The sequence below is a fragment of the Cygnus olor genome, chromosome 8, assembly GCF_009769625.2.
Source record: "Cygnus olor isolate bCygOlo1 chromosome 8, bCygOlo1.pri.v2, whole genome shotgun sequence".
NCBI classification, from domain to species: Eukaryota; Metazoa; Chordata; class Aves; order Anseriformes; family Anatidae; genus Cygnus; species Cygnus olor.
Window position 1 is genome coordinate 18,583,226 of NC_049176.1, and position 133,272 is coordinate 18,716,497.

Sequence of the window (133,272 nt, forward strand, 5' to 3'; positions counted from 1 at the left end):
ACAGGAAGGGGCTGATGAGGTAGTTATGGCTTTCATGAGTTTGAAATTACTTCTCTAAGTGATGCAGTAGCAGAGTAAACCTAGCTTTCCAGGGTTCTGGCACAGACAAAATAGGAGTACTAGGGCAAATTTGCTGCCCTAATAACCTTCTGTCTTAAAAATCTGCCGTGTTGCTTGAAAGATAGACTATTTTTCCTCATTCTCGTCCACCAAAATGAGTTAAGAATGATGAATCCTATATGAATTAAAGTTAGGTCCTCCTTTATGCAGCCTCCTTCTTTGCTCCTTCAGACATCTGGTGCAGATCTAACCGATTGGTCATTCTCTGTTCCTCACTGTCTGCTCTTCCATGGCAGCTCCAGTTTGATTGTATCAAACAACTGATCATATCAAACCTCAATGCCTATAAATACAGTGCACAAGGACTCTCTCTGAAAAATAATATTTACCAATGTAAGTATTACTTTATTGATCTGTCTTTTAGGTGGTATGAAAACTGTCATTCTGGGCTAGAATTATCCCATGGGCCAAGAACAGTGAGAGGTTCACGGCATTAGTCTCAGCCGGAGGCGACAATTTTTCATTTTTACTGGGCTCATAAAACTATTTTTAATTGAACTTGGCAAGTTTACACAGTTAACTGATTGAAATAAAATCCCAACCTACAGCCCAGTCCTATAAGGACTTATGCGTGTATTTGCGTACACAGGGAGCAGCAGTTTCATTGAGATGAATGGCTTTTCTCACAGTGCAGGAAGCTAAGCACATCTAAGTCTTTGCAGAATCAGGGCTTCGGAGTCTTTCCACTCCTGAGACATAATTACAACCTTGCACTGCAGTTACTGTTGAAAGCTCACTTACTGAAATCAAACTAAATGAAGACATGCTGCTAGTGCCTAAAGGAACCCAGTTGTCTAGTTAGAGATACTTTTGTCTGTCCTTAGGCAGCAACAACCATAGGTATGAGCTGTGCACACCCCTGGCTTCACCGCTTTATAATTTTGTAAGCAGATGTGCAAGCAGATTATTTTTATTCCAATACTGGACAGTACAAAGGTCACTTTACCTGTTCAAGCTATGTATCTGTGTATGTAATAGGATGCACGATGTGTAAATTACAAGCAAAAAAGAGTAAAATCTTATGCAATGGTTGCAAATGGTAATCGGGATTTTTTTTAAAGCTGTGATTTAGCAGCCATGAAAGGTTTCCTTTAAAATATTTTAGATGATGCATCAGGTCAGTTGCCTTGATCATATCATGAGTCATGATTGATACCCTGATATGATTTGTCAGTGTTATAAATTTACTGATTATGTCACTGTTTCACCTATTAAATTTTAACCTCCTTCTATTTTTCATCTTGCTTAAAAGTAATAATGTGGAGAGACATCATCAAAGGCATTTTGTTCAACTCTTCCTTTTGATTCTGCCTTCAGTCTCTTGCAGGACTGTGCCTTCATAACTAGTGTGCCAGGCAGATACTGTCTCAGGAGTCAAATGAATATGGAGTTTGTTTAAATTTGGAGAAAGTGTCTTTCCAAGAGACATGATGCCTCCTGTAGCACTTATAAATGCCTTTTCAGTGAAGAAGAGTGAACTACTCCCATCATACAATCAATATATGACTGCAGACTTAGAAAACAATAGAAGCATACAGGAGAAGCAAAAATGAATGAGCTGTATCCCATCTGTTTGTCCTTTTGCTACATGTGGTAATGGTCACTTATCTGACTACCTGTGGATATGAAAATGCATTTGAAATGATGAAGAACTCTCTCTTCCACGGTAATGACAACAACCCGTGACATTTCTAACCTTAACAGCAGGTCAGAAACTATTTGTGTTCTCTTCCATTAAGAATTTTACCCCTTCTGACACATCTATTTAGTTCTGTTTGAAAGAGAAAATCACATTAGTATGACCTAAAACCACAAATGAAGACTATCTTCTACCAAGTAATCTGCATATGGTTAAGTATTTATGAGCCACCTGCAGGGGATATGAGTTGGTTATCAATCTAATAATGCCCAATGTTTCTTGGAACTCTTTGTGAGCACCAGAGTCTATATGCATTAACATGAAATGAAACTAAGCGACTGATAGTAAAATATTGAATGCTCGATATTTCTCTCTCTCTTTTCCCCTTTAATATGAGTTCTTGAAAGTATCTGAAAGTAGTAAGAAATAAACAGTCTTTATGGATCTCCAACCTGGAACAAGTGCGTAATACATTTCACTCAGCATGGTCTAATATTTTGCATCAGAAATGTCATTCTTCCTTTATACATAGGGCTACAATCTAGCTGTATTTTTAAGGCTTACAGGGTTTTTCATTTAAGTGTTTCAATAGACTCACAAACACTTATACGTATCCTCTGGATGTGCAGAGTTAATTTTGGTCATGTTGTTCTTTCTTTACTTTTTTTTCCCCTATTGTTTTCAATTTCAAGAGTAAGAGGTATTGCTTGATAACAAAAGCAGAAGTTAATACTGTTGTATTTAATATCCCTTCAGTGCCTACAATGTAAAGACTGCAATCTAGATGAAATTACCGTTGATGCTAGTGAATAAGTTATTCATAGTTTTGCAGAAGGAGTTGTGCTTCCAACTTGAATGCCTCATGCTTTGTTTATTTTACATCTTTGGATGTAAATTACCAGCTATTTTAATCTAAGAATATATCAGAAACAGAGCTGTAGCGCAGTCTGTTTTACTGCAGCTTTGTCAAACTTACCAGTGTTCAGCCTATTTTCTGAAATTACATGGGTCAAATAGCAAGAAGATTGTTTAGAATATATAAAGAAAAATATATTGGGAGATCTAATTTAGTTTCTGACCACTAATGACAAGTGGGGCCTTTAGTTCACCAAAATACTGTTACAGTTGTCCTAAGCAATCAGCCTTTACTTTTCTGTAGGAGAAATATAATGGATTTAGGGCTTTATTTCAGAATCCTATAAATTCTCTTATATCCAGGAAGACACTGATCGTGGTAACCATAAGACATTTTTCAGTGCATCATTAAAGTTGAATTTACATTACTGTGCATCAAATTTCTTGCACTCTGTATTTAGTAATAAGCAGTGTGGGATTTTAATGGGAGGAGAAATGGAAAAATAGACCTCTCAAAATGTTTTCTTCAAGTTCTTATTGCTGGATTTTTTTCTGCATTTTTCACTGCTGCAGCCCTGACATGAGAGTGCGTAAGTAAGTTATCTCATAAGCTATTCGTGGACTAGATTGTAGTCTTCCATACTCCTGGCTTTGAATGCAAATAACTGCAGATGGCAAATAACTGCAGATGGCAAACAACTGAGAAGTTTATATTGGAATAACTGCTGAGTTTTTGTTACTTGACCCATTGTCCTCCAACAGATAAAAATGTCCTGGGAGAAGAAGAAGAAAAACAACACACAAAAAAAAAATAATCACAGATTCTAAACCCTTATGGAAGAGATTTGCATGTGTAGTACTGTCATATCACAGCTTTGCAAATCTTGCTAATAGAATGGTGTTATCTAACTTCTGAAATAAGTATGTCTTAAAATGCAGAAACATGACTTAAGAAATGAAAGTTAATTATTTTTTCTATATTTAGCACAGATCTCGCAAAATCTTCTAGGAAAGAAATTCTTTACCAGTTAAAATTGTTAGTAACCTGAAAGAACTTGTCATCTCGCACAGAAGCATACAAAAAGTCCCTGGCGTGATTTGATATCCAATATTGCTCTAAAGTCAAAATTGTATTTGAAGTCCTTACAATATCCTACTTAAAAGGTAGAATTATTAATAAATAAAATCAATTATTTTCCTAAGTATTTCTCTAATATTTTTTAGGTTCTTCTGTATCCTTGAAAAATTGTAAATATATATAAACTAGTAAAATAATAGTTGAGTGAGAGAACAAACGTTTTGTTATAAATAGATATGAAACTGTGCAATAGGAACATGAAAGGAAAAAGGCAACACAAGCTATACACATAAATGAAATATTGTCTCTCTATTTTACACCCTGAAATATTTAACTTGTAATGTGTAGCTGATAAGTTTTCCAAGGACTCTTTGCTTCTGGATCTATTTGGTGTCTTGCATAAGCAATAGGAACTTAAAGTCCTACTGCTGAAAAGAACAGCTGTCCTGGTAAGGTTTGGGTAATATCTTAATGTTAATTCTTAAATGTCTGTTTTTCTGTGTGTATTTGTTTTAAATGTATCTTTATTTTTTCTTAGTAAAATTCAAATAAAATTATTTTTATATATACATAATGCACTGGAGTAGGATGTACATAAGATTTATTTTGGCCTTTCAGAGAATTATTGTGCTTCTGGAGACAGAATTGAAATTTAGGACTTAGATTCATGGTATATAATTATGCCTTAGTTCAGCAAAGCTTTTACACAGGTACATTACTTCACTGACACCAGCAGAACAAAATTTAAGTAAAGTGCTTTGTGGAATAGAACCACGGTTTCTTTAAATGCCAATATACCAGACAAATGTCACAAAAAATGTAGGGGAAGGAGGCTACCAGTAACAAACGTTGGGTAAATCAATATATTTCTTTATGGAAAAATAGCTTGGAGTATAACACGAGGGAGGAGAGGGGAATAATTAACATACTACTTCAGTAGGGTAGGATATAAAGAAGGTTAAGATGCTATTTAAGCACCAAATGTATGTTCAAAATTGCAGGTCCTATAAACTGAAGTGTTTTGCAGGTCTTACAATAGCTCCCTATAAAAAGAGCTAGCCTTAATTGTAAAGAAGCACTCCTGTGTTACGAGCCACTGCCAGTTGTTAATAAGTGGAGACGCTTTGTGATGCCTCAAGCTGCTTGTGTTTCAAATTCAGAATACAAACGCATTGCTGAATTACTGTGGGGTAACTTAGGGAGTAATTATCAGCATGCCAGCTGCTCTGACCCCAGTGCATAAGCCGTGCGTAATTGTGCCCACCTGTATTTGCAAGGTAATTCACTTTACTTTCACTAGGGGTGTAAGAATGCTCACCTCATGTTTACTCAGGAGTAACGCCATGTACAGGAGCAAATTGGCTATGAGTTCAAACTATGATTTGCCTTATGTTGGCACTTTATATATTCATCATCTGGAGTCATTCATCATCTTTTTTTTTTATGACAACTGATAAGTTGGTTGGTATTTTTATTTTCTTTAATTCAAAAAATAATCTTAAATGCATGCATTTAAATGTTTAAGGACATTTTATACAGTAGAAAGTGCACATTGATTTTTGCTAGTGGAAACTTTACTTTCCTACCATACTGCTTTGTAGAGCATGGGGCTGACTATGAAAATGTAAATAAAATGAGTATTAGTAAGCAATAAATATTAATTGCATGATGTTTATGTTCCAATGTGCAGTTGCTCCTAACAGGTTCCACCTGCATGGTGCACTTGTTAAATGAGCGTTGCTGTTGGAAAACACCTAGTGGGAGTTCACTAGAGAAAATGCTTTCATCTGTGGTGTGTGTGTACAGCTTTTTGGCTCCAGCTTGAACCAAACAGAATTTTTAAGTTAGAGCTTCTTCCTCAAAAGTCTGGTACAACTGAATTGATAACTGATTCAAGGTATTCTGCATGCAAGTGTATGAACAAATTACTGGTTGGTTAGTATTTAAACCACACTCAGAGAAGAAAGTTAGTATAGGAAAAGGATATCCACACATACTTCTCAGGTGTGATTATGTATGTCACCCCCTGTACCTATAGCCAGCTCTTTCATTTTGCTTCTGTGTCTCTAACAGTGGATGTGTTATGGGCTAGCTGGAACTGTATGCAGGTTACGGGTTATGGGAAGCAGTGAGAGGGCTGAAAGGGCTGTAGCAATCCAGTAGCATGTTCCTGGTCATTGTTCCTGGTCATCATGGCTAGATCTAGGTGGGACATAGGTGTATTCCATCACATAATCTGTCTGTCTCAGAACTTCTATTATATTACAGAATATAGTCTTTTGGCAATTAAAAGAAGATAACTCTTAAAAAAGGAAAATAAATCTCACTGATTTCCAGAACTGTAGTGTACTAAGGGAAAAGCTCAAAAAAAAATGTATATTTTTTTTGTTTACCGGATTATCTGCTAGCTCATTACTCCCCCTAAGCAGGGGACAAATAGTGGACTGTTTCTCGGATCTACACTGAGTGCAGGTTACTGTGCTGTCCCATCTCCAACCTGCAGTGCAAAGAATGTCATTCTGCTCTGAGAAAGTCTAGTGTTGATTTTGTCCCTTGGCCAAAACAAATCGCAGGAGTGTTAAGTTATGACAAGAAGCCAGCAAGACCACAAGAAGAGGCAGTAAGGTTAAGAAAAAGAACCAAAACCTATAAGGGGCCCAAGGATGTCCTTATGTAGCTAAAAAAAAGTTTAGTGAACTAATGTTAAATCAAAAGAAATTAAAATCTAAACATTGTGCTTTCACTGAGGAAAAGAAACCTAGACATGTAGATATGGAACAGAACAAAAGACAGGATACTCTGAACATTGTATGGGGAGTCTGAAAGATGCCTCCTCCAACGCAACTTGATATCTGGCAAGTTATATAAATGCTGCGATGTTTCTTTATTATTTTTTTTCTCAAAAATGAGAGCATGCCTGGCAAGCTGTTTTCTTCCCAGAGCTCTCATGGCTCTACCTTTTTCAAACCTTTGTACTTTGATTAATACTTGCTTATTTCTGGTACAGTACTAAGGATCATAATTCAATAAAGATGGCATTTACTGCCATCTGTCTTGACAGTCTTTGAATAGAAAATGTGAAAGGTGAAAGGTTTACTGGTAGGGCTTATTGCCTCAAGCATACAGATGGAATAAGAAGCATTAGGTATGGTACACAGTACTCCAAAGAAAAAATGATCTTATATTCCCCATCTTATCCATACCTTCTTTACCAAAACAGCTTTCTCTAAAGAGAAAAACTCGGCAGTGCCAGGCCTCCAGCTGCCAAAGTAGCTGCTTGTCAAAACAAGTGCAGTAATTCGGACTTGCAGAGCACCGAAGATTCCACCATGATTCTGAACTGTTCGACCACTGGTACTCATTAGAAGGAAAACAAAGCAATACTGTGTATTGCTTTAAAGGTTATTCTGAAAGGTGGGCAGATTGAATTCCACAACTCACCTTAATGCATAATTGTCTCCTTCTGGCAATTAACTGCAATAACATAGTGCTTGTTCTTATTTAGAATGTGCTTTTATCTTATTTATTTATCAAATTCATTGAAACTGAATCTTAGGATTCTTCCTGTAACAGGGAAGGATTGTGGATGCCATGATAAATTAGCCTCGTAATTCTGGTGCTATACTGTATATGGAAATAACATTATAGTTTAAAAGAGATGGGAAGATTTATTTTCTACTAGTTTTAAAACTTAAAAATCATAGTTGAGATGATTTTTTTTTCCCTTACTTGACTTTTTTTTCCTCTACCGCCACCTGCTTTATGTATTAGTCTGGTATGAGGCAAGTCTGGTTTTAAACTGCCTGGAGTTTTTTCAAAATGCGTGACACACTGTTCTCAAAAGATGCTATATAAAATCTTATGTTATTACTTCACTAAAAATAAGAAAATCAGAAGAATCAAATTGTCATGTTTTAAAACCAAAATGAAAAGATAGCATACCACAATATTTTCACCACAATAAAAAAGAGATGATATCAAGTATCTTGTTCTTCATTGCCTGTTACTGGACATGGCAGTTGGAAAAAAACACCATCCTCTTTTTAGTGGCCTTCTGTTTCCCACAGTGGAGAAAAATAATTATTTTGTTGTGTTTTGTTTTAACTTTTTTCTTAAAGTTCAAGACACTATTAGTATTATTTACTTCTCAGAATCAGTGATATAACTGTCATTTGTATTAGCTTCATTCTAGGTATAGGGTCTTTGCTTTCCAAAGTACTCTCCAGTAGGAGATTGAAGTCAGATCAAATGTTCAGGCAGTGAATCTGGAGTACAGATATATATATATATATATATATATATTTAATGTATGATACCCCCCCAATAGACTTTTTTCTTGTCCCTTTTAAGTAATCATCTGTCCAAGCTATCTGAGAGGCCTTTTACTTAATGTGAATTGGTGCCTCTCCTGAGTCTCAGTGCTATGGGAATGCTTAGAAAATCTCATTGTGAAACCAGATCCCCTTTTGAGGCATATTTACCCATTTAAGTCTCACTGACCAGAGGGAAGATGTAGCACAGTGACCTGCCTGCAGAGTTAGGGTCTCAGATGATAAAATGTTGCATGTAATGTGGAGTTGCCTTCCTCTTCATTTGCCACTTTAAATGCAGTTTAGTCTCTTCTGGAAATGCAGCTAAAGTATTTTCAGGTCATAGGATGACCAATTCTATTTATTAAATATTCTCCATGATGCATTTCAGTAGTACAGCCTACAACTAGTTAACGGGGGGATAATACAGAGGGCAGGGATACATATGCAGTGCAGAGGCTGTGATGTGTGCTGCGTTATACAGAAGAATGGAATGCTTAAAGTCATTTATCAGCTCTCTTTAATACTTAACTGTTTTATTGCATTGTGATCTTTTGAAGGTTAAATTTTTAAGGCTCCGAGTTGAGCTGCTTTAGGACAGGGTGAAGCAAAGGCGGACTTCTGCATTGCATTAGTCTTCTTTTCCAAGTAGCTTGTGTGTCTTGAGTTCTGGACCAGATCTAGACAATTATTATTAAATTACAAAGACTTCTCTGGTTAGAGTAGGCAATGTACAAACCATGCACAGCTGTGTTTAGACCATGTTGAGGCCTGATGTAAGTGCAGCTCTGCTGATGTCAGTGGAGTTGCATCTGCTTGCAGTAGGTCTTAATATAGTCTTCAGACTGCAGGAAGCCTTATGGATGTATGGAGTGCTGCATGGTAGCAATAAATAATGGAATTCACTAGTACAAAGTGTCTTCCATCTGAGAATCCTAAAGTGCTTGGCAAGCCTCATTTTCTTCTTGTGGGAGGGGGAGAAAGAATCTTAATGGCTACCCAGATATGTATCCTTTATCCACTTGGGAACAGGACAGATTATGTATTGCCGGGGGTAGGTGGGGGGTTGGCTTGTTATTTTCTTTTCTTTTAAAAAGTAATGTTATATTTAGACATTAATGGTATAATTTTATATCATCAAGAGCTGGAAATTTTCTGTCCTGCCCAAATGTATTTTGGAAAGATGATCTGTGGTATACATCAGTTTGCAAACAGCATGAATATGTTAGCCTTTGCTGCTTTATCCTCTGCCAAAAATGTAGAGACGATAGCATCTGTTTCCACTACCCACGCTATCCAAATCATTAAAAACTCACAAGAGTTGGAAGAGAAGTTCTGAAAGCTTTCACATGTCTGTGTTTGCTAGGAAAATCATTCTCTTGTAACCATGTGTTCAGTCTTCCTTGCTTTTGGTCCTGAATTTCAGGTGATAATGAGTGAGGCCTGGAAAGGGAAGATTAAAATTTAGGAAATGACATTTCAAATACAAATAAGTAAGGAGTGCATGATTTAATAAGTGCTGTTTCATCCAATTTTGAAATCATAAGTATACTTTTTTTGATGCAATAAACTATGGAAAACACTTTAGAAACATAGCTAGCCAAAGCTGTGTAACAGAATTCATGGTTAGGTCTCAGTCATATGGATCTTGGATGCTAAACGACTGAGTCGTTCTCTCCAGTGCTGAAAACCCTCTATTACAAGTTGGGTTCAGAACATACTAGGGTTTGGAACTGGTTTACTTTTTTTACTCTGGGTAGTTTGCTAGTGGCTTTTAAGAGCCTTCTAAAATAACCAATGTACATTTTCCTTTCCCGTTTCTTTCCCACACTCTTTATTTCTCTCATATGCCACTGTTGGGTTATAGGTAGATGAACTCTATGTACAGAACTGACCAAACTACAGGAAATAGTGGTCTCTTACTTGTCTTTTTCATTACTTTTTTAAGCCATACTGCTCCTGTGCAATGCAGAAAAAAATGAAAATGTAAAGACATCAAATTCACGTGACATCCAGTTGTTTCACTTTCACATCTCTTCAACAGATTCTGCGTTCTGCTGTTGCAGAATCTGGTCCACTACTTGCTGGTATCAATAACAGTGCAGATGATGATTTCTGAGCAGGCAGAACTGGCTTCTTTTTTTGTGGTCTCAAGCATAGATTTAAAGATATTAAATGGCAAAGATGCACACCATTGGTACTTGTACAATTAGATGTACAATAAACTTAGAGTTGTCTCAGTAGAAATGGAATTTGGAGGCTAGTGAAAAATAGCTACAAAGGAGACCAAAGTGGAAAAATGCTTAAGAATTTGAGGACCACAGAGATGAATCAAAAATAACATTACACAACAGCTTGAAATCATCACCCACACTTGGGGAAATCAGGGTTCTTTAAGACATTAGAACAAGAAAAACTATTGTATTATCTGCATTTAAAAAAAGAGAGAAATTTTGGTTTTGTTCTGCTTGACTTTTATGCCTAGAGAAAGGTTTGAACCTCTTTGTAATCCTTAGTGGTATTTAATCTGTCCTTTTCCAAAACTGGCAAAACTTGCAGATGCATATAAACATTTTACTTTCTACCTTTTTGTAGCTCTTTTCTGTGTCAGAAACTTGGTGATAAAAATCAGTTATGTGGGCATGTTAACTTTGTTATATTAAGCTATTCTATCACAACCTCTATATTTTGATTAACAGACCAAGCGATTTTCCACAACAAATAACAAGAAGTTCCTTGCAATCTGGTCTGAAAAACAACAAAAAACCCTGTTTTGCACAACAGTGTGGCCTAGAATGTATGGATATGCTGACTCCAGCCATTAGAGCCAGTGCTTAGTATTATAAACAAGTATATTTTGGCAGGTCGGAAACAACTTCTGGTGTGAGGGTTTAAAGCTCCCAGTATGTCTTGGGGCTGAGCTCATTTCCGTACAGTGTGAGAAATTCATTGTTTTTTCAGTTCCAATTTCATGAGTAAGAGGAAAATACTGCAAGAGCACTTGTGATTTGTGGTGGGAAAGCAGTAACAGTATGTTGTGCTGTGTGCATACGTGGCCTCAGGGCTTCCAGACTTCCTAGTCAATTAAAAAGTTTTAAGTTGAGTAAGTTCTATCCCTATCAGCGACAATGCAGGCTATCCCTGAATATTCAAAGAGCAATATTTCTCCAGATGAGTCACATTTTTAACTTAAATTTTGGTTACTGGTGTGGCTATGTCACATGATCAAAATGTATTTTCTGTTGCTTGTTGTACTGTGTTAAGAGAAAGGCATAGGAACGATGCGGCACTGGTCTAGCTGTGGCACTGCTTCTGGTCCCAGCAGTGGAACTTCTCAGTCCTCCGTGGAAGCGTCTTCTAGGTAATCTCCTGGGTTATAGAGCAAACTCACCTTTCTCCTAGCCCCAAATTAGGAGCCTTTAGGGGCTTTTAACAATGAAACATGGCAAGAAGCTGGCTTGAATTTTGGCTTCCTTGTGTCTTGTGAGTTTTTTTTGCTATGAAAAATGGTTATATCCGTTTATCACACAAGTTGCACAGCAAAGCAGGAGCCTTCAGTCTGGCAACAGCGACTCACATTCTTACCTGTCTCAAGAAATCTTTAAATAATGTCCTGCTGCAATGTCTGCTACTATGTTTGAAAACAATATAATGATAGAGAAACACCAAGTGGGTGAACTTATAATTGTATTGTAAATGTAGACAACAATACTGATATTTTAATTGCTAGAGGTAGGCTTCAGGGTTAATAATCCTTCGATATCCTGTTAGGTGATAATGTGTTCATAATGAATAAACTTGCCCATTTAGAGTGAATAAAAAGTCAGAGGATGTTATACTGATGAAATTAAAAACAGCACAATGTTTACCTGTGTTTTCTTCAGTTAGACACTGAATGGATGTTAGCTCACAGGTTTCAGAGCTGCTTTTATATTCAGTATGTGGGCACTCTTGCATAGTTTATTCTGAATTTCTGCCTGTGGAGATTGTGTACAGACACCCAACATTTCCTGAGGCTCATTGGCAAAGCAATTCTTATTGTGCACATACCCAATGGGAAAATTCAGCCTACTTTTTGTGTAGTTCTAAATCTTTAAGATAGTTATGACAGAGAGAATATAGCATTGGATAGAAATATGGAAGCAATTGGAGCAACTGGCATTACTTATTTGATGGTTTAGGCAAATGGTACGATATCTTATGATATATAAATGGTGTGGAGGCTGGAGAGGGACCTCTGCACCTCTCAGTGAGTCCTTGCTCATGGACTGCAGCAGAGAATGCCTGTTGCAAGCAAGCATTTCAGAAATGCAAAAGTGGAGTACGTAGGCACAATTCAGCAAATTCTTTTTCAACTTGTAAATAGCCATAGATCCTAGGAGAGGTGAAATAATGATTGAAAATAGTTTTTCCTGCTATTGGGAGTTGCCATTATACTCACATGTTGCTCTCCGCCAAAGCAATAAGGAAAAGAACATGAACAATTTTTTTCTTTTTCATATTGAGAAATTAACATAATGTGTATGTCAAGTAAGGTTAAGGTACAGAAAATATGTATGTGGTCTTTTGTAAAATACTAGACGTGCCCATGACTTATTGGTGTGAAAAGCTGTGTGTGTCTAGTATGGTGATGTAGTAGCCTCAGAGACAGCATGCAATGTGGCAGTTACTATGGTAACAAGATGTTTTTCATTGAAGAGCCATTAAAATGATGGCATATAAATAACATATGTACAGTACGTTGTCTTTGAGAGAGCAGTTCTTGTCCAAGGATTGTAAGCACATGCTTTCATTCCCCTATCCCCTTTCCTTTTTTTTTTTCCACCTCCTTCCCCAAATTCTTATGTTTTTGATCTCAGATGATCAGCCTGCCTTGTTTTTAACACATTGCCTCTTTGAAGCTGTACGGCTCGCAGACCTGATGTGGGGCAATTAGAGGTGACTGAATAATGGACTTGTTGTTAAGGGAAAGAATTGATGGACCGAAGACAAAAGGAAGTAAAGCATGTGAGGCTCATTCCACGATTCCTAAGCATGAGACTCAGCCAAGACTTACTCAGTTCAGAGTATGAGCTTCAAAAGTGTAGAAGAGTTTCTCCCAGTCACAATAATTGCTTTATTGTGCTTAATTTTAGGTACAGTAATTCTACGTACTTCAGCTAGGGTGACTTACAGTATTAAAGCTTATCAAGTGTTGAAACGTTTTCCTGATCTGGAGCTTGGCAGTTTCTTGCAGATTCTTGCAAGATCAAGACAGTGTATATTTGTAGAGACCAAATATTACAGAGACTTTGTTCCCACTTCTCCACCTGTTTGGAGAAGTCAGCAGTGCTAAGGCAGCCGAAAAGATAGGTAATTTCACTGTGGTGCAAACAGCAAAGAAGACAAATGTCTCTATTTTCCTACTGTCCTGCTATCCAGATTTGTACAGTGCAGAAGATATAGTTTGTATACCTAAGACTTAAGATTTGTTATTTATATGGGAAATTTCCAAAGCTGTACAATTTACAAAACTGAATGAAAATTTCCTGAGGTTACCATGATATGCTTTCACTAAAACAGTCATTCCTCTGTTGGGGGAAGTAGCTGGTACTACAAAAGGGGGATTTTAGACCACTCAATATTGTTCACTGCCCTGAAACAGGAAGTAAATATACTGTGGGGAGAAGAGGTGCATTTCAGCATTATTACACAATTGCAAAAGAAAACATAAAACAAACAAAAAAACCACTAACTGTTGGAAGGTGAAATGTTTTAATAAGAATGATGTCCTAATTCTGTACAAGAGAGTAAAATAACTGAAATTGAAGAATACATTTGCTGAGACTGGCATCCCCTGGATTAGAAGGCCGGTAGCAAGAGTCTTTGCTGTGCTGTGATGTAAGTTTATGCAAGCACCTACACCGTGAGGATGCATTCATAGAGGTGGGTGTAGCAAACCTAATTGGTAAAGCTATATACAATACCAGCCCCTCTACCGTCTAGTGGCAAAGTTACCCTTTGTCCACAAAAGGAAAAACAGTGGAAGTCCCCTGGGAAAGTGTAGGAGAATGTCAAGCAGGAACTGAAATTTAATACAAAGTAACAGCACAGTCCTTGAACTCAGTAGTGTGTGCAGCCAAATACCAACTGCTTCCTCTGTTTCTCTTACTACCACAAAAATTCTTGTGTTTACTGTTTATTGTTATTTTTCCTTTTTTGTCATTTTTCCAAACACTCATTTTCAGAGAAAAACCCCCAGTAGCATATCTGAAGAATATAAATGCTTGCGCTGGCAGTCACTAATTTGCAGTAGGAACATTCACTAATCTAAAACGATTCCATCCTAAAGTTCAGGTTAGCAAAATTCCACTGTTAATTATTCCAAATTACTTCAGCGAAGCAGAGAATGTAAATGAAAGAAAAGAAAGAGCTGTGGTAAAAGTCTTGTACACGTGAGCCATGGCACCCACGGAGGGGCATGTGGATTGTCTGCTTACTGCCTTTGTAACACAAGGCACTGAAGAATAAATGGTCTTCTTGCAGCTGCAAAGAGGATTTAGCCACTGCTAGTGAGAGGTACATAATTCCCAGAGGACAGCCCTCACTGGAGACAGGAGCCTGCTGTTGTGTTTTGCTGTCCTGTGTTAGAAATTAAAGCTAGCCTGAATAATAATCAGATATGGAGTTGACTTGAAAAGGCTGATCGGGTTCATTGGTTCAAGAGCAGAAATATCTGTGTTTACTCCAAGGAATGATCAGTCTAAGTGTTCATATAGAAAGTAGTTTCTATTTCAAATTATATTCTTAGTAATAGTTTTATTTCCAGTTCTAAGAACAGAAGGTTATGAAACTTCTGTGACAGTGTGTGATAAATACAGGCAAATGCTGAATTTCTATGATGGTTCTATGTACATGCAGTCAAAACAAGGCTACACATTAAAAAAATAAAAATAAAAAAACATCAGGCATTATTAAGGTTGTAAATTAAGAGCTGAAACTGAAGGCTTGGAGGACAACCTTAATTTGATACCTTTCTATCTATGCATTATGATAGTGTTCTTAACTTGATGACCCTGTTTTTTCCTGAGGTTCCTCCTTTGGATAATTGCATAAATTTAGTCCTACTAATAGTGTAGTCCTACTAATAGTGCATTCCTGGACTAAGGAATAAGCTAAAGCTGCGCAACACTTTCTTTTAACAGAGATGGATAATTTTCATTGATCTCAGTCTCAGAAAAAATGTAGATGGACATGTGTAAGGTATGTTTCCATCCCTCCTAGATGAACAAGTCAACTTCTGTGACAGAAGAGTAAGCCAGCAGGGTTTGAGTGAAGTGGGTTAACTCTTGCTTCAAAATGGTAAAAGCAGAAACCATTAACTGGTGAAGTTGCACTGTGCAAATATATATATATATATATATATATATATATTTTTTTTTTCTGAAATGACACGTAGTAGAAAATAAAAAGTAAAATATTCAATTAGATTAATTAGGGGGCATGTCTTCATAATCCCCTATGAAACCTAGTTGTGATTCAAAAAAAAAAAAAAGATTCAAACTTATTTTATTGTTGAGAAATGAATATTTTTCTAGAGGAGACGTTTCACAAATATGTCTTTGGTAACATATGTGCAAATTGTGTTCCAGTTAACCCAGCCTGTAGCTGAGATCAGCAGCTATGAGATCCCAACAGTCTCATTCCCACATCCCATGTTTTTAAGGCAAAATAAACAAGTAATATGAAACAGAAATAGATGTTAAAGATTGAAATTTTTAAAATAAAAACTAAAAATAAAAACCACAAAATAAGTAGCTAGCTACCAGCTAACAATGTGTCAGTTACCTAGGGCAACAAACGATGGGTGGATATTGTGAAGCTACTGTCTGCTCTTGGTCTTGTGCTAAACAAGTCGTCTCTGCTGGCCTACACCATCAAGTGAAGCTGGTGGGATTCAGCTTGAGTACCAGAGGTATGTGTGCGCAGGCCCTCGTGTGGGATCTGTGCTGAAATTGGGGGTGCCACAGGAGCAACAGGAGAAGCCCATGAAGAGGAGGTGGTGCTCCATGAGGGTGCAGCCATGGCTCGCCTTTCCTCCGTCGCTCCTTGGCTGTGTTGTGCCTGCATCTGCTACTTCTGTGCGTGCCTTTTCTGACTCTCCTGTGCTTCTGTATTGATGCTTCTTAATCCAGGCATAGGTTTTAAATAAGTAGGGGCTAGTGGAGCACCAGTCACCTATGGGAGTTGGTTGATGAGTGGTACTGCACATGAAGTGATGTGGCTGAGCTGCTTGCTCTCCTAGAAAGAGTCTTGGTCTCTCCATTTATACTCTGGACAGGTTTTTCCTTTTGCTGCTTGTGGATGTATTTCATTGTTTCCAATAGCAGTAGAAATATGTATATTGGACATTATAACCTAGAGCTTGATATCAGTCCTTGCTCAATTGTTGCCATGTACCCCCTGTCCTTGTTGTAAGTATATATTCACACTCATTTCTCTAGTTAATGGCAAAACTATCCCAGGATTCTGCTGCTGATTTCACATTTTTGCTGTGAGGCTTTCTTCCTAAAGTCTCATTTGTATCGATCCTTTCAACTTTTTAAAAAAAGAATACTGTATAAATAATTTTCCTTCCATTTCCTCCTTCTACAAGCTTTTTTATTTATTTATTTATTTATTATATATAACCAATTTCAATAGAAAATCTTAAAAATCTAGATGAGGGAAGTCTGTCATTTATTTTTGAAGTGTGCATATCATACTTCTCCAATAACTAGCGTTAAGAACTTTACATTGATGGTGACTCTTTAGGCTTCCCAGGAAACACATAAGCTTCATAGAAGGTGTTTGTGTTTGGAAGTGGTGCAGTTTGTGTGGTGAGAGTTTTCATTTGCCTATCATCTAAAGATGTGTTCAGTTTCAGTTGCACAAAGCAATGAGGAATGAGAACAATGTTTTTCATTTCTAATGTTTTTGTTTCAATATAAGCAGCCATGACTTATTTTGTATAACTAATGCAAGGCAAGCTAGTTAAAAGTTGTGCATGCTAAACACACTTATGCTTTACATACCCGTGGTGGCTGAATCAAAGGGAGAGCTACCTTGGAGGAAGGATAAAGAATTACATTATATGCAGACTTTAAAAATGAAACAAAACAACAACAAAAAACCTGCATATGCTTTGGTATCCTATGAATAGGAAAGCATAAATAAGATGTTTGAACAGGGTACAATCCTTGAACCTGAGATATACAGGAAAAAGAACTTCAAGTTACCTCTTTAGAGCAAGGCAGGAAAGGTGTTTCTCTGTGGCATGGCTCTGCTTAATGGAGTAATTTAAACTCAACTTCAGCTTCATATATTCCAGTTATTTGAGACTGATGAGAGAAACTTATCTTTTTTATACAAGTTTGCTGCTGCTGGTTATGGAAAAAAAATGATATGCTGTTTATATAAATAGATAGTAGTTAACTTTATTTTCTTTAGTCTTTTTACTTCTTTCTTGCCAACAGAAATATATGGTGTACCAGGCTTTTTCTGGTCTAAATTGGACTTTTTTCTTTAGCTGCATGCTCGTTGTAATGCAAAACAGTAGGCAGCGATCCATGCAGGCTTCCATTTATAATATTAATACAAGCCATGTTCCATGCTAATACATCTCATTAATATTAAAGCAAGAAGTGTAAGACTGGTGAGTGCTTAATCATTTGCAATTAGCACCTAACAGCTAATTCAGTGGAGGGCTTTTAGGAGGAAAGAAGTGTGTATATGGAAGGGGGAAGAGGGAGGCAGCAGCAGTTTGCTAAATGCTAGTTGATTTAACTTAAAGTATTTAATACTGTGAAAACTTAGTAATTAGAAGAATTCTTGTCGCCAGACAGCTTTCCCTTAATTGATCGTATAAAAATAAAATAAAACCTTATTCTCCTTAGAAAAGAGAGCAATGGCAGGGTAAACCATAAAGGCCCTTTACTAATTTAATTGAGGATTGTTCTTACCGATAATTCTGTCGTTTAGGATTGTGTGAAGTTCAATCTGCTCAAGGCAAGGATCTTGTCTTTACTCAAATGCACAACACCATGCTCAACTTGTAGAACCATGTTGTTAGACTACTGAGCTACAAAATCTAGTTAGGTAAAAGGGGCCGTTGGTTATCTAGTTGAAGCAACTTTCTGGAATTCTTTACATGTGTCCGTGTAGCATTTTGCTGTGTGACAACTCTTCTGGTTTTGCAGCGGCTTGTGACCACTTGCTAATTTGTGGTTGTCTGCTTGGGAAACTTAACACAGATATAAACTCACACAAACATTTCTGTCCTTTTACGTACACCTACATGATTCTTCATGAATGTGCAGTATTCCTTTTGTGAATGGCAATGACTTTGGTGGGATGTGTGTGATTTTGGAAGAGAACACGGAACTGAAAGAAAGCTTTTCTCATATACCTTATTTATAAGAAAAATGGTAACACTTTCCCAGCCAGAGAACCACACAGTTAAGATTCAGAGTGCCTATACTTTTAGTATTGAGGAAAAATTACATCCAGTGATTATCAAGTAAATATTGATGAAATATCTGCCTTGTCTCCCACCTGTCTGTATTTCAAGGCCTCTAATGCTACTTGTCCATTTGCGTTAGTGTCTACTTCAGCTTGAATCTCCTCTTCAAAATATGTCTTTTGAGGAAAAGGGTGAATGGTACTCAGAGCAAGGCTTTAATAGCAGGACACATCTCTTTTCCTGGCTTTGCTTCTAATTTTCTGTGCTGCCTTGTATGAGACAAAACTTTCAGTTGAAAGCACCTGTGTATGTAATCAGAGAGGAAAAAAGTATTGCCTCTAACTGGGGATTTGAGTGTTTACTCTTAAGAAGTGCTTACGTTTTTTTTGGATAAAGATGCTGTATGCATATATACATTATATTATACATTTATGAATCATAGACAAAAACTGTTGCTCTTTGTAGAGGTCAGTGTCTAGCAAAACACAACAGAATAGAGGAAGAAGTAGCTTTACTGTCAACAATTTTGAGGAGAATTATGTAGCGTTTCCCACATTAGGGGAAGTCTGAGGAGATTTACATGGGGATGGGATCTAAGATGTCATACCTCCCACCTCTCTTTTTTCTCTCCATCCCCTGAGATAGCCTGGCCTGATACTCGGCATTTTGTTCTTTTGCTTTCTATTTTCCTTTTTGTCATGGCAGTTTGCATTTCATCCCTGTTTCATTTTCTTATGTCTGTGTAACCACCTCAGGGCTCTCCACTGATCTTCCTTCATGTAGTACTCCCCACATTCACGAGTCTTCATGATCTGAGAAGAAACAACCCGTTGCAGCTCACAGTTCACTGAACGTGGCAGATAAGAACAAGCTTTACCATGGAGGTTGGAAACCATTTCATCTCTGGACCTACTTATGCTGAATATTTCCAAACAGTTCTTATGTTTTGGCCAATTTTCACCCATATCATAATGGCTGAAGAAACCTAGTGACTCTTGGATGTTATGTGCTACTCATCAGGAAATGGAGGTCTACACTTGTTTCTCTCACAAGCCTTCCAGTGTAGAGATGCTGAGCAATGTTTTCCAAATACTCAACCGTCTCCAGCTTTGACAGTTAAGAAGTTAAATAAATAAATAAGTAAATAAATAAACCTAAAAGGGGTAGGGAAAGGGGAACTTGCAAATAAAGCTGTGCAGAAAATATTTCCAGATTATTACTATATTTAAAAAACAAAAAAAAAAATATTGGAGAGCCTCAAAATGATGGAGAGAAGTAAAAGGCTGTAACCTGACTCATTGGGAAGTTTAAAGTAAAAGGTTTTAGTAATTCAGGGGTGTGTTAAACCCAGCTTAGCCAGCTGGTCAAAAGAGGTGATTATCCCACTGTATTTAGCATTGGTACGGACCCACCTGGAGTATTTTGTGCAGTTCTGGGCTCCACAATTTTAAAAGGACGTTGAGGTACCTGAATGTCACCAGAAAAGAGCAATAAAGCTGGAGAGAAGGAGGTCGATGAGAGGTCCTCATTGCTGTCTACAGCTTCCTGAGGAGGTGAAATGGAGACAGAGATGCTTGTTTCTTCTTCCTGGTATCTAGTGACAAGGTTGATGGGAATGGCTCAAAGCCACATTGGGGGATGTTCAGACTAGACATTAGGAAAAGCTTCTCCACCAAGAGGGTAGTTAGACACTGGAATAGGCTTCCTAGGGAGATGATTGATGCCCTGTGCCTGTCCACGTTTAAGATGTGTTTGGCTTATGCTTATAGTGATGATTTAATTTTGGGTCACTCCAAAGTAGTCTGACAGTTGGACTTGATTTTTGTAAGTCCCTTCTAAATGGAACTGTTGTATTCAGCAATTAATTAGATAGCAGATGTAAAAAAAGGAAATGGCAAGCATCGTGAGAGCTTCAGAAGAGCATGATCCTTTTTCTGTTTTCTGTCTACCCCACCTTGACCAGCAAAATCTGTCTATCCTTGCTTTAAGAAATACAGAAAGGAGTGGGGTGATCAAGAAAAGAATAATGCTAAAAAGGTGCTAGATTAAATTAACAAAATGCTGTAATTTGCTTCTGTTAATGTGCTTCAGAGAAGGATTGGAAAAGCTGTTTAGAAAAAAAAAAAAAAAGAGAAGAAAGGGTTTCCCAAGAATAATTTCAGGATTCAAGATGAAGAAAGTGAGTGAAGTCAGCAGCTCACAGGAAGAGCAACTGTGTAGAGGGAAAAGAACAACAAAAGATGAAACAAATAATAGGAGACCTGACTAGAGAGAAGATGAAACAAAAGAAAACAAAGGAGAATCAAAGCAGGGGAAAATACAGAAGAGGGACATACAAGGGGAAAAGATTCAAAGATGCTTTTGAGAATATCTCAGTAACAGGAAGAGAGGGGTGAGCAGAGGCTTTTACTGGAGGGAAAAGAGAGGAAAGAACAGAGGAAGTATGAGCGTAGTAAAGAGATGACCAATGACCAATATTAAAATTCCTCTATGTAATCTCTTTGCACCTCTGCAAACCTTTGTCTAGGCACTCTCCTGTTCCAACCCCTTTCTGACATGAGAAAGCAGCAATCAGCCAGAGAGCCTGGGCCACACTGATAGGCAAGGTGAAAAAATCTCTTTGGAAAGGAAAGGACAGACCTCTCAAAAAGAAGTCCTTCACTTGTCAAATTAGTGTCTTTAATGAAAGGTTAAACCTGTAAATTACAATCTAACAAATGGGTTCACAGAAGACAGATTTCTTTTTATAGTAAGAAAAGAAGTAATACTGACAAAATATTATTACCTTGGAGAGACCATGACCAAGTTGCAAATCCCTCAGACAGCAGCATGCTCTCCTGCTGTTCTGCTGAGCTGGGCACTCCTACTTCTCCTGAAGGATTGACAGACAAACAGCTCCTCATTGATCGCTGTACTTTGAGCGGGCTTTGATTGTTACACTGAGGCTTCAGGAATATATACTATAACGATAGCTCTGCCAGAGCCCAGGCAGCTCAAAATAGAATCATTAAGTTCAGTCAAAAGGCTTATGTTTACATATTGTGAAGGATTTTTGGATTATATAAGTGGTGAACTTATAGAGCAGAGTGCTTAAGACAAAATTACAACAAAATCATAAAAATAAGATTGGGATCTGGGTTTTCTCTCATCTTTTCTATCCTATTTTGATCTTCTCTGTGTTTTTCTTTTTTTATGGTTTTGGTTGTTGTTTTGTGGGGTGGGTTACTCAGGTGAAGCCTGACAGGTGCGAGTGTGTAAATATAAGATTGCACTGGAGAGTTTACAAGATACTTGCTGTGGATCATATTAGCTGCATTTTTCCTTTGCAATTTACCCTTCATCTCTTTTAGAGACATTTTTTTGTGTGTTTTGTTTTTCCTTTAGCCTTCCAGATTTCATTCCTGAAAATTCTTCCCATCTTGCAAGTTGCTTGCTACTGAGGCCAGTTCCACTGGTGCTGGTCTCACATCACGAGGATGTAATAAGATTTTCACTTTCAAGTTCTTTGGGATGATAAGCTTTGGCTTTTGCTCACTGTTGGTGAAGGGCCCTTTTGATAATTAGAAATAATAAAAATCAAGTTGTTCAGGTGGGAAAGACTGGTCTCAAGAAATTACACTCTATGTAATTATTTCATTTCATCATGCACCACCGACTGTTTGCACATGATGTGTCTTCCTTAAAGTTTGCTTATGTTGCTGTTCAAAAGTTTCAGGCAAATCAAGAAACTTCCTTTCCAATCTGTAGAAGAGGTCATGAATATTCTTTTCTTCCAAATAAGATGCAGTTTTTAGTAGGACATGAATATAATAAATACGTTGTGCAAGGGTTATACTTCTAATTTTTCAGCAGTTCAGAATATTTAGTAATTTGTTGTCACATCAGGAAGTTTTAATTTGAGTGTTTTATTGTGCCATACATTTAGTAGCAATCTGATACTGGAGAGAGGAAATTACTGCAGTCTCTATTTTTCATGGTTTGTTTGAATGAATAATTAACTATCACACATGATTAATTTAAAATATTTAATAATAAAGCATTTCAGTGCACCTCATGCAACATCCTGTATCACTTTCACAGTGTGCTGCATATAAAAAATATGGTAGTAAAAAGTGGATGTAGAAAGCATAAGTGTTAGAACTGTGGAGCATGGCAGGAGTGACACTGCGGGCAGCGTGCTCTGTCCCTTTTGTACCTGGCTGAAAGACCACTAAATCAAATGATGGGGCAGAAGAAATGTCTGGTGAGAGCAATTTCCAACAGTGGGGAAAAAGCCTTTAAAAAAAAAGAAGTACGGAAGATATACAGAAATTTTAAATGGAACCAGAAGGAATGAGATGATTAATCAATTATATTTTTTTTTTAGGAAGGAAAGATTGATCTGGTTACTTTAGGGGGTATCAGATGTATTGCTAGTTGGGTGATCAGTATATGACTTTGTCACTGAATGGGTGTATACTCTAAGTCATTCAATGTTCTTTTGTCTCTGATTTTCCATGTGCAGAAGGAATAATGCTACATCTAACCATCCTGAGATCATAGGAAAGAAGCTGTAAGAACTTCAGTGTATTGAGTAACGTTACCAGTTTGCACCTAGGGGATTGCAGCTTGTAGAAATCAGTGCATTTTAGGAAATGGAGTTTGAAGCTGGTGTCAAACACAGAACAACAATAAGAGACAGAGAGTGGCTTAGCAAACTTGTAGGGTCTGGTGTTCTTCACTTGTAGAGAAATCTGAAAACAGAAATGAGAAGGTAATTGAGAAAGAGAATGGGAAGATGTAGAAAAGAGGAAGGAAAAATGACACAACTGCAGAAAATGCTTGGAAGATGCAGGTTTATGGAATTTTGTGTGTGCTCCCTGGGAGGAACTCAGGAGGCACCCCATCAGCCCCACCTCTCCTACAGGCTGTCTGTCTCAGGGTCTCGCACCTCCTTTCTCAGATGTACAATTGCAGAAGCCAGGGGAAGTACGATCTCAAAATGTTTGTTAAAATATGATATGCCATGTCCTTCCGTTATTGATGAGTACTTCCTGAAAACTTACTGTACATAAATTTATCACAGAATTTCTGGGCAAGGAAAACAGACTTTTCAAGCATAACCAACATTAATATACAAAAATCTGATGCTGTAACAGTCTGAGTTGCTAAAAACCCCCACTGGTTTCTGTGCAAAGCTGTGGTGTTTCTTTTTTTTTTTTTTTTTTTTTTATGAGAGGTGCACAGCAGCTTGCAGCACTGAACCAAAGCTGTGCTGTAGCGTAGTCTGTGCTGTGTGGAATACGTCTGCTTGGCACTTGCTGCTGGCTAGCTGAGTGAGTTTTATCTGGAAAAGAACCAGTTGCAGTTTTGTTTTCTTATAACGGTTTTATCATTAAACTTTTTCCTCTTTGTATCACTGAAATTTATTTTTAATTGGTCATTTTAACTTAGGCATTAAGTTCACTTTTCTTTAAAGAGGAGAATTCAGTGTTCTAGCCAATGTGATTTCTCCCAAGCACTTTCTTGCTCCTGGCTTGTGAACAAGAAGTTAGTGTGTCCAAAAAACCTCATTCCATTAGTCTGGCTGCAGTTTCTGAATAAACAACCTATTTTTAAACATCTTTTGATATTTCTAAGTAGACCAACTAGAAACAAAGTTAGCCAAGGTTAGAGGCATTTAGCCAGTTACATGCAGTTTGTCTGTCTTTCCTGCTGACCTCAAATTTGGGTCTCCTTTCCCACTCAGTGTGGGCAGGACAGAGCCCACCCTGTAATGATCTTTGGTTTATGAGAAGACGTAAAATGTGAGGCTGGTCGAAAGCTCATGAGATCTTAAGGAGTCCTTCCACTTACTTCAGTCAGCTTAGGAGCAGGCAGTATATGGAGGATGCAGAATATATCTGAGCTGTTGCTCCTGGAAAGTCCCTGAAGGACAACTAGTCCATAAAAAAAGTTTTGCTATCAGGCAGGCAGGGTATAGCCAGAATCTGTGGGAAATCTGAACAAATTCTAGGCAGTATCTGTTAATGGAGAAATCTTTAGATTTCTGTTCTTATTCCTCGGTGTCTTGTATCCACCCTTAACTCCCTGTTAATGTAATAAGTACATCTGTCACTTTGTCACAGAGCAAGCCAGGTTGAAATGACTGTAGTAAGATTTCGTGAGGGTCGGATATGTTAATGATACATACAAGGTCAGAAAGAAGAGTTTTAGCCACTGTTATCAGCAAAAACAAGGCAACTTTTTGTGGAAATTCCACATTGGGTAAATATAGTTAAAATATAATTTTATTTTTTCTTCTGGCAATTTTTCTGCTTCTTAGCGTACGTTAAGAATAAAAAGCCATATTATGCATTTCTAATAACATTTAAAGGAGGACTGAATTGGTTTGTGTTGTATGGAGTAGAGTTTGTTTCTCTACTGTATATCAAAGTTTTCTATGAGTCTTGAGAAGAAAGGCCTCTAAAAGGCAAAGTACAATTTCCATTATAGCACATTTTTCTTCTCATGCTATCTGTTTATACAGTGTGGATTTTTTAAAATAAATTATATAAATATTTATGCAAATGTTGATTTATTATTCAGTAATCAATCTTTGTTGGATGCATTATAGCATAATCAGTTGTATGTTAAAAAGCATTCAATTTCATGCCTAATTAACATATTATAAATTGTGGAGAGAAAATTAAATTATTATGGACAGTTTGCAAATGTAATACATAGTGTTCTTCAATAATTGCATGAATATTGGATGTAATGTGATGTGTTACTTCCACTCTCTTTTGTGCTCACTCTTTACTGCTAGAGGGGAATGAATGGGCTCCAAGGGACATGTACTGCACTGCCCCTAAGCAGCATCAGATTCCCATTAACATCAAAGCAAACCGCGTGGAGGCGCAGAGAACTGAATATGGCCCAGTGTGTGTAAATTAGATCAGCTCTGTGTAGGCATCTGGAATTTTGAAACACGTCTACCTTTTGAGGGGCAATTTCCTGTAACTTGATTATTTTGGCAAATAGCTGAATAGTTTGGGCCCAATCCTCCTCTTTGTTTAGTCAGTGGCAAACTTCCCAGTGACTTCAATGAGAACAGGACAAGATGCCAAAAAACATGTGTGTGGAGTGTAGCTATGCCTAATTTGACAGTGCTGTGAATTTTGCAAAAATTCCTGCTGTTGCCTTATTTTGTGCTATCTTTGCACTTCACGTAATAAATTTCTGCTTTCTGTAAAGAGAGTAATGATTTCTTGAGCAACTGCAGAGCCGTTATATATTGGTTCATAATATTTTCTTTGGGATCCCTCTCTCCCTGGGAATTTGAAGCCAGCTGTTTGCATTGCATTTACAGTGCTTAGGACCCAGGATTGTTGAAGATGGTAGAAGCTTGACTTTTGTCTAATTAAATGTAGCTTGTAATGGAAAATTTGATACAGTATACATAGCTGGGGTCAAAAAATGAAGGGCAGAACGGAACTGCTTAGTTCTTTCAGCTGAACCATGCAAATTGGCTCCCAACTGAATTATTACTGTTAGCTGAATAACTGAGTAATCTTTGTTGTTTAGAGATAAATAATAATACATGTTAGTGAAGTTCACTGACAAATAAATCATCGAATGATTGAGATTATATAAATAATCATATTGGGAGAAAAAAACAACTTGAAAGGAAAGCTCCCTTCAGACGATAACAGGACAGTTTTGTAAACCACTTAAAGCTGTGATAAAATCCTACTTGACTGGCCCACGAGCAGATGTGACAAGTTGAATTTATTTCCTCTCTTACCAGGAAGCTTTGGAGGAAACTCTTAACATATGGTGCTTTTCACTTCCATCTAGAGCTATAAATGTTATTGGAAAAGGATGTTCCCAGGAGCAGCAAGTTTCTGACGTTTCTGCCAAATGGACTCCAAATGATCCTTCTGTGGTTCTGAATTCCCTGAGTTCTTAGGAGCTGGCAGCCAAGAATCTCTGATCTAAACACAACTCACTAATTTAATTATTTTATTATAGATCTGTGGAAGGCTCTTGCAGACCAGTGACTTTGCATCTGTATTGTATCTAGCTAGGCAGGAAACACAAGTTAGGAAAGTATAAATATTTTGTTTCTTAACTGCTTTTTGCTTGAAAACTTGGAAACCATTTCACACACAAACCAGTCATACAAGTGTGAATACAGATTAACAAGAAAGAGATAAAAGTAACATCAACTTTTGCTTTATTTTGAATATCTGTATTTCCGAGGCAGACCAAGTATTGTGTCCAGTAGGTAGGAGCAACAACAAATATTACAGCATACATCACAGCATAATGTTCTGCTGCTGCACGTGAGTCCTTCCTAAACCCCTTCCTCAGTGAGGGTAAATTAAGTACTTGTACAGGGAATAAAGCATTGAATCTCTTGTATCTGTCTTGTACTAGCACAACAAGTTCAGAAGAAACACTGAAGTGTATGTTTTTGTATAATGTTATTACAGAATATTTCATTTTAAGAAATTAAATGGCTAAATTTTCCATCTTTTCTTTTGAAAGGAAGCTACTGGCTAGAAAATAACATTTATTCTTTGATTATGAATTAGTCTCTGTGGTGCTTACTGCAGGAGAGTTTCATTTGTAACTTTAGGTGGAAGACTTGAAGGGAAGGGAGGGTTGTGTTTCAGGCAGAACCTGGTAACTCAGCAAACCACGAACTAACCTCCGGCCGTTACCAGAACCTGGTCCATGACTGTTGGAAACGTTTGCTGTGACCCTGAGCAAGTCCTTAGGCTCCGGGGTGAGCCCAGGGGATTTTTCAGTCAGTCAGCTCAGCTGTGGGTAAAATTTAGACGGAGCAATGCTGACAGAAATGCTTTGAGTTCCTTGCACATGGACATTTTTCCATGAAAGAGAAAGGATAAAGGTATGGCTGTCTGACACAGATAGTGTTTGATGAAAGAAAGGATATTTGAATTAAAATCCAGCTTTGTCTTGGGTGTGACAGTGTGATTTAGCTTTTAGGTGAGATGACATCCAGAGGTACCTAGACTGGATTGCTCTGACTCTACTATCAGTGAGCTTAAGCTTATGTGAGTGTCTAGGGGAGAAAAGTGGGGCTCCCATGAAAAATGAGGAAAAAACAGTGAAGCTAAGTGCCAAACACCTTTTCCTGATAACTACCTTTTCAAACAAAATGAGAAATAGAAGTCCATGCAGAGAATAAAATGATGATTTATCTGAGATCACAAGACTTAAGTCCAAGGATTTTAAGAACACACTCCAGAAAAATATTTCCAGTTTGTGAAGGGTGGAAATAAAAAATGGCAACAAGCACTTTTGCTGAAATTTGTGCTAGTGCTCTATAAAACAGGAAGAGCTGGAGCTGCTAAAAGACAGCAGATAAAACAAGGATTAACAGGGGTGCTAAAAATTTTGAAATCAGGAATAATCACTGAATATGACTGTTTAGAGTAATGTTTGTGTACATATATCTCAGAAATCACACTGAGAAAGGGGAATTTTACCCAAGGCACTTTGGAAAAATCAGTACTTTTGTTGGTCAGTGTTTCAAGAGAACTATCTTGAGAGGGAAGAACTGGATAAGAATCTAAAACGGGGATAAAAATGATAAAAATCAGTTGTGCTCTTACTGCGTGGCTTGGTATGGCTTCAAAATGTTTTTCTCTTCCCTGAAGGTGCCAATGTCTGAAACAGAGATTGGAAAAAAATATATAAGTATCCATAAAGGATTAGATTCTGAGAGGGTGATATTAATACAACTCTAGTGCTTTACCCTGCAATTCTGATTTGTGAAAAATCTCCATCGATTTTGTTAATTTGTCCTGAATATTGTAGGAGCAAATTATAGCATCTCCCTTTGGGTACACTCAGATGCAGACAGAGAACCCAGGCTATGCTCATCACGATGGTACCTGCTTAGAGCTATGTCTGGACATCATGCAACAGCGTGAAAGAGTTCTCTCCACTCTTCGCTGAAGGGGAACAGAGTCCAGTTCCATCCTTGATTTGCAGTTCAGATTCCCACATTGTTATTGCTGGGTTGCTATTTATCACATTAAATTATACCGTAAATGTCTGATGCCAGACTTAAGTGCAGAGATATAAATGGTATTTGATATTTTTCTGAACTAAAGATTATTTTGGCACTTAAATGCTGTTAGACATTTACTATCATGCTTTACAGCTTCAAAACATATGACATAATATTTCTTAACATTTTAACTATCCTAAAAATTTGTAACTAAGCACTTGATTTAGATTCAGTAAGTTACTGTATGTTAAATAAATGCTAACTCAAGAGAAAACAGTTATTTAGTCAAATTTTGTTTTCATTTGCATCTGTGCAACCTCACTAAATTCACTGCAGTACATCCAGAGACACAATTTGGACAGTAAATTAGCAAATCTTCTTATGTAGTGGAGCTGTTAAACCTCAGTAAAAATATTTTAATAATCAATTGCTATTTAATTAACATGCAATTGCTGTCTTAGTAAATCTAAATTAAATCCCCATTTTAGCCACTTAATTCAAAGCGTGAATTAACGTTCTGTATTGATAAGTAGTATTATAATAGGCTTTCAACCCTGAGTTGAAGAAAAAAATCAATCGTAACATTAGGTTGGATTCAGTAGGAAATTCATCACATATTTCTAGTGCAGTGTAAATTCCTTCTTGCTCCTTGTCTTGGTGTGATGTATTTCCTTTGGTCAGAACATCACCGTAAGGGGACAGATTGCATTTCCTGTTCCCAGCTTTTACAAGGAGGACTGCAGAACCTCTTCATCCCCTGCAAAAAATCAGGCATACTGTGGAAAAGATGGAGTAATAGAGAGGACAGAATCTGAATTTGGGCTGCTTTGGACAGGCGTTCTGAGAGAGCTCTTTCACCTCACTTTCGCTACTGTTCACGTCAGCTTGATAAGGAGATGGCTTAGCAGGATGCTGTTGGCACCCAAGGTTTGTTTTGAGCCATCTCTCTGCTTTCACAACAGCCAGGAGTTGTGTCTACCTTAGAAGAACCAGATCAAAAGGGTGCTGTTATATCAGGGCAGCTACATAAGACCACAGGAGTCGGTGGATGCCACAAAGTACCAGGAGCAGCTGTGAGGGTGGTATAGGAGTAAAGGAGATCTGATGAGGATCAGTGAACAGAGAGGCTAAGATGTGAGATGAGGATGAGAAAGAGAAGGAGGTATATTTAGACAGGAAGAGAAGAAAGCTGTGTAAAAGGAACAAACATAATTAATGAGAAGTAAGACAGGATTTTTATTTATTTATTTATTTATTGAGAGACAGAGAGAGAATAAAGGGCCAGGATAAACTTATGCAGAAGGAGACTCGAGTTTGGTGCACATGGTGGGAAGGTAGGAATGTCATGCACTTTACCTCACCAATGGAGCTCATAATGTGGACTAGTCATTGACTTTAAGGAATGCATTGACCACAATTACTGTGTCCTATCCACCCCCGTGGATTTCAACCAAAGCCTGAGTAATGTTAGAGAGTCGCATATTTCAGCTGTAGCCAATACTTTCTGCTAAATCTGTCTCTCATAATGATGTCTCAGCAGGACTGGGCCTCGTTCTTCTGTCACTGATCGGAGCAAATCCAATCGAAGCAAATTGGAGCCAATTGGTGTTTCCATTATGCAGTGGCAGGAGAATTGAACTCATTGTCACTAAGGATATATCAGTACTTCCTATTAATGTCAGTTTTCAGTTTTATAACATTTTGTTAAAAGTTCCCTCGGGCTATATTTGCTATACAGATTTTCAGAGAAGGAAGACATTTTATATTGAGAGCTCATTTGGTTTATTGTTAGAGGATGCTTGTGTTCAGAACTTAAATGGTTATTACTTTCAACAAGTGAAGACATTGTAGCTTTATTGTAGCTACTGGTCTGCAAATGGACAAAATTTTCATTGGATAGCTTTATAGGGTTTTGGACCAATTTAAGCAAAATTAATATTTTTTTGCTAAGCTCAATACTTGGCAACACAGTTATGCCTTACATCTTTTATAATGGATGAATTTTTTTAATATTACATATTCTGTACTAATGCACACTTCCATGTTTTTCTAGAAAAGGACTATATTTTGCCATCGGGTATGAACATGCAACTTTTGCTAATTTAAGTAAAGGTTAAAAGGACAATTTCAAGCATTATAATAGATTTTAGTTTTGTATTTTTTCTCTTTATTATTCTCAATGGATCTTTAAATGTATTAGCTAGTTTTATTTGTATAATTTTGAAGACATTACTTTGTCACAGTTCTACTTTTTTTTTTATTTTTTTATCTGTCTTGATTGTTGTCATTATTACTATTGCTTGCACCGTTTATTTATGATGTCATTTTAGCTCAAGGCTAGCGTGGTGTAATCATTCTGCCTCAAGCATCATTTTTCCCTGTGGCATGAAGACGAACATAGTGAACAGTACCAATTGCAGATTGGAACTGTTGTTGCTGACATTCTGTTTAGCAACAATAAAAATAAGCTTATGACTCCTTTCATGGTGAGCTCTTCCAGGTGTTATTCTCCTCTCAGAATTTCTGATGTAAATCAGGAGTAATACTACAAATTACAACTAAATGTGGTCATTTTAAGTGAGGAGAATCAGCTGTCAAGAAAAGCAGTCTGTCCAGACCTTCAAAGGGCTTGTGCCATATTGTTAGTCACAGAAATATAATTGGTGGAAATGCTCCCTGCTGCCTATGATTTTACCTGTGTTTGAGTGTGTTTGGCATATTGCAAGGTCCTGTTCTTGGGAAACACAAGTCTAGCCAAAAATGTAGCACACAGGTGAAACAAAGCACTGTTGTTTGTCATCTTTGCTACCATCTTTCTTGTCTGTCTTTAAGGGTTGAGATAATAAGCCATAATGTCTGTTATTAAAGCAGGAGTGGAATTTGAGTCCGTTTCACGTGTTTACACATGAAAAACTATCAGCTCAGCTGTGTAGCTATACCCACATAGTTTGTTTCCTGCTTGCAGCAAAAGTCACTCAGCTTTCAGAAGCTGATTCTTCACTTTCTATGACCCATTTCACCCTATTTTGATTGCATTCTTTTGGAAATTGAGAGATCTGTTGCAGAGAATACAAAATTGCATTACAGACTTCAAAACTGGGAGGAGCAGCTGATACATGAGGAGGTTGCATTGTCATTCAGAGGGACCTTGAGAGGCTGGAGAAATGAACTGACCTTATGAAATTCAACAATGGTGAATGCAGATCCTGCACCTGAGAAGGAATTAACCCCATGCTCCAGTACAGGCTGGGTGTCACCAGCTGGAAAGGAGCTTCACAGCACAGCCTTGGGGTGGGTCCTGGTGGACACCAAGTTGTTCACCAGCCAGCCATGTACCCTTGTGGAAAGAAGGCTGAGAGCCTCCTGGGCTGCATCAAGCTGAACATTGCTGGCACATTGAGGGAGGTGATCCTTCCCCTCTACTCAGTCTTGCGGAAACATGTCTGGAGTGCTGGGTTTAATTCTGGGTTCTCCAGTACAGGAGAGTAATGGAATTACTGGGGTGAGGTCAGTGAAGGGCTGCAAAGATGATTTAAGAGTGGAATGTGTCATATGAGGAGAGGTTGAGAGAGCTGGGATTGCTCAGCCTGAAAAAGAGAAGGGTTGAAAAGAGAAGCCTGAAAAAGAGAGAAGAGAGAGTCTTATCACTCTGTATAAATACTCGATGGGAGTCCATGAAGAAGATAGAGCAACACTTCTCAGTGGTGCCCAGTGAAACAACAAGAGGAAATGGGCACAAACTGAAATACAGAAAGGTTCGTGCAACCACTTAAAAACAAGAAAACAAAAATTTTACTGTGAGTTTGATTAAACATCAGAACAGGTTGGCCAGAGAAGTTGAGAAAATATTCAAAACTTTTATGCAGATGGCCCTGAGCTACCTGTTCTAGTTAACCCTGCTTTCACTGTGATCTCCAATGGTCCCTTGCAAGCTCAATGGTTCTGAGAACCTCTTACCCCCTACACCTGCTTAGCAGATCCCAAGAGTCATTTCAGATCTTGTTTTGCAAAATATCCCAGCATGAGAATAAATTGCCTACATGCAGTATAGTCTTCAACCCTCCGTCCCAGCTAGAGATACTCATATATGACAGACATGCTTATGACACTAGTAGCATATGATAAATATTAGTATGAAATAATATAATTAGTGTGCCCCTGCCCCAGTATTCCTGCTGGGAGTATTGTAGTTTTGCAGATTTTTGGATGTCAGCCTTACATAAAATATATTACCTTAAACTTACAAATCTTGCTAACATGTGCTCGATACATTCACTTGGAGGTACCTTTGCAAGATAACCATATTTATTCATACATTCTGTTTTAGGAACATGAGCCCTGTAAATGCTTCTGCTAGATTTTGTAGTCTCATTTACACCAGTCTGTGATTTTTATTCCTGGCCATACTGTCAGACCGACTTCACACACTGATTTTTGTTCTGCTTCTGCAGAGGCTTAAATTCCTCATTCTCACTTCCAACAGGTTTCAGATGATCCAAAATATTAAGTTATTAAGGCATCACATATTTTTTATGGAGCCTCTCTTTCTCTTTCACACTTTAACTTGTAAAATGGTTTTCTTTGAACACTTTTTGTAAATAACTGTCGTGTGGTTTTGTTGAAAACACTTCATTTGTGCATATCTGATTCACAAATTGAAGCTGTTTGTTTAGTTTTGACCAGGCACAGAGAGCACACAGAACCTATTTTAATAGATTTCATTGAATAGGAAGAATCCTAAGAAATGGATCTTTTTTTTTCCAGTACAAATGCTTGTCTTCATAAAATCAGGATTTGCTTTCCATGAGCATTTGCTGATACATCTTTTAAATTCACAAACAATCCTCCTCCTAGACTTGTTTGTTAAAATATTAAGGTAGTAAACAAAAGTTTAAACATACTAATTTTAAAAAGTGAAATCTTTTTTTGCAAAGACATTTCTTCATTATTTGCTCAGCTCTAATTTGGACTCTTTACCACTAAGAAGTGAGCTGGACCCCTAACTCATTTTAAATAAATTACTGAACAAATGATAATGACTTTTGGTCATTATCAGCATGGGCTAAATTCATGCTGGTTTTCATCAGATGAAAGACTGTGTCACACTATGATTCCCTTGAGCCATCCAGTCCCTCAGCTATCAGCAGCACTTTAATTTTCTCTTAGAGACAGTATAATGTGAGCACTCAGCCTGGTTCACTCAGAAAATGTGGTAATTTTTCATACTTTCAAACACAGATGTTCTACCAAGTTTCATCCAGAGAGGCTAAATCTACATTTTAAAGCAAGGACACTCTGGATGTTACTTTTGAAATAACATACAACATGGCACAAAGAAATAAATGAATATAATTGTGTAACAAAAGTTATAAATCAGACCCAGGAGACAAGAATAACAAAACAAAAGTGAAAAATTCACCTTTTAATTACAGTGGTGGAGCCTCTGAGATTGTGAAAACATTCATTTGTAGAATTCTGGTTTATATAATCATTACAGGAGAACTTGCTAACCATCTCTCTTGAGTATAATCTTGCAGATGATACAAAAAGATTCATTATTTTTATTCTCAAAAATTAGATAATATAATTCTAGGAATTGTCATGAATGCATTTTACCTGCAGAAATCATGATTAAACACCTTTGAAGAAAAACATACAGTAAGATATATTTTTTTCCAAAGGTCATTGTTAAATCTTTCTATTCTGTTTTTCATTACCAGAACGTCATTGTTCTTTGTCTGTTAGACTTGGTTTATTATCAGTACACCTTAGAAGCGCATGTTCTTAGTGTTCCACAAAAAAAATGAAGATTTCCTGAAGATTTGTGCACAGTTAATTTTTTATTTTTATTTTATCTGAAACTAAGCAGACATGCTAAGAAATGTCAAGCTGTTTGTATGACAGTTGCCAATGAAACCAAGCAGGGGCATGTTCCCAGGGCCCATTTTATCATTTCCTTACAACCTGTAGGGTAAACAGTAGGCACAGTAGTTGCAGAGAGTGAGCTGCAGACTTTTTTTTCCTGAAGAAATAGAGAAAATAAGTAAAACCATAGGGGACAGACCTGAACTAAGAATATTTGGGTCTCTTACTGTAGGAATAGGCCTACAGATAATGAATGTGCCTACCAGCTTAGGGAGTTGTATTAAAACATTATGAATTTTACTGATTGATGTAGACAGACTTAATAGGGAAGTTTTGCTCTTTAAGTTAATGTTTGGTATCCTCACTATCCTACATAATGTCACTGCTGAACTTGTCACAATTCTTTGTAGATACAGCTCTGAAACGTTGCCAGCACTTAGAAAAAGATTAATCTCTTCTTCTTCTCTGCATGAATTTTCTTGAGAAAAGCAGTTAACATATTTGCTCTTCTTTCAAGTAGATTTTATCTTGCCCTATATAGAAATACCATCATAAGATGTTAGCAAAGGATAGATATCTATGTACCATATAACAAACAAGTATCAGTTTAATATTGTGCTTGTGAATATACGATGCTTTAGAACTAGTAGATCTCTGATTCAGTTTGTCAAAAGAAAATGATTCAAGGTAGCGGGCCGTGATACATTCTGTGCAGAAATACCAGCAGGTGAGGGGGATGTATGGATTCCCACATGACTCCTGAGATCCTTAGCTCAGTGAGTTTGGCTTGGGTGCTCTCCTCAGAGGCTGGGGAATGCAACGGGAGCTGAAGTTTGATGCAGGCTAGGGAGCTCTGTGGGCTTCTCATTGCAACCTTTTCATTTCTCCTACCTGTCCCTCTTGGCCTGCAGATGCCACCTTCCTCAGAGCCAGTGTGCCTGTCTCTGGCAAACCTGGTTACAGCATCCCTAGGTGCCTAGCCTAAAGCAGAGACTGGCCTGCAGAGACCCCTTAAAGCAGAGAGACAGGGTTTGAAACCTTACCAGGCTCACTCTATTGCTCTGTAAGCACAATGAATGTAATTAACACCTGGTAGGATATGGAGCAGTGTCTTAAAACCAGAATTATGTACAAGGTCTCGTGCTAGGTTGGTCCTAAAACACCATATGGAAGCTTCTGCATTGTTTTTGGGTAGGATTGGATGGAAAAGCCTTAAGATAAAGAGAAATGTGGAGGTCAAAATCATTCATGATGGATACCATGCCAGACAAACATGTACATGACATGTCTAGTCACTCCTCTCACTTTGTGAGTAAATTTACATTTTGTACTGAACTTTACTGAAGCCTGCCATTAAAAATAAAATTGTCTTTTGAAAAATGACAGATAGAATGTAGATTTCCATTGTTTGTAACATCTTTTTTTTTTTTTGTGAACAGTTTTCCATTATTCATTAGAATATTTTTTTACTGTAGATAGAAGTAATAACAGGAAAAAATAACAGAACATTCAGTTAGACTATGTGTATATATTTTTTCATTGAACTTAAATACAGGAAGTAAAATTTTATATTCTTTATTATATGTTCTGTTATTTTGTATTATTTTAGTATATAATAATTAAATAATAATAAATAAACAAGTATTATATTAATAGTCTATAATATATTCATGTATATTATATTAAATTTTTATTTGTAGTCTCATCTAAAAATGCAGAAAATTCTAGGCTTTCTTAAAAAAAGTAAACTACATTATTTAAATGCATAAATTTGCTTAAGCCTCAATGGGTTGCTCTGACTTGTAAGACTATTACTTTTCCAGTTGCAAGCAACAATGATACTGCAAAGATATTCCATTTGAGAAAATATTTAAATAAACTTTCTTCATCCAAAAATGAGATGCAGCATATTTACATTTTTATTTGATGAAGCCTGTTTCTGCTATCTTTGTTCTTAATTTGGTCTCAAAAGAATTAGTAGTAAGAGGAAAAATAGTCTGTAAATATGTATGAAATCAAATTTAGAGGGTAGGCTAAAAGGTATTGACTGCCAGCAGTGCTAAACGGCAGGAGGCAAAATTTCCTCCATAGTTTTCTTCTTGGCTGGAAACACATTGCCTTCCATCTAGATTATTTAATCCTCAAAATGCACATCAAAGCCTCTCATCGGGGGGTGTATGTCTTTATGGGCAGTTGAATGTCAAAGATCTAGCTTAAAGATTTTTGAAAAATGTAAAACATAATAGATCCCAGATAATAACACAGCAGTGAAGCTCCTGTACTATTCCTTCCAGCAAAGCACGGGTATCACAGGTTGTAGCTAATCTTTGTGGCAAAAGGAAGAGCCAATTTCCTACATGAGAATTTGTGACATCCATCCAACAGACAGAAATAAAATGATCAAGTCATGTTACTGGACTAATATTAGCTTGTTAACAATTCCCTTCTCTCTTTACGCTTGTGGCTTGCAAGAACAATAGGCTATGAGTTATCTCACTCCTCCAGCCCAATTAGACAGTGGAAAAATGTATGCAAAATATGTATGAGACATTTTCCTCTTGTATATTCTTAACAGGATGCAGGCTTCAACACTGTCCCTCCTTCCAGAACTAATCTATTTCCATCTTCGGCAAGAGCTGATTACTCGTAATGATTGCATCAATTCTCATGAATGATTATCTCATTCTCAGGGAGTATCTTAAAAGCGTTTTAAACAATTTTGTTTTGTTTTTCTGAGCTTGAATTCTGCCCTGACGTGAGTGTGTAAAATAGTCAGGCATTTGTAAGGAGCCCCTCAAGGAGTTTTGCCTTTTATTGTTACCTCTGCCACAGGAGCATGACACTGAAGCTGCCAAAATAGAAGGGGAAAAAATGAAGAGGAGTGAGAATTATAAAGAACGTCTTCATTCTGCAGTGAAGATCTCCTGTTCTTTCTTTTTACATTAAACTCTCCTTTTTTTTTTATTTTTTTATTTGTTTAAATACTGGCGATACAATATTTCCTATAGATGGCTCAGCTGTGACACAGAAATAAGCTATCTGTGCTGAATACTCAGGGGTTTCATTTCACATTTGTTTAAGACAGCCTTATTTTTTTAAACCCTGAGAAGTCTTGTTCCCATCTCTGTCCACGCAATTCCTTTTCTTTCTTTTTTTTTTTTCTTTCTTTTTTTTTTTCCCTAGTTATCCTCTTTTTGTAGTACCTTTTTCTTGCCAATAACCCTCTCTCTACTGGCGTAAAAGCTCCCTCTCCATTTCTGCTACTTGGAATTTCCACTTTATCACCTGTCTTTCCAGTTGTCATTATTCTTTTTCGTAACTTTCCATTTCAAGGCATACCCTATAGCAGCCGATATATTTTCCTCTGTGAAGATACTCATCCATTCACCAAGCCCTTAGTTTTTCCCTTCTCCTTTTGTATTTTAAGTAATACTCTCTTGTTAACTGCTATACTCAAACCTATTTTCTATTTCTATTAAAGCAAGACTTTGCCTAGCTTTATATCTCATCAGAATTTTATTGGCCTTTTGGTGACTGTAAGTTTCTAGAGGCATTTCTAAGGGAAAGTTAAAATAATTCAGAGTGAAAGATTTGACAGTCAAAGGCCCTCTCCGTTCTTTGCCCAACCTCAATTACTTTTGGTGTGATTCAAAATCATGGAGCAGCTTTGTAGCCCTCTCACCCATTAAAGAGCTGCTTCTTGCCTTACTTCTGTTATGGTGTTTTTGTCTTACTTCTCCATCCAAGAAATAGTAGTTTGGATATTCAGGAAGACTTCCAAACATATCCTCACTCTGCTTCACTTTTGCATTTCTCCTCCTCCAGTTTCACTTGTGGTGTTCAGCAACACCCTTCAGCACACCATGCAGCATTTCAAGAATATCCCATGTCATTCCGACAGTAGCATATGTTGGCTCTGTGTGGCTTATGGGATTTGGAAAGAACAGTAGTTACCCTTTCTTTTCTGTGTTGTTCTATTTCTCATTTATTTGGGCAGAAAGAATTATCCTGTTTTAGTTGACAAGACAGGTAAGACATCGATGTCTAAAATATACAGACGGAAGTGTGGACAACTAAAATGACAGGGCTGCAGAGATAGCCAGCAGCCTGGTTTTATGCTGGGGCTCAGTGCTTGGGGCAGCCTTGGGAATCAATGTCCAACAGGTATAAAATATTGTTAAGGTGTGACTTTGCTATAGCTTCTGCCTTTGCTTCTGATTTGGTAGGCAAATGAATCAGCAGTCGCTCCGCTCTCAGAGTAGACTAGTTAAACATCATCCTCTATACACAACCTTTGACTTGAATGTGAGAAATGCTCATTAAAGTCAAAGAATGCTTTAGTGCGATATGTGGCCTTTCACTTTTAATTGAAAAACTGAGCTTAAGAAATGCAAAGAAGCTACAGGTTGATTTAAGATCTCATTGCATCTTAAGAGATGTTCACTACTCAGGGTTACACTATAATAGGGATATTACTTTATTGTCAAGCTTGTGCAATAAGTGTATAAAATCAACAGTAGTGCCCAATGAACTCAACACTTGTGAAATAGTAATCCATCTTGCAAGTAATCCTACCCTAATTATTTACAATAAAAGACAGATATAACATCAAATGCATCACTGAAGGCACTACGTAATTAACTAAAGATGTACTTGTATTGCATCCAAACAATGGGGAATGTGCATTTATTGCCTTGAAGCATTCTTTTTCTTTTTTCCTTTTTTTTTTTTTCCCAATGTTCTTTAAAATATTTTTAGTGGTTTTGAATTTTCTTTTTTTCATTTATTACTCATTTGTCTTAAAAACACAATAGTACCATCACTGTTCTTCTTATGATTACAAGCAAAGCTTACAAGAAAAAATACAGCTGACTATAAATGTAATGTATAAGTTTAGTTCCCTTTTTTATTTCTGCACACTGAAAAAAGAATTTATGGTGCAAAAAACCTTGGTGATTTAAAGGTTACTTATATGAATTACATGTTTATTAAATAATGTTGTGCCTCATTTTCTTTTTTGAACACAATATCTCAGTTTCATTTTACAGACTAATGACTTGCAAAGGGATGAATCATTTTAATTCTTCAATGATTTTAACATGTTACAGTCAACCCACTGTTTATCATAGTAACACATGTATGCTGTACTGAAAACACATGAGACAAGCCCTCTAAGAAAAATGATTATATTAAACACAGTCAGTACACAGTAAGCAACTTTTTCGTATGCATACTAGGACTTGCTTCAGAGGTCATTTTAAGCGTGTGTTTCTTGGTTCTTTACCACTGAATGGTGCTTGAGGACTATAGTACATTTATTTTAGATTTTAATAAAGTTTGGAGAAAAGGAAAAAAAGATCTTTCTGGTTTGTTTCAAATCGAAGCCGTTGCCTGGTCCCCCATAGATCTTTTTGATAGACACAGCTTTCCCTATAGGATAGCATTCCTCTGCCTGTATGGTACTTAAAACTCACTGTCTTGCGATAGAAGTTCTTCAGTCTTAGGATTTCCCTTCACAAAATCTTCTAAAGGCCTCTTTCCCCACTCAAATAGCCCACAAATAGCAATGTATATGGACCACAAAAAAGAAAAAAAAAAAAAAGGTGTGTGTGTAATAAAGCAGGTCTTTCAAGGTCTTTGGAATGTCTTGTAGTTAAGGAGAACAAGGCTTAAGATTTGATAAATGATTATCATTAAAATAATCCCAATTTCAAAGTCTGGAAGAAGTCCCAGGAGTCAGCTCACTATAGTGATACAGACCAGGCACCAAATGCCAAGATAATATTCAGACAATACCAACCCGCTGGTTTTAGGCTAAGTAGGACATGCCTCCATGCAGCATTCTCCTGTTTTCCCCTATTCCCTTTGATAGTCCTAAATTTGCATATATGCTCCATGCATGTAAGCAGAGAAAGTAAAAGTGGAAACAAGAAAAGAAGGTCGGTGGATGTAGCACGTGTTAGGTCTCAGGAGAAGAATGTACTGTCCAATGTTGTTAACCCTGTATTACAGCATCTGCTGGTGTTAAGCCCCATGCTGTTGGGTTCAAAGACCAACTTTTGTTCCTGAGATTGCACAAGTTTGAATGAGCATGGAGGCTTAATTACATTCTTCCATCAATTGAACGGGATTCTCCAGATCAGGCTTAAGGTATACTGGTGGGACAAGAAACCACATAGAGAACTGTCTGGCAAGGTGTTATATTTGCAAGTATCTAGAAGAAATGTCATCTCTCTTACATTTCCCGTGGTATACATTTCAGGAGCAATGATCTCAAAAAGATTGATCCCCATCATGAGTGGGGAGAACATAGAATAACACAGAATTATAAAAGAGACCAACTAGCAGTTACTTTGCTGAAATAATTTTCTGGAGCAAAATTTGATGTAAATCAATAACTGCATCTACCAAGGTTAAAACATTACATACTTAATTAAATTTGCTTTATTATGGAAGGGTGTACTTGTAAGTATGTGTCTACAACTCAGAACAGAAATCTTGCTTCTTATAATCACATTGGTTTTTTTCGATGTGTGATTGTTTAGTCATAAAAGTGATTTGTTTGGAAAAAGCTCTTTTTATCCTGTTCACTAAGTTCTGTATCACTAAATACAGAATAAATTTAGAGCTTGTAGAAGTTAATGATCGATTTTTTTTTTCTGTGAAAAATAATTACAAAGTTAAATGTAAAGCCTTAAAACACAATGGAAGGGAAGATAGTTTTCTACTAAATTACAAATTGACGTTGATTTCAGTGGGAAACTACAGCCCCTGAATCTTTTTGTTGTTGCATCCTGCATGAACAGATATTATAACAGTTCTGTATGTTCTGAAGACAGAAACTTGATGTCAGGGCCTTGTCATCTCTGGTCAGCAGAGTAGTTTGTCAGGAGAGTTTTCAACTATAAAGGCATCAGTAACTCATCAGAGTATTTGTTGAGCTTTTATGACATAAGAGGCAAGTGTCTGTCAAGAAAAATCTGGAGTTTTCCTTGACTTCCCTTAGGAACATGTAACCTAGTTCCCCTAGGCCAGTTCCCAAAACCTTCTGTGCACAGTGGAGAGACGTTTCCTGTAGACTCTGGCTATTTGTAGCACAGAGCAACATGACTTTGCCTATTTCTTCCCATGTGTGAAACAGATTGAGTGACATCCACTAATGAAGCACATACTGAGGCTTGAACATACATCTCACTGAGTGTGGCAAAAGGAAATTTCCCAAACAAAAATTCACAAATGGTATTGCTGATTGGGAACCTAGCTTTGTAGGTGGTTAAACACCAATAGGCTGTGAACCCATATGTGGAAGTAAGGAATAACACCTAGATACCTAGTAGATCATAACCATGCATATAAACAAACAATCCGGTTGCTTAAGGGTTATAGAAATTTAAATGCAAATAGCACTTGGTAATGATACCCTGGAGACTGACATTGTAGTCATTTTCTGGAGGATGCAGCATTGTAAACTTAGTTTTTGCTGCTGGTTTCCTTAGAAACTGGAGCAAGATATTGTTCAGGACACAAAATAATATCCTGTTTCAGTGACTGAGGATCTTGAACTAAAAAGTAATTGATTTTGCATGAGACAGTGGATAGTCATGTACTCTTTCTAGGAAATAATATAGAAAAAAACATATATATGTTGACATGATTTAAATCTGTCATTTTAATTCCAGTAATCTTACTGTGTAAGTCCTAAAACTGTTGAAAAATTAGCTTTTAAGCTATTCAGGGGGTAAGTTTGCTAGCAGTGCCTATGTGCTTTAAGTTTTAAATTACTTACTAATCACATTTAATCACTGCCAAAACACACCTAGTATTTTACTCTTTATCAGAAATAAATTTTAATATATACTTTGGCCATGAAAGGATGCATTTAATGTGTTTAGGAAGTGAATGTGTGTAAAGTACATTACAGAATAATGAATAACCCTACTTGGAATATCTGATAAATACAGATTAAGAGCTAAAGAAATTCAAATAGATAGGCCTAGAGGGGGGACATGAAGGTAATTTCAAGATTTTGTTCATGAGAAGCTACAGTATTTCTGAAGGAAGCATTTCTGAAGACGTTCGGCCAAGCTGTATTACAAATGGGCACTTTTTCCCTTATTTATGCTTGTATTTGAATGTTGAATTTATATATGGATTTCTAGAACACATCTAAATTTGAATGCCAAAATCAAATGGGCATTAGGTTGTATTTACATGACCTTAATATGGACAACTGAAAGACACTAGGTTTTCTAGCAGAATTACAGTGAAACCTATTTTATACTACTCCAGAGGGTAGCTCACAGCAACTACCTTTACAGAATATGTAGAGAACCTTTGACATTAGGCTTAGCTTTTGACTTTGTGAAAGAAATGTGTTCCTTATGTTTTGGTACCTACCTTTGGTACCTCAAACAGCATCAGCTGGTGCTCCTTCATCATGGATAAAAAATATGTACCAAGTTGCAACGTAACTATTCACCAGCATGCGTTTAACGTTGTTTTGACCAAGAAAAGCTGCAGCTCAAATGTAGGTAACAGATGCTATTATCAGCCTCCCCATATTATATTTTTGGCAATGAATCCTTCTTTGGTACAAAGTAATTGATGAATTCATTTGCTACTTTAAAATTTTCCTCAAGGCTGCACAATATGTATGGAGAATACAATACAGACAAAGAACAAACAAATGAAAAAAATAAAAAAATAGAAAAAAGGAAACAGTATGAAGTTGTTTTTGTATCTCACATTTTCTGAGTTTTGTTCCATGAAAAGGCTAGTCTTTTGAATTGAGGGGATCTAGTTTTTGACTTGTACATTAATTTAGTTCTTTAAAAATATGAACGCTCACTCTCTGAAAATCAAGTCCATGGTACCCTGCTCTGGGTACCCAGAAAATAAGTTGTTTTTTTTTTTTTTTTGATAATGATCTGTTTTCTAAAGCAGATCTTGATGAATATTAGTTTCTCTTTCCAACTTCAGGTTTAAAAAAAAATAAATATGCTGTGCATTCATTCTATCATTTTATGAGTCCTATCAGAGATATTACTAGTGAGCATATATTGCTTCCTAGTTGAACTTCCAAGGAGTTATTTGTTAAAAGAATGTTCTTGTTTTTTTATATTCTCAAATATGTTATACATTTCTGTTTTGTCTGTTCTCGATAAAACAGATACAAGACAGTTATTGTTGGCAGAATTAAATTCCATGCTTCATATAAATCTTTTTATCTTTTTTTTTTTTTTTTTTTTTTTTTTGTGGAAATCAGTATTTTATGGATGTTAAATACAGATGAAAGATTATTCACAATTCATTCTGCAAAATATGATTTATAAAAGGCACTTCCCTAGATTTTCTTTTAATATATTACAGTTTATCTTTTGTTTATGTGAACATGCTTTCACATCAGCTTGGAACAGTGTATCTTTCCTCTCTCTCCCTCCTACTGTATGTCATTTTTATCAAAGGATTTTATTTATTTTTTTAATCTCAAATGTTCTCTACACCTGGAAGTTTATTGTCCAACAGTTTTGTTACAAGGACATTGCAGAAGAATCAATAAGCTACAAATACACCATTATACATTCAGACACTGTTCAGGTATTAATGTTATGGCAAAGAAAAGTGGGAGCATTCATGAATTTAAATATTTTTCATATAAGCTACGTAAATATAATGATTAACTATCAGCTGCATTCACAATTCAGGACATGCAATGTAGCATTTTCCTAATTACACTTACCAGTGTGGGAGGATATGACTGCAGAAGAAGATTAGACTATTTGTATTTATTCAGTGTTACTTTATATCATTAACTAGGAAACTCAGTTTTGCAATATTGAATGCAAGAATCTAGAATAACCTGAAGAATTTGATTAGGGCAGCAGCAGCCTGCACCAGTCCTGGGCAGGGACAGCAAGCTCAACTCATTCTGCATCAGCAGTCATTTGAGCTGCCTCTCTCATATGTAATTTCACTGTTGATAGGGTGATTTAAAACACAGGCAAAATTGCTGCTTAATATTATGGCTTTATCTAAAGCTCTGCAAGTAAACAAAACAAACAAAAATAACTGGCAGGCAGGCTTCTGTTTTCAGTTATTCATGTTTTATTAAAATAAACAAGTAGTTTGCAAGAGGTGGAACTAATGAAACCTGGTGTGCGCTAGCTCTGCATCTAGTGATGGGATTCTGTGAAGACTAATAAGGAGCAAATTCAAACATAAGATTTCCCTGAAATTAGGACGTGTGTAATGTCCCTTCTGTCCCCTGAAATCTCGGGTACCTATGGAAAGATGAGCTCATATTGCAGTCTTTCCCAGAGCAGATGCCCTATTTTTTTTTTTTTTTAACAGCAGCCTAGTCACACAACACTTGAAGCTCGGTATCTGTATTGCTTCATCAAATTTTGTGGAAATAGGAAAACAGGTTGACAAGTTACTGGAGGCAGGAAAATGGTGTAAATGAAGGAGCACTTCTTTACCTTGCCTGGTTGTGAAACAAGGCTACAAAGTTTCCCAATATGCCTACAGTGATATCCTAATGAAAGGCTGTCTCACTTGGCTGGGTTGTTATAGGGGGTGGCTGTTATAGGGGGCCTATCCCAGAAATACCAGAGCTGGGACTGTTCCTCTGTGGCTTTATTTTAATGGCCACTGAGGTACTGGAGTTGAAGGGGAGATTGATGGTGTTTAATGGGGTTGTAACAGCTGCCAGCTCACTCAGAAAGTTGCTCCACTTTGTCACCTCCGTCTTTCTGTACCCTGATGTCAAAGGTGCCAGTCTGGCACTGTTTGTCTCCCGTGCTGTTCAGAGTAGGGCTTTGAGAAATGTGGTTTTTATGATTTGTTATGTTCTTGAGAAAATTCATGAAGCTATTTTGTTAGTTTCTGTAACAGGTTGAAATGTTTCAGTTTTTCAGAAAAGTGCTGGAATTAGGTCATACGTATAATGGCTTCCAGTCATATGAGAAAGGATGCGTGGTTTCTGTTTGCAGTGTAAAATGAGCAATAGATTTTGTTGTGTATGAATTTGATAATTCATAATGCATTTACACTGTTTAGCAAGGACATTTTAGTCCAAGTACACCGATGATCTGTTAGTGTAGTAGTGATGTAAAGAGAGACAAACATGACTTCATCAACTGGGTGTAATGCTTCAAGCATATTATATTGAACATTGGTATTAGAGGCTAAAGAGGGAGCCCTGGTATCCCCAAACCTATCATTTGTTTTGTGCTGGCTGCACCAGCGAGTTGCGAGAGTAAAGCACTGTTTCCAGCAGAATGTGGTGAGAATAACTGTTTGATTTGGTAGTGAAGATTACTACATATTTATCTCATGTTTATTCTAGACCCTCATAATAAGTACACATAAAAGCATTATTTTATTATTTTATTTTATTTTTTTTGTTAAAACTGCAACAGCTTGTATATGACTTCATTATAAAGACCTTTAAAGAAAATTTACTTTATGACCTTGTGTTGGGTTTACATTATAAGGTTTTGGTAGTGGGGGGCTGCAGGGATGGCCTCTGTGGGAAGAGTCAAGCAGCTTCCCCATGTCAGATAAGGGCCAGTTTCAGCCTGCTCCAAAGGGACCCGCTGCCACCCAGAGCCGAGCCAATAAGTCATATTATTTGCACCTCTGTGAGAGCAGAATTAAGAGAAAGGGAAAACAAAGAACAAACAAAAAAACAAAAATGCTGCACCACTATAGCTGGGAGAGTGAGGAGTGAGGAGCAGCCCTGCAGCCCCCAAGGTCAGTGCAGAAGGCGGGCAGGAGATGCTCCAGTCTGCTCCAGAGCAGCAGTTCCCCTGCGGCCTGTGGAGAGGCCCCTGGTGGAGCAGGCTGTCCCCTTGCAGGCCATGGGTTCCACATGGAGCAGATATCCATGCTGTAGCCCCCCCGTGGAGGAGCCCCCGGTGGAGCAGGTGGATGTAGCCTGAAGGAGGCTGTGGCCCATGGAGAGCCCGTGCAGGAGCAGGCCCCGGGCTGGAGCTGCAGCCTGTGGAGAGGAGCCCACACAGGAGCAGGGGGTCTTGGGGGAGCTGCCACCCGTGGGGGACCCATGCTGGAGCAGTTTGCTCCTGGGGGATGGACCCCATGGTACGGAGCTGTGTTGGAGCAGTTCTTGAAGAGCTGTTGGCTATGGGACGCCCCTGCAGGATCAGTTTGTGAAGGATGGCATCCCGTGGGAGGGACTTCATGCTGAGCAGGGGCAGAGAGTGGCAGATACGCAGTGTTATGGGCTGACCACAGCCCCTTTTCCCCATTCCACTGTGCCTCCTGGGGGGAAGACGTAGAAGAGGGTGGATAGGGGGAAGGTGTTTTAGTTTATTTTTTAGTTTCTCACTGCTCTAGCTTGTTAGTAATAGGTAATAAGTTACTCTAATTTCCCTATGCTGAGTCTGTTTTGACTGTGATGATAATTATTGAGTGGTCTCCTGTCCTTATTTCAACTCTTGAGCCCTTTTCATTTTATTTTCTCCCCCTTTCCCTTTGAGGAGGGGGAGTGAGAGAGCAGATGTGGTGGCGTTCAGCTGCCTAGCTGAGTAAAACCACCACAGTCTTACTTAGTCTTACTTAGCAGTCAAACATAGGTTCAGATGGGAGGAAAAAATATGATTGAGACAGAAGATGGTAAAAAGTGAAAATACGTGATAAGTATTTGAACCCAGCTATCTGCTGCAGTTCCACTTCTGTTTAAGGGGGAGTGGTTGTTTGGTTCTTTGTGTGATTTTTTTTTCTTTTTCTTTTTTCCTAAAGCTCATTATTTCTGTTAAGAAGGCTGCCAAAGCCACATTCTGCCTTTCTTACTTGTTTGAAGTTTAACTTTTTTCTAAAACCAGCCTCAGTGTTTTTGGCACCACAAATTCACCAATTGAATTTTCAGAGACTCTAGTGCGAAGACAAAGAAAGGAAAACAAAGCCAGAATAAGAACAATACTTGGAAATTATATAAAAACAATATAGCAAGACCATCAAAGTGCTTTAAAGCCTACACAAATGTAAGAAGCAAAGTATTATGTTTGCATAGTTTGGCATATTGTTCTCTAGGACAAGGACTGAACTTGCAATCATTGTATGCAGAACAGATTTCTGCATATTTGAACATTATGGTTCCTGTGTGATTCACAGTCATATTCTTCTTTTGTTTCTTTCCTTGTATTTAGATGGTAAGTTGTCTGGGCTGTGGACTTTCTGAAGTTAAAATACCAGGGCCCATTTATTTTATTTTATTTTATTTTTTATTTTTTTAAGTCTATGTTAAGATTTTCATGCAATTAAATTCTAAACAGAGGTGTTATTTAGCTTGTACAATCCTGGCTGTAACTCCATCAGAGGGTTACAACATCAGACAAAAATGCTTCTACATCACTGTGGTTACATCAGCTCCTCTTCACTGTTCATACATTTGTTCTGATGTGCGGCCCTGGACATCTTTCTTACTGTGTCTGTATCCTGTACCCTTACTATTGAGAAAATATTGCTTGTAATTTGTAGATGGATGAACTGTTAGTCCTAAAGAGTGCTCTGAAAACTTAATGGAGTGACTAACTGGCTACAAATTTTATGAGCCTCTACTCAAAATAACTTTAGCAATGTCAATACTTGAAAAGAATAATATGATTTTTGATGATAGAAGACATAGGTTGCTTGTAACAACCCATCTTGTGCTTTCGCTATTTCTACATTCAGTACACTAGCAAGTCTTGTAGATCTCAGCAGGTTTTAACTCGGAAATTTTTAATGATCTGATTGGCTTCTAGTCACTTTCTCTATATTGCAAGATGATGTGGAAATAGCTGCTGGAAGAAGAATCTTGGTAATGAGAAAGGTATTAAATTGTGAGAGTTGTACAGGACAATGTCATTTTCTGGGATGACGGAAGTCGTGATTGTAAGTGTAAGCTTCTATTCTTGATAAAGGGGGCAGGGAATCCTCAAAAAGATGTCTGTCTTTCTCAGAGAAGATGGTTTTAGAAATGAATTATAGTGCATCGTCTGGTTTTCCTGAATAATCTAATGGTGTTTTTAAAGAAGAGTCTCATTAGAGCCTACATTTCCATACCACATTTTGTATAAAACAATATGATATGAGATAAAAGAAATGTTCTTTTTTCATGTTTTGTTTTAACTATGGCATATGTGCAGAACAAAGGTCAGGTTGCCCTTGGCCATGAACAGAAGTTTGGTTTTGGTTGTATTTGTTAATTCAAACTTTCTTTTAGGGCATGTATGAGAGAGCTCTTGTATTAAAGCCTTAAACATGGCTTTAAAGACATTTTTGTCTGTTAATTTTGATTGGTCAGAAAATGGATTGGAGAGAAGAGGGACAGGGGATTTCTCATCTTTTTTTTTCTTCTTGTTGTTGTTGTTCCTTTTCTAATGTTCTCCTTTACTTGCAATCATGTTCTGCAAGAAAAAGAACATCCTGCCTTGTGACTTCTTCTCACAGATACATCTGTAGCTCGTCAGACACTGTTCAGTATTTAATCACTTGAAGCTGGACAAAGAAAATGTCACAAGTAAAATTAATATCTTCTGGCCTAAATGAATTTTAGCTCCATGCCAAGTCACAGTGAGAGAAGCCTGTCTAGCTCCAGAGCATCAATCCTTTACTTTCAAGGGTAGCATCATGTGAAATTCGAGCAGTCTGTTAAGGAAATGCCTGTTTTTACATCTTTATCTAAAGTTTCAAAGCAGAAGTCCTGCTACAGACTGAACAGTACCTCTAAAGACATTTCTTGCCCTTTTCTGTCTTTCTAGTCTGGTGAACTAACTTGTTTTTTAGAAAATGTTTCCAGCCTTGTGAAAAAAAAAAAATCCTGTGCAGCTGAATTACAGGAGGTTTACCTGATGAAAAGTTGCTGCAAGAAAAAAACTTTCAGCTAAGCTCTTTTCCCCAGAAATATTTACAGATACCTGTCAAAGATTGGAATTGTGAGGGAATGAAGAAGGGGAGAGCTAACAGCTCCCACTCCACTGCTGCAATTTACTTCATGACTCAAGAACTCTCATGCAGCTGAAGAGTACCTTTATCCAGCTCAGGGATGGCCCTACTGTCAACCATAACTTAATAGGCTAGTGAAATACTTTGTAATAATTTAACAAAAAGATTACATATTTTCATATATGTGTTTGAAGTTTGCATTTAAAAACATTCCATGCAGTAGTTTCCAAAACATTCTTACTTAAAGGAATACGATTCCCAGATTTCCTGCCAAGACAAAGCGTTGCAATAATAGGCCAACAGAGCTATTGGTAAACTGTGCTAAGCCTTTTGCATGAGTACTAATTTCTATTTGACTCAGGCTGCAGAAAAGCATCTGCTTTCTTTGCGATGTCCTGGAATATTTTTCTCTTTAAGCCTGAAGGCCTCTTTTCCCAGAGGAGGGGAGAGAGGGAGTTGAGGGAGTTTGTAAACATGTGGCATCTTTAATTCTGTATTTCCTATTTGCTTTAGGTATTTTAACACCTTCTGTAAAATTTTAATGTAGGCTCTTTTCCCCTGCAGTTATATACTATTTTCAGTATGGCTCGTAGATCTTTTCTGCACAAATTAAAAGAGGAACACCTTCAAATAAATCTCTAAGTTACTATATCTTCTGATGTAGTGGTGGTATGATGATTTCCTTTGCAGGTCTGCTGTCTACTAAGCCTGTGGTACATGAGCTGCATCTACCTCTACTGAAGTTTCATGCTCAGTTTCCTGAACAGCTTGTTCAGGCATTTGTCACTGCATATCTTGAGTCTTCTCTAATCTTTCAGTCACTTACCTATGTAACTCTGTTGGGCAGGCTGTCTGAATATGCAAGTACACCCGTGTTACCCTGAAAGTCTTCCTTAGCCTTCTGATAGCTACTGACTTTGAAAGGCTGTTCTTCCCAATTTCACTGAATTTTCTTGGTCTTGGTCCTTGCTTTTGGTGCTGTGTCCTCTCCCCTCCCCTCTCCTTTCCCCATAGCATCTGCTGCTCTGATTTCCTGGAAAAAAGTATTCCTCATTACCATTTGATAAATGCTTCCTCCTACTCTTTTTAAAATACAGTTAAGTGTTACTATTTTTCCAATCAGATTTTGATTTTCCTTACCTGTACTAGACATTGAGTCTTATATCGCTTGTTTTCTTTTCCCCTACTTTTTCCTTATTCAATAGCTTTTGTGGAGCAAACCACTCTACAGCAAATTAAATTTTCTTCCACAGTCCATTTCAACATAGTTAATGTACATCACTTTGGTTTTCTCAGACCGCATGGGGTTGTCAGACCACAAAGTGAAATCCTCCGTATACTCTGCAATAAATCAAGTTAATTTATCAGCTCAAACCTACAAAACCTGAATTTCCTGCCCCAGTTCCGGGAGAAAAGCCCACATGAGAGCAGGTTAAGTATCCCCTTGCTAACAGGAAACCACTACAAACCCAAAGCTAAAGAAGGTGAAGGCTGCTCAACAGGAGGCAAGGCAAGTGTCCCTATCTCAACCCTGACACAGTGTTTGGCTTAAAGGACAGCAGTGTTTCTTACACTTAAGCTGCATGTTGAGTATGATTTGACCATTTTGGATATTCTCTTGTTTTTCTCAAAACAGTTTATAAATTCCTAGATAGTTTTCAAAATGAGATTTCTGTGTGTTCATTTTTAATGCTGAAGTAAGGGAAAACACTTGCAGTTGCTATGTATGTGTAGCTATTTCTAATGCAACCAATTCACTTGTGTGTAGCGCCCAAGATAAAATTCCATGGGGGATTTTAGATTTTCAGTCGTACAACATTTTTTATTTAGAGTTGATACTGAAAAGAATTGCCATTTTCTTTGTGCCTTTTAATTCTGTACAGTTAAAATTTACATAGGTGCAACCTTCTAAGAAGGCTGACATAAAAGGGTGAAGTCTCAATGAGGTGAACAGGGAATTACATGAATAACTCCGATTATTAATAACGGGACTTGTGTTCCTTTTCCCTACGTACTCTGTTGAAAATTGTATCCCTGAAGAAGTTGACAACAAATATGCTTTCCCTGTTTAAGTTGCAAAGCACACTAACATCAAGGTCACTTGCTCCATTTGACGGAAGAAAAAAAGCACCATATAAAATATGGATAGAGTGTCAATCAAAACTAGTTTTACAGTATATGCTATGGTAATGTGAGTCATATTGCTTTTTTATTTTTAAACACAACTAGATATGGTAGTTTGGCAGCACTGTTTTTACAAAGACAGTGCCTTCAAACTCTTTCATAGCAAGACTGGAAATCCTGCCAGGTAAAAAAAAAAAAAAAAAAAAAAATATTATTGAAAACCTTTCTTCCCTTATAGGCCCGTTTTGACAGGAAATCTTTGAGAGGCAGCAGCAATGAAGTGCCCAGAGATTTCATCTGTCTTCTTTTGCTTCAGGAAATGCTGAGCACAGGCTCCCCTATTAGGCAAAATACACGAAGTACCAAATCCCCTTAACAATCATCTACAGTCTACTCTTAGGTTGACGGCTTTCTGTGTCCTAGTCTGTCAAACAGGGCCTGTTACTGAGACTCATATTACTGGGACCAATGTGGAAGTTTTTGACAGTACTTTGAGGAAAAAAAAACATATTGTCAGTGTTTACAAGTTATCTGAGCCAATAAGTTTTTCATGGGCTTAATCAGAATAAAATATATCATACAAGAAAGATGTTAATTCACAGTGATTTTTCCTCTGCTCCATAGTTCTAACATAAAGATCCAGTTTGTCCATTGTCTATCATTCTGTAAGAGTGAGTCAAACTCAGTAAATAATAGCTGCTGTATTATAATAACCAATAGTATTTTTGTTTGTTTTTGTTAGATGCCAAATCTAAAATTTAAATAATGTTTCACAAATGAAAATGACAGCTTGCAGTAATTCTGCAGGTGTCCAAGCAGATGTACTTCCAAAAATAATTAGACAAAACATGTACAGATTGCAAGAAATATGAAAAAATTGTCATCAAATTTTCATGAGTAAAAACTCTGTGTATTTGTTTGGGCATTTTAGCTACTGTAAAACTATTAGCTATAAAGAAACTTTCAAACACTTAAAGAACAATGAATGCACTTAAATTGTAAACCAGATTTAAGCCATAAAAAGCCAGTCTTGTCTTTGAACATGGAGTTGGAAAAGAAAAATAAACAACAAAAAAAGAAATACAGGTGTCTTAAACAAATGTAGTCTTTCTCCAAGTTTTGTTGGAGAGTTTTGTCAACTGTACAAGTAGTAAGGAGCGTGTAAAAAAGTTTGAAACATGGATTCTGTCCTCAAACTATTATTTAGCACAATGATTTCCCTGACTTTGTTAGGTGTATTCATGATTTCTATTAGAGTTAGTTAAAAGAGAATGGGAAACAGGGTATCTGTATTTCTTTCACATCAGCTGCATACATTTCATTGAGTATGGAAGTAAAAATGTGTTGGAAAACAGATTTTTGAAGTTTCTCTTGCTTGAAATATGCATGGTGTGTATGTCTTTGCTATTGATGAAGAAAATGTATTCCAGGAGTAACCTTGGATATTAAACATCCCGCTCCTCTTTTCACCTAATGCGTCATTTCAGAGGTCAACACAACAAAATGTGAATGCCACAGATAGTGGAAAACTGGCAAGTGAATTAGTAAAGGCATAACCAAAAAAAGGTGTGTATCTCCCTAAATTTCCTAAACGGTTAAATCATTAATGTATAAAATAAGCTATCCTAAGTATAAGGATAGGAAATTAGGTCTGTCGCTCACCATATGAATATAACCACTTGTCTTAACCTGTTCGAATTTACAATCTTGTTCTTCCAGTTCTGTGTTTATGGCCCAAGTAATCTGTTTCTTTTCCCAGCACAGTGATGCAGCTTTAACAAAAGATGTTGCTGATGTCTTGCCATCAAGCAGCCTATGGTAGATTACATGTCTCTTGGGAAATAGAAGATGTGATTCTGAACATAGTAAAGCAGAAGAAGGAATTTAATCTGGATTTCCAGTTTGCTGGGCAAGATCTCTAATCAACAAGCTATCATATGAAGTAGTAGGCAGACCTTCTTCCTACAGCAGTTATCTAACAAGAAAGTTGTGCTTCCATCCCCTCTCTCCTTATGGAGTGTATAAAGAATTTTAACAACTAATCAAGGAACACAGTTAACAAGGGTTTGTGAAAAGCAACCCACACCGTGGATTTCCCTCCTCTTCTCTTCCTCCCACTCCATCAGTTTTTAAAAGCAAAACCATTCTGGAGAGGGTTCTGCTATATTTGAAGAGTACAATGACATGCCCTTGCAGTAAGGTATGGGGCAAAAGATTTGGTTTAAATTCCTTCCCTCAGGACTGAATCCCACACAGCTGTAGGAAATGCGTTTGCTACTGTCCATGGAGGTCACTGAAGCACACATGCAGTGCAGTAATTCCCTGGGTGGGGTGGCAAGAGGCGAGATGTGGTGATTGCAGCATTGCTGGGAGAGGCTGCTGGCCATTCACGTGAGAGACGGAAGGGAGAACACTGTTATGCTCCTTTATCTTTCTTTTCATTTCTTACTTGGATTGTAGGCAGTAAAGATTTGTTAGTCATTTTGGCCATCCTCCAGCCCATTTCCTACAGCATTTCCCGTGGATTTTTTTTCAAGTCTGTGTTATCTTAAGCTATGGGATGTCTGACATAGTGCTTGGCAAATGGTTCCGCAATTTAATCAGCACCAGCTTCAGTACTGTTATGGTATTGGTTTGTGTTGCTTTTTGTAATTTTACTTATTTAAGTCTCAAAACCAGAAACAATTTCTCTTCCTGCATTTTTTACTAAGTAGCATGTGAATATGTTAAATATGTTAATTTTCCAGGCATCTTTTTAATAAGTGCTTTCACAAGTACACCTCTGATTTGTTTGACTTCACCCTGGTAACAAAGCTGTGCATAAAACTGTCAGCATGGCAGTATTTATAGCCTTAGTTCTTCCTATCTCTCAGTGGAGCAAACTGCCATCCAAATTTTTCTGTGCAGGAAGTTTCCCATTTCCTCATTGTTTAAATATACAAAATTAAATAGTTTAAAACCTTTAAATGTAAAACTTCACATTCTCTTCCATCACAGTATATTTGTTTCCCTAAAAGTCTTGGCTTGAGTATTGTAGCTTTTACTTTCTATCCTTTTCATCTTTTTTTTCCGTAAGCATCGTAGTTCCTTTAATCCAGTCTATTCATTTTCAAGTAAACCCTTTCATGTGATGTGTTTATATGTTTCCATTGTATCTTCTATTTTATTTAAACATTTTAAATTAAATATTTGAATTAACTTAAAAACAATAATAATGTAACTTTACTGTGCAGATTGCACATTGCAAAACTGATATTTTTGCTTCCTTTTTCATTGTGTCCTGTGATGGGATGGAACATTTTTTATGACCATGAAAACGATGGGAAAGTTTTCAAACAGTGGAAAATTTAAACAAAGATTTGGGGGGTATTTGAACATTTCCCTCTCCTCTCGTCCTGTTCCTGGAGATATGTCTGTGATGCTTTTGAAACTGTAGAGATGTGAAACAAATCTTATGGCAGATGCTATCATTCCTAGTTGAGTTGAGTCATTTTCAGCCCACTAACTTAAATGATTTTTGGATTAGACCCTACAGAAAAGGATGTCATCTCTGAGATGTGAAATGGTTCTTCACAACATCCAAGGATAAGTATTGCAAACAGAATTGATTTCGTACAGAATCTGTCTTTTCTCATTACAATGGATTTAGCTAAACTGTCAGAAAATGTCAGATCTTCTATTTGTGCCCCACAGGATTTTTTATTTTTTTTTTCAGTATGTTATTCCTTTTTTACAATTTCTTCCTTGCTGCAATACCTAGTATTCTGCTAGAATTTTAGGTACTTTCACTATCTTTGGCTTCTGCAAACACCAGCTACCTTCTCATTATTTTCAGATAATACACTATTTACGGAAAACTCCTTTCTGTGTTCTGAAATAGACTTGCAAGTGCATGTTAAAGGGAGAGTTTTGCTGTAATCCTCAACATTTCTAACAGATGAAGTATTCCATCAATTTGATCTGGTGTCCAGGTAAACAAAGTTTACAGGTGCAAACTGTTCCTTACTGATGTTAAAATGAATGTGGTGCCACAAGGGGACTGCTGTTATTCGTTCAGCTGCAGACTTCTCTGCAAACAAAGGTGGGAACCTTTGTCACTGCTCTCTCTACGCTTGTCAGCTATTTATTCTTACTCCCTTCTATCCCACACCTCTCTTGCCACAGCATACAGGGTGTCCTTGTTGCAGAATCCTAAATAATGAAATGCTTTTTGAAACCTGTACTAAAATAGTGCTGATGGCACAGTATCAACTTTGAAGTGGGTGAGCATGGCTTGAAAAAGCAAGAGACTTCAGTCAGTGGTGTGCATATATAATAGCATGTTTTCTGTGCAGAAGCAGCTGACAGCAGGATAATCCAGGAGGATAATGCAGGTGCAAAAATAGGAGAGTCAGTCCAGGCAGAATCTCTCTCTACTTCTCAATCTTATGAAAAATGATTTAGGTTCTCTGAGGTTTTGAAGATGAAAATTTTGCTTTGTTTGCTATGGAGAGATGAGATTTTCCTGATGGTGATTAAAAGCTGGAGGGAAAGAAAAGAATGAAATGAATGGGTATGTGCAAAATGAATTTTCAGTTCTCTGTCAATGACTGGGAAAGGAGTGAAACTGTACCGTGAAACAATAATCCTTTAATTCAAATAGTAAATGGTGTTCTTCTCAAAACAATACATTCTGACAGAAAATTGTGAAATTTTATTTTTAGATTCACAGAAATGGCAATCATTTGGGTAAAAGTGATGAGTTCCTTACAAAACACCACATCCACTGGCTTTTTGATGTTTTTATTGTCTGTAATAAGTTGGCATTCAAAAATAGTATGTCATAATGAAATATTGGCAAATCTGTCTCGTGTTGGGTTCTGCTATCCTGGTGCAAACTTTATTTTTTCACTTTCTCTACTCTTTCTGTGGCATAGGCCTCTTTTAATTTGCTTGGTGTGAGATCTGATTAGCACCCCCAAGAGTTTTGCTGCTGATTTCAGTGAGGCGGGATTTAATCCTTATTTCTGTTACTCAGTTCATGGAACTCTGCCTTCTACCTAATTTTCCTTTATTTTTTGGTAGCAGGCCTACTGTCTCATTAGGCCCTTTTTCCTCCCACTACGTTTTGTAGATGATTGCCTGGATCTTGTTGGTGTTACAGGTGAGGATCTACTGACATTGTTGTTTGTACCTTTCCATTATTACTGTTCAGTATTTCATCCATGGCAAACTGACTTGAACTGAAATGTTCAATGTGTCCGCTGCTTCTTAATTAAAATAGGTGTTCAAAGCCACCAGGTAACATAAAATATCAGGTAAAGATATTTTATTGTATTGATGTATTAAGACTGTTAGTTCAGCATCAAAAGAAAGAATGTCAAGATTTCTCATTCTGCTTCTGGATGGGATACGTCACCTATAAGAAAAGAATCATAACTATGCTAAAGAAATACTCATTAGTTGCATATCAGTCTGGCGTTTAAGTAGCTTGGGGCACTACTGTATGCAATGTAGAAAGGCTCTCTTCCCAGCACTGTGTTTAGTAACATTCTCAAGTTTTTATAACTGTTAATCTTGTGCTTTGTGACAGTTGAAACTTATAACCTAGAGAGAAACAAGCTCTGAGCCTGGCTTTTGAGTAGAAACTCTTAGGATGAGGTATTGCTTCACTAGGAACTTGCCCCCAGCAACTTTTTTCTTCTTTTTTTTTTTTTTCCACCAAAAATTATTAAAATATTTTTTTTCTGATGTACAAGTGAGTAAATCTTTGTGAGACTCTAAAACATAGACACTATACAAGGGTACAGAAGTTTAAAAGAGAAGAATTGGGGTGAATAGTGCAGTGTACATGGACTGTCAATCTGAGCGAGCTCACAGATCCCATGAAACCACTGCTTTTGCTTGAACCTGCAATAGGCATTGCTTACCTTTAATGCTTCTGAATCTGAGGTAAGATGCAGAATATTTGTCAGTCAACTACATAAAACAGAATCATATTTTCTCCATTCTTTTTTATTTTATTCATAGCTTTTTACAAATTCCCTGAGAAGAAACTGAATTAACTTAAATATGAATGTTTTTATTTATTATCTGGTTGTGCCTTTGTGCCAGGTTCCACTTTCCAGGGAAAGCGTATACTGACTTCAAACTCAGATAACTGTAGATTAGTCAACTGCTATATCAAAAGCCCCAATAACTTTGTCCTGTACAGATGTCCTTTTTCTTTACCTGGTAAAAATAATAATAATAATAATAATAATAATAAACAATAATAAAAAAGGCATTGGAAGACTGCCACATTAAGGTTAGTCTTGAAGAAAGGAAAGAAAAGAAAAAACTAATTTGTTATTGAGACAGATTTGCCGATATCATTAAAAATGCTCTCATAGCTTATACATATTTTGCAACAGCAGAAATACATACAAGAGATGTAAAGTACTTCGAAGAAATATAAATAAAGGTTATTAGTCTGGATATAGAGGCCAAAAGAGGCACAGACAGTCAAAAGTTTTGCTTTTGTATGATTATCTAGCTAGAGAAATTACTACAGTCAATAAAAGTAATCCCATGGAGAGGTGCAGCTGATGTAACTGCAAAAATCAGGCCTTCTATACAAGCTGTGGTGGGTTGAACTTGGCTGGCTGTCCAGGTGCTCACCCAGCTGCTCTCACTCCCCCTCCTCAACGGGACAGAGGAGAAAATAAGATGAGAAAGCTCATGGGGTTAAGATACAGACAGAGAGAGATCACTTACCAATTACCATCAGAGGCAGAACAGGCTTGACTTGAGGAAAATACATGTAATTTATTGCTAATTAAAATAGATTTGGATAGTGAGAAACAAAGACAATTTAAAACAATACCTTTCCCCTGGCATTTACCCATGCTCAAATCCATTTTTTCATTGCTGTCTCCTTTACCCACCCCACACCCAGAGCTGCGCATGAGGGAGCGGGAGAGGAGGATTAGGCTTAGTCCATCACTACTCCTCTCTACCGCTCCCTCCTCACACTTTTCCCCCATTCCAGTGTGGGCCCTTCCTATGGGCTGCAGTGCTTCAAGAGTTGCTCGAACATGGGCTCTCTGTGGGCCACAGTTCCTGTCAGGACAGCCTGCTTTGGTGTGGGGTCCTCCACGGGCTGCAGTGTGGATATCTGCTCTGGTGCGGGCCTCTCCTTGGCTGCAGGGCGATTCTCTGTGCTGGTGCCTGGAGTATCTCCATCCCCTTCTCCTTCTCTTACCTCAGCATTCCTAGGCTGTTTTTTACACCTTTTTCCTTGTTCCTCACTCTCCTCTGCAGCATTTTGCTCTTTCTTAAACATGTTTTCACAGCGGTGCCACCAGCTTTGCTGATGGGCTCAGCTCTGTCTTCTGGTGGGCCCGCTGCAGAGCCGACTGGACCCAGCTGTGTCCGGCATCTCCTCACAGAGACTGGCCTGCAGCCCCCGCTGCAGCACCTTGCCATAGACACCTGATACATAGCCATGACAAAAAATAATTCAAAGAAAGCTTCATAAAATATTATGGAGAGAACTCAAAGGTGATTTAAAAACTTTGATAAGTCTTAAAAGTTCTATTTTTTTTGTCATATAAATTTACTTCCTTTTTACAAGTGCATTAAGAGGGATCTCTCTTAAATCTTCCAGTTGTCTAAAGGAGTTTGAAGCCTGTTATTCTCCTGCTACATAGGGTCTGCACTCCCACAGAGATGTATGCTATTTTTTAAAAAGTGCATTGTATTGGTGTTCAAACACTTACATCTCAAAGGCTATTTTGAAGGTATTGATTCTTTTCATTTCTATATATTGATTTCTGGAAATTGAGACTGTTTTAAATAGAAGGGTGTTTTTGACTCTCAGTTGCAGGTCTTTGCACATAACCTTTGAATCTTAAAAATACCACTACTCTCATTATTTTCAGGGCTAAATCCAAAGAGGTTTGGACATCTCAATTTTGTTTAAATTCATAGTATCAGTGCCACTTCCAACCTAAAGCTGTGGCTCACCATGATGCCTAAGTTTCTTCTGGTGGCCGTAACTGCCGATTGGCATTAGGCTGCTTATCCCTTGTTCCCAGGCTGAACTGAGAGAGGATGCATTCCCTTGCCTGCTCAGTCCTTGGAGCTGGATTCACTGCATTTTTATAAAACACAAAATTCACTGAGGGTTGCCTACCTTCCTTCCTCTTCTGTATCCTTTGAAAGGTGTTATAACCTCATCTGTGATGCACAGGACACCCATGTTCAAACCTCTGCTTTGGTCAAGCTGAACAAGGACTTCTATTAATAACTAGCCTGAAAGTTCTTTATATTCAGCTGTTGAGGATGCTCATTGTGGAGCTGCCGTCCTGAATTTAAGTACCTCCTTCAAATGTAGTGTGAATAGGTATTTTATTCAAGATCGCCGAGGAAATGCTCTACCAATTACATTTCAGAGAATAAATGGAGGGACAGTGAGCTTTATTTCTTTTTCTTTTTTTTCTTTCTTTTTTTTTTTTAACCTTGTTTTCCTTCGTCTAAAACTGTGAGAAAAAAAGAAAAAAAAAGTCATCATAGCGGCAACCCATATGTCACTCAAGCATTCATTACTGTAAATTCTGGGTGGAGTCATGATTTTGTAATCTGGAGTTAATGGTTTAATTTCACGAGAAAGGACCATACTCACTTTTCCATGTTTGCCATCAGCTGGTTAAAGCGTCATTGTTGTCAGGTTTGTGAAGCTCATTCTCGGTTCTCTTTCATGTTTTCTGAATGCTGGGTCCATTTTTAATGGTTAGGTGTCTAGATACCACCAATAGTGGTATGATTAATGTTATGATACCTAGATCATTTTGTGGATTTAATCCTTCCTGCATACTTTTAGAGAATGAAAGCACACAATTATTATCTAGAATGAAAGAATAATCACATAGAAACTCATCAGTTAGATGCTGAATATAAAATGAGTACATCCTGAATCCATGTTTTTTTCAGCTAAAACTTTTGAGTGTAAATGTAAAATTCTTTATATCATCTGACTCAGAATATAAAAGATCAATGAAAATTGTGAATGCAGGTATATCTACCTTTTCAAAAATAGACAATATTTGAGATTATGTACATTAAATTGTTTGAGCTTATGTATATGGATCATACTAGATTATAAGGTACAGTGATACTAATCAATACTGTGTATGAAAGCAGATGCAGGACTATTATTATTGGTGGTGTGTATTCCAAGAAAATATATTTGATATTTGAGAATTTGATAAGTAAGCAAGCTGTCTGTTTTCACACAGTAGGTTCATAGAGGTCTTTCAATATAGATCTATTTCTGATTAAAGGGAAATAATGTTGGTTGCTTTGGGAAACATTCTTGCTCAGAATATTTATTGAACATGTGGGTCTTACCCATTATGAGAGGTTGTATAATATATAATATTTATTGATAAAGCTCAGATATAGATTGCTGATTGTGCCTGGGATCCCATTATACAAAGACAATTCAGCCATAATATCTTCCAAAAGCGTGTAAGTTTCATATCAGAGTAAAATGTTATAAACTTGGAAATACGAAATTACTACCGCTCCTGGAATTCCATGAGATGCATCTGAAGTACATGTCTGTATGTGTAACCCTCACCCATACGAGGCATGCAGATTTTCCTGAAGACCAACACAGACAGTACTCCAGGATGTTGAATCTAACCTTTTTATAGTCAAATCTCTCAAAAAGACACTGAAAATGTCCATCTCTCATCCCACTTCTTGCCTTGTCCTAAGAGCTACCTTTTGCTCTAATCACCTTGTGTTGTTCAAGTACAGATCAAAAATAGCTAAGCTGGTCATGAAGAGGCATGGAAAATATCCTACAGAGCTAGTTTTTATGGTCTGCTCATCTTACCTGTAATGTGCTGTCATTTTATGATAAGGTGTACTTTATTAGTGGGTTAACACCACCCTTGAGAATTACCACCACTTATCAAATGACTCTGCTATTTTAAGTGACTATTGCTGTGGTGCTTACAGACTGGAAATTTGAGTTTGCATCCTTCTATTCATGTTCATTCTAAATCTCATATACAAAGAGTGAAAGGGAAAAACAGAGATAGGCCAATCTTGAGAAAATCTGTGATGTAAATAAGCAGTTTCCCCACTGGGCTTGCTGAGAGTAAGAAACTGCAATATTCAACCACCCAACTTATAGGTGAGTCAGTCAGGCCTTATTTTTGGTGGTACTGAAGTCCCCAGATAACTGCCGTATCATCTTTTATCATTACCAAAAGGAAGATATTAGTCAGTGAAATTAGTTGTTTTTATTTTCTTTAATATATGCATATTTAATGCCTACTTAGCAAAGAAAACTCCAGAATTATCTTCTCAAAAACTTTTACACACACTGCAAGATTAGAGATTGTAACAATTGGAAGCTCAACTTCTGTGCTTAAGTCACCAAAAGTCACAGGTTGCATGTTACCATTAAGTCTGCAATTTCAACATGAAGAGGTTTTTTTTGTTGTGTGTTTTTTTTTTTTTTTTTGTGACAAAGCACAACAGCTATGATTTTATTGTATTTTGACTGCTTTTTTGAATGCTTGGTATTATAAATAACATCTGTCTAAAACACATAGATGGGGGTATGGCATATTAAAGACTAAACACTAAGCATTCATTAAAAGATGAGTCATATTCATTGTGGTCTCCTTCAATAGAATTTATAGCTCTGCCCTGTACAAACCCAAATAATCTGTTTGATGAATAGGACAGAAACTGTCTTAACAAAGTAATTCCCAACTTGGTTATTTTACTAGGAGTTCATTTGCTCTATTTTTCTGTTTTATGTTCTCATCCCAGTGAGGTCTTGCCTTGCAATATTCCTGTCCCTGCAGCAACATCTCTTTGAGCGATGCTACTGCAGACAAGACTTCCCTTGCTCTCTTCTCAAAAGCATTGTACAATCCTCTTCCATAATATGACTTTTCTTAGTTGACTTCTATTCCTGTGCTATCACCTACCTATCAAATCTCACTTTCCTTAGCTTATTTTTGATATACCAAATGTCACAATTCATGAGCTATAGCAGTGTAAAATCACTCAAGTTATATTGGTCTCTGTATTCATTCCTGCTTTCATTTTCTAACTAAAACTTTTATTAGATAAGTTTAAAAGTTATAAACAGTAGAAAACCATTTACCAATAATATGCTGTTAGGAACCACAGAAACCCTGTGACAGTCCACTTTGTAGAGGACTCCACACAGCAGAACACTTTTGGACTACAGTCCTTGGAAACTTACTAGGCAGCATCACAAAATGTTTGTATTTGGCTTTTTTTTTTTTTTTTTCCTTGAAATACCAGAACTATTGGTGCTAGACAAACATTCAGTTAGAAACATGTTTAAATCCAATCCCCAAATGGTGCTTTCTCCCCTACTCCTTTTCTATTGTCAGTTTAAAAACAGATGGAAGGATTTTTATTTATTAATCTGATTGATTGATTGAGGCCTTGACATGGTTGAAATGTTTGATCTATCATAAATTCTCGTTTCCAAATAATAAATTTGAAGATATGGAGCTTTTAATAGAAACTCTAATAGATCTTTACAGATTGAAGGACTGCCTATTATTGCAAATATTGCCCTGTAAGTACAACTCTATCTTTTATTTTTGACCACAAAGGATGACACAGTAAGCATTGCTATTGAGTCATAGACTTGAAGTCCAAAAATGAACAGTGAGGAAAAGTGCATAAATCCTCAACTAGTCTCTGTGCTTAATAGAAATAGGTCAGGAAACAAACCGTAAGTAAGGCGGATGTCCTAGGCAGTCAGGGCAATGTATACTGTGGTCATTGGAAGCAAAGTTCTTCCAAAGGAAAAGACTTGCCTGTTTAAGATTACTAGGTGACCATGGCAGAAATAGAACTTCAGGTTTTAATGTATTCAGAGTATGAAATGGGCATGATAGCTGAAAATATCGGTGAGAAAAAAAAATGGAATAGAATGTTTAATAGTGAGAAAAAATAATTATTTGGCTGTTAATCAGATTTTCTTGGTTGTAAAGTGGCTAAAGAAATGCAAATTGACTGTAGTTTCACAGGAAAAAAGTTCCCATAGAAACTGAAATGTGCATGTCCTACAGTAGGAGACACAGGGAGTCAATAAGTGCCAACAAATTTTGGTTTTGGCACTTCAAAAGGTAGTGAAACTTAAATATGTATGTAGACTGTGGGCAGTGTGAAACAACTCAGAAATTTCAGATGTCTCTCAGCTGTATCTGTTTTAAGAATCATTGTGTTCTTTTAAGCATTGAGAACTGAGAATGGACTATCAATGTATTAACTTATTTCCCATCAGTGAGTATCATGACCATAAGATGGCCTTGCAGTATGAAAGGACGTATATAGACTCCAGATACTTGCTGCTGACAACAATCACTGTAGGATAAAGAACTCTAGTCAAGAGTAGGGGCAGGGCTGTGATATATTCAGAGGTGCATCTTCATTTTTCCCAAATTCAACAGTGTCGAGATCTAGGATTCTACTTTGGGCCTGACTCCAGGATGAAAGGGCTGTCAGAGGTTGTAACAGAGACGAAACAAATAGTAATAATAAATAAAAAGAAGAATCTGCTGCTTCTTAATTAGCATGTAAAATATTTAATTTCCCAAAGTTTGTGTGTCCCCTCCCTTCTGTATCTCCTATGCTTTGGAGCCTTGACTAAATGCATGTTTTCACACCACCATCACCACAGTATCCAATTGTCTTGATGTCTTCCCTCCAGCCAAGAGAGCGAACAAGTGTTTTCTTCATTTCACTGCTGTGGTGCTTGGCAGGAGATGCTGCATTTACAAGGCGTGTAGTTTTTGATGGGAATGAATGAGGAGATGAAATCAGTTGAGCAATCATCTGTCATACATCTAGCAGACCATCAGGTACTCTTTTTTTTTTTTTTTTCTGCCTATGAAAATGGAAGGTAGCTATATCTCATTGTACTAATATGACTAATTTTTTTAAGTACAGGGTACTTGGGATGAGAGAGGAACACCATCTTGTCACAGCACTAAAACTGGGAGCTGCCAGCAGGCCTAGTTGTTGCTGTAAGATTTGCAGTCCTGCTCTGATGGGGACAAATTTTCTCTCTCCTCCCATTGAGATGAATGCTGTAGCAATTGCATGGTTTTTACTGTGTGCCAGTGCACAGCTAGTGTTTCCATTTGCTTTGCTCTTCATTCTCTTCTTAATAATATTTTTTTGTTTCCTTTCTGTTTTTGTTTGTTTGTTTGTTTTTATAGGAGATCTAGTATCGTTGTCAGTAGTTAAGATTGCCTAATAGTTTCTATTATAAGAATTTGTTTTCAGTTGCATGTCTATTTGCTAACATTTAAGAGTTCAGGCAGAAATGTTTAATAGAGGCCTCTGTCTCAGAGTGCTGGAGACTGAAAGCTACAGATAACACAATTTCAGCTGCAGTGTTAGGGGGGAGAGTTTAAGTGCTCCTGAGTCACCCAAGACGATATGGAATCAGTGTAGTTTGGAATAAACATACAAAATAGTGATATGTTTGTGTCAAGGAGCACTTTCCTCATCCTAAAAAATAGTATTCATTGAAACTTAGCTCTGAAAAAAAAAATCTAGTTCATAGATGTTTTGTAGAGATTTTTGAGGAATCTCGCTGTTAATTCATGGAAGGTTTCGCTCAGCTTGTGGGTGTTGATCATCAGTACAGACTGTATGTTGAATGTGCCAGTCTCCCTCTTGAGAATGGCCACAAGCCCATAATGAGGAGGGTAAAAGCCATACAAGCAACCCTTATAGTGGGTTTTTCTAATTTTAATGGAGGGTTTTAATTTTTAAGGTTTCATCATTTTTAAAAATGTTTTTGTATTTTCATATATACAAGGAATAAGCTAAACCAAACATGATATGTGAATATTGAGCTTGCAGTCAGTGTTTTCCATTGCAGAATGTCTACTGAAAATCTTATTTTCAAGTATTCATGCCCTTTTCACTGGAAAGCAGGATCTGTATTCAGATTTTGCTCGTAGCAATGTCTTTGATTCATCTTGGACTGAAAGAAACTGATCTCATCAGGCCTTCCAAACTGGGCCAGGTGGCCAGTTTATATGGGTGCTGCAGATCCTAGCCCAGGTGTTGGGATAGTGCAGTTTGTGCGTACAGCAGCACAGATGACAACTGAGGAAAAGAACTTCAGCTGGAGACTTTGCTAATGTGGCAGATGGGATCTAAATATTTACTTAAAATGTCCTTTTTTTGGGATAATTTGTGAAGAAGTATATTTGTTTGCTCCCGACCACTGAAACTTACTTTTTTCACAGGAAGATGTGTGTGCTCAGAAAGACAAGATTTTGTTTTCCATGGGTGGTTTTCTTTCTTGTTTGAAGTGGTTTCACATGGGGAAATAAGCTGCTTCCTCAGTAGTGGCTGACCTTGGTTTTGCATATTCATTTTGCATCTTGAAGATGATAGAGACCACATTTGCTTTCCTGTATTCTCTGGAATAGACAAGTCATTTATTTTTGTTATGAAAGACTTTACCTTTCTGCCTGCCGTGCTGAGGCGGGCTGAGGAGGCCTCATATCCTTTATCTCATTCTAAGGCAAAACTCCCAGTGACTTAAATAGCAAATGTGCAGAGCACACATTTACTTTTACATGATATATCATTCCAATGACTTTACTGAAGATTTGTATCAGATCCCTGCTCTACCCTGTCTCCTACTGCATGTATTACAATACTGTAAAATATTTAGCTATGCGTTGGGGGTCTAATGCAAACCTACTTGTGTCAGTGCAGACTCCCACTGATTTGAGTGGACTTGGGAATCAAGCCATGAAGAATAGGTACCGTTTTTATATTGCGGCAGTGTGCCACAGATAAAACATATTTTCCACTCTAGTGAGTCTTGAGAAAAATATTAAATAGGGGTTGTACTCTGGGAGGGACTACGTTTGGACTTCTGTTAGGGTAGCAATTACCTACCTTGTTCATTTAAAAGATAACCTCTCTAACTTGTCTACCTTTTTCTTAAGTCTAATTATAGCTAAAATAATTTACTGCATAAAGTCTTGTACAAACGTATGTCTTTGAAACATGGTTTCTGAATACTTAAAAGTATTTTATCTGCTAACACTGTCATATAGGTTCTCTCTTTCATGTTCGTAAGAGATCTACTGTTGCTCATGTTTGTGTACAAGTGTGGCCACTAACCTTGCCCCACTTTCACAGATTTGTTCATCTCATGAGACACTTTACATGCTGTAAACTGAAAAAAGATACACAATTAAAACTTGTTAAAGATAATTAAACTGAAGTGGAGGGGAAAAAAAACTGCCTCACTGCTTTGTTCATAATAATAGTCTCTGAACTATAATTAAATTCTTCCTTCCAATAATTGTATACATACAAAGGAATTTTCCAGATAGCAAAACAATACGATGATTAAAAATGATTAAGAAGCTGATTCCAAAAGCAAAGATGAGCCAGGGACGGTTGGAAAGATTTTAGGTGCCTCTAAATATACTATACCAGCTGGATACCAGATGGTGTTTGGCTACTTGCACCCAGTAACTGAAAATATCAGAGGAGCAACTACACTATTGCCAGAATCAGTTCCCCTCCCTTAAATAAAAGTGGCACTCTTGGGAATGACTTGGCAACACAGAAAAATTTCTTGACAGTGAGATCTATTAGATTGTGGAATAGTCTCCCAAAGGCAGAAGTAGAAGCCAAATTGCTTGGCATGTTAGAGAGACTGGACGAAATGCTAGAGAACATACCATAGAGACATGCTGCTCTAGTGAGGTGGTGACTAACTCTGTTAAACAAGATCTTTAAGAAAAGATTCTTAAATTCTGTTAAAAAACAAAACAAAAACAAACAAAAAAAACCAACAAGGAATTAGGGAATTCGATGGGAATGTCACTGTTTTCTTGAGGGTAACTTTATAATGTCTAACCCTAGCTTTCACGTTACGTGAGTTTGTATGGGGCATCAAGGAAAGATTAAAGAACCAGTGTTGGCTGACGATAATTTTTGTCTGACTTGTCTCTAATCAGAAAATCAATCAGTCATCTCACGGATATAGCGTGCTTCTATAGTTGTGTGCTGTTTTAAAAGATATTTTGCATTAGGGTAATGTAGATACTTTCCTCCCAAAATGTTGTCAACGCATCTTGCAGAAACAGTAAGCATCACCAATATGTTATACTAGACGTGCAGACATCATCAGCTTTTGTGGATAATGAAAAAACTCTTGTAATTTGTTCCTCTTATCTGTGATCAAAAGATAATTAGAAAGAAAGGAAAGATAATTAAAAAGAAATTAACTTCAAACTCCCATTTCTGTTGGCTGTTTGAGAGTCAAGCCAGAAATAGGAAGTACATCGCTGTATGTAGCAGTTTGCTAGCAAGAAATCATCTCCAAATTGTTAGAAGTGTGATTACATTAATTGTGTCCAAACCGAAAGGTTAAAGAAATCAGTAGAAGTACTGTATTATGGAATACAAAAAAGGGAATGATCTGATTAACTAATGAAGGCTCCAGCCTGTACGGATGTTGTTGGAACTTGTTTGCTATTTCAGATTAGCTGAATCATTATGTCTGAGGAAAGTGTAGTAGAAAAAAAGGAAAATATTTTTATTTTCTGTTTTGTTATTATTTATTTATTCATTTAAATGAATGAAAAACCTTGGGGACCTAAAGCCTCTGGTGTCATTTGAAAGTAGCATTTTCAATTTGAGCCCCAGCTGCGGACTCTTTTGTCTTTGAACTAAATGCAGCTGGGGCTGAAGGCACCCTTGGCAGGGAAAAAACAGTTGTTTTCAGTGATTTGATTCTGTGTACTTCCTCGTTGCCACTACAGACTAATTTTTGCCTGTAAGTAGAATTTAAGTCTAGTGTTTAAAACCATACATCTGTTTTGGGTGGCATCCTGGCAGACTGCACACAGAGGGTATAGCCTTCTCCAAAGACTTTCCTATCTTTTGAAAACTTTGAAGTATCCCCACAGGAGTTCTTCTCAGTACCAGAAAATCTGGAGCTTTAAAAACTCAGCTTACAGTCCAGTGTTAGTTTGTAATGACAGACACAAAGAAGTAGAAGTTCAGTGGAGTCCTTTCCAAGTGTGTTGCTACTCATCACCCAGAGCTTGCTCCTCAGTCTCATTCAGTTCAGAAACAGCAGGACAAAATCACAAGATGGCTAAAGCCTGGTTTTGTGTTTATTTGCTTCAGTTTTTTTTGTTGTTGTTGTTGTTGTTTTTTTAATATATGTATATTATTTAATCACAGTAGCACACAACTCCTTTGTTGTTGTTGGGCGTTTGCCAGTCAGCACTTACTAGAAAAGCACTGCTCAGGACAGTTTGCACATGTTGCAAGGGTCTGCTGTGCTCCAGATGTTGCTAGACTTGGATTTAAGCTCTATGACCATGAAAGAGTGAATGACGCTGATCAAAAAATTGTTCATCCAGGGTCCGAGTCTCACCAACTTTTCCCAAAGCCAGATCACAGAGGGGTACGAGAAACTAGTAATACATTAGTGAGTTTATTTTGAACTGGCAATTTCAACAATTAATCCCTGTCCACAGCAGCAGCAAATGTTAACTGTATTCTGCTACCAGCATCCCACTGCTGTCACCTCTCTGAAAATGCTAGATGAAGTTTTGGTAGGAGACTGTAAAGCCACAGCAATATAAAGAATAAATATTCAACCAGAGTCAAGTCCTGGTCCCTCTTGAGGAACAGAGTGATGCAGTGAGCAAAAACCAAATGCTAACCCTGGCCAGCTGAGATTTTTCTTTTGTCTGAGGAGGATGCCAGTGTAATAAGAAGCTGACGTAGAGGTAGCTGCCTATGAGATCCCTCCTCTCCTGCCTCTGTTTGCAGGATGATAAAAATACCGCTCTTATTCTGCAACTCCTGGCTTTGGAAATGCTCTGAGAAATCCCAGAAAAATAAAGAACAGAATTTAGGGAATACTTGAAGATACTCTGAATAGACAACAGACAAAAATGCTTTTTGCATTGCCATTATTGGCAAGTTGAGAAGATGCACCCCAAATCATTTTCTAACTCATCACTTATCTAGATCACTGTATATTTACTATAAAATGTACATCAGTATAAAAACAAACCCTGTAGGATGAACCCAGAGATGGATACATCTAAATCGTTTCTGTGCAAAAATGTGTGTACTTGGACACACATGTTTTTGAAAATATGCGTTCCTTTGTTTACTTGTTCTTCCAAGTGGGACTGTTCCCTCATGTTACACAGGTCAGAAGGAAAAAAAGTTGCTTTGCTATAACTATGCTGACTTCTGTAAAGACTGAACTTGGCATTCGACGTGTTCCACGGGGGAAGAACATGACTTTTGCTCTTCCACTTTGCAGACTTCTAAGAAATTTGTTATTTTAGGAACGTATAGAGTCCATGTGTTCCAGTTTGCTTCCTGATGAACTGTAGTTTATGGAAACAGAACTTTTCTGAGTTTCTTTCTTTCCTTTCTACTGGCCCATAGAAAGCAACAAAACCCAAATTAAGATAATTATTCTTAGCTTTCTAACATATAATACCTATCAGCCTCTTTTAGAAATCAAGTGTCAGCAGAATACTTGTCGTGTATTCATGACTGAAATAATCACACTGTATATTTCTACAAAATGGACTTCCACTTTCTTTGTAACCCAAACCTACTTGCGAATTAGTGATCTGTAAACTGCTAAATGTTCAATAATTTAATTTCAGCAGTGATATTTTTCATTAAACTGTTTCCTTTTTTCTACAGCAAGCATGTGCAACATGCATGAAATAGTGGAAAAAATCTTGGTAGCTCAGGAAACAGAGCTGACCCATCCCAATGAACAGCTTTTCTTTTTTTTGCGCTTGTGTATACTGCACATCCTTTCGGAACACAGTCCCAAATTGTAATGATGTCCCAAATCACAGGATTAATGTGTCTATGAACAGACCTCTTATGCCTCCAGAATGAAGTACTCCTTGCTAATTTCTCTTCAAGACACCAGCTTAATTGCATTTTAAACAAATGGGCTGCTTTGCTGGCCAACTTTTAAATGAGATAACAGCAATGTTCACTCTCCAGCAGTGATGAGTGCCTTGCAGTAGATTCAAAACTCTGTTCAATAACAGGTTTAATCTCACACCAGCAGATTTACTGCAGAATAAACTGCCACTGAGCTCATAATTAGTAAAACAAAAAAAACCCAACCTACTAAATATTATTTTCCAAAGCAGCAGGCTATGTTTTAGTGGAAATTTTTAGTCCTATTCTTTGTGTGTTTTATTGATTTTATGTATGATATTGGGAATTCATGCTATGATTTAAGATAATGGTCTTTATCGATCACTTAAGCAGTTGTTTAGCTACATAGTAACAAAATGATGCTCCCATTCATGGAATATGTGATACTGACAGCGGGGAGACCACAGTGCTTCCCTTCTTAATGTTTATTTCTTTTTTCCAAAAGCATATTCGCTGCTGGAAAACAGCAACTGCAAACATTTGTGCTTTAGAAACAATCTTCCCATAATTTTCTTTGTTGCAGCTATTAGTGGCCAATTGTGATTCAGTGATACCCAGTTCAACAAACAGATGTTCCAAAGTATATTCTCTGTAGCATGAAAACAAATATTAATGAGGTAATTGAAACTATTGAAGAAAAGAAAATAGTGAGTATGTAGTTTCTAATGTTTGAAGTCATGCCCTTCAGTGTTTTCTTGTATTTAGTGATGATGTTAATTTTCAGTATCTAACTGTGTTTAAACACAAGAGGGCAAGTTTTCAAAGGGGCTTCATCCCAGGTTTAGGTTTGTGTGTGCCCACTGAATTTCTGCTCAGGAAGGATAAAGTCACAGAGTGTAATAAAAAAATTTGGTCTCAGATCATTTAAAAAAAAAAAAAAAGAAAAAAAACATAAACAGCTCCCAAGTGATGTAAAGCAGTTGGAAGGAGAGGGAATGAAATCTAGCCTACAGTGTACTTTTCAGCTGGTTGGATATATGTTGATTGTTTCCATCTATGAAAGAGATTTTTTTATTAAAAAGTATAATGCATTAGTTAGTCTAACATCTAAACTATAGGTTAATGATTCCTATTACACTTCCACAATGCATGTGTTAGATAGAATTGTGTTAGATAGAATTACCAGTTTAATTAATTTCAAAAATTCTTAAACTATTCAAGCCACAGCACATCCCGTAAAGCCTCCTATTCACACTAGAAATAGCTTATTTCAATAGGATTGTGACATACAGTCATTGTGATAGTGTGCAATATAGTCTATGCACAGCAAAGGTGTTATCAAATAGAACCTGTTTGCTGTGCTAAAGTGTACTGATTGCTTTGTTTGTTTGTTTGTTTTTTTCCACATTTTGAGACATGTGTGCTCCAGAGGAGTCAGTGCTGTCCTGGGGCTCTGATTGTCCATATGGGTGGAGCCCAGGTTTCCCTCCAAAGGAAATGAGAGTGCACAAGTATGGGGCCCAGGTATGCCCTGTTAGAGCTCACAGTGCCCCTGGTGGCTAGCACTCAGGGAACCTCACAGAATGGGTTTGTTCCACAATTTAGGCACAGACAGTGAGTTTCATCTCAACCCATATACAACGTATCTTTTTTTTTTTTATTGCCTTTCAGATTTTATAAAATTATATTATGCCTATTATACTACTAAGTTAAGGTAGGTATTGCACACGGCTACAAAAAACATTCCACCTCACTCTGTGTGAAATACTTTTCCTATTTCTATACATGCAAGTTTTTATAACTTAATATGAAGGATTCTAGCAAAGACCTTCATGAAGGTCTTTGTCTTCTTGTTTGTCAAATCCCATGAAAACAATGATCAATGACAGCAGAAGGTTGTCACAGCAGCAGTGTTTCTTGATATAAAAAAAAAATCTAAATGTTTTTTTTTTTTTCAAAAGGAATCTGCACTTAGGTATATGAGATAGTGTGAATACCCCCCTTCATCTGAACAGTCTTTCTGCAGCTGTAGATCTGCTAATGTACTGTAAGTGCATTCATTAGTTGTTGTGCCTCTAGGTTCTGAATGGAACAGCGGCATTGGCTTCCCTAGCCTGACAAAATGGAGGCATTTTTAGTGTCATTTTCAGTTTCCCTCTCTTGGCCAAACATAAGAACTTTTGTTTAAATTAACCCAGAAACAACAGTAGTGGAGATGAAGTGAATTTTAGGGAAGGGTGTTACTAAGAGAGTGGAGAATGTTTGGTGTCCTTCCATTCAGAATAGCACTCCAAATTCTCATACCATATCAGTTAGTATCAATAGACTTTTTTTATATAAAATTCAAATAGTGTCCAATAGATTATCATCTGGAAGAAGGCTGAGTAGTATATGTGTGTAGAACACAACAGCTCAGTAGTTCATCAAAATATCAGAGGTCTATCAAAATCGTATAATGTAAACATGTAAAAATGAACAGCCTGGGCTTTGGTCCTTTATAAGTGTACCTCATGAAAGACACTAAAGATTTTATGTCTTCACCCTGCATTGTAGTAATACCCATACTGTTCTTGATTTGATTCTGTGTCTTCTCTGATTTTCTGGTGATTGCTGCTACAGTAGTAGACTGATTTATGTAAATCTTTTGTGTAATTTGGACAGGAGGCAAGGACTCAGAAAATCTGGTTTTATTTCTTGGCTCCAGAACAGGCTTCCCTTATACCTGTAATATTTTTATGCCTCTGTAAAATAGAACTAAGAATATATTTCCCTACCTGTGGGTTATGAGGATAGACTTGTTACTTATGGAGAGTCACAAAAAATCTGTAAAACTCGTGATTATTTTTACTGATATATGATATCAATATATAATGATGTATTTATATATCATACACATCACATATATACAATATATATCATTTATATATATTTATATATTGATATAATTATATATTTTTACTGATAATGTATAATAGGTTTTCTTTTTGTAACATTTCTAAGTGCTAATCTAGCATATTGTACCTGAATGATATTCAGACTCCAGTTAGGGAAAACTACCTGTTTTGGAACTGATAGCTCATTGCTCTTGTCAGTGGAATGTATTTTTCTTACCAACTTGATATTTTCAAACTATAGTCCCAAATATAAAAAATGCTTTTTAATGTCTGCTTGTTTTTGCATTGTCAGCACTATTGCCGTGGCTGTATTCTGGGCCTCCCCTATAGTCCAGAAAAAATACATACAAGCTCAGGAAGAAATGATCGAAGTTGATTAATGCCATTTAGCGTGTTTATGGGATGTTCCACAATTTTTAATGTAAAAAAGGCAAAATTCTGGATGCTATTAAAAAGGCCTTTGAAAGATGTGAAAGAAAGAAAGAAGGAAAAGTAGTGTTAAGAAATTTGGAGACAGATAAGGAGACTTTCCCAAGAAACAAGATGACTGACTACTGGAGATATGGGAAACATGAGTAGGAAAGGTATGGAAGGTGAATGACTTGGCGGTAGTTTTAAACGGAAGGTCTGAACTGAAATTAGAGGAGTGGAAAGTATTGATAAAAACTAAATTGTGTTTTTACAAAAAACACTGCATTCCACCGCAATATTTCCAATAATACAAATATGAGGAATGCAAATATAAACAATGTAAAATGTGAACTCTAATTTGGAGTACACAATGTGACTGTGAATTTGTAAGAAACTGCTGCATTCCTATGTGTTAACTTTAAAAGGACTACATATGCTAACATCTGCTCAGTCTTTTCTTCATGTAGCAGGCCTCTAGCTGTAGCATACTTGCAGTTCTGAAAAAGAAAATTGATGAAGTTCATCCCATTTGTTTCTGAACTCTGATTTAATCTCCTTGCTAGTTATTAACTTGGCCTCAGTTCCATTTTGACCATGCAGATCAGAAACCCTTGCATTCTGTTTGTACCTCGGAGCTGAGGTATCATGAACATTTATTCCATTCGCTCCAAGAAAACCTTAAAGAAAACCTGTATCATCACTTGCATATTTTCTGTGTATGGGTTACTGAGGGTGCCAGTTCATTAGACATGGTGTTGTAAACCTGTGCAAAAGCCCATTTAGTAGTGGCTGACTGTTGAGCAAATTAATTGGTGGAAGAGATTAATACTTATTCCGTTTTCCCAGCACAGCACAAATGTTAAATATGTTGTGCAAAATCCATTAAGTATCAACAAATACTTTAAGCTACAACAAACTTACCTGTTGTTAACATCATGTTTTATATGTTACAAATAAATCCTTTTTTGTGTATACAATAAAATAAATAAATAAATATTTTTAATTCATCCTTAGAGAATAAATATCAAACATAATAGTTTTGAAATATTTCTACAGTTGAAAAAGTGGTTTTGCCAAGGAAAAGTTCCTTTTGGTGATAATTTCACAAGACCTCTCTTGTTCTGTCACAAAAACAAACAAACAAAAAATCAGAAAAAGCAACTGCAAGGCTTCGTGCTGTCATCTGAAATCTTTTGATAGTTTTTTGATGAAGATATTTGCTAAGGATTTACAATGAATATTCTTCCTATTGTGTTACATGATTCCGTGGATTGAAGCCTCCTCAGAGCTGCATTTTGCTTTGACCAAGAAATATATCTTACATATGAAATTTTCAGTAGCTGAATTGGAAATAAGGTAAAAAAGCATCGCAGATGGAATGTTAGGAGATAGGACTCAGCAGCAGGAGATATATTAATGGCTGGTGGATAATTAGCAACCACTTCATGTCTCAGTGTCACTTTTGCCATGGGATTGATGCAATGAGCCTGTTAATACTTGTTCACAGTTGGATTTTAGTAGGTATTTTGCTACAGCTGCAGCTGCAACTGCTACAGAGTGCGTGCATATGCAATACCGTATATGCAATGTGTATTTGGATTTGGCAGAAATGTTTTGGCTCCGTGTGAGTTTTTGTTTCTCTTATTGTTTGTTATTTGCCATCATGTAGTTGGTATATTTCCACCTTTCCTGCTCATTCTCAGATTTGCATGGAACAGCCTTGGCTGATAGTATGAGAAGTTTCTAATTGTAGGGGAAAAGAGCCAATTTCCCTGTAAAGAAATCAGCAATTGGAGTGTCAGTGAATATGAATAAGGCTATTGATTCTTTGTGATACGTTCTCCGTCCTCCAGCATTTCTTCTATTAGGAAAACATTCAGAAGATAAAGTGCAACTGATAAGACAAAAAAAAAAAAAAAGAGAGATTTTGATAAATATAAGGAAAAACATTTGTAGATCCACTAGGAATACTAAACCATTGCAATGGATGGGTGAATTACTCAAGCAATATGTAATAACATACAAAATCTTCACACCAGAAGGTAATATTTGCCTGGTCCATTAACATAATTGAGCTTAACTCTGGGGTATGTTGCAGAAGCCTATACTTCTACTTCTGATATACCAGAGTCTGAATAAGTCTAGCGTGTTTTGCCATTCAAGCACATTCACTTTTTTTGAAAGAAAGAGTAGGTTAAAAATAAAAACTAAAATACTCTTTTAGTATAAAGCTGAAGTATTTTTCCCCAATATAAAGCAGAAGGGAGCAGCAAAACCCCATAAAACTGAAAGGGAAAACACAAAAAAAAAAAAAAAAAAAAAAAAAAAAGGAAAGACAAAATCCTATTAATTGATGTAGTAAATATGATATTTTGGTATACTTAGGAAAGATATTGCAATAAAAATACCTTTGAGTAGAACTGTGAAGAGCACAATTGTAGACTACAAAGTAACAAATTTCTTCAATTTCTCCATCTTGAATTTTCTGTAAATTTAAAGGTAACGCTATATCAATACTTCTTTTTTTCTTTGTTTTTTTGTTTTTGTTTTAATTATACATAAACTAGAGAGGCAGACACTTAAAAACTCAATACAAAAACAAAGTTAAAAAAGCAAGATATTCAGTATACTGAACATTGACTAGTCTGCCTGATGATAGTCTTGAGTATCAGCTGCTTATGGCAAATGTTGGTTATCATCAATTAATCAGATTAAGTTAAATATGTCCTTTAAAAGTGTGTATTTGTGCGTGTGTTTTTTGTCGTTGCTTGTTTGTTTTTAAGTTGTACAGAAGGTTAGTATAAATGATAGGCACACATATCAGGTTCCATTGTACAGCAATATGTTTCATTGTCTACATGTATACCCCTTTTCTCAAGGATTTCTAGCTCAACTTAAAAACATCATTTGGGATGAAAATTTCAGGGAAGGTCAAAATTCTAGATTCATTTCTCTCCCTTAATTCTAACCACTTAAAAATATGTTAAGCTATTATTTAAAGCTACCTTAGAAGTCTAGGGAGAGTTGTCTTGGATTTCCTATTTTTAATACATTTTTTTGGATAACAAGCTTGTTTTCTATAATGAAAACGTCCTAAATCAAGGTGGACTGAGTGTAGATTTTAATATATTTATGATCTTTTTATATGATAGAGAAAAAAACATTTCACATATGTAAGAATACCTCTTTAGCCAAAATTTCGTAAGGACTTCTAGTATGTAAAGTTATTGAGCATGCAGGGCTCTGTGGATGAAGGGCTCCCCAGGTATACAGTGATGGGGGGACTGGAGCTGTTTGTGTCAATGGTTTGCAAATAATGGGTCTCTAGGAGAATTTAAAATTGCAGTTTTCACTCCAGACTGTGGTGCTTTTTAGGATGAGCTGAGTTGCTATGAGGCTTGGCACTCTTCAGTGCACCTTAGGCAGCAGTTCTTATACTTCCATTGAGATTGTAACAGCTGGCCATTACAATCAATCAACTGATATTTCAGGGGTATTTTTTCTTTAATATTAAGGGAAGAAAAGGAAAAATAAAAGATATTACAATTGTAACTTGTCCCAGAAAAGGGAAAAAATTTAAAGATTTACCTTTGACAATAAAAAGCAGGCACTTGCAAGTAAATCACAAACCAATCATGCATTTATTTGTCTTTAGGACACTGCAGTATTTTCTATTAATATATAAAAACTCTCTCAATATTTTTGTGTTATTAATTTTGTGTGGGTGTTAGTTATGTGTTGCAACAGCCTTCTCTACGTATGAGTGCACAGCACTCAACTATAGAGTGTATGTAAACTTCTGGGTCTGATCAAAACTTCATTAGTTTTCATGTAGATTTTCCTAGCTTTAAAACAAACCTTCAAAGTGAAATTAAGGTGTTGAAGAAATGGGTGAAGAGATGGGGATTCTAAAGTTTAGACAGGACAGGCATTGACCTTCAGTGTTGGCCAAAAAGTCAACTTAGTGAAGTCTAGAACTAGAAGTTTCCGAATCCCTGAGACTGAATAGGAAGCAAGAGAGATGTGATTTGCTCCAATGCACAATTCAGATAGAGACACAGTTTGTGCATGTTTCCACTTTTCACAAAGTACAGTTTAAATAAGTTAAATTATTATTTTTGCATAGTATCATATGTGTGACTAGTGTCATAGTGCTTTAATGCTCTACACTGACTGGAACAGCAAATTCTATATTAACATAATCATATGTTCATTGTATAAACATGTAATTATTCTGTATATAATTAAAGAAAGTTATTAATGAAGCATTCTTACTGGGTATTAGCAATTTGCTTATCAGCAACAAAGAAAATCATGAATGCAGCGGTTATAATCACAGTTCTTAATGCACAGCACATCCTACCTGGGGAGTACCTTGGTAACTACATATTTAGCTATTTTGTTACTTAATGTCTTCAGGGACATTTAACAACTAAAGCATCTTTATGTTAAAGATCGGGATGGAAAATTACAGAGAAGCTCTAGTATGATGCAGCAACAGTGGTAGCAGCATGTTTAGATAGATGGCAATTTCAGTCAGTTGGGTGCATATTCTACATGATATCAAATTTTGTATTTGCATTAGTTTGTGAAGTAATGCAATTGACACTAATTTAAATAATAGTTAAGGAACAGTAGGTTCAGAAAGTAATGCTAACCATTTAAACATCCCTCTGTTAGCAGCTGCTGCTTTTCAGGGTTAATTCTTTACATGTACAGCCATGTTGTTTTTCCCATAAATATTAACTGAGGAGACAAGAAAACCTCCTCCTAGGTGAAAGATCAGTGAAGATGGTATGTTGAAAGAAATGGGATCAAAGCATACTGGGAGGGCTGCATGGAGGAATCTGTTTCCTCCGTCAGACAGTAGTGGTCAGTCCTTTGGTAACGATTTTTTTTTCTTCCACTACTAATGAAATGAATTCTATTCACCTCTTCCTTTTCATTCCCTTTACAGGTCATCACATATGACCTCCAGAGTGACCAATCTCATCAGAAATCAGGTGAGACAGTTATGCTGACTTTGATTGAAAGCAATGAGAAAAGTTCAAGATGTTTTATGACTTGTGTGATTGAGGCAAAGAATCACGGACAGAGGAGGATTGTATCCTGGATCAAATGAAGTCTGGGAGTTAACTTTCTTGTTTAGAGGTTTAAAATTGAACGAAGCTCAGAAAGCTATCAGGTACTTTTAGTACAAGTTCTGTCATCTCTGCAGTTTCGTCTCAATTTCTCACAAGAAATATCCCACCATAAGTGATGAAGAAGGTCTTACCAATACAGTGATATCTCATTATCATAAATAACTATGTAGAGCAGAAAATCAATTTGTTTGGCATATAGTGGCATTATAGTATATTGAAATATTTTCCTATGGCTTTAAGAGAAAATGGCTTCAGAGTGGGCACTTACAAATTTAATTTATCTACCAATCTGCCAAATCTTCCCTTCCAAAGGGAAGAATATTACATATGGTCAGCTTCTAAAAAGTACACTGTAATATTGTAATAATTAACATATTGATGGACATATTTTGCATAGCATCAACTTGTGCTCCCCTGATTTTAGGAAAACTACTAAGCAGTGGAGAAAGTAGAAAAAAGTATTCTCCACCCTCTGCCTTAGTACAAGAGTAAGTGTGATGACCATTTCCTAGGTAATATATATTTATTAATTTTTACTTAAAACAGCACAGTAGTCATACATGCAAACTGATTCAGCTACCATCTCCAAACTACTGAATCCCAGATATAAAGAATGTCACCTATGGACTTTTTTCTATCCTTTCATAATGATATATTTGGTTGGAATAACGATCTCCTCTAAATTAATGGAGTTAACTGATAGAGCTGTACATGACTAAAACAAAATGCTTTATCAGACATTCTTCCCTGTCCTGAGGCATCTTCTGCCACCTGCCCTTTCATGGGGGCCCAGATCCATCACCATCACCTCAGACCTCCTTATAGCTAAGTTTCATCTTAGTCCTGTAGTTCATTTACGAGTAGCATCTTTCAGATGATTCTTTGGATGGTTAGGAAAACATTTCAAGTTCTTGTCTAAGCTCTTAACCTCTTATATCTCAATTGCCATAATACTATTTCTTCTGGCTTTGACAAGTTTATCATGTGTCTTCACTTTTGTGCCTTCCTCTGTGTTGACCCTTTACTTGAAACTTACAAAAATCATTTAAAAGGTGAACTCATTAAATTAAAATCTTTAAAACTCTCTCTTGTTATAATGCCTATGAAAGAAATGAGAAAGAATATCAGGCTGGGGTTGTTCTATGGATGTTGCCTCTCTTACTTTCATGCTTTCTTTGTGTACCTGTCTCTACTTACATCTCTCTGTTCTCTCCAGCCTGATGCTTTGATTTGCAGTTTGGGAAATGAGTGTTTTTGTCCTTTTGCACAGCAGACACCCACTCTATGATATGGGGTCCCAGACTGTGGTTAAAAAAACGAAGTTCTTTAACAAACAATTCAGTTAGGAGTTGAGTTGTGAATATACAGGCTGGCAAATTATTACATGTTTAAACTTACCTTTTTCTTTTTGTCTTGCATATAATTGGTGACTGTGACAGCATTTGACTTTTTAGCTTGTTTTGTCTGTTTCAGACATGCAAAGCTAGATTTAAGAGGTCAGATGGAGGAAGGGCTCAAATTATGAGATTCACCTGGCATAAAGATACCTAATCTGGGATTCCTAACCTGACACACACAACAGTAATCAGACATTAGCTGCAGTAAGCATCTAAGCTTTTCACTCTGAGAGCTGCCTTTGTTTCTCTGGGTGTGAGGTTTTGGAGATGTTCTCTTTAGCTGTCTCTTCCACATCAAAGTAGATCACTCCTTGAGGTGCAAGCTGTCACTACAGCTTACATTGTACCTTCAAGCATGGATTCTGCTCTGCAAGCCAGACATGTAGAAGGTAAGTGCTGTAATGATCTTATTCTACTGTAAAGGCTAGATTTTGGGTTTAAAATTAAAATCATTGTCATTTCTCTTCCAGTTGGTTTTTCAGGAGTTGCTTATCATTTTGATTTGATTTTTGTGTGTTTCCCATAATCTGGGGAAAGGTATCCAGATAGCTGGCAATAAAGTTGCTGTTGTATGACACAGAGGGGAGTCTTAAGCATATGTTCACACTATTCTTGCATATTCACTCTGCAGCAATATTTGGGGTTTAGTAGTATGAAGATAGAGGTGTGAGGGTGGGGTGACCTATAGCACATAAAGAATGGATTGAATATTATTCTATCAAGCCTATGGATGTTTAATGCATGTACATACCTGAAATTTTTGCTAGGAAAAAGTGTATTGCACTTAGGTATTAAGCCTCCACCTCTCCAGCCTGATCCACTGGTTACTGTCCTTTTCATTTTGTCAGTAATATGCAAGCTTTCTTTTAATTCTGCTGTAATTTGCAGGGACTCAAAGCATGCTTGAAATTACTTACCTGACTGCACTTTGTGTGAAGAACTCTATCCTCTCAGCTGTTTTAGATTAACAGTGAATTACAGTTCACTTCAATGCAATTAGACCTAATGAGGTGCGCATGGAGGCTATTGGGCCACCATGTAACCACATTATATGGACTTGCTAGTTGCCATTTTAATCAATTGGTTTGACCTTTGAATGTGAAGTACTACAAAGCACAAAGAAGTTCGTGGCCCAGATACCTATTTACTCAAATGCAGGGACAGATAATAAAAATAGCCTCTGCTCAGGAAAAACTGTTTCTCTGGGTAATCTTTACAAAAGAAATACTGTTTGCAAAAGGCTGGTTAAAAGGATTGGTCGTATCATAATGCAGTTAAAATATTGGCATCACTGTTTTACTTTCTCTCCTTCTATGACTTGATTTTAAACTTATGTCTTGCATCATTGGCTATTCAGGAACCAAGGTTAAATTTCAAGAAACAATTCCATTTTATCAGATTGCATTGTGGTAATGAAAATCAAACACAACCTCATGTGAGATTGTTGAAAGTAGGTAGACTTCATTTAAGGCAGCTTTGTTTAACTGTGTGTGTGCCAGGTTTTAATTTACAGAATTGAACTTTCGTACGAAGTGGCTGTTCAGGGTGGGGAGTTACATGTAGAGTTAAAGCTGTGAGAGAGAATGTTTTGTTTCTCAGGGAAACTTTCTGAGCGTAGCAAAATGAAAACCAGTAGGACTATTTCTACAGGTTTTACATAGATATAAATCTGTTGCTCCCTACATAATCATTGCTCTTCCTTTAGTTTGTTCCCTGTTTTGCTTCTTGTTGTAAGCTCCTGTTGTCTGTTAACCATGGCAGGCAGCTAAGCACCACGAAGCCCGTGGCTGTGTTTTGTGTTTGTCTTAATGGAGAATATTTAAAAAATAAAAAATAAAATTGGTGCTTCTTAGAAATTCAAAGTGATTTTAAAGTTAATTAGAAATATATATATATAAGTTGCCATGAGGTCTTGCCTTGTCTTTATACCACATAATATAGGTCAGCCTAAAATGTTTTGTAAATGTACCTACCCAGTATTTCTGCTGTTAAAACCTTTGTAAGTATGGACTTCTGTCTTTGAGAACAAATATCTGCAAATAATGGCTGAAATAATTCTCATTAGTCACTTCAAGGAGACTGAAAAATCTCCTTGGTATGTTTGAATATTAGTGTCTTACAACTTTCAGGATAGCTTTTGAACCACACCTCGTGAGAGGACATGAGTCAAATGTGTGACCTAACAGGAATCTAGATATGAATTCCTGGTTATGAGTCATACTAAGGAACAATGTCTTGATCTTTCCTTGAAACTGCAAGCATGTAAACTTCCTTCTTCCTATTGTGTTTAGCTTCTAAATGAGAAATATTTTGTACTTTAACTAAAAGTAGTATCGTAAGAAATCATGCTTTATTCTAACTGCGTGTAAGGTGACAAGGTAATTAAATGAAATAACAAACATTTTATAGAAGGTTCCAAATTAGACAAGTATCTTTATCTCCATGTATGTATACATATATATGTTGTGTTAAAACCTGTCTTATACTCACCTAAATGTGTTCAAAGCCTTTTTCTGTCTCTAACATGTTAATGATTTTGTGTTTTCAAAATAAATACCTAAGTACATAGAAAACGTGTGGATATCCTATCAGTTAATAGCAGTTGTAATTATCAATGAATGGTATGACCCACTGGTAATTGCTTAATATATGAAGCTTGTAGACCTTTTATACCTGTACTTTCATGTCACCCAATCTTCCCACTATTGTATGTGTCTACTATAGTAAGAAAAAATGTTATATTTCAAACATTTGTCCGTACTAATGAAGTCTGTGTGGTGTTAAAATAAAAATGAGAACATACTGAATTATATGAACTTGGCAAAAAATACTGATAGCCCAAGAAAAAAGTATCTTCAGGATCAATGCCAGCTACTATGCAATGAGCTGAAATGCTCTTCCTCTAAGACATAATTTACTTTTAAAAAGTTTTCAATGATCTGTTCTATGGATCCTTCAGCTGTGCTATGAAGTAACTGATATTGGTGACAGCACCAAAACTGATCTCATCTAAAGTAGCTTTTCCTATACAATAGAAGTACATTTCTATTTTGTATATGTGGTATGTAAGCTTCTTCCATTGTTTTCCTATTGAGAATTTAAGTGTGAGTGAATGTAGAATAGATATTCCTTCTACATGGACTGAGATGTACATTTGTAAAGGAGTTATGTGTAAATGAGCAACCTGAAATGCACATTGACTTGACTTGTATTTGAACTCCTTTCCTTTTTCTTTGCAAAGGTTCGTTGATGTTAAAGGCCGTCTGTTTCCTGTAGTGCAGAAACATGTAGACGTTGAGAGAACAGAATTTTAATCTGTTCAGTAAACTACAATTTAAATGTTTTTTTCAAGAATCTCAATAGTTTTCAGCACTGGAATTTTGAGTGCAGTGATTTTGTGCTTGTTTGTATATTTAATGTCTGAGTGTTATGATATATCTCATAGTAACAAAGCCTGGCATAGTATTACTATGTCTGTCGTGGCAGAATTTCAGACTTTTTGAGGATACCCAAATCTCACATATTTATTTGAGTGAATGAGCTGGATCTGATGTGAACCATACCTTACTGGGTAGGAGTACTTTCTTAGCAGAAGGTAAGAAATGTTTAACTAAGGCTCTTCCTACAGTTTAATGGTACAGGTGTATATACAGGCTTGATGTCATAGCTAGTTGTCTCTGTATAGAAGACACGTAAAACCTAGAGCATCTTGACAACCCAGGTAGTTAACTCTCCATTTCTCACATCAGCTGAGTGTGTGTTGCCTTAGTCCTTCAATCTGAAAGGAGCTGCTTCTGTATTTAAATATGTTTTGTTAAATTTTGAACTTTCAAGAAACAAACTTCAGAGGAAATATTTAATAACTTAATACAAGTATGATGTTAAACAGGATATTTGTACACATAAATACTACTTTCCTGTTTGATTTAGCTGTGTAGAGTGGACCTAGGGAGGCACAAGAAAGTGAAAAAAAGGATGGTTTGAAACTAAGTCGTTGCAGGAGAAGTTTCGTGATGAAAATGACTACGTCAATTTATGGTTGTATTAAAACAAACCTAAGGGCCAAATCTGGCTTATGAAAGCTGTGAAAGAAACGCGTGACTTTCTAATTAACTATGATGAACAAGAACAGAACCTCCTCTTTTAATCTCCAGAAAACCTAATGAGCTATTAATTATATCTAATGTGTACTTCAGGCTGACAAGCTGTTGCTTTAGTAATTTTTACAACTCAGAAGACCATGGACGCTTTAAGTACTGATGTTGTAACTTTAAAAGATATAGATTTTGTTTAGTTTGTTTTGTTTTATAAAAGTTTCCATTGCCCATGTAAGTCTCCTTTACGTATAGAGAGCTTATGTTAAATGGTAACCAGGTGTCATTTTTAAAAGGGAAAAGTTTTAACAAAGTTCTAAAATAATATAAAGTAGTTGCTAGGTCAATTTTCAGTCTCAAAAGATTAAATCTCAAAGATGAGAGAGTTTCTATGATTAAAAGAAGCTGTGACAATACTTTTATTATTTGTATTGTGGTTCCTTTAAGAATATGCAGCAGCCTTATATTGTTACGTCAAAAATTCTAATCCTGAATGAATAACTCTACATTTATATTTGAATCTAATATAACTTAGGTGCTGTACAGAAGAAAAATACTCAACTGTAGTGTATATCAAAGAAGATTTAAATGTCCAAAAATCTTCTTGAGAAGATTCTCTGATTTAAAAAAAAAAAAAAAAAAAAAAAAAACAGTGCATTTAGGCTTCTCATGTCTCAGCTGCTTTCACTGTGTTGGTTAGCGTTAAATAATAGCATTTCAACAGTACCGAAGTGAAACGTAGTGGTATAAATGTGCTGATAATTATGTGCCCTTTATTGGCATATACAGTTTTCTTAATCATATTCCTTACCTATTTTTTGAGGCTAAGCTAAAAATTTTAAAATAAAACACTGTCGTATGAGACACTCAGTTAAAGTAATTGTATAAGATGTTACTATGCTTAATCATAAATATTAAAACTAATTACTTGTATGTGACATAAAACTATACAATTAAATAATATATCTAATGGATGTACAATTTTTCCAAATAGCTATTGTTCCTGTTCTATTTGTTATGCTGTTTGTTTATTTTTGTATGTGAAAATAATAACAGAATAATACTTCAGGAACATTTTCAAAACAACAGCATTTTGGCTTCAAACCCAATTAGAACAAAAAGCACAATAACACATTATAATATAAATCTGACGTAGTTTTCCTTCAGGAGATATTCAGTTTTTAGTTTTAAACAAGTCCCTTAGAAGCTTTAGGGTTCTTAGGATGCCTAGAGTCAATTTTGAACAATTTTGCAACTTACTATGGGGAATCTTAATTTAAATTCAACAAAACACTGAAAGAGGTAGTGCTTTGGAGTACTTAATTTTCTCAAAGGACCATCATTGGTGTGAAGCCTCAGATGGGGAGAAGCAACATGTAAATAAAATGTCAACCTGAAAACATGGTAAATAGCAAGAATAACTCTCTCATGTTAGATGGGAAGAGAAAATGTATCTTTTCACATTATCAAGAAATATAACAATAGACACTGTGATAAAAAGCAATCTTACACATTGTTTCACTATTAGAGTATGAGATTAATTTTTTTCTGTATTAGTTGTTAGTTGCAAATATAGGATCTAATTACGGGATTCTCGTTTGAGAGAAACAGAGAAATTCTGCTAAACTTGGGCTTCAAGTTTTCCTTCTCTGGATATGTTCTTCCTTTAGTACCTCTGAAGAAGTTACTAAATAACTGGGGAAAATATTTATTTATTTTTATTTTTTTTAGCATTGTTTGCTAATGATGAGATGTGTCTTACTGCTTATGTTTTATTATGGTGTTTCTTGTCTATGACAAACCATATAACAGCTTTTAAGCTGGAAAACCACAAATGATCTTATTGAGTGCTCTCATGATGATTTTAGGCAGGAAAAAAAAAAAGAAAATAAATTCATGTCGCATGTAGAGTCTGTCAGTATTACAGAGTGTTTGGCTGTATGCTCATAATTAACAAATTATTTCACACTAAAATTAACAGTAGAACCACCTCAATAAATGAATCTAGAAAACCAAGGACCATATTTTTATTAATATTAAACAGTCCTTCTCTTTTGTGAATGCTTGTCTTTAATACCATTCTCCAAATGATATGTGCATATCTCACTCTCTTCTGTTAGCAGATTAAGGTTTCAGAGTTTATCACATTAATTATGGTAATATAGTTACATAATAGAATAACATTTGATGTAGAAAAAGTTTTGAAAATAATTTATTTCATCAGAATCTACCAAAAAAACCAAAACTGTCAAATTCTAAAATAATTCTAAAATGCATATTTTTTTTATCATCTCAAGACAGTCTATGGTAGGGTACAATTGTGACACACCATATGTTCACAGAAGTGTTTAGAATAGGTTAGTATTGTTATTTTTTTTAGCTGTTTACTCCAATTACTATCATGCATCCTATACTGTCTTTGTATAATAGTCATGATTAAAAAGCTTTTAGACACTATTACTAAGATTCTTAAACGCCCTTTTCTTATTTTTGACTGATATGCCTACAAGTTAACGAAGGCATTACAATATAAACTAAAAGTATGATTTTAGTTCTGTTTAAAGTATTTTCACTTCAATCGTATCAAGGAGCCTGTACTCACATATATCCTGTCTTTAATGCTTTTTAAATCTAATGTTACTTTTTTTCTGCTTTATTTAATCTGATGAAGTGGGAATAACAATGAAATATACAGGATTTTGACTTACAGTGCTCTGGAAGAATAGGAATAAAGAGGAACGAAGATGATATCAGATAGGCTTGTGTTGTGTATTGTCAAGGAAACAGCGTTGTGATTTTCTTTTGAGAACCATGCACCAGAGTTTGTTGTTGTTGTTGTTGTTTTGTTTTTTCCCCCCCTTTGGCAATTAGTGTACCTAAAGGTCCTTGCCAAATGATTCTTGATTACTTACAAAAATAAATAAATCTTTAAGTTTACATAACCTTTATCTGATATAAAAATAAAAGCTATTACTATTAATTAAATAATTTGTATATTTCTGAAAGGAATAGACTGATATTTTAAAATCAAACTTAATACTAATGGCTTTCTCTGCCAGTATATAACAGAACATGTACATAAACAGGGCCACTCATATGTACAGCAGAAGGTATTGCTCCTGGCAAGCCTTAGCAGGAAAAATGATAACACTTGTATCTCATCACCACAGCATAGCGCTGTGAGGTCAAAACATTTGTCCCATGTTACTTTCCCTATCTTCTTCAGTTTGACACACTGCACTAAAAAGATATAGACCTGCTGTCACAATCCCAGTAGATCAAGTTGTTGGTGTCAAATATTTTCAGCCTCTTCAGGGCAAAAGCACTATGCTGGCAGCCTCACCAGAGAGCCAGATAAGCCCTCAGTACATCATATAGTCACTTTATTACCTCTGTCTAATGCTGACTGAATAACGTCAGGTGTAGAAAAGGTGACTGTGTGTAGTTACTTCACCATTTTTTCCTTCCCTAAGGAGGTATGGCAGAGTGGACAGGCTTGTATATTGAGAGTAGTCATCATGCTGGTCTGCCAGTTGTTTTCTGTAATGCTATTCATTCTTTGCCTTTCTGCAAACACCTAGAAGAATAGTAATCTCTCGCATCCTTTTCAAAAGTCATTGATAAGTTATACAATACACTAAATAATATAAACAAAAATAATAAGTTTTCTTGTATAGTTCCTTGCAGCTGCAGTTTAATAGTACCATTTTGTACAGTGCTAATTGATGCCAGGTTGACTGAATTCTCTCATCTTCATCTCTTGCCCCCTTTCTGGGAATGATCTTGTGTATTTCTTTTAATGCAAGAGGTAGGTACAGCTCTCTCTTGAATTTTCTTTCTAAGGTCACCATTTGAGAGCATTTTGTACCACTCTGACTTTTGATATTGTACAATAATCACAGAGATTAAATTGCCTTTCATTCCAAATTACAACCTGGTTTTAATTTGTGTGGAAATACATTGATAGTTCCTTACCTTGATTATCAGTGTGTAGTGTATCTTGGAGTGAGAAAAATATTGCTCTAACATAAAAGAAAAGTTGAACAGCACAACACAGAATAATGGAATAGGTTGGGTTGGAGGGGACCTTTAAATATCATCTAGTCTAACCACCCTGCCATGAGCAGAGATAAGATTTCATTAGATCAGGTTACTTAATGCCCTGTACAACATGACTACCATAAAACAGGTTAGACAGAGCTTCAGTACCTCACTAAAGAAAATCAATTAAAAAAATGGTTAGGATTAATTTGGAATACATACACAGACCTGGCTCACATTCACCAAGGCACTAAGCTTCAGTTTGAATTTTGAACTTTTTTTTTTTACTTTAAGTCTAATATAGATATCCAAAGCAATATAATCTTTTAAAACCTAATTTAATAGTAACAATCTTAAAACGACAACAAAAAACAAACAGTACTGAACCAAAACTCAGAAGTCATTTCTGCCACTAACTAGATAATGCATGTAGTTTGTAGAAGATGGCATCACAGTGAGAAATTTATGGTGACAACACACTTGTTAGTCTTAACTTTCATTCAGTGAAAAAGCTTCTAATGATCATCTGGCTGTAGTAATTTTTAGTAAAACGCTCAAGTTTGACCAGAGCGCATGTTTACAATTTGACATACACTAGGTGAATCCTTCAGAGTGGTGAAGAGGGGTTTATTGCATACTTTTTTTTACCATATTTATTTAAAAATGAAACATCCCATCCTTTTGCTCTCTCGATAATGGTGTCAATATATTGTAGAATTGAAATTGTTACTACTAGGGATAATGGTGTAGAGAAACTAAAGTTGATTGTAAGGTGTCCAGTCCAGAAGGTGGTAATTAGGTACCTGTATTACTTTCTTCCCTTTTTCCTCCTGCCATTCTACGTATCCCAACCACTCATTCTTCTAGATAATAGAGTTGATGGAATTTACTTCAGAGAGACAGTTTTATAAAAACACACACAAATGTACAGCTTTCCAAGCCAAGGGAAAAATGCTTTTTCTGAAACAAATCAATACCTTATCATTCCTCAGAACTGAGGGGAGGTGATGTGAGTATGGCAACCGATCTTTGTCTTTTGTTTCATTTGAAAGGGAAATAATGCCATCTTTAATATTAAAAATAACAACAACAACAGAAAAAATGATTACATTTCTTGTTTTAACAACTCTTCTAATAGGTCTTCATCATCTGCCATAGGAACATAGTTTAAGAGAAAGAAATCCAGGTTTTGTTGATACATGTTTTCATATTAAAATTGGTTTTCTTTTAATGCCATTGAGTTCTTTAGTTGGAACTTTGGAATCTAAGATCTCTTAATGGCAAATGAGGCTAGGGGGTGTAAACCTAAGTACTCCTAAAGACATGGTTCCACAGACAGGGATTTTACATTACTTTGAGTTTGCTGATTTTGCTGGAGTAATCCAAAGCCAAAACAGGCCTGTGGGTAACAGCTGTAAGAGTTTTCTAGTAGTATTCATTCATTATTTTCATTATTTTTGTTATTAGAATTGGTGACTGGTAAAAACAGGTTAAGATTTGCATTGAAATGAAAATAGTCTATTGTTATGTAGATGATGCTTATGAAAAGATTCCTCATGTTAAATCCAGTATTAAGAAAAAAATATTAACACACAATGTTTGCAAGAATTACAAATAATTGGACACTTATCTTTGCTTTCAATGGAATTGATTTTTATTAATAACCCTGTCAACACAGGTAAAACTTTACTATCAAAGCTTTTTTTTTTTTTTTGTATTTTTATTCTTTATTAAGAACTAGTTAAATGTTTGAGGTGCTAGGCTGTGGAATCAGACTGCCTGCTGTGCTCCATTTATTTCTGGACCTGCATGCTACTGGAGAAATGGAGAATGATGATCTCCTGCAGTAACATTCAGAGGGTCTGTGAACTCTGTTGGAGAAGGGTACCTATTTGAGCCCCTTGCTTTTGATGATAGAATTGTGTTCTTCTGCTTGGTGGCCATTAGGCAGCTAACTACTTTGGTAACAAGATTATCATATAAAAGATTTTACTATATACATTTATAGCTGACAGTTTCTGAAGGGCAGATCTGTAACTGAAGTAGACAGAGGAACCTTTCTGGAGACTACAATGAAGAAAAGGATGGAATGTGAGATGAAGGGATCTGCATTATATTTCAGGGATCAAGTATCTGAAAGATATATGTTGTTAGGTACCTAAGGTCCTTACAGGGTCAAATTTTCAGATGGGGCCCAAAACCACTTTAGGGTTTTGATAATGTTTCAGATCCCTCAAAGGCACCTGGGAAAGACAGTAGTATACATAACAGATCATGGAATGGATGCCCATATAAAGATCTTCGGGCTTTTAAAAGTAATGCTAATTAATATTTAGATTAACATTGGCAAGAATTTTGCTTTATCTGAACATTCTGAAAAACAAAATATTACTCCTATACTCTTTAGTCACGATTGCCATGAAATGAAGAATGATGGACAGAGGTCTGTTGAATCTAGCTTTAAAGAAACAAGGAGACAGGAAAGGTGCAGAATGAAATAATATGGCCATGATAAGCACAAAGGACAATTTCCTTATTTTTGACATCCCATTGAGTTCTGGTGTACAAGAAGTCTTTATACTGATTTTGTACATCTACACACACACACAGAGCAAAAAAAAAAAAAAAAAGGGGGGGAAGGCACTATGCTTTTGTATATTATCCATCCAGTACCAGTTGTGTTTAACCTTCAGGAAAGCCTAACAGCTGCAGTGCAGTAAAGAGCAGAAAACAACAACAACAAAAAAAACTGAAGGCACAATTAGAGTGGTACAAACTATTAGCTAGAATAAAAGTGCTTTTAATATAACAACCTATTTTTTTGTTGGAAGTGGACACAGAAAGTTTGCTAATGTCTTCTGTAGGTATGTTTCTGTCTTTGGTGCAGTGTCCACGCAAGTGGAGTTGTTGAATAAATCAGTGTACCTTTTATATATATATATATATATATATATATATATATATATATATAAAATTGGGTAAGGAAACAATCAGAAGTACACTGTAAGATTCATACAAATATAAATTTTTTTTTTAATCTTTGAGGAACCAGCCTGTAAAGAATATGCAGAGCCAGTTTAAAGTTACAGAAAGTAGTATAGAAAAAAAGTGTTTTTTTGTTTTTCCTGTGAAAAGCAATGGTTCTGTACAGACATGTAACCTAAAAGACAAGTAACATTACCTCTCAGTTTCAATTCATATGAAAGCAACACAGTATGTGGAACACTTAATTTGTCTAAACATTCTGGCAGCTCTCATCAAAAGGCCAGTATAAACTTTACTAGTTTGGCTCATTAAATTGAAAATGAGCTTGGAAAAGGTCATAGGGAATTAGAGGTTACAGAACCAATAATCAAAGCAATTAGCTATAACTTGAGTCTTCTGAGCTGCCTAAAAGAGAAAGCAGGCCTGACCTTGTCAAAGAGAGAAGGCTATTAAAGTTACGTACTAAGAAGTAACACAGAATGGAAAAAACCCACAGTTCTGCAATGCTCTACATAGTTGTAATAGCCTTTTTTTTTTTTTTTTTTTTTTAAGAGTTAACATGATGCTATTTCTGGACTAAGCTCTGTATCTGTTTTAAAAGTTTCTGATTCACTGTGAGGATTCATATGCTTTTTTCTATTGTGATAGTACAGACATCAAAGTCTCAGTATCTGATCCTTCTCAATTATTATATTGTAAATCAGAAATCATTGAACTTAATTGAGTTCTGTCAGTGTAAAAGTGATGTGAGAATAGAAACAGGCTGTTAATGTCCAGATGAATTTTGATTAAAATAATCTATTTTGTGAAATCTGAAAATTTATATCAAGTATACCAAGTTGTTAAATGCTTTTTCTTTTAATGCATGTTCACATAAAATTCTTCTTTGTTCCTGTAGCAGTTATCCATTTCTCTGAATTTTCATAGAATCATATACTATCCTGAGTTGGAATGAACCCACAGGGATCATCAAGTCCAACTCCTGGCTGCACACATGACCACCCAAAACTCAGACCCTATGTCTGAGTGTTGTCCAAATGCTTCTTGAATTTTATTATTTTTTTATTTGTCCCGAGGAAAAAGGCTTCCCATTTAGAGTTTCCTAAAAGATTTTGGAGTTTATTCATTTTTATTTATTTATTTATTTATTTTTAAGTTGCAGGCACATATCAGATAAAAGTCTGTTCAAGATATGAAGTTAGAATAACATTTAGAATCATAGAATATCCCAGGTTGGAAGCGACCCATCGAGTCCAACTCCTGGGTCCCTAAAGGACCACACAATTATTTGTTTCGTATTAACACCCTGAAGATTATTACTGAGCTTCCACGTTAGTCCGCTTAACAGAGTAATATCCTTCTGAGTTCTCTGCGTTTCACATTGGCTGATATTTCCTATGGTGTTCAACAGCTCTATCAATAACTTTAAAAACGCATTTTAAGACCACTCTGTTAACCACTGTGACTAGTTTATATTTTCACATGTGGGCAAGCTTTAAGTAATGGTTTGCATTACTTCTTAGAGTGATTGCTGTAGTCTGAGCAAGATGGATACCAAAAGTTGTAGCTACTCTCTCAGTTGAGATTATTAGGCTCCATTGGCTTCAGAGCAAAGAGGCTATGTAACTCATATCAGCTCAGTACTTAGCTGCTTTTTCCTATAGTTCTTGGGGAATTATAATGTAGCATGTGAAAGTGTTCAATTGTTGGGAAAGGCATTCTACTATACTGTAATGCAAAGAAGGCTCAAGATTGGAAGCTTTCCTAAAGATCCAAGAACTGGTATGTTTTGAAGTTCACTTAAAAAATCACAGGTAAAATATTTAAGAAATGCAATACCTTTATCAGAGGAAAAAAAAAATCACTAGGGAAATACCAGAAGTTTACAGTGAACTGGAATAACTCTAAGGCTGATTAAATTAAATGCAATGCAGCAGTCACAGATGGAAACTTTAGTTTGAAAATGGCCATCACATTGTGAAAGATGATCTGAATTGATGAAGAAAGTAGGGAAGTGGAAGGCAAATATTGCACTGTCCGTGTACAACACTTGTTTAGAATTAGACCATATTGAACAGAGCTGCTCAGAAAGCTGGAAAGAAAACTGAATAATGGCATGCAAAGACAAAAGGTTTGCCACAAGGCAACATTTGTGATAAGTGCTTTCAAAGTGCTAAACCATCTTTTTGGATGTCATAGGAGAGAGTAGTTGATGAGTTGAAGGAGACAAAGTCACTTCTACAAGCCCATAAACGTGGAAAATACAGAATTTTCAGAATCAGCAACCTACCAAAATTGTAACACATCATCATGGTATGTTGAGCAGTCATGGAAAAAATCAGACCACTGGACTGTGCTTAATAGCAACGATACATTTATAAACTTCCTAAAGCCTACTAAAATATTTCATTTCAGGACCTGCTTGTGATGTTACTGTGCTACTCATGTTAGAGATAAAAGGAGATCTCAATGGTTTACAAAGATGAATTTCCCCCACAGTCCAAATACATTCTATGTTTTGGGGAAATCTGAATGAAATAACAATGATATTAAGCAGAAAAATTCTTTATAACAGTCTGAACTGTGATTGCATTATGCTGACTAATGTAGCTTGACATATGGGGAGATTCTTGGTTGAAATTTTCCCCAAAGTTGTAAAGCAAAGGTAAAGATTTTTAATAAAAGATGTATCCTCTAACTGACATATTACTATATAACCTTTCTCTGGAGGTTAAATGTTCTTCATTTCTAACTTTTTAAAATCTGTTTATCATAAAAAAAAAAAAAAAAAAAGAATAGAACATTCCCTAAGATTAACTAGCTAGCAGAGCAAACTTATGTAGTAGAAACAAATTACATTAGACCACAGTAGCTGACTTAACAACAAAATATAATTTCAAATAAGTTTTTTGTACTGTCAGAATCGATGAAAATTGGTGGAATTTGTGTGCTTACGACAACTTTTCCCTGTGGACTATATGAACTATATAGCCCCCATTTTAAAATCGTTACGGCTCACCAAAAGCTGCTTCAAATCCTTAATATTTGTCCTCTGAGTTATTTTGGATCTGGGTTATAGAAATGATCTTCATCTTTAAAGAAAAAAGTCCTATTTTCTTTAAAGCTCACAACTTATACCTTATTTCTAAATGCGCTGCTCTGAATTTTAAGCAGAAATGTCATATATGTCTGTCTCTGACAGTAGAGTTAAAAACAAACAAAGCACAAAATACTACCAAAATTTTAATCTTGAAATATATCAAGGAACAGTTTCCTAGTTTATATATTATAATTTTATATCCTTTTTTGAGTGAAATGTAGACAGATGTCTTAGCAGGAAGCAGATGTTCTAGGGAGAGATTTATAGTGAAAGCAAAGGTATGTGTAAATAAAAAAATAAATCTTTTATAGAATTAAATTCAAACTAAAATAGAGAATTACATATGTAAATGAAGGTAAGAGATGATATTTTTAAAATGTGCTGTAAGTATACTGGTATTTGTAGGAGGGGTTTGGATAGGCAACATTTCCAGGAAAGAAGCACAGTTTGGGGCTATAGTAAGTGTTGAAGTGTGAGGAATGATGAACTTTTAGTGAAAATTTTGAGTTAGAAGTTTGTAGAAGACATGAATGAGGGTCACTCGCCAGCTATGCTCACTGTCAAACTTTCTTCATGGATAGTATTTATTTAAACAGATAAATACTGTCTCTTAAGTCATCATTCTTAATTGGGAAAAGTCTGGGGAGACTTTCTGTGCTCTCCTCTAGGTTCAGCTGCATGTCTACAAAGGGCTAGGGACAAGATAAGGCTAAATTTTTCCTCTTTCCCTTTAGAGGTTCTGCAAATGTCCTTTGTTATCAGATGTGATGAAAATGAGGTTTCTGGACCTTCCTCATTTTTTAGGTTATCTGGAGAAATCACCTTTTGCTGATATTGATCTTGAGATGAACTCATATCCAAAATGACATTATAGATCATAAAGTTTTGTTTAGCTGGTAAAACACACTTCAAAGATGAAGACAGTTTTCTGTCCCCACCTCCAAAAGGGGGGAGAAAAAAAAAAAAAGTGGAGAGGAATCCTTTGCTTTGTATAAAATATCAGTGTAGTTGTAAAGTGCCTGGCACTGTATATGTATTATACAGTAGTATTAGAAAATTAAATTTCCAGGTAAAAAACACCAGGCATTTTTTTTTTGGAAGACCAAACTATGTTACATATTTACATATAAAAAGAAGCGTAATGAAATATCAGGTTTTAAAATCATGCATACAATCATACATACAAATATTTTCTTTTTCAGTGATTAAGTTCTAGCCAGTGCAGCAAAATTCTGAAATTTAAACAGAGGAGTTACCAGGTCATCTCAGCTATTTCCATTTTAAAAAAAAAGCTGTTTTATTTTCCATTAGTCACACTTTCTGTACTGACATTTTTATCACATTCATGTTCTAGATGTGTAGAACTCGTTATCCTCATAATTCGAATATTGCCCAAGATTTTTTGGAATGGGACGGGACAGTTTTATTTATTTGTTTGTCTGCTTATTTATTTATTTTTAATGCACGTGTTTTCAGAAGACTACTGAATATTAAAAAAAAAAAGTAAAATTTCATTTTGTTACTTTAATATTATATTGACTAATAGAACACAGTATTATTCTAGCAGAAATTTATCTAAAATTAATATTTTAAAGTAACATTGCATCTTATCAACAATTATGCAAAGTTCTAGCCATATGATCTTGTTCTGACTTGGAACCCAGTCAATGCTTTTGATCACCGTTAAGTCCTACTCAAAAGGATGAAAAAAATCACTGAATAGTTTCTAGTACTAAGATCATGGCAATTTAAACAGAACTAAAATATGAGACATAACTTGCCCATTTGTACCAAAAAATAAAAATAAGTAAAATGGAAAGGAAACTTGTTTGATATATTGTTCAGTGTGATGGTGTGCTTAAGTGGAAGAAAGGAATGTAGAGCTATGCCCCTGCCATGGACCATTGTGTGATATTGCTTGGAAAATGACATTAGGAATCAGCTTCATTTTGAACTTCCATAAGGAGAGGAGGATGTGTTAAAAGCATACAATGAAATAGGAGGTGTTCTAGTCGTTCTTTGATTATCAAAATTATATATAGCTGCAAAAGGTTCATCTGAAAATGACTTTTGAGGAAGTAACACGTGCTGCCAGGGAGGGAGGAGTCAGATCTTAATAACAACAAAAATGAAGTTAAAAGTATGAATGTGATAGAGTGTAGTAAGCTTGGGTTTGATTAGCTTCAAAGATTGATTAAAGACAGGTGAAGAGAAAATACAGATAATAAATAGAATGTCAAATCTCCAGACCTGAGAAAACAAAGGGGTTTTTTTTATTGTTTATTATTATTATTATTTATTTATTATTATTATTATTGAGTAGGATGATCTTATTACAGTTATAAAAGATATAATATCTAACATTTTCAGCTTCATAGAAACCATTTTTGTAGAGAGGAATTTCATAAAAATTGATGGTCAAGTTACAAGAATATGCACTTAAGTGTCTACATCCCTTGTGAGAAATACTGTACTATGACTATCTCTAGCCTGTGAATAGCTTTATGTAATTAAAAAATAATTATCTCACAACTGTAGTGGCTTCTGAAGTTTGAATTAGGATATCAAAATTTGGGAGAACGAGGCTTAAAGGAGGCATCTTGAAAAAATTACCTCTTGGTGAAGCTGGAAGTTACCAAGCATTAGTCATGCTCAGTTTTCTGATAATGTACCTTCATTAAGTTTGAAAGGTAAATCCATTTTAGGATCAGGGTAACTTGTTGATAAATTAAACCAATTCACACTTTGAGATTGCATTATTATAATCTGTTGTATATGACATACTGCACAGGTCAGGACAATGGTAAAAGGGAAGTTTCTAGCTGTTTTGTGAAGTAGCCTGGTTACTTTATATTGAACAGGTTCCATAAGCCTGGAGGGGGGAAAAAGAAGAAATATTATCTAACTCTGCCCAATAATGGCACGTGACAGATGGGATTTATGAATCTCGTGACTTGGTCTTTATTGATCAGAAGCTGATCATAACAGTTGAGATAATAAAAACAGAGTTAAAGCCATTCACAAATAATGCTTGGACATAATAAAGAGTAGCCTTTATTGATTTGTAATGTCAACTGTGTTTGAAAGAGACAAACCATATGCTCAGCATATGAAAATAGCAGAAATAAAAATCAAAAGAAATCTCTACAACCCTTTCAGCCAATAAAGTTTTAAATGTGTTTGTAAAGAATTGAGTGGGCTTACTGCAGCACATCCATGTGTGTTTCATAATATCCCATTGTCTACATGAACAGCACAAATAATCAGTTAAAATCTATTAAGTATGTTTTTGTTGGTAACTTGTTTAAAACTGTTTTACTATTTTATCAATATTTTTCTGGCTTCTAATATATTTTAAGTATGTTTCCAATAGGAAAAAACAATGAAAATTATTTTTCTGTCAATGTCTTTTCTATGTAACATACCTGCCATGGATGCACAACATTCCAATGTGAAAACAATCATAACCAGATTTGGCATGCCTTCATCTTCCAAAAGTATTTTTTAAGCATTTCATATGGCTCTTATAAATCTCCTGCACCACATCATGTCAAATTCTGGTCATAGGCCAAAGAACCTTTGGCTTCATACACTATTTTAAGGTAGCATGCCAAAAATGCATATTTGAGAAATCAAAGAAATAATGCAGTGTAGACATATGATGTGGAAAGTAAGACTTGATATTGTTACAAAGGATTTTAATGTGGAACCTACAGTCTTTGGAGTCTGGCATATGAAAAAGATGTTTACGTGCATTTACTATCTAATTCTTAAGAATTGTAAGAATATGGACATTGTTTCGTTCATTACAGGATTGGGAGTAGTTGTCTCCTACAGTACGTGTTCATGTTAAGCTCATAGCCTACTGCCATTAGGTGAGATGGGTTTTCTCATCTGGTGTTTGCCCAAATGGATTTCACACAGATGTGGAAGCTCACAGTTCTCATATCTAGACTTTTTGCAAGGTATATGTATGAACATTGATCATAATTACTCAACTGGTCAGTTCAATGTAAGTTTTGAGAACTTGTAGGGTTTTTTTGTTTGTTTGTTTTTAAGTGATTGACAATTTTCTGAATTGCAAAACTGTTTAATTATAATAGGAGTAATGCAAACTAATTTAAGGAAGAAAATAAACTAGAAAATATACTGCCTAAAACTTACCACTGCTTTTATTAGCTGTTTCTTTAAGAATCTTTCCACCGGAACTTATCGTTGTTCTAGTCTACCCCCAATCTTCCTCTTTTTTAGAAAATGCCTTGTAAGTGTTTAAGATGGTCTGTGCCTATTTGTTCCTTGTCAGTTATGTAGCTTTGGAAAAGAGCAAAAGAATGGGACTTCTCAGTGTCAAGATTGTTTACTAACCTTTTATCTCCTTCTTGGTCAAAACTGAGACTTGAGATTGAGACTTTTCTCATTTCCTATTTGAGAGTCAGCAATTAATCTAGAACTTCATTCTGTAACTGTGTTACATCATTTGACCAAGAACATAAATTAGTACAGATCAGCATTTCTGAATTGTTAATTGTCATGTGTTAGCCTTGGCTATCATCCAGATACACCCTCCCCTCCCCCAGTAGCTTGTTCCTTCTTCCATGGGAGGGTGAGAAAACAGAAGTAAGGCGTGAACACTCCTGGATCAAGATAACATCAATTTAACTCAGGAAACAAAAGCTGCATGTACAAGCAAAGCAAAAAAAGCTTGCATTTGCTACTACCCATTTGCAGGTCACTTTCCATCCACTTCCTGGGATGCAGGGCCTCAGCATGTGTAACAGTTGTTTGAGAGTCAAATACCATAACCAAAAACTTCCTTCCTTCCTCCTTCTTTCCTTGAGCATTTATTACTGAGCACAACATCATATGGCATAATACATCCCTCTGGTCAATTTGTGTCAACAATCCCAGCTACATCCCCTCCAAGCTCTTGCCCATCAACAGCCTGCTTGGTGGGGAAAAAGAGCACTGATGATGTGCAAGTACTCTTCAGCAATTTTTGAACAATCAGTACTTTTTTAGCCAGAAATCCAAAGCGCAGTAACATAGCACTGCTATGAAGAAAGTTTACTCCATCTCAGCCAGACTCAGTACATTAATATTGACCAAATATTCTTCACAAAGATGAACAAAACTATGCATAGTAAAGTACTTCTAATGATGAACTCTTTTCCGGCAACTCCTACCAGGTCGGGCTTCTTGCATCAGAGAAAAAGCTTTGCATGCCAGAGCAAGAGGAAAGTAAGCAGTGTGCTTATAAATATATCTCACACACTCTCTTTGCCTTCATTGTTATTGACTCATCTGTCACATGGGTATATTTAGGAAAATCATTTATTTAGGAAATAATATGTTTAGTTGCTAACAAACATGAAGGTCTTGAAAAGCAAAAAGAAATGAGATAGGACAGGCTTTATGCACTGGCTTTTAATAACAACTTCTGTGTTCACCCTGAAAGAGTTAAAGTACTTTGTAGCGTGAAATGTGCATTTATTGTGATATTGTTATTCTATGTGAAATCTAGGTTAGATTTGATAATTGCATAAGTAATTATTTTTGTATGATTTTTTTACAACACAGTTAACATATACCGCTTAAAGTTTAGGAAGCAACTATATCAATGAATAGTATAAGATGCATGCAATGAGGGAAGCCCTGAAGAGCCTCTCAAAAGATTAAAAACTCAGAAATAGTTTGCACTTACAAACACTGAATTTCTAACATCTATACTAATCTGAGACAGTGTATATGCAAGTGTTGATCTAAAGACTACATCTGAGAAACCGTGCGGTAGTATACACCGTAAAATCCAGCTGATACATCTAACAAAGTTGTAGAGTTGCAACAACACAATCAAGATTTGAAGATAGGGTCTTATGGAATGCAGATGTTCCTCTTGTAGTGACTTGTAGGACTTCAGCAAATAACGCTATAAGTAACTGATAAACCAGTCTGCCCTGACTATCTGGATAGACTTTCACATTCTGTGTTGGGTGGGCACACGCCACTCTTCAGCAAATGCTTTGCTAGACTAGTTAAGGTGATATTCTTCAGAAATAGTGATGTGACATATATCCAGTTTGGGAGTATTCAAGAAAAAAGGGGTGCTTAGCAAGTGTTTGTAAATTGGACAAAATATGTATTTTTACTATTTCTATTAATGTAACACATTTCTTCAAACATAGTGGTTTTCATTTCTAGATCCTAAACAGAATAATGAATTTGTCCCCAAGAGCACTTTATCAATCTGGGGAGGAATGTATGAAAGTCTTTGCAACAGGACTCCCGTTACCAGAACTAAAAAATGTAATTGCTTGAAAATTTTTCAAAATCTCTCTTTGCTAGAGACTATAATTTTGAGTGGAAATCAGCTACTTGAAACATCCTGTAGTTGTCAACTTAAGCCAAAACAATATCTTTGTAAATTCTAAGCAGGTTGTAGAAAACCATATATCTCAGCAAATACAACAAATCTTCACAGCAGAAATCATTCACATAAACCAGATCTCCATCTGAAGTAGTAACAAAGATTATAAAGGCAGCCCTTGCATAGGCATCTCACAGTTTAATGAAAGAAATTTAGTTTAAAACTAAAAGATTAAAGAACCACAACAAAAAAATATCCAAAGTTATAGCATTTATAATTACAACCAGTTTCCAGATGCAAAAGTGCTCAGCTGTTTCTACTATGAGCTCACAATTCAAGCTATATCTTTCATTGATCTACAGATCCCCTTCAGTTTGACTTTTGTGTATAGTTCTGCCTGAGTATTAAAAGTCCAGTCACCTTCACTGGGACAGCTCAGACGTAGAAGAAGGCAATATATAGCAGTTTACAGCATCAAGTGTATCTTTCTTCTCAAATTTATATATTTCAAATCTGTTCTCATCTATTATATTTGACATGCATGATGATTAATAAAATACATAAAAATAAAATAAACAAGTAAAAAATACAGTAAACAAATGAACCTCTTATTTTTATGATAGCAAAATAAAACATTTGACATACATTTGAAATTCCACCAGTAAAAACAAACAAATACACACAAAAAAAAGACAAAAACTATCTAAATAGAGACCTTCATATTATTTGTTTTGTAATGAATGAGAACTTGTTGCTGACTGCAACAATGATCTCAGTTATTTTTAATATCCAGGACATAGGGAAAGGGAAGAATGTATGATTGGCTGCGTAAAGTAAATTGGTCCTTTCTGGACAACCAGGGGTTCCCAAATTGAGGAATAACCTAAATTCTTGATTTGAACTTGAGAATGTTTGATCACTCATGACCATCTTACTAATAAGTTATTTAACAACAACATGTGCAATTGTATAGTTTAGTGAGATGCAAAAATATTAATATCCTTCTTAGTACATCTGATTTAATCTCCTCCTTTGATTAGAAATTACAAAGGAAAGGGATACAGAAGGGAGGGAAAAGAGACCAGGAAAAGGAAAGAAATATCTAAGTTACAGTTGAGTGTTGATAGGGATGAGTAATGTGGTCAGTTATAAATGTAGTTTGAAAATTACAGGAACTATCAGAGTAGTGAAGTTCTGAGAGAAATTTCTAAAAAGAGTACTAACATCCAAAATATCTAGAAAGATTTTATGCTGTGGTGACTTCAGTGATTAGGCACCAGGCTCAAAGAGCTAAACAGTCCATTTAATCTTCTGTTCTGCTGTTGCTATAGTATAAGACATACAGAGTGCCTTTCTTCAAGAAGAGGCATAACGTAAGAAAATATCTAGTTTGTTATGTTCTGTCATTTCACATTATAAAGGTACATGGTACAGCATACTGAAGAGCTTCTCATAAAGGTTGAAGAATGCATATTTCACTTAGAATTATTAGTCTTTGGCACTTAATGGCAGACAACCAGACACCATGGCTTAGAACGTACCTATGTGTGTGTGTTCCTATGAATATCTATATGTACTTCAGTATTTCATTAGTTACAGCTTACTTCACTGAAGATGTCTATCTCCTAACTTAGTATGTGGTTCACATCTACTTCATTTCCGTAAGGTATTAACCAGTAGATTACTACTAGGCTCCAAAATGTTAATATCTCTACTTAGAATTTTACTGTCTCATTTTTTACTGCCAAACTCCCAAAATAAAGAATAGAATTCATATAGCAATTCAATAGTAAAGTTAACCTAGTTTGAAAAATCTTCATGTCAGCCTTAACTGGGACTGGCCAAAGGCCAAGTGTTTGTCAGATGAGTTTTGGCAGTGGCTTAAAAATTAAATCTATTTCTGATTCTCTTTTTATTTTTGTTTTTATATCAAGCAGACATTTTTCACATTTTTTTTGACACAGATTCAAACTACTAAGTGGCATGTTGTAGGACTGCAGAATTCCATGAAAGATATCTTCTCAAAAACATTTTAGCAACCATAAAAAGGGTTGCTGAATTGAAAATACATGATTGAGTTTAATTCTTGGTTTCTATTTTTTAGTTTGTTGTCATGCTAGTTAGTGTCCATTTTGCATTTGGGTTTTATGCACCCCCCTAAATGATGATGCAGGTTTATAAAAGATGTCTTTGGCTGTTTTGTTTGTTAGTTTGTTTTTGTTTTTATGGGATTAAAATAATGAAAAACACTTGCTTCCTCTTCAGGATAGCCATTCTTACTTTTCTGGTGAACTCCTAGACAATTCAAAGAGGAAACATTCTGTCCAGTTGCAGGAGATTGCCCCTTTTTGCATCAGTACCATGTTTGAGATGATGGAGGAAATGTTTTATAAAGTTTCACAAATACGTAATTTTGCTGCTTGACAACAGGGAAGGAAAAAGGGTTTGCCTGTCAGGAACGCTATCTGCTCTAAAGAAAATAGCCAACTGATAACTGCCTAAAAATTGGTCAATTAAAGTTGAATGGTCAATGAACAGTTATGGTGGAATAAGTCTCATTTTAGGACAAAGCATAAGCATACGTGAACACTGTCAGTTAAGAGATTTATTCTCTATTTCAGCAGAGAGAACTGGAAATTAAATCTGTCACTGAAGTTGCTAAACCATACAGTACAAAAACTATTCTCATCTAATAAATTGTACAAAATGGAACTCGAATGAAGTTTGAATCTCAAAAAGGTTATTTCCTTTAGGAATATGATCTGTTACTTTTGCAGTAGTTAGTTGACCAATATCCGCTCGAATTGGAAAAAACACGACCGGCCAGTATTAAAAGCTGTCCTTATTTCTGCTAGTATCTATTCAAGTCTGAACTCTTAGCGATGAAGTGAAGCATGTGACTTATGTTGGGCACCTATACTCTCATTAACAAAAGTGCTAAGGACACAACTAGAGACATTAATTATTTTTTGTAAATTTTGGAAAAATAAAAATGAATAAAGAATGTCTTTGGCAGGGTAATATGACTTATTTTTAAAATGTAATAATTACTTTCCTAAGATTGCATTATTTCAGATGCTTTCTGAAATTATTAGTGCTAGTGATAAAATAGAATTGTATTCCATGTAAAATGCTAAGAATTGTGAAAAGCCCTTCATTTTAGAACTTTCGTAGTTTCGTCTGAAAATTTTGTCAAGTCAATTCTATTCCCCAAAATTGTTTTGATTGTAATCAGTGTTTTCTAATAAACATATGTTTAGTTGTATATTTTCTTTCCAGGTCTATTGTTTAGGTCATGCACAATGATTAATTCAGTAGTAGAGAACAGATGAACCACACTTATCTTTTTAGCCAATGTTTAAGTTTTGATTTTTATTTTTTTCTCCTCGGTTTATTCAAACGTCCATTGATGTCAGTTGGGAGTCTCTCACATTATGTTTTGGATCAGCTTGCTAATTTTTACCCATTGGGGAAATTCTTTCTGGATGGCCATTTAAACAAAGGTGATCAAAAGTGATGAAGAAGTACCAGAAAATCCATGAGACACTTTTTTTACCACACAATTTGTAATCACTTTATTTTAAATCCCTAGGATTTAGACATTCATGTGGGTTGCCAGATTAGGTATCCGTATACTCCTTTGGTTATAACAGGATGAACAGGATGTCTGGAATGTTTGAAGTCTATAGGAAAGAAAAAAAAAAAAAAAGACTTTTGTTACTAAGGCATAAGTGTTAGTTTAAAATTTTGCTCGAACTCAAAGTATCAATATAGTAGTTTAGATCTGGGCTTGCCTTCTGTCATATGGTATCTGCAACCTGAATACTTGTTTTAATTCTGCTTAAAGAGATCTGCTTATTCTTGGCCTAGACTCTTGCCGTGGAAGTTCATTGAAGGAAACTAAATGAGGAAGCCCCTTGCTGTTAAATTCAGTCTTAAAAATATGAACATTTAATTTAGAGCACTGTTATTATTTTTTTTTTGCAGAGATTTTATTGGAGAAGGATAATGGATTGGATTCTGTGATTTTTAGATCCTGTCTTTTAAAAATACTCTTATTTCTGCACTGTTTCTCAGTGGCTCTGGAGAAGGAGTCTCAGAGAACTATCAAAGGGAAAGCAGACAAGCAAACAAATTTTGGAAAAGACAGGTCTGTCCAGAAAGTCTGTGGTCTAAATGAAATCTGTATGTTGAGATATTCTGCTTCCTCCAGCCTTCTCCAATAAAATCTCTGCAAATCAGCTTTCACTTAATGTATGTGCCTCTCAGGGGAGCTTGTAAATGGGAACATCAGCTGGATTCACCAGTAGAGTATAAACAAGTATTTTTAAGCAAAGTCTAATATTAAATAGTACCTTTAAATAATCTGTTTTTAGGATGGAATTTTCTGTTTTATTTTAATTATTATTATTATTTTTTTAATTTAAATTAAAAAGATCTAGCTTGCCAAATGGGATTTTACTGTCTCTCACAGCTCTAACCTTTACTATACCACAAATAATACTTAGCATGTTGAAAGTACATTGCTGTGCCTGGTGGATATTTGTTCACGTCACACGGTTTGGCTCAATCCAACACACTTGGCAGTCTCTAATCAAGAAAGGCAAAGAACTGGAATAGCAGGAGGGTTGCAGGTCAAGACAGTTGCTCACTGGTGAAGTTTTGTGGGGAAGTTTGCACAGTGCCTGTCTGCATTATGCTTGGCTCTAGTGTTGTCAGTCCTTCATTTTCATGAGCATGAAACTCATTCCAAATGTAAAATATATTTATTATGTGTGAATGTCTATATTATATTTGATGGACATTTTCTAGTAGAGTGCCAGATACTGAAATACTTGTAATCCCCTCTCTGGGGCTATATTTATGATGCAAGGTGCCTGTTATTACAGCTGTTTTTCATGGCATTTCACGGGTTTTATTTTTTTATTTTTTTAATTTCATTTTATATATTTATTTATTTATTTATCTTTTATTGATGCAGCTCAAGTAGCTGATGTAGTCTTTTACATTTATAGCTGAAACTATGGAAATTTATAGCATAATTAGGTACAATTCAATATATAAGTGCAATGTACATTTCTACTTTGTAAGTATACCAGAAAACAATTGTTTTATCTTAGTGCTTTAAAGAAAATGAATGCTTTAAAAAGAGTTTTGCTAAAAGGATACATCTAAAATCACTCTATTATTATTATTATTTTTAAAAAGTTTCTTGAAAGCTAATAATTTTGCAAGACAAATACTAGACTTGGGGTAACTGACTAGATACATCTACCATCAGCTATAATGATATCTATAGCCTGACATCATGACTGATATATCCTGAAGAAATAATAACTTTTTACCAAATATAAAAAACTAAATAGGCAATGCACATCTTACCACAAGAAACTGTTTTGTCCTCATTGTTTTATATAATTATCCTGTATCTATCTGAAAATAGAAGTTGAATTTTTGTGGGCTTATCAGTTAGAGACAATATTTATACTGAAACTGACTGACAATATTTCTATTTAGAGGAAAATGTCCTATTGACCTTCCCTGAAATACCTGTTGTGGCATTTATTCACACTCAACTAGCACCTCTTGGGATTAATAGTTTTGTTTTAATAAACTAATGCAACCTTAGAATAAAAATATATAAATTCAATATGATTATAACATGTACCTGGATATTTTAATTATTCTAAACTGAATATGACACTCCAAATTTATAATGATCAATATTTAAACTACCTCTGGAATTCTCAGAATGCTACTTCGCTGTTTTGTTAGTGGATGCTCTTTTGTTCAGCAACCTAGTTGCTAGCAAACCCTGTTAACCCTCATGGCAGATAAAGTAAAGGAAAAATTATTTTAAAGTAAAGGAAAAATATTTTAACACAGTAATGGAGTAGAAAACACACCAGTTAATTATAACAAATATGCTAGGTATAACTAATGATTTAACTCAACTAGGCTAAGTCCAAGCAAGATCGATTGAACGCTTTTGATATATTTTGTCAATTGCTTGTTTATTTAAGGTTTTTTTCTTTACAATGCAACTTTTTATGTAGGTGAGAAAACTGCAAAGAACATTGTTAACAGCTGTGTCACAGAATTTTAAAAATTTCAGAACCATTGAAGGAATACTTCAAGTATGTCTCCAAAGAGCTTTTCAGTCTTACCTTATTGTACCTTTACATCTTATACAAAGTACTCTTTGTATAAGAGATTCTTCTTGCTCTCCACTCCATTATTGCCAGTCCTTTTTACTTGTATCCATTGCATCTTATTCAGATGATTTCAATAGATTAAATAACTTTGTAGATATCACTCTTTCTTCTTCACAAATATATTATTTCTGTGCATCTGTTTTCTCTTTTCTACTGAGTGTAGGCTTAATTTCATATCTATTTTGAAATAGCTAAAATCCTTGAGTCCTGCTATGAGCCTAGATTTCCCTCATTCAAACCTTGCCAGTATTTATAACAGCTTTTTATCACTAATATGATTTGCTTAGGCTATGACTCACAACATCCACATATTATTTGAGATTTATACATATATATATATATATTTATATATACACACATTTTATAAGCAAGGTAAGGTCTGAGTTGCATTGCAGATAAAAGTTCTGTTGGAATCAAGCAAGGATATTTTGACTCCTTTCTTTCCCAGGTCAGCTGGTGCCATGTTCCCTTTCATCACAGATCTATGTTAACAAGTAGTGCAGCACAATAGTTGCAGATCTTGCAGTTCTGGAAGGTTAAGATAACTCATCCTTTCAACAGTCTTCCTTTTCTGCATGCCTGTTTGTCTATGAACTTGATTCAACAAACACTGTCTGGAATATATTGGTCTCCTTCGGCTTTGTCTCACTAGCAAAATAAATCACTGTATTTGATGTTCATTCTGATATCTGACTGGTTATTCCAGCACTGATTATCATAGCATTTTGCTAATAATTTCCCTTTGTTTTGACCTGTTAGTTTGTAAATTTTATGATACCCTTTCCAGTCATTGGCCATAGGCATGGTGTCACAGAATCATAGAATCACTCAAGTTGGCAGAGGCTGCTGGGGATCATCTTGTCCAAGAGCTCTGCTCAAAGTAGGGCCAGCTAGAGCAGCTTGCCCAGAGCCACATCTAGTCGAGTTCTGAATATTGCCAGTGTCTCTGGGTGACCTGTTGTGGCGTTTGATCACCTTACAGGGTGTGTGTGGGGGGGCATCTTATGTTTTGATGGGATTTCCTGGATTTCATTTTGTGCCTATTGCCTCATGTTCTTTCACTGTGTACTAATGGAAAGACTGGCTTCATCTTCTTTACTCCCTCCTATCAGGTGCACATTGACAGGATCCCTCCTGAGGGATCTTCTAAGGGATCAAGGTGAGGCTGACTGGTCTGTTGTTCTTTGGATCCTCCTTCCTGCCACCATGAATATAGGAGTGATGTTTGCTTTCTTCTAGTCCTCAGGAACCTATTGCAATTGTCATGACATCTCAGTTATTGAGAGTGGCTTCAGAGTGACATTGGCCAGCTCCTTCAGTACTTGTGGGTGCATTGCATCAGGTTCTATGGACTTCTGTATGTCTAATTTATTTATGTGTTTCCATGAAGCAACTGCCTCAGTTGCTATTCTTCCTTTTCCTGCTTATGTAGACATAGAAGCCTTCTTGTTGTCCTTCTCATCCTTCCCCTGATTCAACTCCTGATGAGCTTTGATTTTCCTGACCCATCCCTGCATGCTCAGTGTCTCTGTATGCCTCCTGGGTGACATGACCCTGATTCTACCTCTTGTATGCCTCCTTTTTATGTCTGAGTTTTGTCAGATCTAGCTTGTTCATCCATACAAGCATCCTTTGCTTGATTTCCTGTACCCATAGGGATGAAACATTCTTGAGCTTGGAAGAGGTGCTCTTTGAAAATCAACCAGCTCTTCTGTGCTCCTCTTCTCTCCAGGACCATCTCCATGAGATTCTTCCAAGCAGACTGCTAAACAGACTAAAACCTGCTCCTGAAGTTCAGGATTGTGATCCTGTAGTTTGCCTTGTTCCCTCCTCTTGGGATCCTGAGCTCTGTCATCTTATGGTTACTGTAGTCAAGGCTGCTCTCAACCTTCACATGCTTGTGCAGCTCTTCTTTCTTTGTAAATATGAGGTCCAGCAGAGCACCTTCCTTCACCAGCTCCTCAACCACCTTTGTCAGGAAATTATCATCAATGCACTCCAGAAACCACCTGGATTGTTTGTGCTCTGCTGTGCTGCCCTTCCAGCAGCTTTACGGGTGGTTGAATTCCCTCAGGACCAGGGCCTGTGAACATAAACCTTCTTCCAATTGCCTGTAGAAGGCCTATCTACTTCTACCTGATGAGGCACTCTGTAACAGACACCACCACATCACCCACATTGGTCTGACCTCTAATCTTAACATATAAGCTCTCAGCTTGCTCATCATCCATCCCCAGGCAGAGGTCCATGCATTCCCAGTGTTCTCTAAAATCAAGGGCGATTTTCCCTCCTCACCCTGGAGGCTTGTCCTTCTTAAAGAACGTCTGCTGCACCACTCCAATCGTCTGATAATCCACCACATCTCTGTGATCCCAATGAAATCTCAGCACGGTAACTCCACATAGACATCTAATTCCTCCTGTTTATTCCCCAGGGCATGGGAGTTAGTGTATAGGTACTTCAGAGAGGTACCTAGTTATGCTGTTTTTCCAGAAAAGGTAGGCGAGCTTTCCAGATAGTGCTGTCCTATAGGGGCTTCCTTATTTGTGTGTCTTTGCATGAGATGGGCTCCCTTCAGCCCTGTTTTATTGGCTATGAGGTCTTTATAATTATAAACGTCAGAATTTTAGACTGTAAATAAAGTAGTGTTGATCTAGCTTTGGGTACCAAAATTACTTTAGTCCCAACAGCACAGAGCTTTTCTAATTTTAAATTAGTCTATCTGCTCTTAGAATCAGTAATAATATGGCCTAAAGAGAACTGCATGTATAAATTTTTTTCCTCACTAGAAAGGTCAATGTGGCTTGCTAGAAGGAATCAATGGAAAAAAATAGAATGCTCCATTAATATAAAATAAAGAAATTTCATGTGCAATAAAATAAAAAAAAAAATGGATTTTTAGTATTTTAACTCATATCTCAAAAATAGGGTTATGAAGAGAAGCTTATTTCTAAGATAATTTTTTCAGTGCAGTGGACCAAGGGGGATAAAGATTTAAGAAAAACAGGCCTTTATGTATAAAACAAAGAAATACCCTGAAATATACATTTATTTATTTATCATCTTTAGTTGCTGTAAGAAAAGGCATTACCATATGTAAGAGAATGTTTCTTGGAGGATGAGATATCCAGAACTCAGGTACATTTAGGAGGGTAGTGACTTATCACAGAAGATAGACTGTGGGCTGCTTTGCTTTGAGCTCACGTGCTTGATAAGGTAAAGCTGAAAATTATGACATTTGAGAAGTATCAAGCTGCACAATGGATATGTGATAATACACACTGAAAGGCAAACTTGTGCCTTCAGCAGTATTCCAGTGCGTGACCTACTGAAACTTATTTAATTATCATACCCTGTTTTTCAAATTAGAGTGATTGCTTTGTTAATATTCTAGGATCCTGTATGTAATATCTTACTAATATGTCCTGAATGATGCCTGAAATAACTTTATTAACCTATGTTATACTAGCATTTTCAGCATATGAGAGCAACAGAGCACGTTTCACCTTTTTTTTTCTAGACAGCTATTTGCTGGTGTGCTGTATCAGCTCTCATTAGCAAAGGATGTTTCTCTTATTCCAGTCTGAAAGCTCAACCCCTAATGTTTCTTCAAACGTCTTATAATAAGAATAGGCCTAATGTTCCTTATTCATACTCTTATCACTTGGTGTTTTAGTGTATGAGATTTGAATGCTAGGAATTGTGATTTTCCTAATTCAGTCTGTGGAAAAGCATCTTTAACACTCCTCAGCTATAATTTTAGCTACCTTTTCTGTAATTTAAACAGGTTTTATTTCATTTGTGTTTTCTGGAGTGTATATAAAACAGAGATATGTGGTATTATCTTGTTAGGAAAAGTATGTTGTGAAGTGTATTCAGTTAGCTTAGTTATGAATATCAAGTGATAGTGGAATATCTATTGCAAAAGAACACTTCTTCTGGACACTGTGCATTTTGTTTCATGGCAAAGCAGCAATAGTAACTAGATATAAAGCAAATGCTGATAGAAATGATCAGGTAGGGACCAAATTTTGATTACATTGTTACCATAAGTTCTTTTTAAAGCTTTCCATTTCAGTTGACTTGCTCTGAATTTGCAGTGATGTAGCTGAAATCCAAATTTATCCCTAGAAATCTGTCTATTCTCTGATGCTTGAAGTTGTGGTCTAGAGATGCTCATCTTTTAACTGAAACACAAGAAGCACAATTTAATTGCAATTTTGTGCACAAAGAGCAATAATTTTCTTCCTGACTGACAGGTTCTAAATGGTTGTCACTTGTAAAGTACATAACTATCACTTTCAGGTAATTTTGTTTGAGTTATGTGAGCGTTGCAGTTTCTTGTGAAAGTTCCACAAAAAAATGTTATTTGTCTTAACAAAGAAACAACATGTAGCTCTATCATGGTGGGGAAAGGAACATCAAACAATGTGACACTGCTAAGTTCAATTTATTAAGTGAACCAAGTGAGGAGTAGGTGATATCAAGGAATGCTTTTCTCACAAGCACACGTGCACACACACACACACAGATGCACATACTTATTGTCACCTGAGGTTCACCCCAATTACTGGTGCCAGCAGTCACAACAGTCAAGCCCTAGAGAAGGCAATGCTCCCTGTAATGATTTTCAGAGCTAGGCCCTGGAATGGTGGCCTGGTTCCACTTTGGGGAGAGTCCTTCACTCCTACACAGACATAAATGTTACAGTGCCCCTCTGTTCTGCTTCTCTATTGCCACCAGTCTTATAACCAAATGTTGGCACAGGACACCAGTCAGATCCATCCATGATGACATCATTCTGTCCCTTTTCCAGCCATTTCAGGTGTTATTTTCCTTTCCATGGTTTGTATGAAGGCCCACTGCGGTCAGTTCCTGCATCCAGTTGGTGATGGCTTACCGCACTCCGCCCTTTTCTGCGTTGTACTCAGTCCTTCACACAGCAAGACAAAAATGCCTCCACCCCCACTGTCAAAACTCAAATATTGCATTAGTGAATTAAGTCATTCATGACTGAGCATGTCATACACTTCCTAAGCAAATGGTTAAAAATGTATTTATAGCTGGATTTCTTGGTCTGTGTTATAAAACTTCAACATGCTTCAAGGTCATGTCTGTATTTGTCATGAGACACAGTAATAGGTTCTTGAACTAAGCAACAATCTTGTGGCAAGTTAAATAACTGAAATAAAACATGCCACTGTGACCCAAGTTCACCTTTGATAGCTTATACTACAGTAAATTCTTCAGTTTCTCATGGGTAACCACAAGCATAATGCCTAACTCGCCTAATAAAACTGCAAAAATAGAAAAGATGATGACATCATGATTAACTTCACTACAAGAAGTAGTTATGAAAAGTGATGCCCCCCAGTTCATTATACAAAAAATTAAAAAAAAAAAAAAAAAAAAAAAGTGTGGTAGAATGACCTTTCCACTGTAATTATCTGGAGACACTAATATATTCTGGTATTTTTCTGAATATTTCTGAAACTGCTGCTTAACTGTGGAGTATAGAAGTTCTGGTTTATTTTTCTTTTTTCCTTTTTATTTATTTATTTATTTATTTTTCTGCACCCAATAGTCCTAGCTGTAAGCAGATAATTTTCTTAGACAATTGGGAGAGCCAGCCAAACGTGTTAGCCAAATGTAGCCAACATATTAATAATAGAACATATGTAAATAAATTTAATTTCCAATAATGTTTCATCAGTAAAATATGACTCAATACTTTCAAACATAAGAGCACAAGATGCTCTAGAATTTTTAGAATAGAGGAGGGTTTCATTTCATGTCATTTTATCATTTTTCCCTCCTTTATTTCTTCAAGGGTGAGATAAGCTGACAAAAAGGCCTTGGTTGGGAGGTCTATCACTATCATTTCTCTTCAACAACAGCCAAACACACCATACGTTGGTAGTGCTTAATATTTAGTATTGACTGCAATATAGTTTAGTTATTGAAATATTTCTGTTTTCCATCACACAACGCATCCTTGATCTGGCTGTATAATGTATTTAAAATTACTGAGTGAAAAATGGAGGTGTGAAGTTTCAGTATGAGGATTAAAAGGGCTGTATTATTGTTAAGGAGACTTATTTCTGGTTTTGTTTTGGATTTATTACCTACAAATTCTGTGTCAAAATGTGATTTAAATTCAGTTAGAATTTATGTGACTTGTAAATGCACATCCAAGCATGTGCCCTCCTTTACTTTATGTCTATAAGTTCAGACTGAAACTTTACAAAGTCCGCTATTGAAAAACTGTCAGATACCAGGTAGCACATTCAACTGATTCTGTACCAGCTTCTTGTAGCATTTTTGTCAAATATAAATGTATTTGCAGAAAAATGGCAAAAAGAAAGGTCACTACAGTAAATATTCAGTATGTTAGATAATAAAGAGTTCAGGAAAAAATCAAAAATGTTATTTCATGTTTTCTAGATGACATTGCTACCAATAAATTAATTCTCATTTGGAAATAATGATTAACATTAAAAATAATAGGATCCTGACATTGCTTGTCAGGATTCTCAGCTAAGTAAATGGTCCTATATGCAATGATAGAATTTCAGTTTTATTTATTTATTTTTTTCTGCCTTCAAAGTGCAACCAAAGGTACATTGTACTAGCACATTTTATTGAAGTTTGTATTGTCCAGCAGCAATTCGATACATTAGTTAAAATACAGCCTTGGATATACTGTAATTCTGTAAAACAGAAGTATAGCAAAACTTTGTTATGAGTATCTTATTTTTACGAATGAAATTTCACGTTTGTATTTATGTGAAGAATCATAATTAGACCCTTCAAGTCCTTTCTTGTGTAGCTAACTGAAAAATAAGAAGGAAATGAAGGAAATTTCTCAGTGCTTTCCACCTTCAAATGTTAACATGGACAATATTTTTCTTCTTTTTCTTTGTATGAAAGGAATTTAGACAAAGTTGAAGCCATATAGTGATTACGGGGACTTGAAAGTAGCAGAAGACAACTTGTAAGATTTTTGTGCCCATTTCACTGTTCTTAGTTTAGGTTGAATGAACACACTTGTGAAATGGCTGTGTAAATCAGGTCCAGATGCAGTGGATTGAACCCTGTGCAAGTAATTTTCCTGATAGGAACAATCGCTTTGACTTTATTCAGTCAAGTAATGAGCCTGCTTTAAAATTCACTAAAGAAAATGGGAATCTTAGGGTTTCCAGCACTAGGCAAAAAATAATTATTGGTGTGAAAAGGGAAGTCAAGAAAAATTGCTTTTATATATTAAAAATATGAGACTTTTTTGGAAGTAAGAGTTCATGGTACGTTCTTGTACTTCATAGCAATATACTGAAAGTTTTAATCCTCTGACATTATACATCTACCAGGATGGGATCTCTTTATTATTACTGATTTTATCATGTAGGTCATCTATAGATAATACAGGGAGTAGGAGCTCACATGCAGGTGTAGGTTGTAGAACTGCATGACACAGCCACTGTTTTGAAAAGGTCACTGACAGCATAAGGCAGACAAAAAAAAAAAAAAAGATATTATCTTCATTTGATCAATGAAGAACAGAGGCACAAAGAAGACAAGCTGAAGCTAGAATTTCAAACATGATGCCAAACTGATATATTCTAATTTCCCAGTATCAAGTGCTTTGGGTAAAAATATTTATAATGTGACTGACTCTTAAACCTTTTCACTTGAAATTGCATGTCTTCTCTCAGAGAACATACCATTTCCCAATAATAATTTTATAATGTGAATTCAGAAAAATCTCTATGACTTCTTTGTAAAACAGGCCATAGTCAACAGTTAGATACACCGTTAGATATGATGGTTAGATACACCATCAATGTTCAGGTTATTTTGTACATAGGTATAACAGTAATCTTTTAACTTTTATATAGATCTGCCTTCTACTTCAATGAAAGAGATGTGTACGTCTTTATTGAGTTACATTTTTCCAGAGATTAAAATCCTTTTTTGAATGCTTACTTTTTAAAGCAGCAAATTTGAATGGATCTGTCATTCCCAAGTCAACAGATTTTGAGGATATTGACTTTCTGTTGAATTTTTAAGGGAGATTAATAGTTTCATTTCCTGTGAGATGGTTATCTACACAAATGGCCTCCTTGTTGCATCTAGAATGGACATTCAGAGTATCAGAGTTCAAGTTTATCAGAATTTCTGAAGCTGTGATGAAAGAGATGCCATCTGTCTATGAAACAGTTGTTTTTCAGAGTGAAGCTCACTAGCTAGTCTATTTTGTTCAAAATGATTGGGATAAAAATCTACCTACCTGTATAGTAAGAAACTTGAACCGAATTTCCCCAAATGACTGAAGGTCTCTCAAGCCCAAGAATAGTAGTGTGCTGTGACCTGAACTTGAAAACACTGCTGTGGTGAGGAAAAACCTACTTTTTTCTTTTTCTTTTTCTTCTTTTTCTTTTTTTTTTTTTTTTTTTGTCTAGATTTGTATGTCCCATTACCTGTGCATTTGCTTTATTTCAGACTTTGGTAACATACATAAGTACAAACATCTCCTACTCTGAAGAGGAATGTTTGGTTGTTGTTGTTTGGTTGTTGTTTTTAATTCATGAATAAGCAAGTCAATACTCTGAAAGTTTAAAAAAGAGGACTTGACTAAAAGAATCTAGGTAGCATCATGGTAATGACTCATTGTTCTTGGCTAGTGCAGCAATTTAAACCCTTGAATTGCTTATGCTAGGAACCTGGTTATGAGATTATTTTTTTTAATGAATTATTGTCCATTTGGTTTTAATAGACTTCTGGGACAGGCTACCTAATACAGTATGCAGTCCAAGTATATTTGGAAGTTTGGGATTATTTGTTTGTTTGTTTTGATGTTAAAAAGAGATTCATAATATCCACAGCCAAAATTAGCTATTACATAAAGTTAACTATTACTCTTTATATTTTCATCCTAAATTTAGAAGAAGGATAATGTAAAAAGGATGGGGACAAGAAGTTTATATCTTCAACTATATCCGCTGAGCGTGCTTGAGGCGATAAAGGTCAATGACAAGACTTTAAGAACAGTTTAACTTCTGACCAATATAGCAATAGGAAACACAATGTAAGGATATGTACCAAGTATGAATATATACCAAGTACATAATGAAACTGTTAAAGGAAAAGGTAGACAGAATGTAATCCAAGCTTTCTTGTTCATCACAATAGTTATTAAAAACTTTAATGCTGAAATTAACAATAATATTAAAGTCCTTCACCACTTATCAGATTGCTTTTAGATGTTTCATTATTTTTGGCCCTACGTCTTTTAAATAAGTATGTAATCAGTTACATACATACATTACTCATGCAGACAGTGAGTTGGTATTTTGATGTAATGTGTATGTTAAACACACATCCATGTTTGTCTGAAATGATGAAAGGCCTTGAAGCTGTTCACCAGTTTGAATTAAAATTTTTAAGGCTATTGGTTCTGTAATTCTAAGTTTAAATTTATACTTAAAATGCTTCCTGTTACTGCTTTTTGGTAAACTCAAATATAGAACTCAAGGATCCTGGGACAGTCTTAGACAGCACACTTGGGTCTCTCTTCCTTGGTAGAAGTGCATACTTAAAAAAACTTCCTTGGTAGAAGTACATGCTTTCTTGGTACATCAGCACAAGAAAGATGTGAACCAGTTAGATCAAGTCCAGAGGAGGGCTACAAAGATGATTAGAGGGCTGGAGCACCTCTTCTATAAAGAAAGGCTGAGAGAACTTGTTCTGTTCAGTCTGGAGAAGAGAAAGCTCCGGGGAGACCTCATTGTGGCTTTTCAATACTTAGAGGGGTCTTATAAAAAAAAGATGGAGAAGAATGCCTTACTTGGGTAGAAAATGATAGGACAAGGGGGAATGGTCTTAAACCAAAAGAAGATAGATTTTTTAGACATTAGAAGGAAATTCTTCACTGTAAGGGTAATGAGGCACTGGAACAGGTTGCCAAGAGAAGTTGTAGATGCCCCATCCCTGGAGGTGTTCAAGGCCAACCTGATCTAGTGGTCTATGGCAGGGGGGTTGGAGTTAGATGATCTTTAAGGTCCCTTCCAACATGAGCCCTTTTATTCTATGATTCTAAAACCTACTGGCTCTGAATTTGCTCCCTCCCCTGGATGGTCCAACAGGGGTTATAAAAATATGGGAAGTAACCCATGAGTGTGCAAAGGTGTGTGTTTATCTGGTACTCCTCAAACACAAAGCATGTGAAATTCAGTCCACTTCTGTAAGGGACATACCATCTTCTTGCTTTTAAGATACTTGCAGAGAAAGTTACTGCTTTTGTGGCACCCTGTTTGAGAAGAAAACATCAAAAGAAAAAGAAGCAAGTATTACAACACACAGCACAACCTGACATAAAAATCTATAGCCATTAACTGTGTCATTGCCTTTTCTTCTCATGAGGTGATGAGAATGATGCCATTGACATTATAGCTAAGTATAGAAAAGCTATATATAGAGATATATATAAATATATAAAGAATCTTGAATGGCTGCATTAAAAATGAACCTGGAACTGTTTCTTCTAAAACCGTATCTTCTGAGAAAAGGCAACTTTCCTCGTATGTCAGGTCAGTAGACAAAAATTTGTCTATGCACAGAAGTTTTAGAAGCACCCTCGTTGTCTTGATTGTAAGGAAACGTGAGTTGATACTTTATATTTTGTTTTTACATCAAGTCAATAACATATTCTATCCAACTTTGATAAGCAGAGTAAACCTAAGATATACTGTAGTTATACCTTGAAGACCTCATGTTAACTGACTAAGCCTAAATTACAGAATTTTTACCATTATATTTTTCCCATTGTCAGTGGTCATCTGATAAAATCAAAGCAAGTAAGTCTAGCAGAGCCACATAGAATGGAACAAAATAAATATAAATATTATATTTGTAACTGTTGCCTTCTGTTTTTGTAGTATGTCATGAGAATGACAGCATGATGTTTATCTAGCAGGTACAAAAGTCTCTGTTCAGCAACAGCTTTTTATGGAACAGCTTAGGAAGTTTTTTGCCCTTTTGTATTGTTTATTTTGGATATGGTTCTTTACTTTCATCCAAGAATGGGATAAAACTTCTTCTTTTGTTCTTTGTGAATAAAAGATGCTCATGCAAGACATAATGATTTAGATTTGTGTGAAATAAGCAGGATGTGGCACTTGGAAAAGAACTTCCTCTTCCCCTTCAACATTCCAGGATAGCATCAGGTAAAGCAGCAACGTAGCTGTGTTTCTTTAGTAGGATTTAAAGCCTCTGCCCTCTACTTTCTTGTCTACTGCCCCTTTGAGCTCAAAACAAGCAAACAAAACCCCCTAGACAGTTAACAGGAATAGCCTCTGAGTCGGTAGTGCTGCTAAGCTTCTACTTTACAGCAACTATTTTCTTTTGAAACAGAAAAGACAAGAAGATCCTCCATGAAAGACTATATTCTTTCAACCACTCTAGACAGAGAATAAAAGAAACCTACTTTTAGTCTAATACAGACTGAAGGAAAGAAAGAGACAATGTCACTGTTAAAATTCTCTAACTAATTGCCCAGAAGGTAAGAAAAAAAATGAGACGGTTGCACTGAAAAAAAAAAAAAATCTCAGGAAGCTAATGAGGAGATAGAGAAATATTTTCTAATCATGCTCACTGAAGAAATCTGACTCTCTGACATATCCCAGTGTCTCCTGCATTATAAGGGAGAGTCAAGAGGGACAGCTTCATAGAAGGAAAACTATACTGTAATTGCATTTATTGAAAAAATAAATACATTTCTGCACAGCAAAGGCTGCTAGACAGGACAACATTTATCATGCCATGATACTTTGTCTTTTCTACTGTAATTTTTGTTCCCTTCTTATATTTGGAGGGGAAAATTCCACCAATATTACAATATATAACAACTTCCACCATTCTTGCGATGGCACTTGCTGAATGCAGTGGAAGAGAATTTCTGAATAAATGAGAACTCCTAAACAAGTTATATCAACATTTTGCTTTGGGGAAACGAATATAATAAGAGCAATAAAATAACCTCAGATACACTTTGGGAGGCTTATATCAGCTGTATTCAGTTTTTATACAGCAGTGAAAAACAATCTTCTGTCCAACAACTTCCCCTATTGTCAGTCTGCAGTGATGACAGCTACTGCCAGCTGAAATCCTGTCTCTTAGTGTCCTGATCTGTCTGTTCCACACTGGTCAGTTTACACAAGCTTCTGAATTCCAAATTAAAAAAAAAAAAAAAAAAAGAGAGAGAGAGATAAGAGGAAAAAAACAAGAATTTCATCAGTTTCAAGATTACCCTTGAAGATAATGGAGGTTATACAGAATATCAGACAAAGATTGGAAGGGGCAAGTTTTACAGAGGAAACATGAGGAAAGAGCTTTCCAGGCTTGCATCATGAAGGACCATATCATTAACTAATCAAAGAGTCGATATTTGTGAAATCTCAAACGCTTCTAAGGTTTGACCAAAATTCTTACTTACGTTAGCGCCCTTTGATCCTCCTTCTCTAGGGAAATACTGTCTTCCATATTAAGCATTTTAACTAAATAAACATAGTATTTTTAGTTGAACACCAATAAACGTTTAATCTTCAAAACCATAAACTGATTTCTCAGCAGTTGTGTAACAGATTACCAAAATAATGTAGAGAAAAATTTGTTATGTAACTGGAAAAAAAAATGTTAGCCCAGTAACTTCAGTCATTAATGAAGCATCCCTAAAAATATAATCTGTATGGAGACAGAAGAACTGTGGAAAATTGTTCCGTAAGCCAGAAAAGATCGGCATTTGCTTTTCTTGCCTTTAATTCCAGCATAGAACAAAGGGATTAATCTTATTTTATTATCAAATGCCTACTTCTGCCATAGCGGTTATTTAAGTTTAATGTCTAAGCCTTACCATATGATGAAGCTGAAGTGTACAAATAGTTTGCTGCTGTTTTTTTCTGAATGCCTCAAAACTTTTAAACAATTTTTGATGAGAAGTAGTAAGCTTGACCTATGCAATTTACTACTGATTTCTGTGATCGCAACATTGAGCCACAGCACTTGTGACCATGAGCATTATATATATACAAGCACATATGTGGTGGTGATAAAAGTGATGAAATAGAGAACTATGTGATCAGTTGTGCAACCATGTGATACGCTAATTTATTATGCACCTTTGACTGCTTCACCTGCCCTCTGCCCATTAATCCTTCTCTCTCAGGGCTTCCTCTGACACTCCAAACCTCAGAACAGATTTGCACAGCTGCCATTGCAATAAAAGAAATAAATGTCTTTCAGAGTGTTCCTTTACTCTTTTACTGAAGGAAGGATTTCATCTCAAGATACACCCACCCAGTGTAGGGAAGGGAAGAATCAATCTAGTTACAGCTTTCTTAGATGTAAAAATGTCTCTAAATCTGAGTAATATGAGTCCACAAGTTTACAAACTGAAGTTTCATCCACCAGGAGGGGATGATTTCCAACCTCCTAATGTATCCAGGAACTTTTTTCCAGCAGACAGCACTACTGAGACATATGGGTTTTGATTGTAATGTACTTATGGATAAAAAGTATTTTTAATAAGGACTAAAAGGTCTAAGAGAATGGTCAGCATTCTACAGGCAGGAAAATTCAAACTATAATGTCAGTCAATATATTTTGAAAATCCATTCAGTTACTGTTTTGAAGGTTTTCTCTATCATACCACAGTATTGTGCATCTCAGAGCTGTTATGTGTAAGATTTTATTGGCAATTAAAGAATCACTTTTGTAACAGACTTGATTTTGTAATGAGGCAGTTATCTTGAACTTAGACACATGATGGATATCACAGAAATCTATGTGTGTTGCTCTATAGGAAATATGTAGTTTATGTTAATAAATGAGCATACATGACTAGAATAAATATTGTAGTAATTAAGAGATCATAACAATTCATTTCTTTGTATAGAGGTAAATGGACATTTGCCAGTGATTTTGTTTAAAATGTATGAGCAGATTAAGCTAGGGAACAGATCTTTCTCTCCATAATTGCAACCTCTGTTTTGACGTAACTCACTGTATTTACTACTTTCTCATATTGCCTTTCTGTCTCCCATCTTCAAAAGTAACAAGATCAGACTGGCTTTATATGATATTTTCAATTATTTTTTTCCCCACCAACATAGCCTGTTTTGGTGTGGACATTATTCTGTCACCATTATGTTTTTTTAAACTATATGATGTGAGTTTGAGGAAATTCTAAAATTTCTTGCATATTCTATCCGTCTGAAATATGCCCCATTTTAAGTCATTAAACTCATAAGAGCCTTGATTCATGGGTAGAGAAACAGGGGAGGGGAAAAAAAAAAAGATGATTTCAATAAATGCTAAGGAGCTTACCCTTTACGTGGCAATAAATTTATAAAAATAAACTAATTTCTATGGGTAAAACTGGATAAAACTTTTTGTACATTGTAAAACAGTGTACTTTGCATGAGCCTGTTTAAAAACTAATTGCTTCTTATTCTGTTAATATTCTTCCAAAATTTAAATTTTGAGCTACTGGCTGTGAGCTACTAGGATATGTGAAAACTTGAAAGAACAGTAAGTCTATGTATTTGCCATTCCTATGTCCAGGTCTTATTCTGCATCCCAAGAAACAGATACTGTATAAAAATTGTGCAAGTTAAAAATAGTGATATAGACTTAGCTTTTGCCTTGCCTAGCTTTCTGTGATTTTAATTGTTAAATATTAATTTTTTTTAACATAGAGTTTTGAATGTTGCACATACACACATACGCTACAGCAGATGTCTGCAGAACAAGTTACTTCCAACTATTTCTACAGAAAGTCCATGTTTAAAAAGAAAAAAAAAAAAAAAAGGAGAATCAAATTCTTTAGCTCTCCTTCCAGTATCAAGGACCCTTCGTTGTACTCCATGGCCAATCCCACATAAATAAGAAAAAAATAGTAACTGCAGCTGGACTGAACTGCCAGCTGCAAATTCATTACTTCATCTGGTTTCCAGGGTCTTTCATGTGACTCTGGTTCTTGCCTGAAAAATGTTTTTAATCCTTTAAACCATAAAGAAATCAATAATCACTAGTATATCAGCACTGGTTTGAAACCTTTTTTATTATGTAGAATAGTTGTTTTGCAGAATGTCTTTAATAAAAAGAAAGTTTTCTTAGGCATGGAAAGGATGCTTGCAGACCGCTGTAAAAAGAATTTGGAGCGATAACAGTATTAAGCATGCTTTCAGGAAACAGGATTGCAGTGGGTGAATTCTAATGTGCCCTGAAGTTTGCCTAGTAAATAATTAAAAAGAAAAGTAACAATAAGCTGAAAAATCAGTAATTTATAATCTCTAGCTCCATGAAACTGTCTGTACAGTGACCTTCATGATTCTAACTGAAATCAAAATGTTGCCTTGGTTTGTTTTATCCACATGCAATAGCTTTTGTAATAATAGTGTAGACACACTTGTATACCTTCTAAAGAAATGCATGAAGAATTAATTGGTTAACTTTGACTAAGAAACTTGGAGTTGAGGCTGCCAAGTTTAAGTCATGACACTGCTACACTCTTGTTTAAATAGAATACAACAATGAAACTTACGGGCTGCAGGATAGGACCTGTAAGCTAAATTTGCATACCTTTCCAAGTCCACCAGTTATTGGAGTATGTACATTGTAAGTGAACTTGGAAAAGATGTCTTGGGTTTAATTTTATGGGTTTAAAATTCATGATTTTTGTGGTATTTCAAATGGATTGGTTATTAGCATTGAATCTGAGGGAAATTGAGGATAAAGTACAATTAGCAACATATTTAAAAAAAAAAAAAAAACAACAACAAAAAAACAACCTTCCTCAGCTTGCTGTTATACAGAATCAATTATCAGCAGAAACTGCATTGCTGAAGTCAAGAGTATTCACAATCCAGATCCATGCTCTTGAGTTTTTCTACAGTATTTTGTGTTTAGATATGCTTACCCCACTCTATTCTATTACAATAAATTCAGAGAAAGAAAAGGTGGACTGTATACTACTCCAAAAGATGTATAACTCAAGGACTTAATTATTTAAAAGCTATTTATTTAATATAAGCTACCCAATTAATTTATGATGCATGTACACAGTTCCAAAAAAGTACTTTGCAGTGTTGTAAACTTTGGCAATAAATTTAATATCATTGGGAGCATAATGAAACACTATAGTCAAGAATATTTAAAGAGAGTTGGAAAATGAGAATATCAGAATTGTAAAATCAAAAGAAGGTCAGTTAAGATTTTGATTTCTTGTTAGGCTTACAACTCTCATTATTATTAGCAGATCTGTGAAGCTGGCCCCAGTCTCATCTCATTTACTGTGCACAGTACTGGAAAAATGCTCTGACACCCTTGCTTCTTTATTCCCTGATGTATTATTTTTATTTTAATCCAATAAAAGGGTAAAGAAAGCAGGACAAAAGAGTCAGCTTTCCTAACAATGTTGATCTCAGTTTTAAAGTGTTATGGTGAGATATGCTGCAGATCATTCGCTGTTCCAAGCAATTCAGAAATAGTGCTGTAAAAATGCAAATTATGTTTAATAAAGATTAATGCAAAGTTATGTATCTTTCTGCTAAAATATTAAATACTGCAAAACTGAAGGGCACAACATCTAGTGAATGGTCTGTGAATTGCATGTTAAGTTAATGATAGTTCTTGTCTCAAATGCACTTTGCAGTATAAAACAGCAATGATGGTACATTAACTTTGAAGGGAGTATGATGAAGGTTCTGAAACAGTGTGAGATGTTTAATTGCATATGTATCGAAAGCAAATTTAACCATGAAGTCATGGGCCCTGAAGAAATGATTGACAATTTGATGAGGATTTTGAGAAGTGACAATTCAAAGGGTTATGCCCATACAGGCTAATAGGCAAGAAACCAAGGTTAAGCTGTGTTTAAAATAAGAAAGCACTTACAAAAAAAAGCACAGGTTTTATTATTGAAAACAGAAGCTTTTGGTTTGATTTTTTTTTTTCTCTTTCTTCTTATATTCACCTGTCTAAAGGAGAAAAAGAAAATCTTTTGTGTGTAGATGCAGATAAAATTTTAGCTGAAATAACTTGAAAACTGACCTAGGTACATCTATCAAAGGAATTTATACTGTATGATACAATCAAAACAAAATATCAACTTGTAAAGATAACAGCCTATTCTTTATAACAGAGTCAAATTTTCAAATAGGCCTCACTTCAGCCTCAAAAATTGCTGGTACTGCTTTTATATACCAGCTGACTTGTGCCAGGAAAATTCATCCTGAATGCAGGAAGTTGTATGTTTAACTACCCACTTTTGTATACAATTTATGGGTGTGAATTATTGTTTTTTGAAAACTTTCATGTAGAAAAATGTGGCATGCATAGATATTATAAAATAGCTTTAAAAAAATCTATTACCTGTTAGTATATCTCAGCTTTCTGGGAGGCTCAGAGGCAGAGATAGACATTCCCAGTGTGGGAAGTGAAGATCTGATGTATGATAAAGTTACTGAAAGACAACTGAGCTCCTATCTGTGCTTCAGCAACTTCATTGTAATCTGCTCAGACCAACTTATGTTCAGAATTGCATTTTTGACAGAAATAATCAACTTTTAAAGCTTAGTGATGGCATTCAGTGGTAAGGTAACTGGATGACAAAGAAACAATAGCTATATACAGTATGAAGTGCAAAAAAATATTAATGCCTCCCAATGACATGCAGAATTACATTGGTGCAAAAAGCCTACATTTTAAACACTTTTAACTAAGATTTTTCATAGTGGAAGAGTCCAACTCTCCTATTAGAAACTTTTATATCATTGATACATATTTAATTAGTGATTAGGATGCCATAACAGCAAGAAGTAGGAAACAATCTAGAGTTTCTCTACAGAATGTAGGAATTATGAGAACTGCAGAAGAAAGATAAATATTTTCTGTTATTGTTAATCTTTGCATGATATACATACTGCTTCTGAGGATGAAAGCTTATCTGTAGGGCAAATGCATGTAGGCATTTCCATGTTGAAACTGCTCATTTCTGAGAAATGAGTGTAATTTTATAAGAACATTTTTGTACTGCAGGATGGAGTCCTATTACTTTTGGTATGGTACACTATATCATGTCCCATATATGTACATCTTACTAAATTACCTTAACAATGATATACTTAATATGTATATCAAAAATATAAAAAGAGAATAGATCATTGGCATTTAGCAAAATCCTAATGCTCTGATTCAGCAGACTTTGAGGGGAAAAAAATGTGCAGTTGAGGTAACTATCACTTTGCTTTCTGATACCAGAAGGAAAATTTGTAATCAGGCTCTGAAAAGAATGGCACAGCCTCTCACTCACCTTAAAGACTGTTAGCAATTAAGGGTCCTCTGGAAAGGATATTCTATCCTATAAGAAATGTATGTTATCTGCAAGTACTCCATTTTCTTCTCCTATTCTTTTTTTAAGCCTGTCTGGTTGACATTGAGTACCCTCTATTTGTGTTGGCTTTGCATGATATTAAATGCATGGTACCTCTCAATTCCCAATCACTCACTGCACAATGTACATTGTACATTCACATCCCGATACTGTAAATGACAACAGGAAAATGAAAAATATTCTTTTCTTGTGCATCTGCTCTGAAATTGGAGGAAAAGACACATGAAACAGTGGTAGATCTTGCTAATAGGCCAGCTGTAGCATAGATACTGTTAGACTCAAAATAATGTCTGGCTACCTAATTAACTTCCCTTCACCATCCAGATATGAAGCAAAAAGTAAAATTAACAAATGATTTAGGTCAGGTGTGCCCTATTAGTCTCTCTTAGTATAGGTCAGGTACAACTGAATAATTGTGAAAAATGGGCTTTAATTGCTGTCAGTCTGGTTAGATAGCTTTGCAATAAATCAACCATTTCTGTCAGACTTCCATGCTTTAATACCATCTATTCCAGCGTTAGGTCCCATTACTAGCCCTTGTTGTAGCCAGACATTTCTGTTTCTGGCTGAATTTAAACTTAAAAAAAGAACAGTGCTAGCAAGCAATTCTACTGGTAACTCTCATGAGATCATCAGAGCACATTTTACTTCTGGTCGGTAAGATAAAGCAGTTTTTGCAAGCAGGCCCCTGTCTCACGTAGAAGGGTTAGCTGCTGATCTTAGGTGCAGACAAACTAAAGACCTGCTTCAAACCAAGCAGCCGTGTGAGTGCTGGCTTTTCACTGCACCCTGCCCCTCACTGGAAAGACAAAGCAGAGCTGATGTGAGAAGCAGGCTGCAGGGGTGCCAGAGCTGCCCAGTGTTATATGTAGCATCCCTGATACCTTCATCCAAAACCTGCAAGAGAATGGAAATATTCAATATGCCGCCTCTTAAGAGATGGGTGAGGACAGAAGGGGTTAAATGGACACGTGATAATTGATTTGATCTGATGAGACCAATAGCAGCAACAGAAATCTGGATTGGTATGGGCTGAGGGACCATTGTCGCCATAGCAAGTCTTGTTCCTTAAATGTTACAACTGTTTACTCTTAGCTTTCACACTGTTTGGCATTTGTTATGATTTTCCTTTAAGTAGGAGACTCATCCTGACTTCATAGTTATAAACAAGGATATAAATTAGATAATGAGATTTTAAATGCAGTTTCTTTTTGAAAAGAGCCTAGATGTGTCATTTTTTTTCTTACAGCTAAAGGTGCTGTCAGGTTCTGCAAGCACAGGCAGGTACAGCTAATGTAACAGCAATGTATTTATATATACACGCATATATATTTCTGGATGACTTAATTGTCAGGGCTCAGGCAAAGATGTTAGTGTTTTTTGTTCAGTCCTTAGCTTCTTTGCTGAGTTTGACAACAGGATCTCATGCTAAAGCCAGTTTCAGTAAGTATCTCTTTTAATCTTCTCATGGTAGGGAGGGGATAAAGACTGACGAAAGAATTCAACAGTATGTGTGAAATAAATAGCTAATTCTGTGATTTGGATACAAGTCAGTAAGTTGGTCAAGACCTCAGGTACTGTGTTTACTTTCTTGAGCATACCTATATGCCTGCAGAGTGACTTTCTTTTCCAAAGCTCTCTTTTTAACCTGCCCTGTTTGCTTTCTGTAGGAAGCATCAGCCATTTTGTGTTCAATTCAGGTGCAGCCTGTTATTGCTGAAGAGATGCTCTTATTCCTTTGTCCATTTGGTCTTGCTTTCTACCCTCTCTCTTAAATATGGAAACCTGAAAATATGCATTTTCCTTAGTAAAGGGCAAACATAATACTTTACTGGTTTACTAGTTCTGTCATCATTTTATTGCTAACAAAATGGCCTTCATATTTCTGCAGAAAGTAATATGCTAAATGTGAACATAGAGCTGTTTTTCTTTTTTATACATGTATTTTACTTCAAAAGCTACTTAGAAATTGGTTAAGCTCTTATGGTGCTGATTTGACTACTATTTATGTTTTAAGAAAGAAACAGAAAAACTACAGTGAAAAACTCGATTGTGAGTTATAGTATATCCCAGCAAGTAGAACAAAAATCTTCTTGTTATTTTGGGGAAAATATTTGTTATTTAGAATCAATTAAAAATATCTTATAGCTTTTACCTTTATTATTAATTAATTATGTGTATTTGGTAACTAGCATTTTCAGGTTTTGACATTTGCTATAATATTTATTAATGTTAAAATATTTATTATATATTTAAGAAAAGGGGGGTCTATTAAAAATCTTTTGGCAGTTTACAATCTGATTTAAAAACAACAAACCCAACAACAAAAAAAAGCGCTATTGTGTTCATTTAAAGTGTAGGCCCAAACTGTAAGGGGATATAATTTTCTGGTTTTTATATATGCACTCTTTGTTTTGCTTACTACAAACAAGTAGAGGCATGAAATGAATAGATGCCTGAAATAAGGCATCATTCAGACAGTACTCTTATTTTAGTATCGAACAAGTAATACTGTTGTCAGTAAATATTTTAAGGTGAGGTTTAAACTTCTTATGAAGAAGAAGTTAGCATGTGCTTTCAAGAGCACTGAAGTCTTACTTTGAGACTTGTTTCAATTCTAAAGTAGAATCACTTTCATATGATTAGATAAGGACTGTAAAGAACAAAATTTTTTTTTCCCACCTAGTATTTTATCCCTTATTACCTAGAGCATCACATCATTATCTTTAAAATATGTTAGATATAATTTTTATTTATTTACTTACTTACAGTTCTATTCCTCCCAAATGAGCATAATATTCTGCAAGACTGAGTTTGTTTTCACTGTCAGCTTCTAATTTAATCACATAACAAACCATTTTATCCCTAGAGATCTTAAAATAAACCAAATTTAGAAAGATATTTTTGCCTTGAATATTCTAGTAAGCTTATCTCCTGGCTTTATTCCTTAAAAAATATGTCTTAAGCAGACAGTTAAAATGAACCTATCAATTTTATTTTTTAGAATTAAAAATATGTATTACATCTCTGAGTGCAGTCTTATTTCAGTAGCTCACAGTGATAGGCTAATACTCAGGAACAGATCACATACTCAGAGATGTCAAGCATAATGGAAAAAAGAAAACTCAAAGGAGAGAAAGTTGACCAGAGGTACTATGAATGGTCTTATACACTACAGGTTCTTCTGCAGCAGCCAGACCTGAGGTAGGAGCATCATGCTGCTTTCAGGAGTCTGTTCTGTATCACTTCCTTGCCATTCATCAGAAATAAACCTCCAGATAAACAGCATAACACCAGTTCTTTTTGCCTGCCTAAGATAACAGCTTTTTATTACTGGAACTCTGCTGGAATGCTATTCCTTCCTTCTTCTCTAACAGTCTAAAATTTTAGAGGATCTAGTCTAAAAGTTATTTAAGTTTTGCAGCAGGGGATACCACCTATGTGTCCCCTCTTCTTCTGGCAAAACCTTTCTGATGCAGCTGTTCAAAGATTCAAAAACATACTTTTTTTTTTTTTCTTCTCCTATCTCCTTGCTTGTCAGTCAGAGACAAAAAGGGATTAGTAAACAGTAACTTCTGACATGGAAATTGGAATTTAAACCTCACGTTGGTTGCTAAAGCAAGTTGTTAATCTGCATTTTGGGGAATGGTAGTGAGTTCCTTGAGAAGTAAATGTGCAATTTTACATGAAAATATTTATAATAACTGTGTTAAGAACTCATCTAACATCATTATCTAGAATTAGAAGAATGGCATATTCTGCATTCCTGTAAATAGCTATGAGTCCTGAGTCCAGCTAGACTCTCTTGTGTGTGTGAGAAGGTAGTTTGCCAGGCAATTCAGGCAGTGGGAAACCTTGGGGAAGCTATACTTTCAGGTGTGCGTGAGTGTATTCATGTAACAGTGTACTGTGTCACACCCTGTTTGCCTTTGAAACAAAGCCACTCTACTTTTGCAAAAGGTACTGTAAAAGGTGGATTCTAACGAATTCCAAATCCATTTAGAATCCAAGTGTGTGTTTAATGGAGGTTACAAGGTCTACAATCTTGGCCCCAACATGACACTTCAGCCTTATATCTCCTGAGGACAGATGGTCATTCAGCTGACCTGCGCTGGAACTACAGTTTTGAGGTCAGACAGGAAGGAAGTAATCACTGACAGTTGTTTTGGAGAAAGGGGGATGCTATCTGCCTTGATTAGTAACAATCAGGAGGCTACTTACAGGTTGACACTACAGGAATACCTTGTTGACTTATACAAATATTGAAGTATAGAAATATTTAGGTAACATGCAACACTTCCTTCCTTGCTTCTTTTTTTTTTTTTTTAATAGTACAACTATCTGAAAAATATTAGTCATACATTGCTTTAAATATTTTTATACCTTTCACAAACTATGTAAAGCAAGCACTATGCAATGAAAATGATTATTTCACAAGTGCTTTATTGTTCATCAGATTAATTTACATTACTTGCTTTGAGTAGTTATTTAAGAAAGCCTGATGCTTTACTTTCAACTACCTTCGATATATGTGATGAGGTCTTTCATGTGTTTTTGCTGCTTCTGCTTTTATTTTAGTCTAACTTTGCATAACTCTGATATCTTCAGTGATCACCTAAATCTTTAGGAACTGCATCTAAATTAAATAGTCTTCCTTAATGAGACAATTCTTGTGTGGTATTGGGTGAGCATATGAACAGGTTGAGAATATATACAATAGTTTCATTAGTGTAGGCACTGATATAGTGTAAATTTTGTTTAATTTGAAGTTCTTGTTTTGGAGTTTCTTGTTAATTGTAATTGTGAGGCTATAAAGAGTTGCTCTAAATGATCCAAGTAGTAGATCTAAGCAGAAGCAGCATGCTTCCCTGAAGCAAAATTTAGTCTGGATTGAGCGCAGGTTATAATATTAATTTGCAGAGAGAGGTTTTAATATATAGTGTAGTTAAACTTGTGGAACTTTGTTCTTGCAACTGTAAAATCTTTACCTACCTTCCAAAAAAATAAAAAATAAATAAAAAAAAATCAGATATGCTTTGTGGAAGCAAAGCTTTGGATTGGCTTGCCAAATTGATTGATGTTTGAGTTGTGTTCAGAAAAATTATATTAAGTTTCAGTCTTCAGAAAAGTTTGTACCTCAATCTTTTCTTTCCTACTGTTGCTCTCTTTCCTGCTCTCTTTCTTTTCCCCCTTTTAATGGGAAGGCAATTGCACTGCACTGAAGGCATGCTAGGAGGTGCCACTCTCTAATTGCTGTAAAAATAGCAGGAAACTGGTTGTCTAACCTTGATTATTATGTTAGGGATCAGAGTGAATATGTGAAATAGTTAAAATTCTGTGTGAATGCAGCAATTTGGCTAATAAGTAATTCTGGCATACAGATATGGTTTGGGTATATGTGTGGTAGTGTAGACTATCAATAGACAATCTCCTGTATTCCTTCCCCCAGCCCCCCCCCCCCAATGGAGCAAATGGTTCCTACACTGTACCCGGCAGGTAACATTTGGTAGGTTAACCAATTCTAGCAAGTTAGGGAAACGAGATGCTTTTAGTGATTTTACAGTACATGCACATAACCTGCTTTTCTGTTAATTGGGGACAGGAAAGGTAATCGGAATTCAAATTTGCCTAAACTCACTACTGGGACTTGCACTTAAAAGCCCTAAAACTTCCATATGCATACACTGTTCTGCCTTTAAAATGGTTCGCAAGTTTAATCACCAACTAGAATTGATTTTGCAGCTTGAATGGGAGCAACACATGGTTGGAACTTCTTGTCAAATCTGTCTGTGAACAAAGGCACTGTTGCTGTAAGTTTTAATAGAGTGCAGAAGATGGGTCTGAACTAAGTCTTCAAGATGAGTTTGTGTCCCTCCGTCCTAGGGACATGGCTTTTCTGTACACACATGTAATTCAAACCGTTCTATTGTAAATGCATTGACATGGTTAGCTCAGTTCCTCAGTCCTTGTGAAAACGTGGCAACAACAGAATTGTCGGATGTGTGAATCTGATTGTAACAACAAAGTAGATTTCCTGTAACATCTTGTCCTGGTACAAGCTTCTTGTTTACTATATGTCCCGTTTTTAAGTGGATGGGACTAATCTAAAATGCTACAGCCTTTCAGGAAAGTACATCTTACATGAGATACAAGGAACTTTTTTTTTTGACTACAGCCGATGAGTCTTAGTCCATTTGATGTCATTATTAATTGTTCCTTGGGTAGTTCACAGAAACAGTTGGAGGCATAAGCTATGATTCATCAGTAACCTCTTAGCATTTGGCTCATCTAACATTCTTATATCTCTATCATACTTTTCCCCTAAAAGAACAAAAGAGAATACTGTTTGGTCAAGCCCTGATAAATCAATAACTTAATGCAGTTAGTTACACTTACTTAGTGCAGTTAATATTAAGAGCTTGTAGGAGTTTCTTTGTATTTACTTCTTTATTCCCCCATCAGCCATTAAAGAACATTCTCATTTTCCACATGAAAGCCTCAGGAGCCATTTCACAGCACAGACCCAACAAACTGAACGCCACAAGATTAACTGACTATACTACCTAGCATTGCTTGTTTGGCTCTGCCTGTAGGATTTAAATTTGCACTACCCTTCTGAACAAGCAAAAACAATTTAACTACATCCCAAATGCTTCATAGAGAAAGTCTGTTCAATTTCTTCCTTTCTTAGATTGCACGTTCAAAGTAATTTCTCCTAAATTAAATGTCATTTGGCTTATTAGAATAATCAGGACAACTTCAGATTTTAATAAGCAAAGTTATTGTAGACTAAAACTATTGAAATGGGTTTAAAAAAAACAACTGCTAAGTCTCAAGGCAGAGTTAATGGAGATAATAGCATTATAAGCACATAATCACATCCAAACATCTTAAATTTTTAGCCCCAGTAAAATAAATAAATAAAATAAAATTTCAAAATTGACAATTTAAATGGGAGATAAAAACTTGAATTATGTGTCACGTCAGACTGTGGTTCTTTTTTTACACCTATGCAAGAAGGTGTTTAGTTTTAAGAAAGCTTATTTTTAACGTAATCAAGCACTATAAATGTAAACAATGCATGAAAGCATTGAAGAACCATGGACAGGCTCTGTGTGCTGTTGAATATATGGTAACTTTCATCAGATGGTCCAGATAGTTCTAAAGTATTTCTTTCTTCTAGAAAATCTTTTTAAATTTAATACAGCTGATAAAAGATAGAGCAGTTGCTCAACCTTCCTAACTTCATTTGGTCAAATAACAGCCTGGATCATAATTACCTTTTTTTAAACTTGTCCTCATGTTGCCATTTCTTGGTCCTGTTCTCAGTGGAACAAATGGTTTTAAATAAAATGATATTGCACTCATTATTTACAAACACGTTTTGTTATCTGAGTAGGACTGAAGAGTTATTTTCTAATGGCTGTTCTATTTGTTTTCAGGTTTTCGATGAATTTATCAATCTCTTTCTTGAACTACATGTTGCCCTAACCTGAAGACCAAGTCTTTTTTTTTTTTTTTCTAAATTAACAATTGTGACTTCCAACATCACAGTAGTGTTTTTGTTTCTGCTGTGCTACTTTGATATTGGCAGGAATCAGTTCAAAAGAATGCTATGAAGCCTTCATTAGGGGACTGTGATACTCAGACTCTGGGAATTCAGCCAGGGGGAATCAATTGGTGAAATATTCAAACAGAAAAGTGAACCGCCTCGTTTATATTCACATACACCAGAGAACACTGCTGAGACATACAGACAGAGAGACTGGCCCTAGACTCTGTGTTCAATACAT

General features: G+C 36.0%; 1 long non-coding RNA gene across 1 annotated transcript; it reads left to right on the top strand.

Moving 5' to 3' along the window:
* Window positions 1-11,051: 11,051 nt before the first annotated feature.
* Window positions 11,052-80,016, top strand: LOC121074036. The gene is made up of 3 exons (XR_005822077.1): window positions 11,052-11,363; window positions 78,649-78,694; window positions 79,260-80,016. It is a non-coding gene; the product is annotated as an uncharacterized LOC121074036 (long non-coding RNA).
* Window positions 80,017-133,272: the final 53,256 nt, after the last annotated feature.